Source organism: Mytilus trossulus, unplaced genomic scaffold, assembly GCF_036588685.1.
Source record: "Mytilus trossulus isolate FHL-02 unplaced genomic scaffold, PNRI_Mtr1.1.1.hap1 h1tg000024l__unscaffolded, whole genome shotgun sequence".
Classification (NCBI taxonomy): Eukaryota; Metazoa; Mollusca; class Bivalvia; order Mytilida; family Mytilidae; genus Mytilus; species Mytilus trossulus.
In genome coordinates, this window is record NW_026963290.1 from 1,315,558 (window position 1) to 1,459,736 (window position 144,179).

Genomic DNA, 144,179 nt, shown 5'->3' on the forward strand with positions numbered 1-144,179 from the left:
GATGACCATCAAAATGACCTAACGACATCAATGTAGTTGTCAGATGAGGTTATCATTCCCTTGTAGAGGATACTTCTAATTCTTAATGCAACTGTAATATGATACTTCATGTAATGAAATCATTCTAATAAGTTTCCCTCCCATTAAGATATTTGTAAAACTTACCTGTTGGTGGAAGCCGTGGTGCTGCCGTTGATATGGATTCTGCAGTAGTAGAAGGAGTTGTAGTTGAAGTTGTAGTGGTAAAGTCTAATAAAGTAAAAAGTATCATGCACTAGTTGCCAAATATACCACCATACAGATCTTGATTTAGTCACATTTTACTCATAAAATTAGAAATTTAGAGAAATGTCTTTGATTTAAGTAAAGAGCTTTGTTTTTGATGAATTTTGATGAAATTTCGATATAAGTGGATGCATTATTATTCGTGGGATACAGATTTTTGTAGATTTCATGGGGATATGTTATACACAAATTTCAATTTTGAATGAAATAAGAAATTTATCAAGGATTAAATGCTGACTATCGTTACAAAGCCAAAACCATGAAATCAAATGTTAACCAAATACATATTTTCTTCAATCCACATTTAATTGATATCCACAAAATTAAATGAATCCACATCAATTTTTAATTCAGTTAAACTAAACAAAAATTATGTCTACATGAACATTTGGATTTTGCCAAAATTGTTTGGTTATTTAGACAATTTCTAGAGGAAAATTTCAGTTTTTTCTTAAGAAATTGCTTACTCATTCAAAATCAACTGAATACAAGATATAATAATCTATTTAAAATAAGAAAACCTTTACCAATAAAATAAATAAAAATATAGAAAACATATGTACGAATCAAGAACTGTATTTTACTGGTGTCATTCTCTGAAAAAAGCTCTAGCATATACAAAGTTATCTAACAATCTTCTCAGAAGTATTATAAAGTGGTTCATTTACATTTTATTTTGATTTTCTGTGTTTTAACACTGTCACGACTGTAAAGCACCACTTTTGGGCTATTTTGTGGTAATATTTTGATGATGTGTCACTACTGAGCAAGGAGAACTGAATTTGATGCAACATTACTTTTGTGTTGTCCTTTTTAATTAAACCAAAAATATCAAATATCCTATTGGATAAATTTGGTAAGGGTCCTAGTTGGCCCATACTATTAATATAAAATCAATGGTTTCAAGATAAAAAATATTCTCAGTTGATTAATATGTACATGCAAATAAGTGAAATACAATTATTTTTGCCTTGTTTTTTTAAAGCACTGACATTTTCATTCTAAATGGGTATTTTGGTTAAGGTTGACAAAAACATGAATTTCAACCCTTATTTAAAGAACACCGATTCATAAATTTACTATAAAGAGAGCTTGTTCTTATCTAGTCATTGTTTTAGCTATGATTAATTGTGATTATGGTCAATAAATCTGTATTTGAAATTTTAGCTAGATGTAGGGTCTTATTCGGGTCATTTAGAACCTTTTTCAATTATCAAATATTGACAGCTATCTTACTTTATTAGCTATTTTACTAGACAGGTGGTATTTGTTTTAGGGTTCGCCCAACCTGGGAGTTTGGATGATTTTTATACTGTAGGTATGATAGCATAGGAAGTCAAAGAAAGGTAACACTGAGATAATTGAGAACTATCTATCATGCTACACTTCAATCCTATATAATGCTAATTTTTATTTGAATAATACATCATATAAACCAGATGATAATTTTGTAGTTACACAAATTGTATCAAGGTTATTCCAGTTACATTGAAATTTTAGTCTTAATGTTGAACAGGATTTCTTTATAACCCCTGATCATGCCAATTTGGTTGTTGATTTTTTAAATACAATTTTTGAGGAGACTCTGAGAAGATCACTTACTATTATAATTGCTTTCAGAATTTATACATTATATTATCATGATAATAGAGCGTATATATATATTATAAACTGTTGACTAACCGCACATGGTTTAAAGAAAGATGCAGAATTGTTAAAGTACATACATTATGTCCATTTAAATATAGTTTTAAAATATTCTCTGATACATTTGTAATAAGCATTATATAGGTTACATTTTTCTTAGCAGCTGATTCATTTTTCAATTTTTAGCAATGAAGCTCCTTTTTTTAATTATTGGTACTTTGGATTGATCTTGGACACATTCTAAGTTTATATTTTTTAATTTTTTTTCAGCAGACATATATTTCAAGGGTTTTAAGCTTGAAAATTATTCCATGGGCATTATACAATTTCCATAAATATTTCATAAGTCTTTGGTGATTGGTGATTTCATTTTTCTACATTTTCTGCTTATAAATAAGCATGATAAGATACATGTATTCAACTAACTGATAATATTATAAGTAAACTTACAGGATTTGTACAACAACAAAAAATAAAATGAAAGCAATATAAATTAAAAAAAAAACTTTTAAAATCCCATAAAACAAATCAAATTGTTGATAGAATAAGAATATAAATATGAGAAATAAAGAAAATATTTGTTTGCATGCACATGCATAGATTAACAAGAAAAAAAAGTAATTAAATGCAAATATATTCAAAAATTTTACACTTTTAATTTGAATTCTATAATTAAGCATTTATAAAAAAAAATAAAAAATCATAGCACACACAACATGCGAAAAGGAAAAATCAAAAAAATCATTATCTTTCCGAAAGTAATTAGTGTAATTTAAAAAGAAATAAATAAACATATAAATGGAAATCTGAGGTATAAAAAAAAATGCCAACTTCAATTGACTGTATTTTTTAAAGAATAGCCATAATGATTTTTATTTTTTGTGGTTTTATTTTAACAATTCAAATAGTCAGAAATTAACATGATACATGTGTTTAATGAATATTCCAAGTTCCTAATTTTCTGGTCATAAGACATTGTAATATTAAAAAAATAACATATTTAATTTCAATATTTTTAATATGTATGGCAATTGTATGCCCTTATTTGTATTCCAGAACTTGTCCTTCCCTAATAACTATTTATCATATCTTTTTTTTTAGTCTGATGGTTATAAGAGTTGTATTTCTACTTATAGTTTTCATACCCTAGCATTAACAGGAAGTTGAGGTGAAAATATTGCTTAATGTGTGTGTTTGAGTGTATGTGTGTATATATAGATACCTACCTATTTGTATGTGTATAGAGTTATTCATGTTGAATGTCTGTCCATTAAAACTGTTCTGTGCCACACATATGTAGTTATCTGTTTCATTGACCACAACATTATTGATGACATATGTAGGCCCAGTCCCTAGTGTCACACTGGTGTTGGATTCTTTGTGCCAAGTATAATCTGTTACAGCAGGATTGCCATCTGATTTACATGTCAGAGTTATGGGCCCCGCTCCTTCAGCAAATGTTGGATTTGTGGAATCCTTTGTTACTTGTACATTCCTCACACTATCTATAGAAAAAACATAGACCAAAATATTAATACATGGAATAATTTACCAACCATTTCCTGTACAATTCTGGGGAACAAACCCTTCTTAAATCATGTTTAAATATGCCTCCACAGATTATTTTTTTTAAATACTATAAACATTTATCAAATAACATGTACATTGTATATGCAAACTTGAATTATGATTTGCTCTCTCACAAATGCTTTCCACAGCTGTATGTCTATTCTTTAAAAATACTGTGAGTGATATTTGAAGCTCAAGCTTACAAAAGACAATGCCCAATGAGTTTCCACTAATATCATTACAAGCACTGTTTATATTGTAGTGTTTGTATAATCCCCATCATGCAAATAGTTTTTCATGTTTTTATTGGGGACTTTTTATCTCCCTTGAAACATTTAGTAACAATGTGTGCAATAATGTGGATAAAAACAATTAAACAATTGTAAATTCTTTTCAAGTCTTCCTCATAACTTTTCGATCATTATTCAATAATCCTCATGATTAAAACTGAACACATGCCATGGAAGGATAAATATCTATCAAAACTTATTAAATTCCTACTTACAATACACATTAATGGGGAAGGTCTGTTTGTATAAACTCCCCTGTGGTACATTTTGATAAACAACCTGACATCTGACTACAGCATTATTATCTATTTGTTCCATCTTCAGTGTCAGGGAACTGGTACCATTGGATGTACAGGTTCCTGGCATCACTGCTGCTGTGGTGGTCTCTGAATCATATGGTGTTTCTTGTATAGTAACACCAACAGAGTTACGTCTGTATCTCACCCATCTGAACCTGCCTTCAGGTTTGCCAACATTACCTGTACATGTGAAGACAACATTGTTGCCTTCTTCTATCCCAGCTGATGGTACATATGATGGATTGTTATCTGGTTGTTCTGGGTTACCTATTATAAATCATAGATAGATGAAATTTATTAATAATAGTTACTATATACATGATATATACTATTAAAGATACATTTGTTGTAAATCTACCCATAAGTTAGTTATTATAAACACACATGAAATCACTAATCACTTGCCCAACATGCATATATAGTAATGTCAAGTGTTTTTTCGGGTGTAAAAAAATAAAAAGCTTTTGATTCTGTCCACTTCAGCATTATTCTTGTAAGTAGTAAATAACTGTAAGTGTTTTCAGGTTTTTTTCTTCCATAACAATCATTATATATATATAGCAAAAATTTATGAGTCTCCACAGAGGACATTATAATTACTGTATTGCTTTTTTAAAGACAAAAGCAGGAGCAATATTTAAATATCTACTGTCAGACTAAGACAGGGTTCTCGTTAAGACGCGTATACGCGTCCTGGATGCATGGAAATCCAGCTGGACACGTCATTTTTTAAACCCAGGTGAAGACAGTTCTATATAAAAATTAAAGGCAAATTAGAAAATATTATGCATGAAGCTGGATTTCATCATCAAAAACAGTTGTAATGTGAAGTTGTCATACCTTTAACACTTATATTAGCCACACCGGAATCTGTAGTTTTACTTCCAGCAGAGCTTGCATAGGCTACTTGACACATGTACTCTTTCTCATCTTCACATTCTATCTGAGAAAACTGTATGAAAGCAGAATTTGTCAAAGAATCTGTTGGGTTGGTTAGTGTCACTCTGTTTGATAGATAATTGCCATCATTTGTTAAGGTTGCATTTATTGGAACATTTGGAGTGTAAAATATGGCTATATTTGAAAACTGTCCATTTATCTTAGCCTGAATGTTTACACCTGTAACAATTTCTCCTGTCACTGTTGTATAAGAACATCTCAACTGTAAGGTTGTCTGTCCAAGAATTCCTTCTGATGGTGTTGCCTGTATCTGAACACTTATACTTTCTACACCTGAAATTAAATAACATCCATTAGTAACAGATGAATAAATCATTGTAAATGTTTTAATTCTTTTATGTTTGAGATCCAGTGATATCATGAACATCATGAAGTTGAAATCTGCTGAACAAAAATAAGGACTTCCAACATACATAGCATGAAAGTTTCTGTTCTTGTTTTAAAAACTTCATCATGAACTATTCAAAAAGAAAATCAATGTGTTTGTTATTTGGTCTCTGGTAGAAAGTTGTCCCAATGGCAATTATACCGGGCGGCCCGCCATGCCACATCTTCTTATTGTTATACAAATGTATCATTACCATTATAGCACAACACCTACAGTACACTTTATTATAAAATCTATTTTAAACAAAACCATCAAGGATGGTACTGCGATAAGGGTCTGGGGCATCACAAGAACTGCTTTCATTAAAAAGTTTTTAAGGCCATGAATGTCAATAACTCTAATTCTGTTATCATTCTCAGTGCAGTTTCAATAAACATTTGTGTGAATATTTGGAAGAGAATGGAATGCAAAAGATGGAGGGTAAACATGGTAAATCTCATATTCATCAGGTAACAATTTCCCTACAAAACAACCCCTTTATATGGTGAATGACAGTCAGGCCCTCATATTATAACAGAAGGTAAGAGGACATTACATGGTACACCTGTTTAAAACCAGGTTATAATAGATAGAATGACCTATCTGGTATGTCTACTATTCTATCATACATTATAAGGTATGATAATTGGATCTTTACAAAGCTTTGAAGTATTTTAAACTTGTGGTAAATAGAGCGTTTCTTCATTACTGTGCAGTTTAAATCAGGACACACAAACTAACTTGATTATAACTGTGTATGAATCTTTATCATAAGGGAAATTATAATCAGGGATAAAAAACTGTGATATAAACATGATATGGGATCTTTAATTACATAACAGATACACTGTTATCATTAGTTGGGACCCACCCATTATATTATGTTTTGTGAAATTATGTATAAACATGCACACACGTTAAATTATGTTTAACAAAAGATAAACAAAGTTCTACTGTGTTCATGTTTAAAAGGGTTCAAACAATGAACCAGTTCACGATTGATGCAAATAATGCATACAACTGCTTCATTCTTTACTATCTAATGCATTATTGGTACACTTTCTTTCCGTAAGTGTACTTGAATCTAGTTATAGTCATGTTTATAATGCTTCCTATACCGGTAGTACATGTACCGTCCGTTTTGTACTGTCAAACCTCATTAAAGCATTACTAACTCTGAGCCTGATCATGAGGAGTCAAAATTAAACCCCTTTGTTCCAAATCTCATTTGACTTGCAGCCAGAGTATGCTTTTAGCATGTTTAGTGCCCATGAAGACAAAATTGAACATTTATCTTGTAAACTGTTGTACATGAATGTAATTTTGTAGTGTAGGATATGTAGTAAAATCTAATGACCTTAAGCTTACAATAAATGGAATTAAACCACAAGTCAAATATTTGTCTTAATCTTAAATGCTGAGATTACCACACTTGATTATCACCTGTAAGTTATACCTGGAATTGAACTAGGTCAGATATACAGCTTCTTAAAGGCTAGTTATCATGAAATAGTTCCTTCACCCAGGTCTAATATTATAAACTTGAAGTCTAATGGTACTCAGACTTATGTTAACTTATCACATCTCAGTGGGGGGTTTGCTAAATATTAAAAAGAAAGCTACAATGTAGCTGGTCCATCAAAGAAAAGAAACAGGAAAGTTTGATGAAAATTCTATTTGATATACTTAACAACAAACCATTTCTTCCGGTCTGGCCTCTTAGACCACTAAATCTTAATCTCCATATATAATTCTTAATAAATATACAAGATGTGAAAAGAGATCTATACGTCATGTACGTTGTTATTTTGTAGATCTGCCTGGCTATACTCCAAATAAATTTGCATTAGGACCAGCACCTGGGTTATATCAGGGTTATACTAATTTAAATTTCTATCCTTCATTTACAATTTCTCAATGCTAAATTGTGTAAATTTCACATTTATATGCATATAAACACGCATTAGAATACCAATTACATGAAATAAATACTTAAACTCTAGCCTTCATATTGTTTAAATTCATATATGATATGATTAGATCTTAGGTTAAGGGTAATAAAAAATAACTTGTCTCATTTATTTAGAATTAAATCAAACATTTAAGAAAAATGCAAACCCAAATTACTATTTACAAAGAACTGAAAGAAAAACTGAAAACTGTATATACATTTGTTTCCATGAACTGTACACATACATGTGTAACCTACTACTATACATGCAGTAATGTAGTAATGATACTAGTGACTTTGTATAGGTATATTTACTTTTCATACAAATGAAAATTACTATTAAGCATATATACGTATATGTATCAGTTTAAAAAACTGTATTTATATCTAAAGTATGTCAAAGGGTGTTTTTTTAAAATGAAACTTGATAACAGACATTACCAGACCAAGTATCTCATGACATTTCAGGCGACAGTAAACTGTTCTTCTGTAAAATATCACAATCATTCATCCAAGGTAGACTTAGACCCAAGATTAAATAAACCTAATCAACTTTTTAGAATTTTAAAATGTTATAGCTGACTATGCAGTATGGGCTTTGCTCATTGTTGGAGACCGTACGGTAACCTATAGTTGTGAATTTCTGTGTCATTTGGTCTCTTGTAGAGAGTTGTCTCATTGGCAATCATACCACATCTTCTTTTTAAGTTACATGTAGGGAAATAAATGTAATGTAATGGGTTCACTGTAAAACATGATTAAAATTAAAAAGCTTAAAAATTACACAAATGAAGCAAGTTCAATAAAAAAAAATTATATTCAATGTTTATTCATTGATAAAATTTATAAAGACATTGAAGGACTGTGCAGTTTGGATAAGGATATTACTGTGTTTATGAGAAGGGTACATGTATAAACATTAACTGTTGGTGTAGAAAATTAGTTAAGTTCAGGTTTTAACGTCCTACTCTAAAACTTATCGCTCTACATTGTAAGTCCATGAAGTCTGACATTGTGTTAAAAACATGTACAACACATATATATATATTTATTATGTCTTTTTAAGGTTCAAGTACATAGGTTTTATCTCACAAGAGATTTCCGGTGACCTATAATTGGTGAATCAATTACAGAGATGATTTATTGTATTTTATTGGTGATTATTGAGATTTTTATGATCGTCAATGATGTGTAGTATTTTAAATGAGTGATGATTGACTTTTTATATCCCAGGATGTGTCACATGACCACTCCCAAGTAAGGTCATGACTAAAATACTCAACTTTAATATGTCAATACTTGTTTCTCATACCTTTGCTTTGTAATTCACTCAATGTGTCACAAAGAAGTAATACTCTATTTATAAAGAATGCAAATATGAATTAATTTTAAAAGGGATTTTCCATGTTTTACATACATTTGTTAAGGCATGACAGCTCAAATCTTTAATTTATAGTCATGAAAAAGAGGTTTAATAAAAGATTTCTTTTTGGAAAATAATTTTACACATGTTTGGAAGGGTGGGATTGAACTGCCTAACATGACTATGTGACAATAAACAGTACATGTTTAGCTAAAAAAGGTTAACAATAAACACTTTTCTCTGATTGATGAATCAACAGTGATCAAAAAGAAAAACAAATATTATAATTCCAGAATGTCACATCAATACAGAGTTCAAACATAAACAGAAAAAAATTCTTGTCCGGTCCATTTCACATTTTTTATCTGGATAAAATCTAATTGGTTATCTTGTTTTGTCTCATCTGACTAAACTTTGTTTATTACAGGTACATATACTGATTGATGCATGCATTAAAACTGTACTGTTAATATTTCTTTACAAATATGTCATACTAGTTTAAAAATACTATTTCACCATAATTGAATTCAAGATTGAATTTGTATACAAATGTAAATATAAGAAATATTCTACAGATGTAAGGATATTTGAGGACAAGGAACACCCTTCATTGTAAAGTTTCTGTTGACTATTGTTAAACATAACAAAAGATGAGAGGGCGACATGGTAGCTACAGATCAAATATTTGATCAATAAATGTTATACAAGCTTGTCCTTCCTGTATTACCCCATGGCCTATATAATCAAATCAACCGTAAAGAGTCAATTACATGTTATCATGTACAACTGACAATGTTCAGGTTATGACAGGTAACACTTCCTGTCTACCTGTATACATGTATCGTACGTAGGTTTTAACATCTTACTACATGCAACACCCCCACTTTTGCATATAAATATTTACCATTCTAAATCTTTTTCAAATTTCTTTCACAAAGGTACCTTTAAGTATTCAGGCATAAAGAATAAACAAGATTTAAACTTTTCGGTTCATTAATTAAAGATAATTCATCTTCTGTATGTATTGTATATGGGCATGTTCCTTCATATCTAAAATCTTGATCGATGATAAGTATTTTTTTCTGAAGAGGACAACCCTAAATAGATAACACCTAACAATATGATGATAAAATCAGGAAGATCTTGTCTATTACCTCAGACCTGTTTTTAATCTCAAGCCATTTAGATAATTCAGCCAGGGCAGGTGTTGATACAGACCTGGAAGGTTTCCATATGTCCAGGGTTAATGTAGATATAATCTATTACCCAAGTGTCAAAACAATGAACTTGCTTTAATTAACGTATAGTCAGAATTCAATATGTCCTAAATATGCTAATTTAAACCTTTAACAAATACATTGAGTATTAAAATAAATAACAGAAATCTATAAATTTGGTTTATTGTTAAAGTTGCTCTTGTTAATATCATAAACAAATAAACCTACATGTTTTGTAAACAAGGTACATGTATGTAACATGTACATTTTACATGTCAATCTTTTGTCAAATTAAACAGAAATTTACAAAAAATGTACATGCAATTTCTTATTTGAAAAAAAATTACTGACTTGTCTAGATATATAGCTGAATTTGTACAGAACATTTAATTAAAAAAAATATTCAGAATAAAAAATTTCAGATTTAGTGCTACAGAACTGTGGTCATACTGTTTAAAAGTTCTTTACAACTCGTTTGGTCTATCTTAAGTTTTCCTAAACAGATCAAGGTTCTTTAGCAAACTTAAATGCATCTTTGTTCATATACTTTTAATTTTATAAATACTACAAATAAAATCATGATGCACTATTATGTACAGCTAACAGTCTATTAGGCATAGTAAAGATTTTAGCTCAAATCCCAAATATATTTTGCACTTCAAATTCAATTACCAAATATTAATCTATACATCAAATGTTCTCAATTACAATTACGGCCCAATAATTGAAACTCTCTTCAGTCTGCACTGTTATTAGCCAGCTACAAAATGTACATACATATATAAACATATAGGCATCAGCCCCAATTGTATTCAGACTAGCTAGTCTTAGCAAAACATTTTCACATTAGAAAAATGGCAAAATATTGGTATTAGGATTTTAATTTAGGACTGTTGAAGGTGAAAAAGTTTTTTGCAGACGGTCTCTATACATGTATTTCCTTTCTTCTTTGAATTTTACAGTTACTTCCTACTATGCAAATGAATTGTCAAATTTAAATAGGCTAACAATATTAATGTAGATGCATAATTTCCTCATACATTTGTACCTGTTGTATACGGATATCCTGCATTAAATTTAACATAAAAGGAAAGAAATAAATCCTTCAATGTACAAGATACACTGATCAAGATGTTAGCTCAGTTGGATGTATCATATTCACATTAAGAAATTATACAACATGCATAAGAAATTATTTAAATGTTTTAGGATGCAGTTTTTGTCTTCAATTATACCTAATATAATATTAATTATGCCTAGGAAAAACATGATAAATGCAGGATATCAAATTATAATTGAATGCATCTACATGTAGGTGTTAATCTGTTTACAAAACTAGTCTAACCATTGTTATTGTAAGACAGCTTTTTGTCAAAGAAACCTCTGAGGTACTGTACATAAAAGTAATGTTTGAAAATACAAATTTAAACAATTAACAAAGTTCATGAATTCGTAAGAATAACATTAAATTTGTTAAAAACGCAATGTCAATTCCCAGAATATTTTTAATGGAAAAAATATTTGACATGGTAATGTCATGAATGTCCTACATGTATATTTAGCATTTTTGCATGAAGTACAATGTACTTTCATTTATTGATTCATGCCAACAAAATAACTCGAAGAACCAGACTTGAGAATGTTGATTCTCAGGAGCAACAGCGAAGATTTCCAAATACATGTACATGTAAGGCGCGTTAAAGGACTGAGCAAAATAAGTACTTCCTTAGCTCAATCGCTTACAACTGACTAAAAGTATCTACTAAGTTTTCAAAGAGAAGCCATCCCGTCACACTTTTCTTTTTTTATTTTTATATTTTAACCTGGCTAGGTAATTCTTCTAACCCTGGTTTTCATTGATGGGCGCCAACGTAACTGGAGAGCATGATTCTCCTTGCAAAATCATGTCTCCATTGGGAATCGAACCTAGGACCTCTGTGTTACAAGGCAGTGCATTAAATGACAGCTCCGCCACTTTCTCTGACTAAGTATCTACTAAGTTTTCTACGGGAAGCCATCCCGTCACATTACATTGAGTGATAAAACTATGCACAATGTAATGATTGAACAATCCTCATGATCCTGGAACTCTTCCTTGTCAGGTGAATCACTGTATTTATCTTTAGGTTGGGACAAGATTGACAGCAAATGTTGTAAAACATGATGTCAAATTTGTCAGTATGACATTTAAATATTATAAAAAAAAAACTTTTTAATTATAAAGAAAATATATTATTGTGACATGCACTGTCGTATTTTTAATGAATGCAGATATTTTTGTTTAACTTTTAGACAAATACAATATGTACATGTAACACTACATGATATACAGTCCATACACTACCATCCAATAATAAATTTGTGATACTAACAAACATACAAATGTATATATAGCTTTAAATATTCTTTTGACGACGAGAAAAGCTACACATGTGATAGTAAAATCTCAAGAAAAGTTATATCAACGGTATTTCTTAGTGTCGTGTAATATTTTAGATGGCTTTTTATATAAATATTAAAAATACAAGACCTTTTCAGTAGTAGTCTCTAGACGATCCCCTTTTTCGGGAGCGTCACACGTTTGTTTTGATTTCCTGAAAGTGAACTTCCATTAACTCTGCGTTTATTTTGCACTTACCATTTATGATAAAAACACAAAACACTAAAGAAAATATTAAGCTTTTTGAATATTCCATGTTTTCAAATTCTTAGCGTTGCTGATATAGCAGAATGTCTTAAAATGTTATACTGTCACAACCAAAATATTTGAAATGACATCCGCCATAGTTGACTCACAAGAAATTACCCAGAATGCAATACGATTAGGTATCTGAGGGGCTCGAATTAGGTTTTCAATAAAAGATGTTCACTCTTTGTATTTAAATTTTTAGTTTAACGTTTAACATATACATAACTAGATTTTAACAAGATAATTTTATTAAAAAAAAAGATATATACACATTTCAAACTAAAAAAAAATCTTTAATCAATCTCAAAATAGTTAAAAAAAAAATAATAGGCCACCAAAAAGTAAAACAACAAAGTACCAAACCAAACTCCAACTTCAAATTAGAAAGTTCCTTTTCAAATGACAAAATTAAAAGCTCAAACCAGGACATATAATACACATCAAACACATAGAACGAATGGAAAACAACTGCCATACTCCTAGATTGTTACCGAGACATTTCCTTGTGTCGAAAAAGGTTGACTAACAAGACTAAAAATTCAGCATATTGTCAAAAAGTAAAAGATTTTTAACTGCGGCTTGAGCGGGGTTGAGTAATGCGTACAACTTACAGAGGCATTATCAGCAAATTTCCTGTTATTCGATTTGACTCAAATTCTCATATTTGATCTATAAGCCATTAAAACGTATATCCAAATTATAACTTTGAAAAGTCTAAAAATAAGATTTTTCTAGCTGATCTGTTTGATTTTATGATATAGCTATACATGATGGTATAACATGCAAGTTATATTCCTATTTTCCAAGAAGCACCAATATCTCTGACTCAATACAACTAGAAGTTTCGTTCAGACTTGAAAATATTCCGAATTTCAAGGCGAATTTGTTACAGAAAAACTGGTTTTAGTTTTAGATTTTGGTTTAAAACTGGTTTTGATTGGTTTTGGTTTAGGTTTCAAAACTGGTTTTGGTTGAGATATTTTTCAACAAATGTAAAGTTTATCTAAAAAAACATGATGTCAAAACTACTTGGGCATCACGGTTGGACTCTTCTGTACATCTCTAGAATGTCTTTTGGTAAAGAATCCAAAAAATTGAATTTGGACCTCTTATGAAGATATTCTACACAAAATCAATAAAATAACAATTTTGTTATGTTCGATGACATGAAACTGAGACAGGTGCCTGGGACAAGTGCCTGTGAAAATGGCTGATCAAAAACTGAGGTCATCTTAGTTTATCCATTTTTTATTAAGTAATCGAAGTGATTTTTTTTGTATAAAGCAAAGATATCAGAAAGTTCTCAAAATGCCATATTCTTTATAAACCTGTTTAGTGGTTGTCGTTGGTTATGTCTCAACTCATATTTGATATTTTGTAAATTGTTTTGTTTTGTATAGTTAGGCCGTTAGTTTTTTCATTTGAATGTTTCCTTTTCATGGCCTTTTATAGACGACTTTACCGTATCTGGTTTTCGTCATTGTTGAAGGCCTTAAGGTTGCCTATAATTGGTTACATCCACTTCATATTTGGTTAACTGCCTCATTAGCAATAATATCACATCTCTTGATTCTTACATTATATACCAGACTTTTAATCTCGTGTTTTCCTGAACATGCATGAAATATTTGTCACTGGGCGTTAAAAATTAGCATCAATTTAAACTTGTGTTAAATAATCCTTGACACTGCAGAGAGAAAGGTGTATTTTTGCTTAGAATTCAGACATAAAAATAAAAAAATCTTTTAATAATTATTGGTAAAATACTGACAGACACATCCAGTCAAATTATAACAATCTCTGTTAAAAAGAGATTTGCACACTGTATACCAATATCAATGAATTATCAAAGGTGGTTCACCATACCTAATCACAATTTAAAGCTTCAACATGGTACATGTCAAATGTTTCAGTGTTCATACCAATTCGAGAATGGAGCCAATTCTTTTTTTATTTCACAATGAGTTGTGCTTATATTAATGCAACAACATATATACCAAACATCACTGAGTTAGAAATGACGACTTAATAACAAATTTTAACAATTCTAACAATTTCATAAGCTTTTGTTCTCATAGGCTATTTCAATTTTTTCAGTTATGAATTCTAGTAATGCTTACACTTTTTATCTGATTATTATCTCATAAACATTAATCGTCATCTCATTATTTTCCAATTTACAACAAATAAAAATTAACTATTTAAAACTTTTTTAATTGTCAATTTTTACAAGAAGGTAACTGCCAGACTGAGAAAAATAGCAATAACAGAAACAAATAAATGACAAAACAAATGCATATAGTGTTCAAAATTAACATTAATTATCTATATAAAACTATGTGAAGTTAAAAAACACCAAACACAAAAAGGTGATACTAGTACATTAGTATTGAAAATCCACTAAAAAGATCAATTTGACCATAGAATCTGCATAACATTTTTCGTGACCACTACACTGTATCAACATTGCCGCCATTGTAAACCCTAAACCGAAACCACAAACCACCCTTGGACATGGTTTGAATAGTTTCTGGAACCAGTTTGGGTTTGAGAACAACAAACGGCAAACCAGTTTAGGTTCGAAACTAGTTTCAAACTGGTTCTCATTAACAAATGGAAAGTTTAACAAACTAAAACTGGGTTTGCACTAACAAATACGCCTTTATTAAATTGTCCAAAGATGATAATTTTTCTCTCTTATATTCGTTCGTTCTAAGACACAAGTTGCCCATGTACTCAATAGATAAACTTGTCCCAAAACCTGTCTCAAATAAAGGCCGGATAAAAGAGGAGGGTGGGTTTCCGAAACATTAAACATGTTAACAGAGTTTTTAACTTATCATGCATTAGATATTTGTCCCAAAACGTATATCCAATTGATCCTCTGTCAGTAATATAGATTATCAACTATTGTTTTTATATATATCACATTTTTCACCATTTACAAAATAAGACTTTTAATGGCAGTAACTAAGCCAGTCTACTCAAACCGAAAATTAAGTCTTTGTACTGAAAAAATATGTCTTCATTTGCAAGCTTATTTGTCCCATATAATACAATGGTACTCGATCAGAACTTTGTTTTCCAAATCCCCATAGAAAAATTCGACTCGGTTCGATATCGCTTATTGTCAGCTGAAGCAATTTCACCTCCAGTCAATCATATTTAAGGTTTCTTTCTCTGAGTGCCACCGATGCTAGTGCTATAACCATTTTACTCACGATACCTTTCAAGATATTGTCACATAATTTGTCTAAGTTTTCTCTTTTAACAGAGGTGAAACTTTCTAATTGGTGACCCATATATATCAAATATGCATCAATCAAAACAATATTTGCTTATTTAAGATTTTCAGTGCTTCCTCACAGTTGCTTACCCGAGACAGGTAGTGGATATTAATTATCGACTGATAAAACGACTGTCCGATAACTTGATTTAATCCTTATAAGTAACTGTGTTGGGAGAATGTTGGCGAATATCATCTACATCTTAGACTACTACACCCAGCCAGTGCCACGCCAATGATATTACAAAAAGTTAAGTAACAATTATATAGATCTCCAAAGAAAATTCAAATCGGAAAGTCCCTTAACAAATGACAAATTCAAAAGCTCAAACATTGAATAAACGAATGGAAAACAAATGTTATATAACTGACTTGGTACAGGCATTTCCTTATATAGATATAGGAAGATGTGGTATGAATTCCAATGAGACAACTCTCCATCCAAATAACAATTAATAAAAGTAAACCATTATAGTTCAAGGTACGGCCTTCAACATGGAGCCTTGGCTCACACTGAACAACAAGCTATAAAGGGCCCCACAATTACTAATGTAAAACAATTCAAACAGGAAAACCAGCGGTCTTATCTACTAGTATATAAAAAAACACGTATACATTACATAAAGAAAAGACAACTTCTGTACATCAGATTCTTAACTTAGGACAGATGCAATCATTTGCAGCGGGATTAAACGTTTTAATGGTACCAAACCTTCTCCCTATTTCTAAAACAATAGTATAACACCTTATGTATTCATTTAGAAACGGTGGATTAAACATGATGTTATAGCTAGCTAAACCTACCACTTGTATGACAGTCCCCTTAAATTTCATAATATGTTGACAATATGTAAGCAAAACAAACATACATATTTTCTATCACTATAAAAACAAACAACTAAGTCATAAAAAAGATGGCATGTAGACACTCTATATAAAAAAAACACCACATCAGCAGAAATGGAAGACAACAATATAAAAATAACCATATCACAATATTACAATGGCGCGATGTATAAATAACGAACCACTTCTAAAGGATACATTTATTACCAAAGATGGCCAAACCATAAAAGGTTGAAAATATAAAAAGACAAATTCATAAAATGAAGATGATAAACAAGTTCAGTACCTATAATCTATACTTCAAGATCATCATGGAGAGTTGTCTCATTGGCACTCACACCACATCTTCCTATATCCATCATGTATTATTTATGAAGCTATACTAGGTTATACGTTATATTTATCAACACGGTCTTGGTTTTTTTTCCAAGGACCAGACATTCTTTGAGGAACCCTGAAGTCGGTTTCACAAAAAAAACTTACGACTAAGATTGGTCTTAAATCCTGAACAAATCAGTATACTTACGATAAATCTTAGCACACACACTGATGACGTTTTATAAAGTCTGAGTATAACATACGCAATCTCGAGTGAGGAATTGTATATCCAATATGTAGGTGAAGTTTGCATGGATATTGCAGTTAAGGTGGAGGAAATTTATAATTTCAAAATCAAAATCGTCTCGTAAGTCTAGATTTTGGTACCGAGATTACCATGTATGTCACATTCGAGGTATAAGTCTAAAATGAGACAGATAAAAACCGTGTCTGTTGTTTCTTTAATATCTTTTTCTGGAGGATAACAGAAACCAATCAGAATATATTGAATTGACCCGAGAACACAGTTATTCCGTAGTGCATTTCTTTTAGACAATAAATTTAAATCAAAAAAATCACACCTGCTCTTTCTTAAAAAGATTTTTACAGTGTAGTGTACTACCAGTGAGACAAATAATATCAAAATTATAAAATTTTAAATTATAAAAACTTCTACCAGCTCTTACTCAAAATATTGACACTTCTGTGTTAATGGGGTGTAAAATTCAGTTTAACAGCTTCAGACGTGATAAAATTTGACCTTTTAAAACTGGACCAATTCACTACTTAACATAAAGATTCGGCACCCAATTTTTTTTAGACATGTAATTACTTCATCCTACTTAATATTTCATCCATTTAATATCAAGAAATAAATTGGGAAAGTGTAAAACATGCAAGTTATACACTGTTTACACTAGGGACTATATTCGTAAGACAACGAACACCAAAGGACGATAATTGTATCCTTGGACCAATTGTTAAAGGAATTTATAACATCCTTAATATATCTGAATGTAATATTAAAGGATCAGGGGTCATTGCTATTCTAGTTTTTGACAAGTGTCTAAAGGAACTCCGACTTATTTGAAAATAAGACGATTTTGCAGATGAGAGATGCACTGTTCGTTCCAATAAGAATGTCGACAAATTGTTGCAAAAGTCTACCTCCAAATTTAACACATGCCATATGTTGTCAATTGTAAATGAGAAAAGCCATCATTATACTTATCACTTTTTCCTCGGTTAAGTATTTTCTACTACGAACAAAATATTTTGTATCGTATCCAAAAGCGTATGTTAACATTCTTATATTGAAAAAGACGATTTTTTCAATATTACAATCAAAGGTTTGGTAGATTTTATTTCAGAGAGAGAGAATGAACCAGTTGACATAAAGCCGCTACTTACCTTTTACTTAATTAGTACAATAAACGGCACCAACTTTACTGTACCAGATGTAAATTTCAATATCTGTTCAATGATGCTCCAGATTTGACTATTTGAATATTCAAAAATTGAAGAATTGAAAAGACCAAAAAGGGACCTAAGGTTAAAAGCCAGATTAACATATCCTTTACAAGTAAGAAAGAGACACACAAACACGCATGCGAAAGCAATGGGAATAATAGGAACTCCAATCGAGCTAGATGAGACTGGTTTTATCAACAAGGTAAAAACAATCTTTACAATTTTCACTCGTCATATGTAGTATCACAAGACATTTAGGAACCGGTATTAAAAATGTCAACATAGCATTACGAACGGAGAAACTATAGCTAAATAGGAAATTAACAGATACAACGCAACATCAGACAACACTAGAATTGTAAGTAACCTTCATAAATGATATTTGTATTCGAGTTTATCTTAACAACGACTAACAATAATATCAATAATAACTGGACTATGATCATCGTGAGTTATAGTCGAATCAGAAGGATTTTAGCAAGTCACCTTTGCGGCATGATGAATCTATACATGTTCTGAGTTATGGTTGTCTTTATGAAAATTTTTTAACATTTTATTCCTGATCTTATTGATTTTGTTTTTACATTGTGTCATAGATTAAATTTATTCGATCAATGTATATATTCATTTGTTTGTGTTGATATGCCTTTTGATTGGAATACGCCACTTCAATTTACAGTGTGTTTTTTTTTATGTTGTGGTGATGTAATTATTGTTTCAAGTAAGGGTGAAGGTTGATACCTATTAAAACGTGTAAACCCGCTGCATTTGTTTGCATCTGTACTAAGTCAGGAGCCTGGTGTTCAGTGGTTGTCATTTGTTGATGTGTTTCATAAGTGTTACTTGTTTCTCGTTTTTTTTTATGTAGATAAGACCGTTGGTTTTCCCGTTTGAATGGTTTTACATGAGCTATTTTTAGGGCGCTTTATAGCTTGCAGTTCGGTGGGATCAAAGACTTCGAGTTGAAGACCGTACTGTGACATATAATGGTTCACAAATTGTGAGTCAAGGTGTCATTGGCACTCATACCACATCTTTTATATTTATAAAGAAGGAAACAGCTCTAATTGAATCCAAATATAGGCAGCAATAGTTCATAGTTCACCAATAACCTAGCTTTAATAAGACATGATATATCTGCCTTTGAGAAAAGATTTTATTTTGTCAGTTTTTGAAAGTACGAATTCGGAGAGTCTTTGCAGCACAGATTTAAACTTAGGCCAGGCCGGGTTAAAGAGAGATAACTCTAATTGCATTCAAAATAAGATTTAAATATTATATAATTATGATCAAATATCGATTAAAAAGTTAGCAAACATAATTTGAGGGAATCGCATGAATACCGAAAGACGGACTTTTAGACTTTTAGACTTTCAAAATTGCCTTTCAATAACACTATTCTTTGGAAGAGTATTGAATAAATAATTGTATAAAGTTTGAGACTGCATGTTAATTACTTAAGAGAGTCACTGTTTTTTATATAATCCTGTGGTGTTTGTCGTTGATGGAACATAGACATTGTTGTTCTGCAGTTTGCATGTTGTGTCGACTATTATTTTATATTATTTGTTTGGCCGTTTCTCTGTGATGAATGTTCTTGTGTGTATATATGCTGTATTTCTTTCACATAGTCTTGTCATTTTAGCGATATTTTTAAACAGTATTAAAAGCGGGAGGTTAAGTTAGCGATTACACCAGGTTCAACCAACAATTTTCCCTCAAAATGTCCTGTACCAAGTCAGGGATATGGCAGTTGTTATCAAATAGTTCTTTTTTATGTAATTTGGCGTTTGTTTTAAATGCACTTCAGTGTTCCAGTTGTTTCTTTTATATTTGTTGTTCTCTGATAGTTTGAATCATGTGTTTCCCTAGGTTTTAGTTGGTAACTCTCAATCGATTTAGGATTTTGAACACCGGTATACTTCTTTATATAAGATCAGTCCACTATAGATCATATCATAATCTTTATTTCAAAGTTAAACATAATACAGCATTTTAACTTCCTTATTTAATTTAGCACAATTTTAAAACTGTAAAATAAGGCATTTAATTTTCCTTTTCTTTATTATTTTAATGACAATACGTTTTAATACGCATTAAAGCTGTCTGATCGGTTACTGTAGACGTTACTAAAAAAACAATGACAAAAGAAAAGTTAAATAGAGAACAAAACTACTAGAAGCTCTATCTAAACCTATTATGCACCAATTTATGTTTGCCAAAACATCACAAAGAGACGACAACAATGAAGTTCAAACAACTTGTTGTGTAGACGAGGGTGCCATGCTTCCTGATGCTTCATTTGTTTCCATCGGCGCTATTTTATTGTCTGATCCAAATTTTCCACTCTTTTGTCTCGCAAATAAATATTTTAAAACAAAAACAGATGCTGCAATGGCGACCACAGCACCAATAATACCACCTACTATAGCCCATGTGTTATTATTAGATGTAGATGCAACCCGGATTGCGTCTGCGGAGGAGGAGTTATCAGATGGCGTCGAGATAGATGTCATAGGCAACGTAGGTGCCGAAGTCACAGGTAACGTTGACACTACAAAATCAAATTTGAAATATAGTTACTAGGTATAATCTTCTGTCAAGAATTTGTATAAATATACTTCAAACTTGTTTAAATGTACACAGATAAGACTTTTGGCATTTACCTTATGGATGTCATACATGAGTTGATTGTTTTACATGATAAAATAACACCAATCCAAATAAAATACTATTCTATCTTAATCTGAGGTTTTTTCTTCTCCTGGAACAATTACACTGTGTTTCAAGCCACAAAATTATTTAAAGTCATTGATGCAAAAAGAAAAAAAGACGGACAAACTATTTTTAAACAGCTTTTTGATTTAAAAAAAAACCTCGATAAACGCAGTGTTAAATGTTAAGAAGAAATTAAACACACAATTTAAGATTACTTTTAGAATTACCTAAATGAGTAGAAGTGATATCATCAAGAGTAGATTCTTTCGTTGTCATACCAAGTGTCGTTGCATCATATTTAGTTGTTCTTTCACTGGTTGTTGTTTCTTCTTTCATTGTAGTGTCGTGACTAGTAGTTGTGACCGTTGACGTCTCTGTTGTGATGACTTTGTTGTCTGTTGTTTCAGTTGTCATTTTGTCTGCTGTTGTTGCTTCAGTTGTCATTTTGTCTGCTGTTGTTGTTTCAGTTGTCATTTTGTCTGCTGTTGTTGTTTCAATTGTTGTTTCAACCAATGCTGTCGTTGCTTCTGTGGTTTGTGCCTCTGAAATGATAGAAACTTATATTTAACCAACCCGTCTGAACCTACATCTATAGATTTTCTGTAAGAGTTTTTTCAAATGTTCATACACATAAAATTGAGAATGGAAATGGGGAATATGTCAAGGAGACAACAACCCGACCAACGACCAGATAACAGCCTAAGATCATCAATGGGTCTTAAATGCAACGAGGAAATCCCGCGACCAGAGATAGGCATCAACTGTCCCCTAAATTAAAAGTGTACTACTCAAGAAAAAATGAACTAGTTATGATTCTTCATGATAAGTTATCAATTTTGTTCGCTTTTAACCTGCACAATTCTCTCCTACTTAAAAGAGTTTTGTTACATTGAAAGTTGAAAAAAAAAGAATATCTGCAGGACATGAACTCCAAAAAGTTTACAACAAAAAAACATTTTCAAAAAGTTATACGAGTATACGAAACACATCATATATTACTGTAAATCAACGTTTTAGAAATGTAGATGGCGGTCTAAATTAAAACCCATAGAATGTTTCATAAACATTTCAAAATGGGGTTTATATAAAAGTATAAATCTCCGGGATTTTGTATCGATTATGCATGGATAAAAAGGAAACTACACCACATAATTTAAGAATAGACTATGAGAAGATAGATATAATAATATTCTTTCAGATAAGAAAAAAAGATGAAATGAGGCCATCGGACTAGTTTTCTTGCTACAAATTAAAATAGGTAAATTCATAACACATTCTATTATCAAAATTAATTTTTATGTCTTATCTCCCCTGATTTTGCAAATTTAGAAAAGTGAATCAAAACAAAACATCTATTTTTCTTTGGTTTATAATTACATTGGATGTATGTTTCATTATAATACGTTCGTCTGATTGGCTACACTGCAATATCGTGTTATTCCTTAATAAATTTCATGACACAATAAAATTCATCATTTATGATGACACGAGCTGAGGACACGAGGTCCCACAATAAAGTGCACATATAAATTAAATAAAAGCTTGATAAGAATTGTGTTTTCATTATCCTTGCTTGTAATTATAATTATTGAATGCCTCTTAGTAACTTCATATGGTTGTAAAAAAGGTTGACCGTGCGCTTCCGCGCTTCATACAAAGTGTACTTCGGTCAACGATTTTGCATTTAAATGAAGTTACAAAAAGAAGCATTCAAATCTTACAGAAAATTCAACTGTAAATATGATAAAACACGCAATTTTGTGTATAGACACGAAAAGTCTTACACAATAATTACATACTACTCTCAAAACTTTTCAAAATCTAAGACGAAGGAAGGCACCCAAGCCACCTTATTATGATATTGGAATACGTTCACCATTAAAAAATGTATGTTCTTCTAATTTTACATGGAAACATTTATACAAAATATTTTCTGATATTGTAAAATAGGGTTGCCAACTGTAACAACACTCAGTTTAAAAAAGGACTCTGATTTAAAAAAAAAATACTAAGTCTTTTATACCTCAGGATGAGATTACCTTAGAAGTATTTGGCAAAACTTTTCGAAATTTTTGGTCCTCAATGATCTTCAACTTCGTACTTTAATTTGCTTTTTTTTATATTTTCTAATTCGCGTGTCAGTGATGAGCCTTTTGTTGATGAAACGTGTGTCTGGCGCAAATATGAATACTATTTTGCAAATGTTTGATAAGAGAAACAAAACAGTCGTAGCACGTGGTATTTGAAAATCAGAACATAAAAAACAACACCATGGCCAAAACAAACCAAAAGGAAAATAAAAATTAGCTACTGGTCATCAAAAAAGTACATATAACCTATTATATTGATTATAATCTGAATCCTTATTTAAAACGGTGTATACTAAGGTGACATGGAAATCGTGTATTCAGTAACACATATTTCCGAATAACCAAGCAATTTATATGATGGCGACTTATTTTCTGCAAATTAGAACTCTTACTCTAGCTTGGTCTTTGAAAGAAACACAAGCTGTTTGTATCGACTGAAAAATAGCATTCAATACTAAGGTTTTGCTGAACATGAACAGCGATTTCTATTCTACTACTAGTAATCATAAACGAACCATTTAAAACCGCTTAGAACCTAAATTTCTTTGTACGTGAAAAAAACCCAATTGAATTGCTATTTTTCAATAATATTGGAGGAAAATCTGAATAATTAGTTCTCCCTTTTGTTTTTTTTCACATTAACTCGATTCACAATCCAAAATAAAGAGAACATGAACATGCAAGATAAAAGTCTCTATTCACATGCTTACTATACACAAAACTAAGCCACAAATTCCTTGAAGAAAATTAAAGATACTGGTTGAATATAATTGCATGCATCTACATGAAAAGAAAAGTACCTAAACTATTTGTGCTTCTATATATAATATTGGCTGTAGTTATTTTTAGAGTTACGTCATTGCTTGTGGATACTTGTGGGCCTAATATATTTTGTGTTGTTGTTTCATCTCTTATTGTTGTTATCCCGTATGTTGCTGTTGTCTCATCTCTTGCTGTGTCGGCTTGTGATGTTGCATCCTCACTTGTTGTTGCTTCCTCTTTTATTGTTGCTTCAAATCGTGCTGTTGATTTCTCTGATGGTGTCGATTCATAATGTGTTGTTTGGTCTTTTTGAGTTGACGCTTCATTTTCTGTTGTTGATTCTGCACGAGTTGTATCTTCATTTTGCGACGATGTTGATGTCTCTTTTGTAGCTGATTCTTCGCTTGTTGTAACCTGGTGAAATGTTGTTGATTTTTTATTTGATGTAGAAAATTCTTCAGTTGTTGCCTCATTTTGTGTTGTTGCGTAATTTTGTGTTGTTGATTCTTCAGCTGTTGTTGCATATTGTTCCGTAGATGTTTCGAATATATTTGTTGTCATAGATTGACTCATTGTGGTGTATTGTTGTTCCGTTGTCAGTTCTTCTGTGGCAATAGTCGATTCAAATGTCACATGCTCATTTGTCGTTGAAACTTCGCTAGTATTTATTTTTTTACATTTATATTGAAGCAAATCCTGTTCCACATGTGGCACCCGTCGTGTTGCTTATGTTATAATAGTTCTAGTAAATAGTCTTATTCGGTATGTCACATTCATGAAAGGGAAGGGGATTTTAGTTACGACGTACGGAACATATCCTATAACATTATGAAACGGTTAGTCATAACGGTCAACAAACTCGTGATGGCGTCCGTAAATTTTACAAAAGGATGATTTCAATTTCACCATTTGGAACTCTTGGTTAAATAGCTTCCTTGTAAACAGCAACCCTTTATCAAACAAATCATGATAGGAAATGTAAGCACGGGAATATCGTATCAATTTAGAGATATATACCCCGGATATTGCAGCTATGATGGAGGAAATTAATAATTTCCAAAATTACAGTCGTCTCGTAAGTAATAGAATCTGGTACTGAGAGGATAAATTAATAGAAACCAATCAGAAAAGATTGAATTGGTAAAGAAAAATTTATAACATCCTTAATAATATATCTGAATGTAATATTAATGGATCAGGGGTCATTGCTATTCTTGTTTTTGACAAGTGTCTAAAGGAACTGCGACTTATTTGAAAAAAAAGATAAATTTGCAGAGCAGAGGTGCACTGTTCGTTCCCATAGGAATGTCGACAAATTGTTGCAAAAGTCTACCTCATTATTTAACAAATGCCGTATGTTGTCAATGAAAAAAGCCATCATTATACTAATAACTTTTTCCTCGGTTACGTATTTTCTACTACGAACAAAATCTTTGGTATCGTATCCAAAAGCGTATGTTAACATTCTTATATTGAAAAAGACCATTTTTCAATATTACATTGTGAATGGTTCTATATTAAAAGAACAAATCAAAGGTTTGGTAGAATTTATTTCGGAGAGAGAGACTGAACCAGTTGACATAAAGCCACTACTTACCTTTTACTTAATTAGTACCATTAACGGCACCAACTTTACTGCACCAGATGCAAATTTCAATTTCTGTTCAATGATGCTCCAGACTTAACTATTTGAATATTCAAAAATTGAAGAATTGAAAAGACCAAAAAGGGACCTAAGGTTAAAAGCCAGATAAACATTCAATTAACAGTGTGTCTTTCTATGTTGTGGTGATGTAATTATTGGTTCAAGTAAGGGTAAAGGTTGATACCTATTAAAATGTGTAAACCCGCTGCATTTGTTTGAATCTGTATATATATACTAAGTCAGGAACCTGGTGTTTATTGGTTGTCGTTTGTTGGTGTGTTTCATAAGTTTTTCTTATTTCTCGTTTTTTATGTAGATAAGACCGTTGCTTTTCCCGTTTGAATGGTTATACATAAGACTGCGTGTTGAAGACCGTACTTTGACATTTAATGGTTCACAAAGTGTGAGTCAGTGTGTCATTGACACTCATACCACATCGTTTATAATTATAATGTAGGAAACAACTCTAATTGCATCCAAATATAGGCAACAATAGTTCATAGATCACCTTTAACCTAGCTTTAATAAGACTTGATATATCTTCCTTTGAGAACAGATTTTATTTTGTCAGTTTTTGAAAGTATGAATTCGGAGTCTTTGCAGCACAGATTTAAACTTAGGCCAGGCCTGGTTAAAGAGAGATAACTCTAGTTGCATTTACAATATTTAAGTATTATATAATTATGATCAAATATCGATTAAAAAGTTAGCAAACATAACTTGAGGGAATCGCATGAATACCGCAAGACGGACTTTTAGACTTTCAAAATTGCCTTTCAATAACACTATTCTTTGCACGAGTATTGAGAAAATAATTGTATAAAGTTTGAGACTGCATGTTAATTACTTAAGAGAGTCACTGTTTTTTTTATATAATCCTGTGGTGTTTGTCGTTGATGGAACATAGACATTGTTGTTCTGCAGTTTGCATGTTGTGTCGACTATTATTTTATATTATTTGCTTGGCCGTTTCTCTGTGATGAATGTTATTGTGTGTATATATGCTGTATTTCTTTCACATAGTCTTGTCATCTTAGCGATATTTTTAAACAGTATTAAAAGCGGGAGGTTAGGTTAGCGATTACACCAGGTTCAACCCACAATGTTCCCTCAAAATGTCCTGTACCAAGTCAGGAATATGGCAGTTGTTATCAAATAGTTCGTTTTTATGTAATTTGGCGTTTGTTTTAAATGTACTTCAGTGTTCCAGTTGTTTCTTTTATATTTGTTGTCCTCTGATAGTTCGAATCATGTGTTTCCCTAGGTTTTAGTTGGTAACTCTCAATCGATTTAGGATTTTGAACACCGGTATACTTCTGTTGTCTTTATATAAGATCAGTCCACTATAGATCATATTATAACCTTTATTTCAAAGTTAAACATAGTACTGTATTTTAACCTCTTTATTTAATTAAGCAAAATTTTAAAACTGTAAAATAAGGCATTGAATTTTCCTTTTCTATATTATTTTAATGACAATACGTTTTAATACGCATTTAAGCTGTCTGATCGGTTACTGTAGACGTAACTCCAAAAAAATGACAAAAGAAAAGTAAAATTGAAAGCAAAACTACAAGAAGCTCTATCTAAACCTATTATGCACCAATTTATGTTTGCCAAAACATCACAAAGAGACGACAACAATGAAGTTCAAACAACTTGTTGTGTAGACGAGGGTGCCATGCTTCCTGATGCTTCATTTGTTTCCATCGGCGCTATTTTATTGTCTGATCCAAATTTTCCACTCTTTTGTCTCGCCAATAAATATTTTAAAACAAAAACAGAAGCTGCAATGGCGACCATAGCACCAATAATACCACCTACTATAGCCCCTGTGTTATTATTAGATGATGTAGGTGCCATCCGGATTGCATCTGTTGAGGAGTTATTAGATGGCGTCGACATAGATGTCATAGGCAACGTAGGTGCCGAAGTCACTGGTAACGTTGACACTACAAAATCTAATTTGAATTGTCATTACTAGGTATAATCTTGTCAAGAATTCATATATAAATATATATATTTTTTTTTAAATGTACAAAAATAAGACTTTTGACATTTAACTTATGGATGTTATGATTGTTTTACATGATAAAATAAACCCAGTTCAATCCAAAATATTTATATAAAATACTATTCTATTTTAACCTGATTTGATTTTTTCTTCTGGAACAATGGCACTTGTGTTTCTTGCAAATGGATGGATGCGTACTGGTCCTTATAACCGATGTTTGTTTTTACTTTGTTAAATATTATTCTGTCAAAACTCTAGCTATTTTTCATTGTCATTTGAACACTGTGCGCTTATATTTGACAATACGGTTGCCTTTTATTTCGTTGTATGTGTTGTCTCCAATTTGCTTTCTGACTTAACTTACCCTGTCATTCTACTTTATGTTTAGATATTTTCGAAAAAATCAATTTTACTGCACCTCTTTTGATTAAAATGATATGATATAGCAATACCTATAAAATGCCATAAAATTATTTAAAGTAATTGACGCAAAAACGAAAAAAGACAGATAAACTATTTTTAAACACCTTTCTGATTAAAAAAGAAACCTGTTAAACGCAGTTTTAAATGTTAAGAAGAAATTAAACACACGATTCAACATTGGCCAGAATTTTAGAGTTACCTAAATGAGAAGTAGTGGTATCCTCAACAGTAGATTCTTTCGTTGTCATAACAACTGTAGTTATATCATATTTAGTTGTTCTTTCACTGGTTGTTGTTTCTTCTTTCATTGTAGTGTCGTGACTAGTAGTTGTGACCGCTGTCGTCTCTGTGGTGATTACTTTGTTGTCTGTTGTTTCAGTTGTCATTTTGTCTGCTGTTGTAGTTTCAATTGTTGTTTCAACCAATGCTGTCGTTGCTTCTGTGGTTTGTGCCTCTGAAATGATAGAAACTTATATTTCACCAACCCGTCTGAACGTCATCTATAGATTTTCTCTAAGAGTTTTTTTCCAAATGTTCGTACACTTAAAATTGATAATGGAAATGGGGAATATGTCAAGGAGACAACAATCCGACCAAAGATCAGATAACAGCCTAAGATCACCAATGGGTCTTAAATGCAACGGGGAAATCCCGCACCCGGAGATAGACATCAACTGTCCCCTTAATTAAAAGTATACTACTTAAGAAAAAATGGACTAGTTATGATTCTTTATGATAAGTTATCAATTTTGTTCGCTTTTAACCTGCACAATTCTCTCCTACTGAAAGAGTTTTGTTACTTTGAAAGTTGAAAAAACCCAAGAATATCTGCAGGACATGAACTCCAAAAAGATTACAACACAAATACATTTTATAAAAGTTATACGAGTATACGAAACACATCATATTTACTGTAAATCAACGTTTTAGAAATGTAGATGTAAAATAGGGTTGCCAACTGTAACAACACTCAGTTAAAAAAAAAACTCTGAATTTAAAAAAAATACTAAGTCTTTTCTACCTCAGGATGAGATTACCTTAGAAGTATTTGGCAAAACTTTGAGGACTTTTTTGTCCTCAATGATCTTCAACTTCGTACTTTATTTTGCCTTTTTATATTTTCTAATTCGCGTGTCAGTGATGAGCTTGTTGATGAAACGTGCGTCTGGCGCAAATATGAAATTTCAATCCTGGTATCTGTGATTTTGTTTTTTTATTATCAAATCTCATCCCAATTAATTTTCAACTTGATTTCGAAATCGAACCTTATTAAAATACATCGGAATTAAATGGAAATTCATTGAATACCCTTTTGCAGATGTTGAAAAAAAACACCATGGCCAAAACACACAAAAAGGAAAATAAAAATAAGCTACTGGTCATCAAGATATTACAAAGACACTGTTATATTGATTATAATCTAAATCTTTATTCATAACAGTGTAAACTAAGGTTGCATGGAAATCGTGTAAGCAGTGACATATATTTTCAAATAACCAAGCAATTTATATGATGGCGACTTATTTTTTTGAAAACTTTGGAGTAGGTTCAGTAAGATCCCTTTTTGGCCCCAACATATAGCAGTTTTACAAAATTGTTAAAATGTAAACTTTTAGTTATTTATTGGCCAGTAAAATGCTTCTGTTACATAAATATGGGCAGCTTTTGACGATATAATGCACACTTATTGGGTACTAGAACCATTAAGTCATGCTAAATTACTGAAACCTTCATAATTCTAGCATTTTAGTGAAATTTTAGACGGTTTTCGTGTATAACGAAAGTGGCCGCATTCGTGTTCATCCTTGATATTGAAATGTGAGTTGTATTCTATGATAATACATAACATATATAAAGGTTGAGGATGAACACGGATGCGGCCACTTTCATTTTTGACAAAAACCATCCGAAAAGTGAAAAAATTTTCAGCATATTCGGTAGATTTTTCATATATCAGCTTGAATCAGTACGTTTTTATGACTACATCAGTTAAAATCCTTAACATAAACGAATTGATTCAAATAAAATAGACATTGAAGTGTTTAAAAAGTTGTTAAAATCTTTCGTCAGACGAACCTGAAATTTGAGGCCAAAATCGGCCCTTACCGGACCTACTCCTTTGAACTCTAATTCTTAGTCTTTGAAAGAAACATAAGCTGTTTGTATAGACTGAAAAATGGCATTCAATACAAAGGTTTTGCTAAACAACGATTTATATTCTACTTACAAAAAACGAACCAATTTACAAGCACTTATAACCTGAATTTTGTTTGTACATGAAAAGTGGATTGAGTTGCTATTTTTGAATAATATGGTGGGAAATCTGAAGAATTAGTTTGCCATTCGTTTTTACACATTAACTCCAAAATGAAGAGAACCTGAAAATGCAAAATAAAAGGCTATATACCCATGCTAACAAAAAAAAAACTAAAGCCACAAATTCCATGCAGAAAAGATACTGGTTAAATATAGTTGCATATATCTACGAGACAAGAAGAGTACCTAAACTACTTGTGCTTCTATATATAGTATTGGCTGCAGTTATTTTCAGAGTTACTTCATTGCTTGTGGATACTAGTGGGTCTAATATATTTTGTGTGGTTGTTTCATCTCTTGTTGTTGTTATTCCATGTGTTGTTGCTATTCCATATGTTGGTGTTGTTGTCTCGTCTCTTGTTGTTTTGGCTTGTGTTGTTGCATCCTCCATTGTTGTTGCTTCCTCTCTTGTTGTTGCTTCAAATTGTGCTGTTGATTTCTCTGATGTTGTCGATTCATAATGTGTTGTTTGGTCCTCTTCAGTTGAAACTTCATTGTGTGTTGTTAGAGTCTCTTTTGTAGTTGATTCTACGCCTGTTGTAACCTGCTGAAATGTTGATTTTTCACTTGTAAGTTCATTTTGTGTAGTAAATTCTTGAGTTGTTGCGTAATTTTGTGTTGTTGATTCTTCAGCTGTTGTTGCATATTGTTCCGTAGATGTTTCGAATATATTTGTTGTCATGGATTCGCTCATTGTGGTGTATTGATGTTCCGTTGTCAGTTCTTCTGTGGCAATAGTCGATTCAAATGTTATAGGTAATGTCACAGGCTCATTTGTCGTTGAAACTTCAAAAGACATTGTGTAATCCGTACTTACAAAATTTGTTGTTGCATCACTTATCATTAACATGTTTGGTGTTGTCTGCGATTCAGATGTATCTGTTACGTCGTGAAAACTAGAATATTCTGTGCTGATAGATTCAGTCGTATCTGCGTCAGTAGTTATTGAATCTGAAAAGATCATTCACCCAACAAGGATTGGGCATTGCTATTAATTGTTAGAAATGAGACACACAAAAAGTTATTATTAGTATGTTAGTAAGTTAATTTCAAACCATCAGAACATATCTTTGGCACTATGATTAATTAAATTTTTAGGATTTTAAAAAAAAAAGAAACATAGATGTTTCTTTTATGGCCAAAAATAATATTTCTTTTCTATTCCCTTGCCTTTCAGTGAACACAGAAACATAAATCTATTTACACTCCGCCACATTTTCGTCACTATCGACATGTTTGGTTTTGGTAACGTAAACACTAGTAATAAAGTGCATTTGTTTGTTTTTAATGTAAAATTTTCGTGGTGGCATTACTGTGGATTCAACATTAGTTGTTGGATACTATTTTTCGTTGGTATCGTGGGTAAAGTTTAACCACGAATTCAAATATTCACCGAATAAAAATGGTTTCAATATGCTTTGTATACAGTGATTGGCAAAACCACGAAATCAAATATCCACGAATATGCATTTTTTTTAGCAATCCACGAAAATTGATACCCACGAAAATAAATGAATATACAGTACTTAAGTTTATGCATTAGTGTTTGTTGAACATACTTACAAGTATAAGAGACAAAAAATGGTAGGTCTATAACCATGAATGTGATATCCAATTTGCACAAAGTCACTTGAAGCGGCTCTAACCCAATTTAGAACGAAGGTATTTAAAACATTTTTTTTAGATTTGCGCAAGTTCACGGTTGTATTCCTTAATTACTTCTTAATTGAGCAATTTGCCAATGAACGAAAGGGTGTGTAATCACTGACGAATATCACTATATCATGTAGCTATTTTACTAGTCCAAGAACAAATTAACTTTTCCGTTTTTGTCAAGAATATTGCAAACCATTTTACTTGAACTGTTTTCTTCAAATTACATATAATCTTAATATAACCATATATTAGATATCAACAGCAACGAATCAATAAACCAATTATTAGTCAAAGTTCCTTGAGTACCATCCACCGAAACAGTAAATATCTTTAATTTGATTTTTTTCATGAAGACAAAGTCTTTGTATTTTGTGGAATTTATAGCTTAGATCCTTTTTGCGGTTTTTCCATATCTCAATATGTTTTATACTATTTCAAATGGGTGGTGACTTATTATCCGAGAACAAAAAGTGATTTTGCTAGACATTTCATTTTATTAGACTACGAAATGGTATATACTCAACGCTTAGGTTGAAAAATAAGACTCTAATGCAAAGTGATTTACATATTTCAATTACCTGTTTAAGATAGGTGAAAGACATAAAAAGTATATCCAAACACATAAAGATATCATCTTCAATCAGTTTCAAAGAGGGACGAAAGATACAAGAGGGACAGTCAAAATCATAGATCGAAAATAAACTGACATCTCCATGGCTAAAAATGAAAAAGACAATTAAGGTCTGGAACTGGCATGTCAGTGACTGCTAGTAGTCCATTGTTTATTAGTTTAACATTGTCATTTTGCTTACTTTCTTTTGTTACCATTTTGACATCGGATTCGGAATTCTTTTTAGATTTACTGTGCGTATTGTTGTGTGTTTATCTATTTAACATTGGTTAGATGTATTAGGGAAAGGTTTAAACCCGCTGCAGTTTTGCGTCTGTCCTAAATCAAAAGCTTCTAGCCTTTGTTATTCTTGTATAATTTTTAAATTTTAGTTCATCCATATATTTTGAAATTTATTGCTGGTGAATACCCATTGGTAGCCTGCGGCTGGTTTTTTCCTTTGATCGGCATGTTTTTTCTGTGACACATTCCCCATTTCCATTCTCGATTTTATCATATCAATCCAATATTATGTTTGAACTATATATCGCTGATGTCAACGTATACTAGTTCTAGAAAACAAATATCACTTTGGAAAATATATTACGAAAATATAATATAAATATTCACTAGCATTTATTTTTTACATTTATATTGATGATGATTCTTCAGATAAAACCAAAGAATGAGCAACACGAACCCCACCAAAAAATAGGGTGATCTCAGGTGCTCCGGAAGGGTAAGAAGAGCATGTTCCACATGTGGCACCCGTCTTGTTTCTTATGTTATAATAATTCCAGTAAATAGTCTAATTCGGTAGGTCACATTCATGAAAGGGAAGGGGATTTGAGTTACGACGTTAGGAACATATCCTATAACATTGTGAAACGGTTATTCAAAACGGTCAACAAACTCGTGATGGCGTCCGTAAAATTTACAAAGGGATGATTTCAATTTCACCGATTGGAACTCTTGGTTTCATAGCTTCCTTGTAAGCAGCAACCCTCTATTAAGCAAAAGATAGGAAATGCAAGCACGGGAATATCGTATCAATTTAGAGATATATACCCCGTATGCAGGTGCTGCTGGAATGTTGCTACTTAAAAAGGAAAGTTCACAATTGGAAAGGTGAAATCATCTCTTTTGCCGTAAAGTTTTGATTTCAACCGACCCTCATAGTCAATTTCTAGATGCAAGTCAAGATATAAGGCCGACTTAACTGTAGCTGTTGGATACTTTATCTCTAGTTCGATGGGATAGATGCGTTCAGCATAGTCACCAAATTTTGAAATTATTTAGTGAAAGAACGACATCTATATAGCGGAAAGTAGAGCTAAAGAATATTGCTAACTTATAATCTTTCTCCCTAAGAAGTTCCTGTATAAAGCCACATAATAATAATTTTAAAAAAAGTCACAAGAAGAGGGGCATAATTGGTTCCTTTTTTTTTTAAACACGTCCTCCGAACGTAACAAATATTTTGTCAATAAAAAAATCAAGCATCTTAATGTAAAGTTTCAAAGAATTTTTTGCGTGATCCTTTACAAAGTAGGATGTATCTTTCAATTTGGCTTTTAGTTTGGATTGGGGAATACTTGTGATAAGTGTAGAAAAGTCAAATGTTTTAGTACTATTGCAAGATGAAAGAAAGTTAGATTGTATGTACTCTCAAAGATCTTTTGAATTTTTAAGTATTCACATCTGATTCATGCCACCTCTAGAATAGGCAGTTTTACAATAACTTTGAAGCCCGTCTTTCAAGGAGCACATGGAAGACCCAGCAATATACCGTTGTTTGTAAGGACACTAATGTAGTTTTGGAATCCAATACAGCGATTGAAGATCCAATTCTTCATCTTTGGTTGAAATTCCAAATGCTACTATGCTTATATATGCTACTTATGTTTCGAAGGTTGCAATGTTGTGATTTTTCGGCAAGGAAACATGACCAGTATAACACTACTGGTGCCAATCGAGACGTTATAATACCTGTTAATGATCTAAAGTACGATAATCTGCTCAGTACCTACTCAGAATATATCTGGAATCTTTTTTTCCCTTGTCTTCATCTGTTATATAAACAAGAAAGAATGAAATAACAATTTGATCTCTGTTAGAATTTTGTTTAAGACGTTCCTGATAAAAGGAAAATTCAAAAAAGTACTTCGGACGCATGTCATGTTCTAAAGTGTAGTTTTTTTAAGCAGAATGTAATTTTCCATTTTTTATACACCCTATTATGTAAACCTAAAATGCTAAGCCACGCATATGAAAAATAAAAAGCTAAGCTAAGCTACCAGCAGAAATAAAAAAAACATAATGTGGTGTAATGCGAAAGGCAACTATCGGACTTTTTCAATTGTAAAAACTGATTTCAGACTGGCATACTATGTACGGTTATCACTTCAGATTAACATCTTATTTTACATTAAATAAAGGCAACAGTAGTATACCGCTGATCTATTGTCATAAATCGATTGAGAAAAAAAAAATCCAGGTTACAAAATAAAACCACGGGAAACACGTCAACTATGAGATGAAAACAACAAAATTCACAATAAACGAGTGACAGGTGAAAATAATGTTATTCCAATTCTTGAACCAATGCATACAAACATCATTTACTTAGTCTTATGTGCGTCATTTTATAATTTTTTTCGCATAAATAACGTATAATCGTCATTTTTTTCTCTCAATCGGTCAGTTGTGTTAAGAAAATATGGCAGGTAATTAAAGTTCGTGTTTTGAAGCCGAAGTTAAACGATTGTCACCTGTTTTTTCAACAATCGATAAAAAAAACATGGATGTTGAGCACGTGTGCAACATGTACAATCAGATAAAAGTTTTTTCTAAGAACATACATGTGTATTGCAGTCACCGATTTTTTACGAGATGGGTCACACTGAGGTCACTTTGCATACGGAAAATATGTCCTGGAAGGAAGCAATCATAATAAGTAAACTTCTTCTAAATATGAACAAACTAAAGAATTTTCTTCAGAAAAAGTATATGTACATAAGTTTTATAACTCAAACTATCCAACTATACATTGAGTTATAAAAAAAACATATGCATTAATTTTTTTTAATTTGAGGTTTCTCATGACTTTAAATGCAACAATAACCCAAAGACAATGTAACACACACACTTGTTTATTACGCCAGACACGCGTTACGCGTACAAAAGAATCATCAGCGACGTAAATAAAGGCAATACCGGCGTTCAAAAGTCATATCTCGTTTGAGAGAAAAGAAATTCGGGTTACAAACAAAAACCGAGGGAAACACACTACATATATCTGGGAACCAGTACTTTAACAAACCAGCATATCTATGAATATTACAGTATCTCCCAAAAAGGAGCGTGGCTTGTGAAACTGCTGAAATTTTTAAAGTGCAACCTACCTGAATATATTACTTGTTCTTACATGACGTCCTTCAAACGCTTTGAGGACACACCCGTGGTAAAATATGAATATATTGTTTGAGCTGTTCGAAACCTACTCCCACGTCTTATGCTTTTCTATGAATGAGCTACTCGACGTCATAGAACTATGATGTCAGAATATAAGCATTTTAATGTCAAAATTCACGCTTGTGAAACCGAAATTCATCACAAACAATGAAACTTAAACAAACGATGCTAAAATGTGTTATATAAGCCTTTTTTTGCTTACTTAGAAGACATATAAGTACAATTGTCATTTAGATTCATCTAAATCTATCTAAATACTTGTTTGTAAATAGTTTAAGAATGTCACTTATTTAGTTTGCTCCTTTCAATTACGTCAATTTAATGGTGCGTTTATATATAGGAACGGCAAATAATGCCTTCACCCAGAGCGCTTCGATTCAAAACATTTGCCATATTTGTCCTATTAGAATCGAAATAATTTATTTCCAATCGTCCTAAGCGCTTTTTATGATCTAATCACTTGGAAGCTAAGGCAGCTAAACCATAAACACAAAGGACAGTCTCCAACTATAAAGACGAGCATATTAAACATTCTGTTTTGTTGATCTTGTAATGCTGATAATTTATAGTCTCTCTATCTTCTTTATATTTTGCTCAAAACACAAAAGAGGGTAAACAAAATACTAATAATGATTTAAGGACAATCACTTCTAAAAAAATGAAATTCCACTTACTATATTAAAAAAATTTGACTTGTTTTTTCGTATAAGGAAAATTGGTAGAGCTCAACATTCTGAACATTTATTTTCAGTTCAGATTTATTGTTAACAGTTATAAAAGTAATTCAAAAACTCTCATGTAAAGCCTTAGTTGTAGCCATGTCAGTCATTTTGGTTAACAAACGGAGTCATTTGACACATTTGTTTTAAAACCATCTACTCCAATGATGATTGTGATCAACGGACGCCAAGTGATGAGAATAGCACACCTTGCCCTGTGTGTCATGTCGGCTAAAATTGATATGACCTCAACATGGAAAAATGTTTATAGGAAAAGTTGAAAGTTAATCTTTATTAATTCAAGACTTAATCATCCATTCAAAAAAATAATTCATCAAGATAAATCTTATCGTGTGCACCGGCCTTGGTTATTCAAAAGTCATAGTTAAGAGTAAGTTTTGTGCTAGATGATAATCAAACCCCAGAAACACTGTAGTCATGACATCAGATAAGTTTCTTATGTAATATTGTCGTACGTTTGCACATTCAATATGTTTCAAATTAGATAAAAAGAAACCGCTATATTTTCAGCATTTTCCCTTTCCCTTTATATCTGCATGATCGATACACTTCTCCCCCTCATTACAGAGAGAAAAACAAGGGGTTCAATAAATATTTATGTATTTGGGTTGCACACCTTACCATTGATGCAACTCAATCTTACTAATTATGATAGTAGATGACTCTTAAGATTATGGGGTGTGCCTTTGTTAGGTAGTTTGGGTGTTAATGTGTCAAGAATGCTACTGTAATTTATGTTCACTGACATTTATATTTTACGTTTACTACCACCTGGTCAGATTACGATGAAGTAATTCACCCAGTTGTCAGGGCATAAGCCCTTACGTTATTTATATGGCATATTGTGTCTATAAATTGACTTGTTCTTTAACTACGTTGTAGTATCTTAGGTTAAGTTTTCCAGCCAATCATACAAAGTTGTATTAATGCTCTCCAACATATTGCTGTTCTTTGAATAATAAAATTTTAGGTGTGATATAGCTGCGGAACCGTAGCTCATAGGTCCTTATGTTATTTTTTGACTATTTGGTCTGCAGCTAGGTGTGATAGTGCTTGGCGAAGGCTGTTAAACAAGGTTTTGCAAGAGCTGTATAAACTGTAAAATCCTTGCTCAATGTAGGATGATCTGATATTATAAATACTATTATTATTGCCCAAAAGTGTCTCCTATTCAGGTTTGTTACATTTTGTACGATTGATACAGGTTGATACATACAAAGCAGAAGCCGCTTACCTAATCTACGCATCAGGTTTTGTTTCCATTTACACTTCGTCCGATTTCCTCACATTGTATTCACTTCGATTTGGACTTATATGATATCTGAACATCGGTAAACTTACTATTATATTTTCTTTGATTTATAACGTCTTAATGAACTTCGGTAAACAACTGTTGCCTCAAATAACGCATAATAGTTCAACCTTTGTGACAGGTAAATGATAAAATGAATATAAGGAGCGTATTCAACATCGTCATTAGTTTTGTCATTGTTTATCAGCATTTCAAGTTACCATGTAACCTGATAATAAATCATTAATCATTTCAACTTACCATGTAACCTGATCATAAATCATTGATCATTTCAACGCACGTTCATATTATTTTAAAAATATAAGACAATACTGACCACCTTAATATTAACAAAAGAAAGACGAATAAATCCGCGAACTGAACTGATGAAATGACAACCATGATAGTATTAGAGTTCTGTCAGGCCCTTCTGTTAATAGAATTTTAAATCGTCACTGAATGTCTATTTAACTTCTTAAAATTATGGGTTGGTCCTTGATAACTTATTAACAAATGTGATTGGTCTATATGCTGTTATGCATAATTATTGTATGCTGTAAGGCCATCTGTATTTTCTGTTCGCCTTTTGGAAACAAAGTTTTTGATATGATTTATTCGGAAATATCCTTCGTCATACTCCATTCGAGTTACAAATACATCTTTTTTACATTTTAGCATCTCCTAGCATGTCTTATACCTGTACAAGACGAGTCGTTTGTAGACAAGACGCACGTCTGGCGCAAATACAAAATTTCAATTCTGGTATCTACTAGTATGACAAGTTTATATACCTATGGCAAATGCGATTCAACTACAAAAACGTTCCACGGGATGTTTACATTGATTACTACGAGTCTGACCCTCTTAATTGTTAAGATTATCATTGATTTATTATATTATAACCGGTGACCTTAAACTTCCAATAAAATTATTTTACAAAATGATTTAGCCAAAGTGTGAATTACCTTAAGCATAAATAAATATACTAGAATTTCTAATTCGGATTATTTGATGGTTATGGTAGACAATTTGTAAAACGTTATAAAGAAACGTAGTTTAGTATTCCTCAATGTGTGTAGGTGTGATGACGTTGGTGCAAGTTAAAATGAATACACTTAAAGAGTTTGCTTTAACTCATAATACCATTGATCTCCAAAGGCCAAAATTAGGCTTGACACATTTTTTCACACCATTGCATATACTTGTTAGAAGCAGGTCTCTTTTCCCGACCTTGAATTTCATTCGTTTTACTGGATACCCTTTCATCTTTGTTCCTAAACAAAACATAATATGGTGCGGTCTACCATAATGAATGGGACTTTTTCTCCAAATGCCTAAGTTATCTTCTATTAAAAATCAAATCCAATCTTGACATGAAGTGTGATATTAGCTAATCCAAGGGCGGCATGATTCAGATGTGGGTACAACGAAACTCAAAAAATGCATTGCGATCTTACTCCATCTCCTTGTGTAATACACAAAAATTTCTTTATTCAAACTTGTTTTCGTGTCAGAAAAAAAGGAATGGCAAATCTTGTTGTCTCTCTTTTACTATATGACAACTCTACGAATGAATTTCCCAATCGGATACGCAAGACTAATACTAGAGTAACAGCACTAAATACATGTACTTCGTCTCAAAAGTAAGAAAACAAAAATACCGATAATAGCGCAACAAATATGGTTTTTCCCTCAACGAGCATGTTTGCGTAGTAAGTACAGGTAAGTTTCATACTTTACGAAAGATAAAAAATAGCAGATATTATATCTACATACAACCATGCATCATTGTGTGTTATAAAGGAGATAAAAGAGACGAGGAAAGTCATCATTTTACTATAGACTATGTATCTAGGTGGTTTGTTACTGTGTAGTTGGTGTTATCAAGGTCCCATAGACGCATATGTGCAAATCATGTTGAGTGAAGACCCAAAAAATCAGCAAATTAAAATCCCATTTCTTACAATATTGGTCTAAATTTGAGACGAAGTATATTAAAACTGGCAACGTTTGTGATATTATGATGTCATTTTATTTTTGCTAATTGGTTATGTAACTAATTATCTTAATCTGAAAAAATATCTTTCATACTTCTTTTGTTTGTGTTTCATTTTTTCATTGACCATATGCTTTGTAATAAATTAATGTAAATTGTACGTGTTATACAATCGATGGCTATCATCTTGTATCAGCAAAAATTGATGATAAACATATCAGTCTGTCACGATTGCAAATGCTTACACATGCTAGCCTCTTTGTGCCTTTCGATTATTTTTGTCTTTGGGATGTTGTCAAATTGTCGTATAATGTAACCAGGTTCAACCCACCATTTTTATTTTAAAATGCCCTGTACCAAGTCAGGGAAATGGCTATTGTTATATTATAGTTCGTTACTGTGTGTGTTAAATTTTAATGTTGTGTTTCTGTAGTGTCGTAGTTCTCTTATATTTGATGCGTTTCTCTCAGTTTTAGTTTGTAACCAGGTTTCGTTTTTTCTCTATCGATTTATGAGTGAACAATAAATATCGATTTATGAATTTCGAACTACTGTTGCCTTTATGTATACCCATATTTCTTTTGTTCATATGAACGAGAAATGAAAACTACAACTTGAACACCTTTCATCTAAATACTAATATGTATATTCATTTTATTTAGATACCAATAAAAAAAACCAGTTCAAGTTTCGATAAGCTACTAGTTTTTGGAAGTAACTCCAGAAAAGTGCTTCGGACGCATTTAATTAATAAGGGGTTGTTTGTTTTACAAAAAGACAATAAGATACAGATGATATAAACAAAAATCAATTTGAAAGTAAATAATTCAATGAAATATATAAATAAAGAAATCGCGATTAGAGGAGACACTTGTCGTTTCGAGGAGACTCTCATCGATTATACGTCGTTTTTATGATTCAAAAACGTCGTTTTTATGATTCAAAACGTTATATTGGACGTTGAGTAGAGGGTTAAAATATCGAACATTGATTAAATACAAATAATAGACTATTAAAATAAATTTATGATGACTTTTTACAGTATACAATAATAAATATTTCTATCCAACGAATATAACAAAGAAAAAAGAAAAAAAATGATAATTAAAATAAGTCATTAACTAGGTAATTCGGGGAGTGTCATTTAAATTTTCACGTACATATCCATCAAAAAGGAGTAAAAGCATACAGATACCATGAATAAACCAAATAAAAATATTAATTTATATATAAAGTTTATAAACGCACTTTACGTAGGACATATCTTATGGTTTCCCTCACACAAACTCGTAGTGCATGTTTTATTAGGTAAAACATCCGAATATAACTAACACTACACAATAAATTTGAAAATGTCCTTATCATAATTCTTTTCCATTTGAGCTATTCAATTGAAAAGGACTTACAACTTACTACTCTGTTTCATTTGAAGACTACTATACAAATCAATGTGGTGTGTAGAAGCGGGAGGAGAGCTACTAGAGGAGAGATTAGTTTCATAATGATTGATCTGTCCTTGTGACTGTCCGTCATACTTTCCATTTTTCTTTAGTGTATATTTACAAATGAAAATGGTTATGATTACAGCTATAAATGCAGCCACAGAACCCCCAATAATAGCAGGAAGGTTGTCATCAACCGAATCGTCCCCGACCACAACAACTGTTGAGGAAGGTTGTCCTGTTGGTGATGATGATGGAACTGGACTTGATGAGGTGACATTGGGACCTGTCAAATAAGGAAACAATTTTAGAATGTAAAATAATTGATTCAACTCAGAGGGTTTTGGAATATACAGGCAAGGGGATGACAGTGATTGATAATGATGGGTTGCAGCTTGGATTATGAAGGATTTCAGCTTGGCTAAAGAAGGGATATCAGCTTGGATTAAGAAGGGATATCAGCTTGGATGAAGAAGTGATGAATTTCAGGTGGATTATAAAGGTGTTTTTTTTGCTTGGAGTAAGAAGGGATTTTAGCTTGAGTTAAGAAGGCGTTTAAGCTTGGATGAAGAAGGGGTAAAAGCTTGGATTAAGAAATGATATCAGCTTGGATTAATGAGGAATGTCAACTGGGATTGAGATAGATATCAGTTGGATACAAATTAGATATGTGTGGCTCATACAAACCTAGGAGGAAGGTGTAAAGAGGTTTCGTCTAAAATTGATAAAGGTGGAAATTGTTCCATTGAAATGATTATGAGTTGAACTGTATATGATTGATATGGGTGGTTAATACAAAATAGTAGGAAGGTATTGAAGATATTTCGGGTAAAATTGGGAAAGGTGGAGTAAATACATATGCATATAATAATGATTAGGCTTAAATATATAAGATTAGATAATATCAAAAGTCTTCTAATCTTTTTTGCACTTTTGTTTCATAAAAGATACACATTATTACATTCTTTGTTTTACTCTGGTTTAATCGGTAAGTCATATACTATCGTCGATATATTGTAGATGGGAAATCTTTTATCTAAGATATCTTTGATGCGTCTCAAATATTCAAATGTCAAACAAGTTAAGTTTACAACAACCTACGTTTTTTTCTTTTGCTTCAATATACTTGAAGTGTAAGTTATTTAATTATGTTACTCGATATTGAATTTCAAGGTTTGTGAAAATTAAAACTGATGAAATTTAATCAGTTCAGTTTTAATTTCCTTATTTTAATAGGCTAGATGGGCCCTGTACTTTGATGTGAAATACGTTCTAGTTTTTCAATGGTCGTACCTACATCTCGTTTATTCTAGGGACGTTCATTTTTAAAATCGAATATCCCATCCATTCTCAAACAAACTGAAATTATCTGTAACTGTCATATCTATGATAAATTGTTGAAAATTCTGTATAGTCGTTTCATGTATTTTTTCGCGAACAAGTTTGAAATGGGGGTATTTGCCATGTATTATATCTGATATGGTCGTATCTAGTAATTGTTCCAGATTATATCGTGTATGGGCGTGTATGTATGTTTTTTCAAATAAATAAGCAAGCTACGGCTGTTAATCTGCCATACAGAAAATAAAATTGTATACTTTCCTTTAAAGCAATAACAAAATACAGCAAAAAAGCGTGGGTTGGGTTAAAGATATATTCTGATGGTAGAATGACTACATTGGGAAAGCATATATACAACACAGACTAATACTATAGCAGTTGGAGGAAGCAGCAACATATTTATCATAATGCTTTTAATTTATTAGCATCGAAGCAACAATGGAAGTCCGAAAATCCTTTTCTTAATATTTATAAAAATATAAAGAATGCTTTGAAGTCTAACGTAAATGTGTCAAAAATATAATGCAAATATTGTTAGATTGTTGTTTTAATGTGTCTTGTGCATTCCAATTCACTCATTATACCAATTTCTCACATAATGATTGCTATTTTCTATCATTTGACTTGTCTATTTTGAGCTGTTCATGTTTCCAATTTTTAACTTATTCAAACGGTAATCATGATGACAGCTTATTTTGCTTTGAAAAAAGAGTTATTATAGACACTTTTATCATTATTTTCTTTTTTCATCGTCATTATTTTATACGTTATTTTCGGAATTATAAGGACAACTTACCTATTATAATATTGAAAGCAGACGAATCGTTAAACAGTCGTCCGTCAACCATGTTTTCAATCACACAAATGTAGGTGCCACCATTTTCTACAGTGACATCATTGATAACATATGATGACGTAGTTGAAAGAATCGTAGTGTTGGCCTCTCTGTACCAGGTATATGTTGGAATCGGATTCCCAGCACCCCAACATGTTAGCGTAATAGGATCTGATCCCTCAATGTAAGAAGGTTGATCTGGACTTGTTATGATTACAGGTTCGCGTGCACTGTCTGTAAAGATAAACAGGAATTGCCTATACCAAGTCAGGTCATATACCATGGCGTTGTCAGTTCATTTTCGACTTATGAGATTGAATGTCCCTTTGGTAAAAGAGGGACAAAAGATACCAGTGGGACAGTCAAACTCATAAATCAAAAATAAACTGACAACGCCATGGCTAAAAATGAAAAAGACAAACAGACAAACAATAGTACACATGACACAACATAGCATGTTCGCCTCTCTTTTTTAGAGCAATGTCGGATTATTGGGAATTCGTCAGACTATTCTAGACTTTTATGGTGAATATAGTATAGCTAGACAGTGTCTAATGTTGATGACCATATATGTTGACCCAACGATGTCTTTGTGATTTGTATGCCGCAGAGGTTTTTAGTGCAATTAACCAACATTTGTCATATCAAGACAGTCACAACCAAATCAAAATCCGTTCTCCGAATGGAAGCTATTATAGAATGTGCTTTCTTGTTCAATTAAAGTTGATATCCGCATCTACATCAAATTAAAAAAAACAAGATCGCACGCGTTGTCTTGCTAAGCATAACCGCAATCGTAATTCACAGTAAAGTATAAGCACGTGATAATACAGTATAACTTACAGAGAACACTGAGGATAGATGTTTGTTGAAAAACATCTCCAAACTCCTGTTTGATTACACAGCGAACTAAAGACCTATCATCTTCACTTTCCATTGCTATGGTAACGCTGCTGGTCCCGTTGTTTGTACAGTTTACCAGTCCAGGTGTTATTGTGGTCGGTTTGTCCTCGTATGTTTTTGGAAAGAAACCAATCATACGATACTTCTCCCAAATAAATGTTCCTGGAGGATTTCCAACATTTCCTGAACAGGTGAAGGTCACATTTTGACCCTCAATAATGCTACCATTGACCCCGGTAATCAAAGGGGAATCTATTGGTTTTTCTGCAGCAGCTGCAAAATAATCATAAGCAGTTTTACAAACATTATAAGATTATAATAAAAAATAACATATACTCTTTTCTAATAGTGTTTGATATTAAAAACCATTGTTATAATGCCATTTTAGTCATTTTTTTATATTGACTTTGTATCTAGATTATTGATTTTCTTAAATACCCTAGCTATTTCTCTAAAATATAATTGCTATGCTAATAACCTGAAAGAACGGTCTGTATCACACCTTGTCCGTAAAACTACTATACTATATACTAACCCCTAACAGTAAGGTTTGTGGAGGCAAACGGTAAAGGTGACGGAGCGTCGCCTGTAGCACCATCTTGATAGTTGATTTCACATTGGTAATCAGTTTCATCTTCACAAGCAACCTCGTCAAAGGTCATTATTGCGGTGGTCGATGCAGATGTTGGATTTGTCAGGGTAACCCTACCAATCAAGTAAAACCCATCGGTTAATATTAGTGCTGGTGCTCCGAAATTTGGTGGTGAGAAAGACGCGATGTTTCTAAAGGCTCCTCGAATGAACGCTTTAAAATTAATAAGGAACAACACATCCCCAGCATCTGTATCAAAAGAACAGTTCAACTGTACACTTGACGGACCTAGAAGACCTAGGATATTCTGGTTCATAGTAATATTCAGTGCAGAGGATCCTGTAAACAGAAACAAAACAAAAATTAAGGTGTAACGAACATAAATGAAGAAGGCAAAAGTTAAAAGTTTTTTGAAAACTTAATGCTTGTTGATAACAAATGAAAAATACGATTCATTCTTATTTATAACGCATTTGCTAGTAACCTATTTCATGTGTTTCACTTTGAATCAAACGAAAAATGAATGTGCGTCCAAGTGGCAATCTTTTTCTGTTAGTTTATATCAATACAATTTTTAGAATACAAAAAATAGACATGAACCACAACCATTGAATTAAATGCTACTCCGGCATGAAAAAACAATTCAGACTTAATTTATATCAATACAATTTTTAGAATACAAAAAAATTAGACATGAACCACAACCATTGAATTAAATGCTATTCCGGCATGAATAAACAATTCAGACCAGAAACTGACTTAATTTATATCAATACAATTTTTAGAATACAAAAAAATAGACATGAACCACAACCATTGAATTAAATGCTACTCCGGCATGAAAAAAACAATTCAGACTTAATTTATATCAATACAATTTTTAGAATACAAAAAAATAGACATGAACCACAACCATTGAATTAAATGCTATTCCGGCATGAATAAACAATTCAGACCAGAAACTGACTTAATTTATATCAATACAATTTTTAGAATACAAAAAAATAAACAAGAATCACAACCATTGAATTACAGGCTCTTCTCATTAGTTATAAGCAATAAAGGTGTAGTCAACATGTTTGTGAGTACTGAATCCTCAATAAACCGGGTGCAGTGGTTTAAAAGCACAATACATAATTCACATAACTGTAAAAACAAGTTGGTAAAATAATAAGTAGCTGCGAGTATTCTTTGATATGGTACTATTATCTACCGAGAATAACAGCTTTTCAAAAAAAATATTTGTGTGTCTTTTTTCCGTTCCTATGTTTTATAATAATAAGGAGATTTGGTATTATTTTCAATCGGACAACTATTGGGAATTCAACTATTACACTATCCAACAAGGGAAATGTTTGTGTATATAAGAAACTACAGTTCACTGTACGGCCTCGGCCATGTCGTATAGTCGGCTATAAAAGGCCATGAATCGAAACATTTCAAACAAAAAATATTCAACGGCCTGATTTATAATAAAAAAGCAATGAAAAACAAATATGAACCAACGAAATCCACTGAGCCAATAAGTTCTTAACTTGTTACATGCACTTAAAGAAAGTGATGGGGTCAACTGTGTTTGTCTAAGAAGGATCACTTGGTATTCACTTATCGTTGCACTATGAATTTTGATTTTATAAATTTAAACTTTATTTATAGGTAATGTTATCATTATCAGCTTTGTTTTTGTTCAGTTACTTAGTGATGGTTTATTATCTTCATATTGTGTACGACAAATACTTATATACATATTAGAATATACATTATATGTTTACGGGGCGGGGAATGACTTTTAAACGTTATCAGAATTTTATTATAGTCAAGGGCCCTTGTACCATTCACGAATGCAGAAAATGGATATCTGAGATCAATGAAAGTTAATTGCACTGTACATACCACTAATCATAATGACCCTTACTGTCTTGGAGAGAGTTGTAAAATTGTTCAAACGTCTTAATTTGTCAACTAACAGAGTCGTTTAACACTCAAACTTTGACAAAAGTGTTAAACAAGCTTACGTTTTAGTATAATAATTAATTATTTATTACTTGTTCACAGTACGTTGCTAAAACTTGTCATATACATCAACACTGTATGCTTTAGTTACGTAAAGTAAAAATAGTGTAACTATGCAATATCCTTGTAAACTGAGTAATATGTGGTATATTGTATCAATTCATGACACGGCTACTTTTGAAATAATATAAATTTAAAGTTCTAAAAATGTACTTGATAAATATTGAAATACTTTTACAGTGCAGATGTACTTAAAAATTATTGTACTTTTTCCGCACAATTATTTCACAATTCTGAACTTGTACTTCATTGACGTTGAAAATGATAGTTTTAAACGTGTAATTTGTTGTATACTTTTGTACCAGTCCAGAACTTTTTAATTTAATACACTTTCAGTAAAATTATCTTTCAAATCATTGTTAATAAAGAAGTACGTTATATATATACTGTAATTTTTAGTGCAACACAGGGGTGGATCCAACAATTTTTGAAAAGGGGTTTCAACCCCAAAAAGAGGGGTCCAACCGGTACCCCCCACACCGATCACACCCCGCTGTGATTCGCCACAACTACAATGTGAGGGTTAACAAAAAGGTATTTTAAATTTTAATACCAATCTAGTACTGTCAAATGTTGGTACTAAAATAGTACAATATAAGTACGAAGTAATGAATCAGTATTACAATATTCCGGTACATTTGTAGTATTTTAAAGTTATTGTGCTAACAAAGTACCGGTGCATACGTAGCTGTGAATAAATAATAATATGAGGTTAACAAAAGTCGTATTATAGTTGTTCAATAGTTGTTAAAAAAGAGTAATTATAGTACTACATATACTGGGAAAGAGATTTAGTTTATTTGATTTTTCATAAATCTGTCAGTCGTCCTAACCATAATGAATTATGAAGATATACATGTAGTATGATTGCAAATGCGACATCTATCCATCAGAGTTCAAATTATTTGGATTTTAACAACTACAGATCATCTTACGGCCCTCAACAATGAGACAAAAACCATACCAAAGTTGAAAACAATTGCCTTTTGTTAACGGCTTGTGTTGAAAATGATGTACCAATATATTAGAAGATGTGGTATAAGTGTTAATGAGACAACTCTTCAACTAAGACAAAATTTTGAAAAGTAAACCATTATAGGTCAATGTACGGCCTTCAACACGGAGTCTTGACTCAGACTGAACAGCAAGCTATAAAGGGCCCCAAAAGTGACTAATGTAAAACCATTCAAACAGGAATACCAAAGGTCTAATATATATTAAAAAAAAACGAGAAACACGTTTGATCCATATCTACAGAGACATATAATATTATATGTCTCTGATATCAACAATCGACAACCACTGAACAACAGGTTCAAGATATAAAGCGGCGGACATTTTCTAAATTCGTATCTATCAAAAGACGACAAAACACATGTTTATTAAGAAAACAAAGAATACGATTAGCAGTACATGTCTATTACTTAGTCACTACTTAAAATAATTTCTAGTATACTAGTCCCACGTTGGGAGAGGGTTGGCGCTTTCGATCAAGTTTAACCACTCCACATTCTGTATATATACTTGTCCCAAGTCAGAAGTCCGTAATTTCAAATTGGTACTTGGGGACAGAACAATTTTTTGGGGATCTCCCCCTTTTTTCCCAAAATCCTTTTTTCAAACATAAATATACTACAAAAAGCTTGTATTTGCTATTAAACATCCATTCCAAGTTAAGTCTCCACAGCTGATATATGATATTTTGGGGGAAAAGGGGAAGGGCTAAGAAATAGTGTACTGTCCCCAAGTACCTATATAATTCGATGGTTATACATTTGTTGCTGTAACTCATATATGTTTTCCGTTTATTATTTTTGACATAAATTACGCTGTTAGTTTTCACATTTGAATTGTTTCACATTTGTCATTTCGGGATCTTTTATAGCTAACTATGCGGTATGAATTTTACTCATTGTTGAAGGTTATACGTTGACCTATAGTTGTCAATTTCTGCGTCATTTGTTTTCTAGTGAAGAGTTGAATCATAGGAAATCATATCCCATATTCTTATTTTTATCTTTTCCTTCTTGAAAATTCAGAGATATTTTATTTGTTGGTCTCTTACAGCATGTCAAATAATAGTTAAAACATGAAATCAAGCTGTTTTTATAAAAAAAAACATTGGGAAACTATAGAACCTAAATGAAAAACCGGGGATTGACACAGATCAACCGAAAGGGATTGCTTCTCAATTAGTAGCGTCCCTCGTGTTACTTGTAGAGACCACCTGTGAAAACATTAGTACCATAAAAACAAGTCAATGGTATTTTATTGTCCAGGGTAAATGACTTCAAGAAATGTCCAGCGTTCTGTGGATAAATAATTACAATAAGTGTTACTCGTTCTATGGATGAAGGACTACAAGTAAAGCGTTCTGTTTGGAGTCCTGTAAAACCAGACCTGTCAAAATTACCACACCTTAACTGTTATGGAAGAGGCCATTGTGTTGAAATTTTAGAGCGATCGAGGAACGCATTGCATGTACCGCAATCTAAGAAAAAGTACAATAGAATACCAAATGGGCAGTGAAACTCATAAGTCTAAAATAAACTGACAACGCCATCATCGCTAAAACAATATTAAAAAAAAACAGACAAAAAGACTAGGAAGGGCAGGCAGACCCTTCGACGCATGTGGCACTCGTATTTATATTCAGAGTTTTAAACAGTGGATGCACAAGTTTGGCCTTAAGTGAGACTATTTGTATGACCAGACAGAATAATAACGGAGGATGAGAGCAAACTCAGTTTAAAAGACACTTAATAAAAAAATCAATAATAACAGCAGACAGTGATATCTCAGCAATTGAGACTCAGAGTTCGAAAAACAATTTCGGAAAGACCATCAAATATCGTCCTGCTATACAGAAAAATAGACCTGTTGCACATAATTACGGCGAAATCTGTTAAAAAAAACCAACACTACTGAAGTATATATATACTATTTAACTGTATTATTCGCGTAAATGAAATGTTTTATTCGGGCGCAGATGAAATTTGTTTTGTTGCGCAACAGAAACATTTTTTTAACGAAAAAATGTCAGTGGCACAAAAGATGATATACTTTTAAGATTCAGCAACTGTTATCCTACTAGAATAAATATTTGAAAACTAATGAGATATATAGTGATAAAAAAAAATGAAAAAAAATAAATAAGAGGTATTACTTACCTGCCATACAGACAAAAAGAAGCAAACCAGTGCAAACTACCCCCATCTTTGGTCGATATGGACGGAATAAACAATGATGGTCTAAGGATCAATCACTCTGTTTGTATTTAAATTACCATCATAAATCTGAATTACTTAATGACTAGTACTTGTTATAATGGGACAAGTTATGAATTCAAAAGAAGCGAATTTTAAATTTTATTGTTTTAACCGCGATAGCTTCGGTAAAGTTGGTAATCATCTCAATGTGCAGTGAAAAGGGAGGAAAAATTACTATATTGTTCGATCTTTTTTCTTCTTCATTTGCGCTTAATGATATATGGAACGACAGCTATATCAAGACAGATATGGGTGCATAAGTTTTAAACAGTGGATGCAATTGCTCTACTAATTTTTAACAGTGGCGTTACAAGTTCAAAATGAAAAATATGTTATGCTTATATTTACTTAAGGAGAAAGACCTTAAGATGGTCGAAAAACAACCCTGCCCATTTCGTAGAGGGCTTTGTGGCAGGGGGCTGAGATAAATTATTAAAATCTAAGTCATGCGCTAGGTATCTATCCCAACCGTCGAGAAAACTCCAGATAATTATATTTGTTCAAGAACAACATGTTGTGACAAATATTTCTGAATTAAAAAAAAGTAATGGAGCATAGCAAACATATAGATACATGAACTTCATCGAAGATCAGTGTAAATCTAAAACTTCAATCGTATTTTCATTCAGCACTTAAAATGCACTATATTGCACCGGTATATATACCTTGTTAGCTCTAGGCTGTTTATTCAGTCAAATATGGAACCATAGAGAAAAACGAAAGGGACGTTTTAGTTAGTGTATTTCTTCCTGAAGGAAAGAGTAAACGTCCTATATTCACTACTTCATGCGCAATACGAGATTCTTTAAGTAAGTCATCGAATTTACTATTGCTAGAATAGCGCGAATAAAGCATATAGTAACTTAAATCTTGCAGACAACCCTAGAAGTTCAATGATAGAAGCACTTTACACGTTTTCCTAATAAAATGTCGTAAATTCTTTCTTTTATTTTCTTAAAATTATTTTTTTGTCACATATATAGAATTAGGCGGCAGGTATAATTGGCAAAGAAACAACTACCTCCATTTGATAAAACAGACTTTAATGTAAATCGCTTTTTACAGTGCAGCCTTCGATGAATGATGAGCGACGCCAATATCCCACGCTAAGCAAAAAAAGCCAAAAAAAAACCAAGTATAAAAAATCAAAAAATACCAACATGGTCATGTTTTTCTCTGGCTGTTTATGACGTCTTTACACTAAATCCATTGTATGTTGGATGTGTACGGATTGATTGCTTAGTCTTAGAGGCATGATTTTTTTATTAGTTGTTAATGGCTTTGAACTAGCTGTCAGATAACTGCGAGTACTCTCAGATCTGTTCATTGTGTCTTTTTGTGTCGGGATGTTAAAGTACCCGGCCACGTCCACTTGTATTTTTTGTCTATCTGATGAGTCGAGCCTTTATCAACTGATTTTTACAGTTCGTTCTTATGTTGTACTGTTATACCACTGTCCCAGGTTAGGGGGAGGATTGGGATCCCGCTAACATGTTTAACCCCGCCACATTATTTATGTATGTGCCTGTCCCAAGTCAGGAGCCTGTAATTCAGTGGTTGTCGTTTGTTTATGTGTTACATATTTGTTTTTCGTTCATTTTTTTTTTATATAAATAAGGCTGTTAGTTTTCTCGTTTGAATTGTTTTACATTGCCAGTCTTATCGGGGCCTTTTATAGCTGACTATATGCGGTATGGGCCTTGCTCATTGTTGAAGGCCGTACGGTGACCTATAATTGTTAAAGTTTGTGTCATTTTGGTCTTTTGTGGATAGTTGTCTCATTGGCAATCATACCACATCTTTTCTATTGTTTTAGTTAGCCGCACAAGTATAGTGAGTCGTCTTATACCAATCATTGAATACAATCTTATTAGAAAACAAATCTCTGATTTAGTCATGAGTCTAATCCAAGAAAGCGAGTAGTGCATCTGAAATTTGTAATTAAATTATCCGCCAATACAGATCTAGAGTGGCTCGTTCGTTTTTTACTCCTCATTTAGGGAGAAAATTAAGGATCATTCGGTTTGAGAGATAGCAGATTCGGCATATTTGATAAACATATTAAGAGTCATTCTCCATAAATATCAAAGTATTTTGAAAAATCAAGAAACGCAAAGTCACAGATTTTAATGAAATTTTGTATCAAGACACTTTTAAGATGTCTTATTATGGAAAAAATAAAAAAAAGTTGAAAAAAAAATCTGGTCAGTTGCCATGGAAACTGGTTACCCTCATTTTGAGCCATTTTTCATTGGAAAAAACATGATTTTTTCAGATTTTCAGCACTTCATACTGCAAAATACACAGAACTTACAATAATGAAGCTTTGACTGTTCAAATCTATCGCACTTTAACTTTATATAACTAAAGTATTAAAGATTAAAACTAATTTCTAGATATACAGTGGCATGCATATAAAGTAGTCATTTGGCAATAATGATTTTTTCCCCCCTACTAAATGATGTTTCTGTAGCCTATTCAACTTAAATCCTTTATCGTTGATGTAGTTTGAATTCTTAAAGGCAAAGCTACGGTCTGTTTGATTCTTATTTTGTATTCCTACCAAAAATAGCGTATTTAATGTGTATGTATTTTGTTCTTCGGAAATGTTTAGTTGTATCCAGATTAGAAATGATGATTTACAGGGGAAAATAGAAAAATGAAACCATACTTGATGCTACCTTAAAAACGCACCTTGTTCGCAAAAACTGAAAGCTGTCTTGAATGAATAAATGTTGCGGATATAAAAGACTCATTTACATTTTCATAAGGATGAAAGGAATAAATAATTGTAGCTTAAAGTCATATGAAACCTCAAATTTAAAACAATGATGCATATGTTTTTTTGTAACTAAATGGATAGTTTTCATTATAAAACTTGTGCACATATACTTTTTTCTGTAGAAAATTCTTTAATTTGTCCACATTTAGAAGAAGTATATTTTTTTTTAATTTGCTTTCTTCCAGGAAGCAATTCACCGACATATTTGCCGTATGCAAGTGACCTTAGAATAGTGTGGCCCTTCTCGTAAAATTCTGGTGATCAAAATACGATGATGGATCGATCGGTCATTGAAATAAACAATAATCTGATTGTACATGTTATACACAATCGGTAAACTACGGCTTCAAAACACGACAAATAATTAGCAATTATACGATATGTTTCCCGGTAAAAAATATAAAATCGTGCACAGGAGACTAAGTTTAGGATATATACATACATTAGTTCAAGAATTGGATAAACATTATTTTTTACCAGTCACTCGTTTCATATGACTTTAAATGTAATTTTAATTTTAACATACATTGACTAGTTTTTCGGCGAATCGCTTTGCGTTTAAGTTTGTATATTTATCTCTACTGCTGGTGGTTCTCGAAAGAGACAATTGCTTTGATCATAAAGAGTGATGTTTGAGATTGTCAGACTGCATTTCTGTATGCATTTTTATCAGCAGATTCAGCACCTTTTCTAGCGGACTGGTCAACTTGACTGAGCCAAGTTATTTTTCATTTAATTTTTTTGAAGTTAAAATATTTTTACTATGATATTTGCTAAATACTTTGTTTTGTCGTGTTATATACATCTTTATATTCGGTAAACAGGTAAAAAGGCTAATTCAGTTAAATAAAATTATCAATGTCAATAAAAGGACGTTTGACTCCCTTTATATATTGGGTTTTGGTTATTAGTGATACCCGTTTTTACCTGACTCGTCGTGTATGGGCATGCGCCAAACAGGTAAACCGGAAATAAAGACATTTGTAATCAAAAGAATGAAAATAATGTAAAACTCCAAAACCTGTAAGAAATTTCACGGAGAGAAATGGAAATTATTATTCTGCTCATCAGTTTCGTTGCTTGTGGTAATGAGATAATTATGATATAGTTTTAGTTAAATAATTTAGCCTGAAATGAAATTTAAAATGATGTTTGAAAAATGCGGAAATGAAAATGATTCATGTACATGTGATGTAATGATCATGTTTGTAAACACATTAGAAAAAAACTTTTGAAAACTAAATAGTGAATGATTGTGAATGCTTCTTTGAAAATTTTATTAAGGACTTATCATGCTTATGTTTCCTGGTAGTGGATTCTGTGTCTTGAAGATAATAAAACATTTAAAGGCAAAGTGTCATCAATTTTTACCATAATTTATAGATTCTTACCTGCTTTGAGTGGACATATTGGTGCTGTACTTAAGCATAGAATGTCCTAGTTTAAATTGTTTAAATGATTCCTGAAAAGAGTTGATAAGCCTTAAAAATAAACTGGACCCCTGTGTGTTCACTAATATCTCTCCACTATCAACAGGTATCATAGGTATGGCTTGAATCCCGCTGTCAGCTTTCTATCTATGTGATTTAATTATTTAGACAAAACTAGTGTATCATGTGTTGTGTTCATTAAGAATTATACTGAAAGGAACATAAACAAGAAATTATCACATTCATATCCCTATTGAGTTCTCAAGGAAATACAAGATGCTGGCTTACAAAATGTAGTTTATCAAGAATTCAAGAATGTGATAAACAGTCTTGTGGGGAACATTTATCTGAGCTGCCACCATGTAATTGATTATTACATGTAGATACTTATTTTAAATTGCAGCATCACAATACTTAAGCACTCAAGGTCAAGTTTCTGTCAATATAATTGCTCATTTTTTTAGCTTAACCTTGAATTTGTAAAACTCTTCCAATTAATGCCAGGATGACAATGGCTCCAACCCATTACTTCAGTAAAGAGATTAAGATGGCATGGTGAACCAATTTAGCTTGAAAATGGATCCTAAATTACTGCTGGAGCAGAATTGATATAAGCATTTTAATTTGAGTGTAAAACTATCATTAATGCAATCACAATTTGCATGTGGGCTGATGTAGCACATGAACAACACTTGCACAACATTACACATGTACAAAAATATATATATGGGCTTCACCTAAATTGTAGACTTGCAGATTCTACATTTAATTTATAGGAAATCTGTAATAAACATAGTGTTTAATTGCCTTTAATTTCCAACAGCACAATCAAAGAAATAGCTTGTTCAACAAGCCTTGTTATGCCCAGAGTAGACTACATATTTTATGTCCACTAACTAACTTAATTCTAATAGAATGGATATAAAAGTTGCTATGAATAAATAGCATAAATATGTACAATGAACTGTTTATTCATTTACAATGTGTATATGTTATAAGCTAAATCATTGATGATCAAAATTAAATTGTATTTTACAGCATTTGCAATTGACCCAAATGTGACAATCATTGATGAAGCACCAAAAATGATTATTGGTGTCAGTGGCAGGAAGGAAATGATAGCTACAAAAGACAAAGATGTCTTCATGACATGTGTAGTACACAACAAACCAGCTGATAAAAAGGTATGTATATATCTGCCATCTTTAAACTATAGTATAGGCATGCTAGGGAAATATCTCTGATGTCTGAAAACAAAAGGTAAGCTTCTGTGACATCTAAAAACAAAAGGAAAGAATTCTTGAATGATTTGAATACATGTATCAACAAAAACTGAATGTCATAGGGCAGTTTTCACACTTTGATGGACCATGTTGCAGAATGACTTTCAACAGCTAAGCCTGTGTACATGTAAACACCATTGGTCCCCATGTACACATGTTTATTGTGTGAACAGGACTGATGACTCACAAATTTCCCATAAAAGTCTTTCAGACATTTTTTTAGTTTGTGAGATTTACATCTCAAGTTTACACATCAACATGATCAATTTTCAGCACCCGAGACATGTCTTAAATGTCTCTGTTAGCACTGTCCATTCCTTTCATAAGTTTTGGCATCTTTTTAAAGCGAAAAACTCGAGGAAGGAAAGGTAAATTGATCTTAATTTGGCAGTAAAAGTTTTGCAAATGCCGCCATTTTGATCATTTATTAAACTGGTCCCTAGGATATTTGACATCGTTGGGTGAATTAACGATCTCTCGGATAAATAAACCAGTCGATCACATGATCGTAATGTGTACAAAATAATACAGGAAGTTTGAAATTCAAAAAACAATAGCACTGGTTTTTGATTGGATAGCGCCGCGGTCTGCCCAAATACCACCGCGGTGAATTCAAATAGCGCTGAACATCGCGGCGCTAAAACGGCCTGGGGAGACACTGTTCAATATCTGCTAAATTCATATTTGAAATTCTAAAATACATAATATAACATGTATATTAATGTATGCTAATCTCTACCATTTCAAAAACTAAAAGGAGTTATCTCTGCCAAAATAGAAATATAATAATGTATGCCATCTAAATTTTTCACCCATGTAGCTAAAGTAAAGATCAGTGTTCTCCCAGAGCCTTTTAGCATCATGGTAATGGGATGCTATAATCTGAAATGGGATGCTATCTGAAGTGGTTTTCTTATAGATTGTGTTATGGAAATGATGGAGATACGATAATTTAGAAACAAGAGGGTATTTCAATTTTCCCTGTTTACCATGATGCTAAATAAAATATCTGGGGAGAACACTGAAAGATAAAAAAATATATATTTTAAGACATAGGGATCTCAATATTAAGGATCTTTTTAATTTAGACGTCATAGTTATGGTAAACAATTTTCTGAAACTTGAGCAATGTGTTACAGACACAAGGAAGGCTGATGTACAGTATACATGTTTTGTACTTATAGATTATCGTTGATTATCTCAACATGTTTTGTACTTATAGATTATCGTTGATTATCTCAACGAGATTGATTTTCTTGCTTGAGCTGGTACAGTTGTCAATTTCGTTAGCAACGCCATGTGACCTCCTTAGTTTCTAGTGATAATTTTTCCATCTCAAGCGAGAAGCATGATGTGAAAATTATCACAAAAAAAGATCAAAGGAAAAATGCACAAAATAGCGATAAATGTATATACATAAAAAAGTAAAATAACAAAAATACTGAACTCGGAGGAAAAATCAAAACAGAAAATCTGTAATTGAATGACACAGTCAAAAGCTCAAACCCATCCAACAAATGGATAACAACTGTCATATTCCAGACTTGGCATAGGCATTTTCATATGAAAAAATGGTGGATTAAACCTGGTTTTATATCAAGCTATATACATGTAACCTCTCACTTGTATGATAGTCTCATAGATATACATGTATATGAATTCATGTTCATGTTAATTTTGTAGGTTGAATGGAGAGCCATAGCTCCAGACAATACAAATATTGAAATCTCAGAAGATCAAGATTCTAAAGACGCATATAGATACCAGATTGATCAACCTTCCGCCATTTCATGGAGGGTCAAAATCCAGAACATACAGATTGCTGATGAAATGAGATATATATGTCAGGTCGATATTGGTCTACAAAAATATGCCACTGAGGAAAGATATATCAGAGTTACAGGTATAGTGTTATATAATAGGCAGTATTGATAAAATTCTGTCTGTCTACACACTTTTCTGATGGTCCATTGATAATTTAATGGTTGGTTTTTATTGTTTTAAAAATGTTTAAAAATTAATTATATATTTATTATGTCATATCTGTTTGAAGTTTGCTACTCATTTAGATACAGGATTGAAAGAGGTTATCCTTTTCGTGACATTGAAGAGCAAAGAGAAATTTGTTTTAAGATTAAGAATTTATGTCAAAACTTACCATGACTCCTTCTAATTTCAATTAAAAAAACATATTATGACAATGTATTCTGGATTTTATAAACTTTTTATTATATTATTTACTTCTACTTTAAATACTCAACAAACCTAGATATTTGATTTTTGAACTACTAGTAACAGAAGTCATGCTTCACTCTTTTCTTTGATAAACATCAATTATTTGATATCTTGATTAACAACATGATTAAGATGAAAAATGAGGTATATAACATTATTCTTTTTTAACCTACAATGTACTATACTGTCATCAGAAATGATATACCCTCATCCGTCTGTTTTTGTACTCGCAGAAAAACCTCAGATTATGGACTTACTGACCAGTAGTAACCAGTTGGTAGAAGAAGGGGATCCAGTCCAGCTTACTTGTAATTGTACAGGGTGGCCAAGGCCAAATGTTAGATGGTCAAAAGTTGCTGGTGGGTTGCTGCCAAGTGGAGGACAAGAGTATGCTGTAAGGCATTATCAAATCATTTATATAATGCACTTGTATTAAATGCATACTGAAAATTATTGAATGCACAAAAATATAGATAAAATAAGGAAGTTGTCATTTGTTGTTTTTCTAAGAATAAGTATTTAGTGTAGGAGGAAATTTTAAAGGCCAATTAACTATAGAAACTAAAACTATATCATTAAAATTTAATGATAGATTTATATGATTAATGGATTTTACTTATTTTGCAATTAAAGGCTCTGGCTAACGATGAAAATCAAACTGTCTTTATTAGAAAATTTAATCTTTTTCATGCAACATGTTCAGCAAAGCTGTAGGAATTTATTTCAGTTTCTGCATATTGAATTTAAGTACTGCATTGTGGGTATTAATCTGTTACTCTGATAACTTTGAGAAATCAATTTTGTATTTCATTATGTAAGAAACAATTTGTTTGTAGGGATATACATTGAATCTTGGTAATTCTCGACCAGACCACAGAGGTTACTACAAGTGTACATGTCAGAATATGGTTGGGAAAGACGCCAGGATTGTATATTTAGGGGTTGTATGTAAGTAAACAATAAAATGAATAAGATCTTTAGAAACCTTTTGTATTGGTTGCTAGCTTTGGAATGGTAGTTTAATCGTACATTAATTCGTTAGAAGAAAAAAAAACTAAGGTTATAAAAAGTGGATTACATATACAAACAAAAAATATCTAGTTTAGGAAAAATTAAAGAATTTTCAGCATGAAATGTTTGAGAAAGTCACTTAGAATTGTTGGAAAATTTCATCATCAGATAAATGAGTTTTAATTTTACAGCTACATGTAGGTGAACCAAATTGCCAATAACTTATGTTTTTAAACATTTTGAATGAAGAAAAAAAATTTAAGCATTGTTTTCTTACTACTGATTATTTCAATAAAGAAGTACATGTATTAGTGCAAGAGAAAAATTATACTGGACTTACAACGCGTATAGTGATACATGTGATATAATTTCAACATTTCTTGAAACATAGAGAATTAGAAGTTTATATAATAATGCCCTATTCACAGGAAACAAGTAATGTAAAGTAGTCTACAGCTATATCAGGTTTTTATGCCCCACCTACATTAGTACAGGGGCATTATGTTTTCTTGTCTCTGCGTCGGTCCTTTCATCCATTTGTCGAGCTTGAGGTTAAATTTTTTGGTCAAGGTAGTTTTTAATGAAGTTGAAGACCAATCAACTTGAAACTTAGTACGCATGTTCCCTATTATATGATCTTTCTAATTTTTATAGTTTTTACCCCGATTTCACAGTTTACTTAACATAGAAAATGATAGTGCAAGTGAGGTATCCTTGTTCTATGGAAACATTGTTGTTACTATTATTTCTATTGACAACGCACTACTTTATATTTATAGTCAAACCAACAATCCAGGTTGGACAGATGGAACCAGCTCAAGCCTATGGGTACCAGAAAACATTGGAATGTGTTATAGAAGCTTATCCAGTGCCATCAGAAGATCAGATCACATGGACTCATGAAAATATCCCTGTTCCATCAAGGTAATTGGATTACAATATCATGATTCAGTGTACTCCCCAGAATTTTCAAAAAAGCACCTCGGAAATTAACATAGCATTGGTTAAAAAGAAATATATCACCATGGTCCTATTAATTTACATTCTATTGTACAAATCTTCCAAGATAGCACCATGGTAGAAACTTAGCACCAGGATATCATGGTGCTTTAAGGCCCATTGGGAGAACACTGTGTTTGTAAGGTTAACAGACATCTTTTACACCTGAGTGTTTGAATTTACAACCAAACTGCACTAAATGACTTAAGTGTATGCTGGCTATTGACTATACAAAACAAATTACCAAAAATAAATAAATGTAGACAGAAAATCTGTGAAGTAAAAATCTTTAAATATGAGCTGTAAGTTTAAATTGCATATTATTAGTGAAGGAAATGCTGAAAGTCAGTGTTAACTGTTTGTTACACTGCTATGTATTCAATGAAATTATTTCAGTAAATTTAGTATGTGGTTCAAATTTCTTGAAACTTTTATATTTTGTCAACAAGTTATGCTCTGGTTGTCAAAAATTTATGAAGATAAATGAGCCAAAGGAGTAGGTCCGGTCCGGTAAGGACCCATTTTGGCCTCAAATTTCAGGTTCATCTGACGAAAGATTTTGACCACTTTTTAAACACTTAAGTATCTATTTCATTTGATTCAATTAGTTTATGTGAAAGATTTTAACTGATTTAGTCATTAAAATTGATCCGATTGAAGCTCACATATGAAAAATCTACCAACTATGCCAAAAAATGTCACTTTTCTGATGGTTTTTGTCAAAAATGAAAGTGGCTGCATCCGTGTTCATCCTCCACCTTTATGCATGTTATGTATTATCGTCAAATACAACTTATATTTCAATATTAAGGATGAACACGAATGCAGCCACTTTTGTTTACACTAAAAATGTCTAAAATTTAACGAAAACGCTAGAATTGTTAAGATTTTAGTAGTGACTTAGCATGACTTAATGGTGCTTGTACCCGATATATGTCCATTGTATTGTCAAAAAACAGCCCATATTTATGTAGCAGAGGCATTCTATTGTCCAATGAATATCTAAAAGTTTACATTTTAACAATTTTGTAAAACTGCTATATTTTGAGTCCAAAAAGGGGTCTTACTGGACCTACTCCTTTTATTTTGTCAAAGAGTAAGATATCCCTTTAGAATAACAATGAGTATTATATGAATTCTAAATAAATTTCAATGTAAATTTATAAGGCAAAATACACTGTTCTTTGATATTATTTAAGTTATTTTGTTATACTTTTGTTTTTCAGTGCTAAAATAAAGTACATAGAAGGAGCCATGAATAGAGTGACCACCAAACTCACAATAAGAGGAGTAGATCCAAATGCACTTGGTCTTTACACATGTCAAGCCAGTAACACTAAGGGATCAACGCAAGCAAATATAAATTTGAAATGTAAGTAATAATGGCAACTGACCTTTTATTTTATATATCTTGCAAAATAAAATTAAAAAATCAGAATGAAGTGCAATAAGTTATACTTAATTTTGATTGAATTCAAACTCCATAATAAGTTCAATTACATATAATTTATACAGGTTTCACACAGCCTATCTATATTGTTTGGAAATGTCAATCTAAATAACAAGGCTTGTGTAAATGTTTATACAAACAAAGCAAGCAAGCCAACCAACCTTTAATTACCAGCATTAAAAAATTAGCTCTTATAACAATTTTTACATAATTATGATTTTATTATTTGCAGATTCTAGCCAGCCAACACCAGATATTACAGGAGAAATAATAAGAAGTGGTGCCTCACTCATCTCTATCAGCATAACAACACTACTCATGTTAGTCACAGTCGGACTTCTTCATACGTGTAAAGTCTAGCTTCAAATAGTGTCTTCAAACTTGTAAATTCTAGCTTCATAGAATGAGTCTTCATGCATATAAATTGTAACCTCAAAGAAATCATTGTCCATTCATATGTAAATTTGAAATTGTCATAAATTTAACCTTGACATCTTCATACTGAGACTTCACTCAACTGCCAGAATTGATTAATTATTCATCAGAGCAATTTCTGAAATTTGACTGATATTTGAAATAGATATTACATATGCAAAAAATTTCATGAATTGAGAATTGATAGAATGTTTATTTTTCGGAGACCTTTTTTTGCTATTTTATCGCACTTATAAAAAAAGACACTTTTTATTAACATTATTAAGATAAATTTAAGATATTTGGAATAGATTTTTTTTTTCAAAAATTATTTTTTAGGACAATGTAAACTTTACTTTTTTAAAATTATATATTGGACATGGTGTGCTATTTAACTTAACAAAGTTATGAAAGGTATGTGGTTGTGACATGTTGTGAAATTTTGTTTTCCAATGGTAAGAACTTGAGTGTATAGTCTCAGTTAACATGAAAGCTATAATTGATGTATTTGTTAAGTTTGTTTATATCATATTTGTAAATTTAAAAACATATAAATTGTAGTAACAAACATGCAGTTTTGTTAATAGGTATAAATCAAATGATTTAAAATGCAGGCCATATTAATTCACTTTTCAAACATTTGACCAATCTATGATGAAGCTTTGAATATTTGTATGAAGTGTCTACATTTCTTTCAGTACCTGCATTTGCATTTAATGCAATATTAATAACTCTAGTACCATAAAGTAAACAAATCAAAAATAATTCTATCTTAAAGCTGCTTAATTACTTGAGTGTGTTAAATTTACTTGTTTCCTTGTTATAGTAAGACGGGTCATAAATAGAGTATTATATTTGTTTACTACAAAAAAAGTCTACATGTGCATGAAGTAATGTTGTTTTTACTAACCAATCAAAAGAGGGAAGATTTAATTAGAGTACCTTGTTTTTTTCCTGTTTGTGCTAGCTGATAAATTAAACATTTTTTAATTAACAAACATTCAATCCCAATTTAATAATTCAAACTACACGCTCAAATTCTTTATATTAATAAAAATTGCACCTGTTGTTTTCGAAATTTTTAAGTACATTCCATTTTTTTATTAATTGTAAATATGTAAATATCATCACTATATTTGTATAAAATGTGTATATTTGGATGCAACTTTTTACATATCAATATCTGTCATAGTTTTTTTTTATAGATCATATTTTGATTATTTACTACATTCCAAAATTTCAGGGAATAACCAAAACTACAAACCCTGATTTTATTGAGTATAAATTTTAAGAGTTTACAATTTTAAAGTATTATTATTTTATTTACTTTTTGCTAATATATAAATCAAACTTTCACCAGCAAATCCATTTACTTTTTCAGTTTTAATTATCTGCAGTTAAAATTCAACAGATACTTATATATATCTTTGGTTATACTGAAACTTTCAGATATTTTTCAAGTACATGTACTTCTAAAGTATTCATGGTTGCTAATATAAAAAAAAAATATAGATGTGTTTCACTGCCTGATTCGAAACAGAACAGACGTAACATGCGCTCATGGTGCAGCTGTTTATTCTGAACTGGTTCCATTTTAAGCTTGATATGTATGTTAAACATGTTTAATGTTTTTATTTGATATAATGTTCATTCCAAATTCTTGAAGGTGACATATAAATCTTCCATCATTGTACAGTGTGAAGTAAAAGATATATATTAAAGGAATTTTTATGAAATCATAGGATTATAGTTGGATTTTCATTGTATATTACATTACTCTATGACACTGTAGTAGGTACATATCAAAAGAGTTGCCATACACTGTATACATGTTATAATTTATGTGTAACATAGTTTTTTATTGTGTATTTTTATATTGACATTTTTGTACATATTTTAGTTTTATCATATAAATACTTTTGTTTGGATATGAAATATATAAATTTTAAGGACTCAGTGCTACATTAATGTATTAGAAATTTAAATTGTTGATTTAATAAAAAAAAATCTAGAGGATAAAAAGACATTTTGATGAACAGAAAAGAGAATTAAAAAATTTAAAGTACAATCTATTAAACAAAAATAAATTATTGCATTAACAACCAACAGTTTTGATTGTCAATTATCATGTTAGTGATCTATTCTGTTTAGATTTTTTTAAATTGTTAGTTTCTGAAATAAAACTCTTTGATTCATTAAATTTACCAAAGTTCCTTCTGTCAAGTTTTAATTTCATATGCATATAAGTTTTAAAACTTCTGGTGACAGGAAAAAACAAAATAGAATAGATTGCTTGACAAAAATTTGGTTTCAAGATGAATGCTTTACCTTGACCTTGTATTTTATTGTATTTATATTTTAATTTCTGAAGATAGTTTAAATTTTATTCAAATATTTTATTGCATTTTTGTATTTCCAATCACAATTATATACAAATAAATGTATTTTACATTAAATTTGATATAAAATAATACAGATAAAAGTTTGTTGTTTATTTATGATTCTTGGCAATAGTTATTCATATACAAAATGTATAAGAATTCAATTAATCTAAGATTTTAACATTTTGAACATTAGTTGTGCTCCTTAGCTTTTATATAAGAGTGCCCATGTTGATATGTCTTGCGCGCTTAACTTATGATTGAATCCATATTGGAGTATGTAATATGAAGGTTTTATATCAAGTATCCTGTAAAATAAACATTATCAGTGATCCAGGAAATGAGGTCAAGGTCAGATGAACCATGCTGGACTGACATGTACTCATTCAATCATTCTATAAATCAAACATATTGGACCTATTGCTTATAGAACCCAGAACAACGACCAAAACCTAACATTGACCAATTAAACATGAAAACAAGGTCAAGGTCAGATAGAATATGGCAAAGATATGTATACCGTAAAATCATTCAACACACCTAAAATATTTGACCTATTGCTTATAGTATCTGATAAACTGACAATTCAAAACCATGATTACTTTTCATTGACCAATGAACCATAAGAATGGTTATATTTTTGTAATCCTGTCAGACCTATGTTCACCTAACAATCATCTATTAGGCAAAATACAGCAGTCCTGTTGCTTACAGTAAGAAATAGACCAAATTACAAAAACTAAACATTGTCCACTAAAACATTAAAATTAGTCAAGGTCAAATCAAACCTGTCAGTCTGACATGTACACTTTACAATCATTCTATACATCAAATATGGTTGAATTATTGATTAAACATGTAGTATTGGAGATAAGGACTTGGTCATTTGAACCTAACCCCAATCACTGATCCACAAAAGATCAGGTAAACTCTGTCCAACAGGCATATAGCTTTTGCAAAGAACCTGTATACCAAAAAAAGAGTATTCCACATGAAAAAAAACTATTTTTATTCCAAACAGTGACTGAACCATGAAGCAAGGTCTAGGACAATGGACATATGAGATAAAACAAACAGAAACTTGGTAACATAATTAAGGTATCTGAAAACAAGGTATGAAACATTAAAGCCTTCTATCTCCTGAATTATGAATTCGAAGCTTTATACCATTATGGCTTCTAGATTTTAATCTCTTGGACTCGCATTCTGTAACTTTCATTGTTTTCTAGACAAACATTACTTTTATAGGCCAAATAAAGTTTACTGAAAGGAACTGATGTGACCTTTTTAACAATTATAGTTAAACCATCCTACCTGTTGACTTATCACTTACAATGATTTGAAAACATGAAAAATCAACATGGTTTATTGAGTCATTGATAAACTGAATACAGTATAAAAACTAAATACTGAGCAATGAACAGATTTGTTCTTTGCCTGGAACACCAACATTGAAATGCTTCTACAGACTGGATATAGTGAATTTTGTTATACAGTTACTTAGAACTGATGTAAGAGAGAACTAGCACTGACTGTATGTAGTTAGTCACCATGAAAATGTCTACAATTTACATATGCCAGATGAATCTTAGACAATAATTCAATCAATCTATGGTGTACTATGTCACAGCTAAAATAACAAGAGTGCACACACTGAAATGTCTCACCTTCTTTACTTTTCATTGCTATCATGTTGAAAGTCCTTTTAAATATAAAGCCTTACTTCAACTATCACATAACCTTAATATGAACCAAGGAAATGAGGTCAAGGTCATATAAACAAAACAAGATATACATTGTACACCTTATAACCATTCAATACACTGAATATTATTGACCTATGGCTTATAGTTTCTAAGAAACAGACTTAACAAAGATAAACTGTTATCACAGAGATATGTCTCACTTTTTTGTAATTTTGATAATGCAAATGTTGAAATTAAAGTAGCAACACTTTAACATATAAGTTTTGCAAATATTTAAAGTCAATGAACCATGACTGACCATAGTTAAACAATCTCCACGGAAAGAGATGTGCAAACGCTAACACAACTGCATACCAAATAAAAAAATTGACTAATCATTAGTAGTTGCCGTTTAAGAGACATTAACCCAGAGTTATGCATGTTATCTAAGGAAAATTTCAAAGTCAATAAACCATAACTGAGGGGACGGGTCAAATAATCTCCATGATAATGAGTTGTGCCAATGCTAATACAATTGCATACCAAATATAATTGACCTACTACGAGTGGTTACCCACAAACTGACCTTATCAAAAACTAATTCATAAAAACTAAGCAAAAGTTTCACAGTAAATATACCATAACTGAGGGGGTGGGCCAAATAACCTCCATGGAAATGAGATATGCCAATACTTATACAACTGCATCCTAATAATCATTTACTTACCACTATCGGTTCACCATAAACTAGACATAATCACAAACTAATACATTTTTGATGCCTCCGCCGGAAATAGCATACCTATGTCTCGCTTTTTGACTCTGCCAAGCGAGACAAAAACTAAACATTGACCAATGAACCACAAAACTTCAGTCAAGGTCAGATGAACGATGCCAAGCAGACATTTACAGCCAACATACCTTCCATATAACAAATATAGTTGACCTATTGCTTATAGTGTCAGAAAAACTGCCAAAAACACAAAAACTTAACAATAATCAATGAACTGTGAAAATGAGGTCATGGTAAAATAAAACCTGTGTGACTGACATGTACATCATAAAATATTTCCATACACCAAATGAAGTTGACCTTTTGCATATAGTATGAGATAAAAAGACCAAAACTCAACAATTTTACTTTGACCACTGAACCATGAAAATGAGGTCAAGGTCAGATGACACCTGCTAGCTAGACATTAACACCTTACAATCATCCCATACGCCAAATATAGAATACCTTTTACATACAGTATAGGATAAAAAGCCCAAAACACAAAAAAATTACTATAACCACTGAACCATGAAAATGAGGTCAAGGTCAGATGATACCTACCATTTGCACATGTAAACGTTACTGTCATTTCCTACACCAAATATACTAGACCTATTGCTTATAGTATCTCAGATATAGACTTGACCATCAAAACCTTGTTCATTGATCAATGAAATGAGGTCAAGGTCAAGTGAAAACTGTTGGATGGGCATGAGTACGCACATACCAAATATAATTATCATATTACTTTAATGAGGGAAAAATTAACATTGCAAAAATTTTTTTTTCAAGTAGTCACTGAACCTTGAAAATGAGGCCAAGGACAATGGTCATATGACAGACAGAAACTTTGTAATATTAGGCATCTATATAAAATCAATGAAGCACCCAGATCTTCCACCTTCTAATATATAAAGCTTATTAGAAGATAGCTAAATGTCACCAAGAGCCAATGCACGTCGAGTTTAAGGGGGACTATCGAACATGCACAGCCCAAGGCACAGGGGTCAGTCTTTCGCAAGACTTAAGCAATGGCAGGCAAAACTATAAAGCAAGCAGCAAGTTGTAACAATTTTATATAGTAACTTGTCCAAATAATAATGATGCCAAAACAATTTACAAATAAAGAAAGTCCAAATGTTCCAATTAATAAAGTCACTAATTTCACTAATTCATTAATTCACAGTATAAGTTAAAGTCCAAGATGTTCGTAATATTCCAAGTTAAAGTTGTCTGGCTTGAGCAGAAACAGTTGTGTTGAGCTGTCTTTTGAGTTAGCGTTTCTCCTGAGTAGCTGAGCCTGGTTGGCTTTGGAAGCACTCCTATCTAGATCATACCGACAAGACTACACTAACGAATAACTGTTCGACTTCGATATTTAATGCGAATGCTGAAAACTAGTCATAAATGACAGACATTGATAATTTTGATAATTTGAGTATTAATAATTATATTGTTTACAATGTCCAAATGTGAAATATGAAAAATGTCAATTAGAGAGATACAAGTTAATTACATTTGTAATCCTAATTAAAATATAATATTGCTCAGATTAATTAATGACAATTGACAAGGTACCAAAGTGTTGCTCTGAGCCATTATTGACAAGCGACATGTTTCACAAACAAAATTTACCTGAGTAATTAAATTAAAATTTGTCACACAATTATTTCATAATTTCATATTTTCTAAAATAATATATTTTCTCAATAAAATTCACTTTAAAAACTTTTACCTAAAAGGACATCTATGACAAATTCCCTCCTTCTCCAATATGTTTGTCCTCAAACATGAGAAAACATATACATACAAAAACATTAAACGTAAAGAAATTATATACAATAATCATGAAGAATAAAATGATATATATATACACAAGAAAATGCCTAGATAATAGTAGCATTTTTTTGCAAGATAAGATAAAATTTTTATATTAGACAAAATTGTTATAATTAAGAAAATTGCTAATTTATGAAAATTGACAGATTGAGAAAATTGCCAGATAAAATATGGAGAGCAAGACTGATGAAAATGAAAAATAAGACAAGACATATGCAAAGAAGAATTTTAAACTGAAAATTACTTAAAAACAAATAAAATGTTATGCTGTATGCTCCTTGTATAAGGTGGTCGGCCCTATACAAGTGCAGGGTGTGGAGTTGAATGACCAGTCCAACTCCAAAGGGTTTGAATCATTGATAATTGATATCCTCTTTAAAACAAAAATGTTACATACAAAATAAAACAAAACATACTAGCAAGTATTACAATAAAAACATAAGACATACAATATATATATATATATATTTACAATACCGGTATCTATCTTTTTACAATCATTATATTCTATAACTCATTATTTGCCAATCTACGTGGCTATACTCTATAATATTCTCATTTACACCAATCTATGTGGCTATACTTAAAAATATTCTTATTTATACCAATCTATGTGGCTATACTTTAAAATATTCTTATTTATACCAATCTATGTGGCTATACTTTAAAATATTCTTATTTATACCAATCTATGTGGCTATACTTTAAAAATATTCTTATTTATACCAATTTATGTGGTTTACTCTATAATATTCTTATTACCAATCTATGTCTAGTCTTTGTCCATCCTTGTAGATTTATAAAAATAGTAGCTACAAATCAATATTTCCTTCTATAAAGCACTATCATATTTAACAATTGTACATGTACTATTCACAAATTTATCGTCTCCTCATACTTATTTCTATCTTGTATTGTTGTTCTAACACATTTATAAAGTTATTTATTGACGCATTCGACAGACTATCAAATGTATCCGACTCTGGTGCAATGACTGGATTCCTGTATCCCGATAAATATTCCGTTGTACCATTTATGTTGTATCTAATTTCGTGTATTTTTCCATCAGAAGCTATTTGAAAACTACAGTCGCGTTGATTTTCCTTTCCTAATCTTTTCTCCATAGCATATTGAATGTCTTGTTGTAATAGAGCTTGTTTGAAATGTTCCTTATGATCTATTTTTAAAAACTTGTCGTGCGATATTTGGTGCTGAAGTCATTGATTCATAGTTTGTAGTATTCCCAGATTTAATTAAAAAGTATGGTCTGTTGTTTACTATTCTTACAGCTAATAACTTTTGATGTTCATTTCCTTGATCTTGTTCACTTATAGTTTCAGTTTATGTGCATATATCAGATTTGACTTTAGTTGAAATATATTGTACACTATTAACAGCTGGATCTGGTTTTGTGAAAAATTTATGTTTATTCTGCTGTAATGGTCGTTTTCTTTTCTAACCACTCATTGTTCGTTGCGCATGAAATTCTCGTATTAATTTTGCTGGGACCTTGCATGGAAAAAACCATTCTGTGTTTCTTGATTTATCGGTAAACTTAAGTTTATAATATAATGTACCATTACCTCTGACTGATGATAGAACTTGTTGAATCTCCTCTTCTTTGAATACTTTACACTTATTGTTCTTACAATCCTGACATGATGGTTTGTTGTCTCTAACTCGTGCACTTACGGTTGAATTTCCTGAAGGGCCTGCAGTTCTCTTGTTTGTGTCACTATTTTTTGCTGGTTGGTGATTTTGTTGTCTGTTGTCAATTCTATCAACAGGTAGTTGTTGTTGGTTCTGAGTTGGCCTATCATTGTTAACAGGAATTGGTGGTTGTTGTCTATTTAATCCCTGGTTGTTAATTGGTGGCACAGGCAGAGTTGGCAAAGTATTACCCGCCCGGGAATTCCCGGGTGGGAAAACCCGGGTTTTCCCGGGCTGGGCAATACTCACAGAAATAGGTAATAGTGGGCAATACTGGGCAATATGATTTTCTATGCTTATTTTAACACTAAATAGTTAAGACTTGGTACAGTTTCATAGTATAACAGCTAAACATATACTTTTTATACAGATAACCATTGACAGTCATTTCTAGAAGATTGAAATATCAATTTCATTCTCTCCTCTATTAATTCTATATGTAGGCAGAACAGAAGATTTGTACATTTAAAGATACCTTTTTAATTACCAAACATTATTTAAATAATCCAAACTTTGAAACATGCATTTTATTGCAGTGTTTAAGTGACTTGTTAATTTTATTTGTGATAAATTCATATTGCTAAATAAACACCCTAAGGGGTCATGCCAATAAAACTTATAGAATAATCAATTATAAGGGCTGATTATTGTTACATACACAAATCTGTGTTCTAATCTGAATAATTACTAATTAAATAAAATTTGTAAGGGTTCCGCGGAACCCAGTGTCTCGCCTACTTTTGCTGTAAATCGCAGGCTCAACAAAAAATGAGGAAAAAAAACAATAAAAAAATTCCTCTTGATACTATCTTTTGATTTTTAAGAAGCTTCTGTCCAAGTTTGGTAAAAATCTAGGATAGTTAATGAATCTAATTAATGTTTTGAAAACTTAAGCTGCCGACTGTATATAATGTTAACTGGAAGAAAATCTAAGTCCATTTAAAAGTAAAATACAGAAAAAATGGAGTTATCTTTTTACAATATTTACTTCTGGATACTATCTTATGGTCATAAATAAGCTTCTGTCCAAGTTTGGTACAAACCCAGGATAGTTTAAGAAAGTTATTAAAATTTTAAAAACTTTTAACCACAGAGTGAATGTAATGTTTCCCCGCAGAAAAACTAAGTCCATTTAAAAGTAAAATACGGAAAAAATGGATTTATTTTTTTACAAAATATACTTCTGGATACTATCTTATGATCATAAACAAGCTTCTGTCAAAATTTGGTTCAAACTAAGGATAGTTTAAGAAAGTTATTAAAATTCTAAAAACTTTAACCACAGAGTGAATGTAATGTTTCCCCGCAGAAAAAACTAAGTCCATTTATAAGTAAAAAATGGAAAAAATGGAATTTTATTTTTACAAAATTTACTTCTGGATACTATCTTATGATCATAAACAAGCTTCTGTCCAAGTTTGGTAGAAATCCATTATAGTTTAAGAAAGTTATTAAAATTTCAAAAACTTTAACCACAGAGTGAATATTTGTGGACGCCGACGACGACGACGCCGACGCCGACGGAAAGTAGGATCGCTTAGTCTCGCTTTTTCGACTAAAGTCGAAGGCTCGACAATAAGTGACATTACTTAAATGTAATTTTTCTTACAATTAAGTAATTGTTAATTCTTAAATTAGGAGTTATATTTATTTGAAAGAAAAAAATGTTTTGCTTTATATTTACAGTTTGCCAGTCTAGACAAATGCTAGACAAACAAAAGAGGGTATAAATATCTTATTAAATGTATTATATTTGTGATTATCACTGAATCCTCTTTAAAATTTAGACAAGTATTTTATATTACCCAGTATTGCCCAGTATTACCCACTAAAACCCAGTAAAACCCGGGTTTTCCCAGTATTTCCCACTGGGCTGGGCAATACTCATATAACCCGGGTTTTTGCCAACCCTGGGCACAGGTTGTTGACGATTGTTTGGTAAAAGTTGATCATTATCATTTATGTTGTCGTCTTGTATTTCTTCTGGATTCAGTTCTTCGTTGTCATTTTGAAACTCATCTGGTAAATTAGTCGGTCTGTCTTTTGGATCGTAATATGTCTTCATTCGTTGCGCATTTACCATTGACACAACCTCTTTGTTTGTTGCACAATTCCTAAGCTTATAAGTACTATTAGGTCCAATGCGGGTTATATAATAAGGTCCTGACCATTTTCTATGTAATTTTGGTGCTTTTCCAACAGGAACTTTGGTACAATAAAGCCAAACACGTTGAGCTGGTTGAAATTCAGGTTCTTTGGATTTTTTGACATATTGTTGTTTATATCTTTCTTGAGCTTGCTTGATGTTCTTGGCAGCTATCTTTCTTGATGTTTCTAAATTATGAAGAATTCTACTTAAAAATATTTTGTGATCTTGTGCCAAACGATCTTTTGGTATTAGCGCTGTGTCAATGGGTAATGTCATTTCTCGTCCATAGAGTAAAAAGAATGGTGAATAATCAGTAGATTGAGTTGCTGGTGTAGCACGATATGCCATTAAAATTCCTGGTAGTACATCATACCAATCATCTTGTTGATCTCTTGTATTGGCTCTTAATGCTTGTAAAATTACAGAGTTCATTCTTTCACATGCACCGTTTGTCTGGGGATGATATGAGCTGGTAAGGTGTCTTTTAATATTGAACAGTTCCGAAAGTGCTTTTTTTGAAATTTGAAACAAAATTACGTCCACGGTCTGATAAAAGGGCCATAGGAGCACCATAACGGGATATTATTTCTCTATATAAAACATTTGCAACTTCACCTGCTTCCTCAGATCTTAACGGAAAAGCATCGCACCATTTTGAATAACTGTCAACTACGAGTAGAACATGTTTATATTTATCCTTTGTTGTTGGACGGCCACTCAAAATATCCATATGCCATCGTCCGAAAATATCATTTGTTGGTTGTGGTTGTAAAGGTGGTGGTTTTGGATTAAAAGCACGTTTGGACTGCTGGCACACTTCACACGTTTTTACATATTGATTAATGTCACTATACATAGATGGCCAAAAATATTTGTTTCTTATTGCACCATATGTTCTTTCAAATCCTTGATGTCCTCCTCCCAGAATGCAGTCATGATAGGCCTTGAGTATTGAATCACGGAGATTCCTTGAAACTGCAATCTGTTTGACAAGTCGTTCATCTTTTGGCACTTTCTTACAAAGTTTTGAGTAGAAGTGTTTTAAAATTCCATCTTCTAACTCAAAGTTGTATGATTCGGCTACGACTGCCCTTGCAAGTTCTGGATTCTGTGGTACTCGTCCTGTTTGTTTGTATTTAATAATATCGGCAAAGTCTCTGCATGTCTGTTGTTCTTCGGCTAAATTGGTTAATTGAATATCATTAATTGTTGCGGTTTGTAAACTGGAAATAACTGCATCTTCATTTTCACCCTTATATATAAATGTTACTTCGGTATAATCTTTCGGTATATCTATGGAGCCTAAATGGTCTGCAAGTTCACTAGAGTCATAAGAAGCACTATTATTAATTTCTAAATGTTTTTGTCTGGACAAGCAGTCTGCTGGGTTTTTAGATCCTGCACGATGTTGAATTTTAAAATTATATCCATGCAAAAGCAAACTCCACCTACCAAGTCTTCCCTGACAATCTTTAATTTTCTGAAGATATTTAACTGAAATGTTGTCTGTATACACTGTGAACTCTTGATTTGCTAAATAATGTTTGAAATGTTGAACTCCTTCTACTAATGCTAGAGCCTCTTTATCAGTTATATGCCACCTAAGTTCTGAACCCCTTAATTGTCTTCCACCATAAGCAATCACATGTTCTAATCCATTTTGAATCTGACTTAAAATATATCCATTTGAAATCTCTGAAGAATCTGTTGCTAAGATGAAAGGTTTGTCTAAATGAGGAAATGATAAAATTGGAGCTGATGTCAAACGATCTTTTAATTTTTCAAACGCAATATCACATTCTGGAGTCCACTTGAATCTTTGATCTTTCTTTAGAAGCTTTGTTAATGGAGCTGCTATGTGGGCATAGTCTTTTACAAATTTCCTATAGTAATTTGCCATTCCTAAGAAACTTTTGACTTGTTTTGCAGTGGTTGGTCTAGAGAAGTCCTTAACTTTTTCGGTATTTTCAGGATTGACACGGATGCCATCTTTTGATATAACATGTCCGAGATACTTGATTGTTCTTGTGGCGAATTTACATTTTTCAGGAATAAGTTTCAGGTTTGCTTCTTGTAGGTTGGAAAATACTTGTTGAAGGTGATTAAGGTGGTCTTGGAAGTTCTTCGAGAAAATTAGAATGTCATCTATATAAACCAATTTTAAAATTTAAATCCTTTAGCACTTTTATCATCAAACATTGAAAAATAAATGGAGAGTTCATCATTCCAAATGGAAGCCTATTAAATACACCTTTATGTGTAATAAACGCACTTTTATGCTTTGTTGAAGGGTCTAGCGGGACCTTCCAAAATCCTGACGTTAAATCGAGAGATGAAAAAGTTCTGGTTTTGAATCTGCTAAAGTGTCAAATATATCTGTCATAGTTGGAATCACTGCTGACATGGGTTCTGTTAAACGGTTTAAAGCTCTATAATCTACACATACGCGTATACTTTCATTTCTTTTCTTAACAAGTACCACTGGACTATACCATGGTAAAGTAGACTCCTCTACTATATTATTTCTTTCCATTTCATCAAGTTGTTTATCTAGTTCTCTGCGCATTTCTAGAGATTGTCTATATGGAGCAGCACTAATTGGTTTCGCATCACCAGTACAAATTGTGTGGTGATGCAAGTTTGTATGTCCCAGTTCACTTAAATCCTTTGCAAATATGTCCCTATTTTGAATTAGAAAGTTTTGAATTTGCTGTTTTTGTTCCACTGAAAGTCTGAAAGTTCACTACAAAGTTGATTACTAGTTGTTTCACTGAGAAAGTTTATAGAAGCTGATGATCCGTCTGTGAACTTTGTAACACGGTTCGACTGTATAGTTTCGGCTTTTGCAATTTTAGTCCTCCTGGGAATGTAAGCAGTTGAATTTGTAGGATTCATTAGTCTGTATGAAGCTATGCCTCTTAACACTGTTTACACTTCCTTTTGGTTCCAAAATTACTGTTGTTCCATGTTTAAACTTTCCAACATGTACTGGAACTATTTGGACTAAATTCACTGTGGTTGTCATGGCAATCTGAACGTTGTCATCTATGTTGGAACAGTAACTGTAGATACAATGATCTCCTGTCCTTTCAGTGTAGCACTATCTTTTACCGTTACATTAGGCACAGATATTGTCATTTTTCCAAAATCCAAATTAACCTGATGAGTTACCAAGAAGTCCAAACCAAGAAGTATTTTTGAATGAAGCGTTTCAAAAATGTGAAAGTTCTGTAAAATTTTGTGTTCGCCGAATCTTATTTCCAAAATAGTTTCTGCTAGCACTGGGTGTACCTCTCCACATACTCCAACTACACTAAAAAATGATGATCTTTGTATGTCAGCTTGTGGTTTAAGTTGTCTTAAAAGATGTTGACTTATACAACTTATTGTTGCACCACTATCAATTAAGCACTTTTGATTTGAAATTTCAATGTTCAGGTACATGAAGTTTCTTTCTAAAGATGATTTAAATTCTATATCTGCTTCTCTTGCTGTAACAGTTGAAAGACTTGCACATTTTGATCTTTTGCAGCACCATATATTCTTAATCCTTTTCTTTCCCATGACTTCTACTAAAAGAATTTGGCTATATTAGATAAAATCTATTCACAGAATAAAAAGTCAATATGCTACATAAAACGTGTGTAAAATTACAAAATGTCTTAAATTTAAAAGCAATCTCAATAATTTATATGTTCACAACTTTTCTTTGAAGAAACTTTTTGCTTTAATAACTAGCAATTTTATTTCGAGAATTATTATGAATATTATTATTTCAAAAGCTACTTATCCTAGTTTTTGTAGTACTATTTTGTTAAGACACTGCAGTTGTCTTTCTTTACAATTAGTTTGCCAACTTTGGTACAGCAACTTTTAAAGTTGAAAACTGAAACTAACAAGATTATAATTAGACTTCTGTAAATGGTAGACCATGAAGAAAAAATTTGTAAGGGTTCCGCGGAACACAGTGTCTCGCCTATTTTTGCTGTAAATCTCAGGCTTAACAAAAATGAGGAACCAGATGCTCCGCAGGGCGTAGCTTTATACGACCGCAGAGGTTGAACCCTGAACGGTTGGGGCAAGTATGGACACAACATTCAAGCTGGATTCCGCTCTAAATTTGGATTGTGATTAAATAGTTGACACAGCATAGGTTTCTGACACAGAATGAATGTATTCAAATGAACTTAAAATTTTTGTTTTCTCTTAGAGCAATTCACTGCTGTTGAATATTAATCCTCTCAAAAAAATGTTTGAAGAAATTTTCTTTTTATTTATGAAATTTCAAATGAGAAAAATTGAACCCAATTTTTTATTCACATCCCCCTTTCCCTTATTCCAAAACTAATTTCAATTAGAATATTCTAATGAAGTTTGCAACCATTACTACTCATTTAAATACATCATAAAATATTAAGATGTAAAAAAACTGCTTGTTATCACTGAATGGTAAAGATTATTTAAATTTATCAGTTGGTAGAAAAAGTGAATATACATTGTATATTGTATATAACAAAGATTTAAGTTGATTCTGGACAAAGAAAGATAACTCCAATTAAAAAAAATTCTTGCAGATATTTCTTGCTTACTATACTGGACAAAGAAAGATAACTCTTAATTAAAAAAAAAATTGCTATTTCACAATATTGTGAAATTAGATATTTCTTGCCATTGCACAATACTGTGCAATTGAAAAGACTTGCTATTGCACAATACTTAATATAATAATTTTAGATCCTGATTTGGACCAACTTGAAAACTGGGCCCATAATCAAAAAACTAAGTACATGTTTAGATTCAGCATATCAAAGAGGCCCAAGAATTTAATTTTTGTTAAAATCAAACTTAGTTTAATTTTGGACCCTTTGGACCTTAATGTAGACCAATTTGAAAACGGGACCAAAAATTAAGAATCTACATACACAGTTAGATTTGGCATATCAAAGAACCCCAATTATTCAATTTTTGATGAAATCAAACAATGTTTAATTTTGGACCTCGATTTGGGCCAACTTGAAAACTGGGCCAATAATCAAAAATCTAAGTACATTTTTAGATTCAGCATATCAAAGAACCCCAAGGTTTCAATTTTTGTTAAAATCAAACTAAGTTTAATTTTGGACCCTTTGGACCTTAATGTAGACCAATTTGAAAACGGGACCAAAAATTAAGAATCTACATACACAGTTAGATTCGGCATATTAAAGAACCCCAATTATTCAATTTTGATGAAATCAAACAAAGTTTAATTTTGGACCCTTTGGGCCCCTTTTTCCTTAACTGTTGGGACCAAAACTCCCAAAATCAATACCAACCTTCCTTTTATAGTCATAAACCTTGTGTTTAAATTTCATAGATTTCTATTTACTTATACTAACGCTATGGTGCGAAAACCAAGAAAAATGCTTATTTGGGTCCCTTTTTGGTCCCTAATTCCTAAACTGTTGGGACCGAAACTCCCAAAATCAATACCAACCTTCCTTTTGTGGTCATAAACATTGTGTTTAAATTTCATTGATTTCTATTTACTTTAACTAAAGTTATTTTGCGAAAACCAAGAATAATGCTTATTTGGGCCCTTTTTTGGCCCCTAATTCCTAAACTGTTGAAACCAAAACTCCCAAAATCAATCCCAACCTTTCTTTTGTGGTCATAAACCTTGTGTCAAAATTTCATAGATTTCTATTAACTTAAACTAAAGTTATAGTGCGAAAACCAAGAAAATGCTTATTTGGGCCCTTTTTGGCCCCTAATTCCTAAAATGTTTGGACCAAAACTCCCAAAATCAATACCAGCTTTCATTTTATGGTCATAAACCTTGTGTTAAAATTTCATAGATTTCTATTCACTTTTACTAAAGTTAGAGTGCGAAAACTAAAAGTATTCTGACGACGACGACGACGACGACGACGCCAACGTGATAGCAATATACGACGAAATTTTTTTCAAAATTTGCGGTCGTATAAAAAAATCAATAAAAATATTCCTCTTGTTACTATTTTATGATTGTAAGAAAATCTAAGTCCATTTAAAACTAAATTACAGAAAAAACGGAGTAATCTTTTTACAAACTTTACTTCTGGATACAATCTTATGATCATAAATAAGCTTCTGTCCAAGTTTGGTACAAACCAAGGATAGTTTAAGAAAGTTATTAAAATTTTAAAAACTTTAACCACAGAGTGAATGTAATGGTTCCCCTCAGAAAAACTAAGTCCATTTAAAAGTAAAATATGGAAAAAATGGATTTAATTATTTACAAAATTTACTTCTGGATACTATCTTATGATCATAAACAAGCTTCTGTCCAAGTTTGGTACAAACCCAGGATAGTTTAAGAAAGTTATTAAAATTCTAAAAAATTTAACTACAGGGTGAATTTAATGTTTCCCCGCAGAAAAATCTAAGTCCATTTATAAGAAAAATACAGAAAAAATAGAATTTTATTTTTACAAAATTTATTTGGGATATTATCTTATGATCATAAACAAGCTTCTGTCCAAGTTTGGTACAAACCCAGGATAGTTGGAGAAAGTTATTAAAATTCTAAAAACTTTAACCACAGAGTGAATGTTTTGTTTCCCCGCAGAAAAAACTAAGTCCATTTATAGTAAAATACGGAAAAATGGAATTTTATTTTTACAAAATTTACTTCTGGATACTATCTTATGATCATAAACAAGCTTCTGTCCAAGTTTGGTAGAAATCCAGTATAGTTGAAGAAAGTTATTAAAATTTCAAAAACTTTAACCACAGAGTGAATATTTGTTGACGCCGCCGACGACGCCGACGGAAAGTAGGATCGCTTAGTCTCGCTTTTTCGACTAAAGTCGAAGGCTCGACAAAAATCATTTGAATACTACCAATAACTTTTACAGATTTAAAACTAATTTTACTTTTAATCTATTTAGATTCAATCTTGCACAATATTTGCTGAAACTAGAAAAATTTAAATATAACTGTAAAGATAAATAATAAATAGTATTTCAATAAGTTTCTTAGCTTCGATAGTTGATCCTCATTTTCTGTTGTTCCTTCAGTTGAATTTTAGTTACGAAATTCCTTCACAAACTTTGTAAGTAGATAATTTAAAAGTAATTTTGAACGCTGATGCTAATAATAATGCCATGCCAAAGCTAAATGGATCGAAATGATGCCCGGGTCCTCCACCAAATCTGTCACCAAGAGCCAATGCACGTCGAGTTTAAGGGGGACTATCGAACATGCACAGCCCAAGGAACAGGGGTCAGTCTTTCACAAGACTTAAGCAATGGCAGGCAAAACTATAAAGCAATCAGAAAGTTGTAACAATTTTATATAGTAACTGGTCCAAATAATAATAATGATGCCAAAACAATTTACAAATAAAGAAAGTCCAAATGTTCCAATTAATAAAGTCACTAATTTCACTAATTCATTAATTCACAGTATAAGTTAAAGTCCAAAATGTTCGTAATATTCCAAGTTAAAGTTGTCTGGCTTGAGCAGAAACAGTTGTGTTGAGCTGTCTTTTGAGTTAGCGTTTCTCCTGAGTAGCTGAGCCTGGTTGGCTTTGGAAGCACTCCTATCTGGATCACACCGACGAGACTACACTGACGAATAACTGTTCGACTTCGATATTTAAGGCGAATGCTGAAAACTACTCATAAATGACAGACATTGATAATTTTGATAATTTGAGTATTAATAATTATATTGTTTACAATGTCCAAATGTGAAATATGAATAATGTCAATTAGAGAGATACAAGTTAATTACATTTGTAATCCTAATTAAAATATAATATTGCTTAGATTAATTAATGACATTTGACAAGGTACCAAAGTGTTGCTCTGAGCAATAATTGACAAGCGACATGTTTTACAAACAAAATTTACCTGAGTAATTAAATTAGAATTTGTCACACAATTATTTCATAATTTCATATTTTCTAAAATAATATATTTTCTCAATAAAAATCACTTTGAAAACTTTTACCTAAAAGGACATCTATGACAAATTCCCTCCTTCTCCAATATGTTTGTCCTCAAACATGAGAAAATATATACAAAAAGACACCTATGACATAAAGCCCACTCTTCTGCTGCGGGATCACAATCCCTATGCCAAGCTTTCTGCGACAAAAGTCGCAGGCTCAACAAAAACTAGTTATTTGAGTTTATTTCATCTTACTGTTTATAATAGTTAAGTGAGTTTTAACCTTTAATACAGGACATCTTAAGTTGTTCATCCTTTCCATTGGCTTCTCTTCAGATTCACATAAACAATATACTGTAAACCAACTAATTTTTGCGGATACTTTATTTCGGGTTTAGCCCTTTCTATTCCACTTCACGGCGATTTAATTTCGCGATATACTTTATCATTTTGTGTAGTTCAATAAGGAAAGATCCAAGTTTTACGAATTGGGGACGATTTATATTCGAGTTATTATTCCTCTCGCGAAAGACGCGAAGATAAATCGCTTGCGAAAATTAGTTGATTTACAGAAGTAGTCCTTAACTTTTTTCCCTGTGAACCCAAAGGCTTTGCTTGGAGAACAAAAATATGATCATCTATTGACTGCTACTGTCTAGCAATTAAATTTGGGCCTACCTTTGTCTGTGTGATATTTGCAGCATCATCCCATGAATTTGGAATAGTAAAATGTATCTTTATGTAATTTTTGGCTAAAATTCAAAAAACAATAGTTGTTTCTCCAAATTTGCGATTCTTTGACAAAAATTGTAAACAAATTTTGTATAAAATGTTCTCTCATATTGACACCAGGAAACAGGGACAAACATTTATATAATAACTGTTGACACAATGATATGTATTGCATGATGGCATAAAAAAAAACCTGATAAACAGCAACATTGCTTGTTAATTCATAAACACTGGACCATGATCTGGCAGTCAGGGCCTGAAAATAGTCAAATAACTGAGACAAACAGACACTAATCAGAAAACTTAAAATTTAAATTGCAGATAAATTCAGACATTGGGCCATGTCCTCGTGGGCAGGATTTCAAAATAGTCTATCAAACTGATATAGTCTAATAGTAATACAATTTTATAAAATATCATTAAAGTATCACAAGTAGTTTTTATCAAACTGACTTGAGTAGAAAGCTTAACATTGAAAATTGCTAATTAATTCAGCCATTAGACAATGTCTTAGGGTGCAGTGCCTCAAAATAGTCCACAAACTAATATGTATTTAAAATATCAATGATCTATCATAAGTTGTTCCATTCAAACAAACTTATTCAGAAAACGAACAACTGTTGATGCAGTCATCGAAGTCAAGAAAAAGCAACCTTGACATAGCGGGACAAAAATAAATTTCAATATGGCAGTTCTGATATGAAATAAAGTAAATGGTTCAATTTTTATTATCAAATAACAATGTGAATTACATAACAAACAAGATTTATATTTTAGCATGAAATAAAAAAAAAACATATTTTAATTCTGATTATATGTTTAACAAATCAATAGTTCAGAGACACTTTTACATTTGGTTTAAGTACATTTTATTGAGATACTTTAATATCTTAACTGACTAAAACTAAAATAAAAGTGCTATACTAGAACATCAGAATATGAGAAGTGTAACTTGCAAGGGGAGACAATTCTTCCAAAGATTTTATAGACAAGAGGCTGTCACAACGACAGCAAACCAGATTTATTAGCATATTTTTGTGGCCTGGCGATATCACAAGAACCATTACTGATGATTGGTGAAAGTGAAAATCGTCAATATCAAATTTGACCTCTATTTTGTCATCAGTATCAACATATTAAAATTTGAAAAGCTTAGATTGAATGGTTCGTGAATAAATGCAACAAAGTGAATGGAAACACCATTTTACGATCTTTCAAGAACCATAACTCCTGAACGGTAAAAGTCAAAAAAAAATTCGTCATTATTGAACTTAACCTCCATTTAGTCATCATTAACAACATATTAAAATTTGAAAAGCTTTGGTTGAATGGTTCATGAGAAAAGGCACGGACATGACTGGAAGCGTCATTTTACGATCTTTCAATAACCATAACCATAAAATCGTCATTATTGAACTTTACCTCCATTCTGTCACCAGTAACAACATATTAAAATATGGGAAGCTTTTATAGAACAGTTCATGCGTAAATGCATGGACACGACTGGAAACACCATTTTTCAATGTTTCAAGAACCATAACTCCTGAACGGTAAAAGTCAAAATCGCTATTATTGAACTTGACCTTCATTTAGTTGTCAGTAACAACATATTAAAATTTTAAAAGCTTTGGTTGAACAGTTCATGAGTTAATGCACGGACAACATTTGATTGCCGCCCGCCCGCCCGCCCGCCCGCCCGCCGAGCATCCCCAAATCAATAACCGACATTTTGTCACAAAAATCCGGTTAAAAATGTAACTTAATAAAATTTGTCAGTTTTTTTTTTTAATTGTTAAATCCTATTTACACTGTACACACACATTCTCAATATGGAAATCAGATTGTCACAGTAAAAACATAAATAGATATTTCCCTTGACTTACAAAAGACACTGAATTCACTCAGGGAGAAAATGATTTTTTACTGAGATTGAAAAATATGGTTAAAGTAAATAAATAAAGCATTGTGATTAAAATTATGTTGAATGAAGGTAAATGCATAAACATGGAATGATTTACATAATATTTTGTTTGTAACTGACAGTCATGAATGCTAAGACCACAGTTTATTAACCAAATACCAGATGTCTACTTTATCTTTTTATTTTGACAAGTAACTAAATAGATAACTTAACATAACTAGATGTTTGTACCAATCCATGGAAAGGATCAACTGTCCAACTTCCATTTGATTTCATTCCAAGTAATACAAATATGTAATAAACTTAAAATCCAAACTTCATTTTATATGCTACTTATTGAATAGTTCATACTATGTATACAAGATGTTTCAACACAATGTGTGTCGTTTTTAAAGATGGTTGTGATGTACAATTAAACAAAGGGATTTATGCTATAAAATTAAATAACAAACAATTTTGTTAACATGGATATGGAGAAAAGATATATATGAATCAAAACATTGCATCAAGTAAGGTTATTAATGGAGCAAATCCTTTTGTTTGAATGATAGAATATTAGTAGCAGTTTCCTCAAGGTTTTTTTCAAGAATAATTAGTTAGATATATTCTTGTAATAAGACATTAATTAACTGTGTGAGAAAAGTAATAACATTATAATCCATTTTGTCAAACCATCATGGCTGACAAGTTTATCAACAATTTTTTTTTTAAATGACTAAGCCCCTTAGTATTCAGATCAAGTACTGTGGATTTTATTTAATAGGTACCATTTTTTGTTGTTGTAAATTTAGGAAATATTGCATTTTCATGTATACTCCATTTCAAGGTTTTGCCAAACCTACGGAAATTAATACATTGTTGAACATTTAAATTTAAAGTTTTAATCGTGTAACCATGGAAATTGGTATTCAACAAAGAAATAATGAATCTACAGTAAACTTGATAATCATAATACAGTACCATGTTTAACTAAATAAATAAGAACTTTTTTCTGAAGGACAGCAAATCTTAAATAAATCTATCATAAAAAAAAATACATCTCCAAAAAATTCTCAATAGAAGCAAAATTATCTCAATTATAATCAACCTTTTTTTACTACTTTCATGCCATATATACAAAGTAGCTACCCCATATCCTTCTAATAAAATCAATATATTCAGCTAAGATTCTATGTCACATGATGAAAGTATTAAAGCACTACCAGTTTGACCACAATACCCGCTTATAAATAAGTTATAAAAGGTTTTAATTATGTAAAATAACATCTGTTTGTTTTAATATTATCCGTTCACATGGTATAAATTATAAACAAAACGACTCCTACTAAAATCTTTGGACGGAACTATTTTTATCTAGGGACGGGATAAAAATAAAACCAGATTTAATAACAAAACATTAAAATAAATAGTTATAAAGGGTTTTAAAAATATAAAATATCACCTGGTTTTTAAAACATATTTTTTTCATTCACATTTAAAATATGGTAATCATTATAAATAGAATAGCAAAAAGACACAATAACAATATTTGGATGGAAGTATTTCAATCTAGGGACGGGATAAAAATAAAATATCTAAAATCAAAATGTAATATGTCAGGCTTATATAAAACAGAATGTCAAAAACTGAAATATAAATAACCTTTCCACTGAGCAAAAGTGTTGGAGAAGTTTAAAAAAGCTTCCTAAAGATGGTACCTAACACTACAGGGAGATAACTCTGTAAAATCAGCTTAACGTTTTTAATGACATAATGTTGTTAAGGGAATATTAAGCTTCTCAATGATGAAAATAAGTTTTTTGTCAAACTGCTATATAACCAGTGTATTTTTTCTGATTAAACAGTTGGTTCAAATTTTTAGAAATTTTTATATTTTTGTCAAAGGGTCAAAATAAATTCTTTGTCAAAATTTTAAGAAAATTAAACGAGCCAAATTAATTTTAGTTCAGGTGTTGGGTACCACCCTAACTACATATGGAAATCTATAACTTAAGCAAGGACTAATGAATATTTCACTCCAAAATGATTGTCTTGTTATCTCAAAATGCACAGCAGTTTAAATATGAGTTTTTCAGGACTCAAAGTAAATTTGTCAAAAGAATAAAAATAACATATGTAATGTATAGAACCAAGCTGTGCAAACACTAACATTTCTATGTTGTGTAAACAGGGTTTCAACCTTCATTTGGCTGTACTTATTTCAAAAACATAAAAATGATCATGTGTACAAAGTTCCCAGCTGATGTGATTACTTCTTCATGTAAAACTAACTCACACTTATATTTTAACCTGATATATATGGTACAAAGGCTGATGGACTAGCATACAGGTATGCAGACAGTAAAATATGATGCCCCCTACACATAGGCGGTACAGAAAGACCAAAAACACAGATTTCATACAATTAAAGAACTCATTATTCAATATCAACTTTCACTATTTTATAAAACATAAAATTTATGAAGTACACAACTTAGGCTATAAAAAGTCCTGGTTTTTAGGTCAACATTTTTTATTTAGCATTTTCAAAGATCCTCCAATTTGCAATAACAAAGTCACAGGCTAGGTATGGATGAATCAACAGTCAAATCTTTCTCTCTTATCCCTACTTGCCTGAATTTGGGTTATTTTGAGCTTACCATACTATTCTTACACATTTGTTTATTGAATTTATCATTTTTTTGACATTATGCTTTAAGTTGAAAATCAAAATCTCTAGAACAAATGTTATTATGACCAAACATTATATTCATATATAAATAAAATAATTGTATGAAAAAGTAAAATGAACAATGTTAATATTGATGGAATGTTATGATATACATACATATAGATAGGCATTTCATATGTCAATCATAAACAGATACCATTAAGGGCTGTTTTACAAAAACATATATGGGACTAAGGGAAGGCACTTATAAATGGATGGTTGTCAAATATTTTACAGCGAATATAAAAGAGAAAACTGCCTCAATATTTGGTCACCCCTTTTCCTTTAACGGAACTATCCTATTAAGTTAATCTTATTGTGTCTGTTTTCTAATACATCATATTTTCTATCTTCAGATTAACAATATATTTACTCTATTAAAAGGGTAGTTAGCCAACAAGATTTGTTTGAAAAGGAAACCTTATTTCTTGGGTAGAACAAACTTGGTCCCTGCCTATACAAAGAAAAGGACCAAACATGTCGTGTACAGTAAAGGATCTGTCAATATTGTAGACAAGACAGTTATAAAAAGTATATTACATAAAACATTGAAAACAGTATATAATTCATAAAATGCAATACAAAATTACAACAACCTCACAAGAGGCAATTTAACAAATATTATAAACTGATATAAATAATGTAAACTTCAACAAATTACAAACATTATTTACACATTTTTTAAATCATATCTATAAAACTTTGTCTTCAATAAGGTGTTTTACAACATGTTACAAATGGGTTTGGTTTTATTTTAATAAAAAAAAAATACAAAGGAGATTAGTTCAACCTTTACATAGAAAATAATGCTCTTCAAAACTTAAAAACTTTAAAAAAAAAAAAATGTAATTTATCAAGCAATGCTCTTCAAAACATTAAAAAACTTGCTTGTGTGGAAGAATGAAGGAGTATTCTATTTTCTTATTTATTTTTTGTGGATAATCAATTAATTTAAATAATATCAACTTCTTAAAATAAATTTTAGGTAAATAAACTAGTGCTTTTGAAACTTTAAAAAAATGTTTCTGTGGAAGAATAAACGAGTATTCTTTTTTTTTTTTTTAATATTTTTTTATGCATTATGCAAACATAAATATTATTGTTATTCATTGTTGAATCTGCCTGTTGAAAACATTTCATATGATGGCGGAGGTGCTGAAGCCTCAATATGGTCGTGGTTTCCTATTGGTGGTAAAGCTCCATTTCTGTCTAAGGGAGGTAACTTATTACTCCTCTGATCCAAGGAAGGTAACCTACCATTAGATGAATTTCCGTTTGACAATGATGGCAACTGTCCATTTCTATCTCTTGGAGGTTTATCTGTTAACAGCTTAAAATAAAATGAATAAAATTGTACTTGTTGTAATATGAAATTCATATACTTGTAAAATAAAATGCATATACTGTACTTGTAAAATGAAATGCAGAGACTTGAACTTGTAAAATATTATGCATAGACTGTACTTTAAAAAAGAAATGCATAGACATGATTTGGTAAAATCAAATGCATATAATTGTATAAGTCCTAAATTCATATACTTGTACTTGTTCTAAAATAAAATATGCAGATTCTTGTACTTGCTATAAAATAAATGCATGTACTTGAATTTGTTGTGAAATGAAATTCAAATACTTGTACTTGTGAAATAAAATGCATATATTTGCACTTGTAAAATAAAATGCATATACTTGTACTTGTAAAATAAAAAGCATATACATGTACTTTTAAATTGTTGTAAAATATGATGAAAATATATGAATAGTGTGAAATATAATGCATAGATTTGTACGTGTTGTAAAATAAAATGCATATACTTATACTGGTTGCAAAAATTTAATGAACATATGTAAATTATTGTGAAATAAAAAGCATATACTTTTACTTTTTAAAAAGAAAGCATAGATTTGTACTCGTCAAATAAAATGTGCATACTTGTACTTATTAAATAACTATGCAGTCTTGTACTTGTGAAATAAAATGCATAAACATTTACTTGTAAAATAAAATGCATATAATTGTACTTGTGAAATAAAATACAAACATTCACTGTGAAATAAATTGCATAGATTTATGCTTTTTGTAAAATAAAATGCATATACTTGTACTTGCTGGAAAAGAATGCACATACATGTATTTGTTTTGTTTTTTTAACAAATTTTTACTTTGATTCTATTGGGGAGACTTTGTCATATAAATAGTACTTATTAAAGTGATCATGGGAAATAATTTCCAGTAAACATGCATACCTTATATTTTGCCTTATATAATATATAAAATAAAAAAAAATCTACTATAAACACTATTTCAACAATTAAATTTTGGAACTGAATCTGAAACAAAGGCAAATAATATATTTGGATTTGAGCGTGCCTGATGTTGGAAAATCCAGAAAAGCGCTACGAACACATAAATTTTAAAAAAAATTTGTAAGGGTTCCGCGGAACCCAGTGTCTCGCCTACTTTTGCTGAAATTCACAGGCTCAACAAAATGAGGAAAAAAATCAATAAAAATATTCCTCTTGATACTATCTTTTGATTTTAAGTAGCTTCTGTCCAAGTTTAGTAAAAATTCAGGATAGTTTATGAATCTAATAAATGTTTAAAAACTTTAACTGCAGACTGTATGTAATGTTAACTGGAAGAAAACTTAGTCCATTTATAAGTAAAATAAAACAGATACACAGGTACAAAATATTATCAAAATTTCCTTCTAAATACTAGCTTATGATCTTAAACAAGCTTCTGTCTAAGTTTGGTACAAATAAAAAAGTAGCAAAAGATTTATTTTTTTTTTCCAAATTTAACCACAGAGTGAACATGTTATTTCCTGGCAGAAAATCTAAGTCCATTTACAAGTAAAATACGGAAAAAATGGATTTATTTTTTTACAAAATTTCCTTATGCATATTATCTTTTGATCATAAACTAGCTTCTGTCTAAGTTTGATACAAACCCAGGATAGTTTAAGAAAGTCATTAAAATTTCAAAAACTTGAACCACAGTGAATGTAATGTTTCCCCGCAGAAAAACTAAGTACTGGCATTTATAAGTAAAATACGGAAAAAATGTAATTTTATTTTTACAAAATTAACATTTGGATACTATCTTTTGATCATATACAAGCTTCTGTCCACGTTTGGAAGTAATCCAGTATAGTTTAAGAAAGTTATTAAAATTTCAAAAACTTTAACCACAGAGTGAATATTTGTGGACGCCGCCGACGACGACGAAATGTAGGATCGCTTAGTCTCGATTTTTCGAAAAAGGTCGAAGGCTCGACAAAAATGTTTTCATCTTTTATAAAAAAATTCGCCTTACTGTTTGATCTAGCCTACTACTCCGTCTGTCCGTCACAAAGAGACTCTGTAGGTCAGGACCATGAACATTCATAGTTTCTCCTACTTCATATGGACTATTGGCATCTGCTTCTTTCTCTGTGCCGTCCATCATTCCAATCTGAAATGTCATCCATGTTTTAGTATAGTTATGAGAAGGAAGTAGAATAAGAAGAGATACATACAGTAAAACCTGTTTTAAGAGACCACTCAAAGTAGAAGACAGCTCTGACATGTAGGAAACATTCACCTGTACTATTCAAAAAGCATGTTATAAAATGTTTGCTTGTTTAATTTCTTGTATTTTTCATCGCAAGAAAAGTTCCTGGCTATATTTAGTTTTTTTCTCATTCATGTACACATCCATGTAATTTTAACCAATAGTGTATACTGTTTTCATATTTCCTCTTTTTTTAACAACAATTTTATAAATGGCCTACCCATATTATTTAGCCATTAATGACTATATTTTCTTTTGAGAAAAGACAATATCCATCAATTTTATATTCCGTAATTTGTTATAAGATTTTCTTTGACTATTTGTTCCTTCTATCTTTGTCCAGATACATTTATTCTATTGTTGTTTTGTAATGTTATTGAGCCATCAAGATTGTTGTCACTATTTTGGACACATTTTTAATCCAAATTTCAGATATTTTTGTTTTGTTAAATGTCAGGAATTCTGTTCAGAAGCAATTCTTAAATAACTCTTTCCTTTCAAAAAAAAAGATTTGAACCTTAAAATATACTTAGTCAATTTATTTTTAATCAACATTCAAAGATAATGCACATCAATTAACTGTACAAGGGGAATTTCTATTTATAAAATTACAGCCGATCTAGAAGTCATTTAACAATAAAAGATACTTACTTGTGTAGTTTTTATATGGTAAGGAAAATTTTTGTTAGCAGCTCCAGGTCTGGTTAACAACTGAAAAACAGAAGACAGATCTATTTCATTCGGATATACATACAACTTAACACAATGCCCTATCTACTATGGTAAGTGGGGTATAAAAAAATAATTCATTAAGTGATATACTGCTTCTAAACTGCAAATATATATGCCTTAATGGGTAAAATCAAATCAAAATTCTACCGCCATTCTAATGCGATTCATATTCTGTCGATTTTAAAGTTTTTGATGATCTAAATTTTCAAAGCTAAAAGTTACATGATTTAAGAAATAATTCATGGCAGCCGTAGATTTGTTTTCATTTAACCATGGGTTGGGCATTTATTTTCCATCATTCTACCCTGAGTGTTAGCTGAACTGGGAGTTTTGATTACGAAAATTGAGAATATCTGGTAGCATGATTAAGTTGGTCGTAACACAGAACAGCCATTTTTTTTATTACTGTGTTTGCACTAAAGGTAGATATATTGTGATTATACTGATTGACAATAATAGGTCGCCATATTAGAAATGTAAATCAACACAGAAACATAGACATCCAGACTTGTCAGATTTACAGAGCATAGCATGCAAACTTTTATCAATATAATGCTTCTTTTGTCATTATTAAATAATCTTGTGGATTATTATGCAATATTCGTGGCCAAAGACTTATCCATATTGATATCTTGCTGTTGAAAGAAGCTTAAATGGCAAGGGCTCTGTTCGTTAAAAATCATGCTAAAAATGTAAGCTGTGTATCAAATTTTTGCAAGTTTTTTTTACATCTCAAACAAAAGCAGTCAAAATTGTGAAGATAAGTTTTATCACAAGGCTAACTTGGTCTTAAATCAGATTTTAAAATAACCTTATGAAGAAATTGGACAATAATAAAACATAATGTTTTTACAAATTTAGAAAATTTTAAACATGTCAAGACAATTAATGTGTTTTTATACTGATTAGTGCCATTGTAATTAGAATAGTTGTGACAAATATTTTTATTTGTGAAGTTATTGAAATTAATATGAAAACTCAAACAAATAATTGTCATATTTTTAAATGGTATATTGTATGTATATATAACTTTACTTACCAAGAAAAATACATGTCCACAAATAGTAACAAAGTTTGAAACACCAGTGACTGTCTGCTCCCTGACCCACAAATTAATAACAAACATAGCAATAAGTATGGTGATAGGGCCAGCCCAAAACCTGAAAAAAACAAATATTATAAAGGTAATGTTATGAGAAATTTTTAAAAGACCATTTTCACAAAATGATCACAAATAAGCTTTAGAAATTTACTTTTTTTTATGAGTTAAGCCTTCCAATTGATATTTTAACATGTTTTCTATATTGTGATGTTATACTATTGTCTCGGTAAAAGGGAGAAGGTTTGGTACAATTAAAACGTTTAATCCCACTGCAAATGTTGCACCTGTCCTAAGTCAGGAATCAGATGTACAGTAGTTGTTGTTTGTTTATGTAATTTATACATGTTTCTCGTTTTTTTATATAGATTAGACTGTTGGTTTTCCTATATAAATGGTTTTACACTTGTAATTTTGGGGCCCTTTATAGCTTGTTGTTCGGTTTGAGCCAAGGCTCCGTGTTGAAGGCCGTACCTTGACCTAGGCCTATAATGGTTTACTTTTATAAAATTTTATTTGGATGGAGAGTTGTCTCATTGGCACTTATACCACATCTTCCTATACCTATATTCAGAAATCCAGAATATTTGTAGAAAGTTTTTAAAATTTAAAAAAGAGTGAATATTAGTTGATGCCGCCAACAGAATGTTGGATTGCTATGTCATGCTTATTCAACAAAAGTTGCTGGCTCAACAAAAACAGAGATATACCACAATAGTAATGCAAATTTTTCTAATTTAAGACAACAAGCTGACCTTATTTCCATGGGGAATTTACATAGCAATCAGACTTTTTCATAAGACAAGTAATTCTTTCCACTTACCATAATGTATAATAAATAAAGAATGGAATGTAGAACCAGGTTTTCCTGGAATGTGTTACTAAGTTAACAATGAGAGAAACACAAAAGAATGTCCACCCAACCAGACGGAGGGCTATCAGTCCATAACCAGCTGGACTCTCGTAGATGTACAAAACTTCTCCTGGGTCAAACACCTGCAATATAATAAACCTGTCATTACAGAACTTTATATCACTAAACACACTTATATTTAGAATGACAGCACATTTGCTTGCTGTGTAATTATGTATAGATTATCTCAAATTAGTTAACTGTAACATGAAAAAACAAATAAAACAAGAATGTGTCCAAAGTAGATGCCCCAATCGCACTATCATTTTCCATGCTCAATGGACCATGAAATTGGGTAAAAAAAAAAATTTGGCATTAAAATTTGAAAGATCATATCATAGGGAACATGTGTACTAAGTTTCAAGTTGATCAGACTTCAACTTTATCAAACACTACCTTGACCAAAAGCTTTAACCTGAAGTGGGACGAACAGACTGTCGAACGAACAAACAGACAGACGCACAGACCAGAAAACTTAATGCCCCTCTGCTGTTGTAGGTGGGGAATAATAAAATATTGTAATTAGATAAAACTATTTTTTACAAATTCTTTAAATTCATTTGAAACTTTAAAGATTTGGTGACATGTCAGAAGAAATGACAAAGCTTTGAAAACTACAGTTGTCTCCCGTAATAAAATAAGTTTTGAAAACTTGTTGTCTCCCTTGATAAAATGAGGTTTGAAAACTACTGTTATTTGAAAACTTCAGTTGTCTCCCTTGATAAAATGAGCTTTGAAAACTACTGTTGTCTCCCTTGATAAAATAAGAGTTGAAAACTTCAGTTGTCTCCCTTGATAAAATAAGCTTTGAAAACTACTGTTGTCTCCCATGACAAAATTTATTATGATTTAGAATGTATATGTATGAGCTTAGTATATTACCTCTGCCTCATACACAAACAGAACTGCATATGTCAGTGTGAATATACTAAAGAATACTGCAAGGACAATGTATAATGGTGTGGAGAGCTTTCCTCTAACTATTGTATAACCGTTAGCCATCAGTATCAACATCAGGACAAACATTATATCACTCATTGCTTGGAACAAACGTCCTGAAAAAGACAAATATACTACAAATGTGTATTATTTATGGAGAGTATGGGAACATTATAGTAAAAAATTCTATTAACACCATGTCTATAATTACCCAGAACACTGCTGGTTTAAAGAACTACCTGTATTGCCATAAATATTGGAACCAATTCTAAAATGTGTCTAAATTATTTTGTCAATCATTATCAACCAATCATAATAGATGAATAAGGTAGATCCATTGGTCTTATAGCCATAGTTAAATAATTTTATCAAGATTTGTGACGTTTTTTTAAAAAATAAACAAGACTGCATGTGTTGTCAGGTTTTGCATGCCCCAACTCTAAGTTCCAAGTATCTTATTTTACTGATAATCCAAATGCAAGTAGTGTAGACATATCTTTTAATTTTAATTAAAACATCAACACATGTTTCTTCAGAATCTGTTTTGAAAGGTTTTTTATTCTAATAACAAGCAAGGGCAATAACTCTTATTTTACCTGCTAGCCATGTCCCTGTTTCTTCATATCCTGTGTTAGCATATTTCCCCCATCCAATCACCAATAAAAACAACCCAAAACAGTTGGAGTAGATACAAAAAATATACATTTTGTATGTTGTATGGAATAACTGCTGTGTACTTAACACATCTGAAAGGAGAACAAAATGTCATTTAATTATAGGTCATTTCAAAATTCTAATAAATAACCCCACTGGCAACAGAGCAGTTCTTCCCAATTAGCACTTATCATGCTCATATTTTGTTTTGAATTGGTTTGGAGATTTTCATCTAATTTGAGAGCATGAAATATTTATGTACATTAATCATTTTCATGTTAAATTTAAAATGTAGATACATATTTGTTTTTCGTTCATTTTTGTACATTAATTAGGCCGTTACTTTTCTCATTTGAATTGTTTTACATTGTCATTTACGGGGCCTTCTATAACTGACTATGGGGAATGGGCTTTTCATATTCATGATCACTAAGAAACAAAAATCTTAGAATAAAGATATAAATCAAGAGATTAACTTTACAAGTAGTTCATGCATGTTAGATTCAATTTTCACACTATGAAATTTTACAGAGGGATATCTTATAGCACATCATAAAAGACTTTTCTGATTACGTCATATGGGTCATTAAATCCTTGAAAGTTATTTAATATCATAATCGTGATATTAAAAACAAGTTTAAATCTTTATAGACTAAATGGTATATGTCTCTTTTGTTGTAAGCTTCTTACAATCACCTTAAGTACCAAGATGACATAACTTGATCCATGATTTAGTACCTGTTTAATCCTACTTAAATATGATCAATAACGGTAACAAATAAGGAAAATCAAGCATTAAAAAAACAAATCGTTTATTTCAAATTTGTTTAATCATATAGGCCTGATAATGACTAGGTAGGAGTGTTAACCCTTTCTTCAATAACGAAGCCTTTGGATGCCACCCCCTTTACTCCATAATGACGCCTTTGGACACCTGTGTAGTATCTCAGTAATGAATGCTTTGACTTTGAAATGTCTGTATTATACTTAACAAAATTTGTATCCAATATGAAAAGGATATTCATAAGAATATCTGACTTTAATTTATTTTATGAAATATTTGTTTTTTGCAATGCATTAATACTTTGAAACATATTTTGAGCATTTCAATGACAAATCATATGCGAATGAAGCATGCAAAAAAATGATCTCCATTGAGGAAAGGGTACAGATCCAAACTTTTATAAACCTATTATCAATACAGCCATACTTACATCCCACTGCAGAACATAAAGCTCCTAAACCCATATAAAGCAGGAAAAATGTAATTACTATTGGTAATATATCTGAAAATTAAAAAAAAAAAGTAATTTTTCATAATTCAAAGCACATAAGGTTCTACTGGCAATACAGAAAGAAGTTTTGATCAAACCCTACACAGTTAAATGACTGCCCTGCAGCAAATGGTGTTGATCTTTATGAAGACAAATTCAAAGATGTATAACTAATTGCATTTTCTTGTTATATTCCAATAGCTTATTAGACACACAAAAGAACTGATAAATATGATAGGTTGTTTTATACAGAATGAAAAACTATACAATTCACTTTGTACAATATTAAATGTGGGCAATAATGAAAATCCTACAAAAACATGAAAACATTGTTTTTGTTAAATACTTTTAAAATGAGGATCAGACCTACATGTATCACAATTTTTGATTGTTACATGCCAGATACTTTATCATAAGTTGATAGCACACTTAATGTAACCTTTTATAATGGAACAAGTAAGGGGAAGTAATCCTCTGAGTTAACATCTAATTTTTATATTAACTTACAGAATTGATCAGCAGAATTTTCATGGTGCAACAATTCCCCATCCTCTCCATTCATCATATGCAAACTGTAAACTATCTTTAAACCTTTCTGTAAAATAATAAACGATGCAATGGTCAAACTCAGTTATATTTCAAAGGGACATAAGTCCTGTAAAAATAAATGATCAGCTCTGATTTCAAAATTCATCTTAGACTGATAATCCTTCAACTTGAATTTCATAACAATACTACAAGAAAAGTTACCTTAAAAGTACCTTTTAAACCATGCAAATTTCTTAATTACTAATATTTCAAAGGGGTATAACACTTAGAAATAGAGATATAAATTTAATAAAAATGTCAGTGGATCTGGATCTGCCACTGAATGGACACCCAGTTTTTCTATGTCCCCTGCAACACATCACACAGTGGACAATTAACTGGGGTAACAGCTATCTCTCTGAACCATGAGCCATTAAAATGAGGTTAAGAACAATTGATATATGTCAGATGGAAACTTCATACCATAACACCACTGTATACATATAAGATTCTACCACTGCATCGTGTGTAATACGATATTTATCCACTCGAGACAGTTAAATTTTCAAATTTACAACGCGAGGATTGCCCGAGCATTTTAAATATTTAAAATTAAACTGTCGAAAGTGGATAAATATTGTATTACATGAGATGTTGTGGTGGAATCTGTTTCTCTAATGATTTTCTAACATTATGCAGGCAAACTTATTCCTTCTTTTCGAATGATCTGCAAAAAGATGTGTTCTTTCTATGTGACATCATCAGGCATGGTCACGTTTTTTCATGCCGTCACAATAGGAATTTCAGAGGAAAGCAAGAAAATTTGACGTCATAATCGGATTTTAACCAATGAAGTACTGAGATCAAACGAACCACATGTTGATTAAATTTTGTATACAATGGGTGCAGAAAGGGATAAATTGACGAAGCATTAGAGAAATAGTAATACACATCTAGGCGACTAACCTTCTAATATATAAAGATATATACAAATAGGTAATGACATCACCTATGCATGATAAGTATTCCTATGTTAGGCATACTTTCTCAGGTGAGACAAAAATATACATTCTTTTGCTAGAATTCCTAAGCAAAATCTACCAGTAGTGATTCTCTTGTTCAATAGAATAATTCTCTAAAAAAGCCCAAAGATGAGTTACTTATAGTACCTTTTTAACACCATTTTAGTGTGAACAACTCCAATAATACATGACCTACCTGTGAATTGCAATTTCCCATAGCTATAAACCACCATTTTGCTCTTGACGATGAGAATGTAACTTTCCTGACACAGTTCCAGTACATACCATCAGTTTTATTGACAGGGGTACAGTTCCCAACACCAGAGTTGTCTAGTGGTATAATCTGGTTGTCTACCCAACTCAATAAAGACACTTGCTCTTGACATGTCTAGAAAAGATATCAAAACTTTAAATTTTCTAGATGTATGAAATAATGTAAATATATACACTGCGTGGTGAAGCTAACTTAAAAACTAATAGAACTTTTTTAATGTATGAATGAGTGTGTTTAAGTTCTTAAATAGACATTTATATAATTTAAATTCTGTAACTGTATCAGTTTATTTTCACAAACTGACTAACGCCTAAAAAGATTGAATGATGATTGTTGCTATTTTTAAGACATTATATTTACACATATTTAGATGTATTTTGCCTTCAAATAAATTCACAATGGATCCTTATTGTTGTTACTATCTTATTAGAACTGATTCACTAGCCTGATTAAGGAATTCTTTATTTTACTATGGTTAATGTTTACGCTTTAGATTGCAATAAATTTGGAAGGTCAGACAAATGTCCTAGCTGAAGATCATAGTTTCTGGTTTAATATATAATGTTGTATGAAATCCTTTTTGTAGTACTACAGCTGATATTTCGATGATTTGAAAGAGAGCATAATTTCATTTTAACTGTTAGTAATTTAGAGCTAAAATAGTTAATCAGAATTTGTTTGGTTATGAGTACCATCCTTTATAAATTCATAAAATCTTTTACTTCAATTATGTTGTGGGCCTCATTGGGGTTTAAGCGTGAAACAGGATTGATAATTTTTTGTAAGCATGACATGTGAAAGCCAAAATATCATGTCGTAAAACTGGGAAATGAGGTCTAGCAGGACCCAGATAATGACAAACAAATGAGAATTGCTTATGTATATAGTGTAAGCAGGATATGGGAATCTGACAAAACAGTAAGCAGGATCCGGGATCTGAACCCCCCAATGAGACCCCCTATACTGGTAGAGACATTATAGTGCTAAGAATAAACCACAAAATCTTCAGGAAATATCTGACAGAACAAAAGATCAAATGGCCAGTTTCATTATAATTGACAATGTCTAGACACACATTATTATTGGTTGATGTTATATATATTTACAGATGTCAAGAAAATACCTACGTTTATGTAAATCAATTGTTTAGGATTGCCAAAATAAACCATTTGAAATTATTATTAACATCAAGTTATGTAGATTCATTGATAAAGTGATGTACTATTTTTTTGTTGATTTTTTTGTTGATTTACATCAAAATACATATTTTCCAATGGGCTTGAATGCATTTTTTTCCAAAACTCAAAATAAAGTATCAGATATATAAAACGATCAATTTTACCTCTACGGTAAATCGGTATTACAAAAATAACCACAAAATTGACACAATCCATAGTAACATTGTAAATTGAGAAATTATTGCGATATTATCATTTTAGCGATATTGATCATGAGTTATATCCTGTTTAATTCATTTAAAAAATTTAGAATTGCAAGTTTAAATTATTGCGATTATAAACTTATTGCATTTTTCACAATACTAAAAACATCAACATAATTTGTGAATTTATAGTAAGTGAAAATATCCTTACCTTTCCAGTTTTGTAAGCTTCATCCCATTTGTTATCAAAGTACAGCAATAAATCCTGTCTGGCATAACTCTGAATTGAAAATAAATTCATAATAAAAATTTGAGACCATAAAAGAATAGTGAAAATATAAGTGAACATTGCATTGATAGAAGATTCCTTAATATTATACATGTACAAGAGCTAGGGTTTTTAGAAAGGTGAGTCTCTGATTGATTGATAAGTGTTAAATGCCACTTCCAACACTATTGTGCTATTTTGTTGAACCCTGTGAATCTGAGTTCTCACTCATGAAAAGTCATTTTTAAAAATGGCAAGTTTAAAACTGTATCACACTGTTTCAAATTAACATTTATAGCAAAACTTCAATTTGGGCAAGGTGAACCAACACCTGAAGTGGTTATCGTGCGGTTGGGTAAAAGTGGGTGGATACCTATAGGTTTTCACAGTTGTCTTTCACTATAAAAGTAAAATAAAACAATAGAGGTTGGTATGACGACGTTATAGATATAAATAGAAAGTGAAGGTGAAAGTAAAATAAGAATCTAGTATAGTTAAAAGTGAAAGTTAGTCAATAAAGTTATTAACAATGTGGTTAGCAGCTATTCTTGCACGTCTGTGTAGTGGTCCTCATAGAATTTTTAGTGGTAATATTGGAGAAATGTTGGAAGTAGCTCATAAAATGTCAGTTCATTTCCAAATTGGACAACACCCCATTGAACAACCTACTGCTGCTCTATTGTTCGGCGAACCACACAAAGGCCAAATTTGTACTTCACTGTTTTATTTCATGTATAATATTGTCCTAAAGACGCCACGCTTGTTGGCGTCACATGTCGACCATAATAAACTCTTACCATGTGGTAATTGAAGGATGTTGTTGTCTTTGTTGATTTATTTATAGCAAAAGTTGAAAATTCATTTAAATTTGATGTCATCTCCTAGGTCTATAATTACTTATCTCTTATTTTCAATTTACATCAAATTGTGTTTTTCAGAGTAGTAACCCAACCTTCACAAACAGATAGCTATTTGAATGTTGCCTTTATTTTGAATAGACAATGATAAATAGAGTTCTATTAATAAGCAATTTACTTTGCATCAGTCTTAGATAACAAAATCAACTAGTAATTAGAACTTAGAAGAGGAAACAAATATGTCCCCAATCAAATGCATTGACCGTCAATAAAAGGGGTTTCTTACCCGGGATCCCCTCCCTTGATTTGTCACTGCTAAATGTATAACTAGTGTTAAATATTGTTTACAAATCTTTACATTTGTACATTTAAATTTAATCGAATTTCTTTATACTTTAGTATGAAATTAATCTGTCTTATAAAATATGCATGATACATGTATATCACCACTTAGTTGATAAAATTCCAATAATAAGAATTTCAGTTCCTTGTCATTAACCTTGTAATGGATTTAATAAATGCTTGACTGATTAAAGACAATTTTAAGGAGCAATGGCTTCGAATTCTCACATATTCCATAAACAATTGATTATATATGTCTTTGTAATGGATTAAGTACTGGACTGATTAAAGGACTAATGGTGTCGGAAATCCACAAATAATTAACCTTGAAGTTGTAATGGATTTAATGGTTGACTGATTATAAGAGTAAGAGCAATGCTTGATTATAGGACCAACGACTTCTGCATCTCATAAACAATAAACCTTGAAGTTGTAATGGATTCAATGGTTGATTGGTTATACGACCAATGACTTCTGCATCTCACAAACAATAAACCTTGAAGTTGTAATGGATTCAATGGTTGATTGTTTATAGGACCAATGACTTCTGCATCTCACAAACAATAAACCTTGAAGTTGTAATGGATTCAATGGTTGATTGGTTATAGGACCAATGACTTCTGCATCTCACAAACAAATAAACCTTAAAGTTGTAATGGATTCAATGGTTGATTATAGGACCAATGACTTCTGCATCTCATAAACAATAAACCTTAAAGTTGTAATGGATTCAATGGTTGATTGGTTATATGACCAATGACTTCTGTATTTCACAAACACTCACCTGTGGATATTCAAAAAAGTATTCAAGCGTGCCTTTCTTAGACAGAAAACAAAATCTTGTAAGGAACTGCCAATTCTGAAACAAACAAATCAAAATATTAAAATCAAAAAATTACTTAAAAATACTACAAAATGTGAAAAAATGTGTATATATAGCAGATTTAGATTTTAGATATAACATGATATAAGAAGAGGTGTTATGAGTACCAATGAGACAACTCTCCATCCAAGTCACAATATGTAAAAGAAAACCATTATAGGTCAAAGAACAGCCTTCAACACAAAGCATTAATTGGCTCACACCAAACAGCAAGCTTGATTGTTTTTGTAAATTAAACTCGTTTGAGAGTTCTAAAAGGTGGTCTGGTGACACATGACACATTGTTTATAGTTGAAGGCTATGGTGTTCTTTGATGTCTTTTGGTTATTTTTTAGATAGGCTGCTGTCTAACTGACATATTTTCCATGTGTCCTTTTTTTAATGATATTTACAATATTGTACAAATTGTATAATTACACTATAAATACAGTTTAGTTATTGTTTTAATAATATATCAATATTTCTTTAATAAATGATGAAATAAACAACAGAAGGTCTCTGAGGCTCTCTCAAACTAAACATTTATCTTACATTTCATAGAGACACATACATTTAGGAGACTTTTTGTACATTCAGTTCACTACGTACATTGTATCGTATAACATGTATATATATAATGATGAAATCAGCATAGATTTGCGATCATTATTTTGAAGAGGGTTTTATTATCCCTCATAACTATCAATTTAAAGGTACACAATAAGAGATGAAAGACTTAGAGATTTAATATGATCTGAACAGATATCACGAAATAAAAGATGAATAATAGATTGTATATTATATGAATTTGAACATAAACATATTACACTCAAGTGCAGTCACACTGAAATGTTTTGCCTAATTTACATACATCATAATAGAATTTATCATGTGTTTATGTTAGAATGCTATAGAATCCATGTACATGATGTACAAGTACCATATAAATTTTAAATTATTGCAATAACAAGAAAAATTTTATAGTTTGTATGTAAAAGAAGTCTATCCAAGGTCAGATGGACATGTACATCTTGCAATCATTCTATACATCATACAATAAATATACTTACTCTACCTAAAGTATTTGAGAACCAGCCTAACCAAGAAGACTTTTTTATGTTGAATCGGCCATAAATAGTGAAAATGACCATTTGGGCAAGATAAGATAAAACCTGTTAGGCAGATATTTGCAAACCATATTTATGGTAGTACCAACTATTATTTATAGTTCACCTACATTTACTGCTTACATATTGAATAATATAGTATTTTAGAAACAGACTACATGTATGAAATTACCATACAACAATGAAAAAGGAGGTTGAATTCAGATGAATCCTGTCTGACAGATATGTGCAATTTAGTCCTTATAATCATTCATTACAGGCCTACACCACACCAATAAAAACTTAAACATTGGCCAATGAAATATGAAAAGGAACCAGCAAGATCAATCCTGCCAAATGTAAATGCACGATCTTACAATCACTTTCTGAGCTGACTATTGGTTATTTTATGGCAGCCATTTTTTATTTATATTGGAGGAAGCCTAAGTGCCTGCAACTATTTTTTGGCAGCCATTTTTTTGTTTTTAGTGGAGGAAGCCTAAGTGCCTGCAACTATTTTGTGGCAGCCATTTTTTGTTTATAGTGGAGGAAGCGGCTTCGACTAAGTGCTAGCTTAAAAAATACCCTAACATCAGCAGTAATACTTACATACCTAGTCAATTAAGATATAAATTGAGAGCACCAGCCAAAGTACAGGTACTGAATTTTTTTATTTTTTTCCCTCCAAAACACAAACAATTGTCATTTCAGTTAGTAACAGTTGAGTGTAGAAAGTAATTTACAAATCAACTTTAAGTACAAGTAAACTAATTTTCCATGCACTGATATTGTGAAAGTACAAGTTTTTCACTTTTTGTTATTAAGTTCTTTAAACAGCACCATAGCTATTATTGTTAATAAATCAATTCTCCTTTAAACTGATAAGAACTTTTTTGTACAAAAGGTAAACTTGTAAATAAGTAATTTATTTGTGACTAACATACATTTGTAGTACCATATTAACATCTATTATTGAATGAACAAATATCTCATAAGTTGACACTATTATATTGACCATGTTTGCTTTTTAAATACTTGAGAAATCTCTATATATATGGGCAGGAATTCGCTAATGCTCCTTTAGTGTGACATTGTAAGAAAAAAATAAAAATCATTATAAGCTTCTAAATTTTTTACAAATTATTGCTACAAATGGTGTCCTTCTATTTGTAACCAAAAAAATCATTTTTAAACTTGCGTCAATTTGGAACCAAAGCAAATAATGAATTTGGAGCATGTAACATGGACACTTTTTCCAAATTGAGATTAATGATTCCTTAACTTATTCAACGTTCAATATCATATATATTGATCACAAAACATTGTCTATCATCAAAACTCTAAAATGTATATTTTCATTTCTTTCAGAAATTTTGTGAAAACAAGTTTCTTCTACTTTTCTGTCAATGTTACATGCAATGTTTAAGAGAAAAAATACAGTAAGAATCATTTTCTTTCTGAACATGTAAAGGCTCTTTTTCATTGTGTTACCCTCACATTAAAAAATTGTATTAATATTTTTGCAATTATCTCATTTCTGTCATAAAATAGTGACTTAAATGTTGCATGTAACGTGGACACAAAAAATATGAATAATGAACCATGCCAGAATTGACCTTAAAAGATATAAAAAGCCTCCAAACAACCATCTGAATGTAAATTAAACAATAATACTGCCACATTTCTCATATAAGATATTATTTAAATAGTGGTTAATACCAAAACCATTCACCTAAATTTCAGACAGCAGACATATTTTTTAACTATACCAGAAGTTATGCTTGTTCATGGTGGTACACTATGGAAGGCTAAATTAAAAGATATTCAAATGTCAAAATAACCAGAAAAATAAAATTAAGACCAAAGATAGATCAATTGATGAAGGAGTCATCCAAAATTTCCACAACATGAAACATTTTTATATCAGTAAGTAAGCAACCGGTTTTTTTATGCACAGGGATGAGATTGATAAGAAGACAACCCCACAACCATCAGCATCCACAAGTTTCTCACTCAATAACTAATACTGACAAAGTAAGGGTACAAAATGATTACATGTATCCCTCATTCATGTGACACAGTTACACTTAAAACTAATAGTATGAAAAACCAAGACAAAACATGGACAAATCTACAAGAGGTTGATACAGCTGCATTTATTGAGAATCTTATTTTCAATCGTTTACATAACTTCTATAAAGAACAATTTGGGTTTCATCTTTGAGGTTGTTGTCTGATAGACATATTACCCCATATCTCGTTTTATTTCTGCTGGTTAATCTTACATTTATGATAACTTTTTAAGGTTTAAACAATAATTTTATTTCAAACATTCAAAACAAGTTTCTTGTTTCTTGTTTTCTGTCTCCAACATCTTCAACTATCTATCTGAAAAAAGAAAAAAACAAAACAACAATTAATCTACCCTCAAACAGAACCAAAATCCATGCATAGATTATAAAATTTACAATAATATAGAAACTCTCAAATATCTTGTTTCGATTTTTCAATGCCATTTCATCTTGAAAACTTGTTACCTAAACTACAGGAAGCCACAATTTAAAGGGCCCCATAATGACCAGTGTAAAACAATTCAGAAGAGAAAACCAACACCCACTAGACCATAGTCCTGTTTTCAACTTTATTTGGCCTTCTTTTACTTTTTTGTTTCATTGACGTCACTGAAGAGTCTTTTGTAAACGAAAAGCGTTTCTGGCCTACAAAATTTCAATTCTGGTATCCATGATGAGTTTATTATTATTATTTTGAAATCAGAAGGAGCCTGAACCTCTTATAATGCAAAAGATATTCTGGAATGTCAATTATTGGCATAACAATTTAAAAAAAAATGTTACAAATTGAATTCCTCATGATTTCTATAATGAGCATCAGTAAATACACATGATACATGTGTTGACTGGTGATTGAAAAGGGATAAATAAACAAGATTTTGAAATAACTATCTTCTACACTGCTGTAGAATAGTTAAATTGGAGATCACTAGTATGTCTGCATGCACAGTCACCATCATCTGGTTTTCTGACACAGAAAAACACTACTATCTGACTGGCTGAAAGGACCGTCACCACCTGACTCACTAATAGGGACCTTATCAGACTGGCTTACACAGACATCATAATCTGCCAGGCTGATAGGTTATCACCATCTGACAGGCTGAAAGGGATATCACCATCTGACTGGCTGACAGGGACATCACCATCTGACTGGCTGACGGGGACATCACCATCTGATTTGGCTGACAGGAACATCACCATATGACTGACTGGCAGGAACATAACCAACTGACTGACTAATATGAACATCACCATCTGCCAGGTTGACTGGGACATCACCATCTGTAGGCTGACAGGGATATTACCCTCTGACTGGCTTACAAGAACATCACAGACTGACTGACTGACAGGAACATCACCAACTAACTGATTGACTGATATGTACATCACCATCTTCCAGGCTGACAGGGACATCACCATCTGTCTGGCTGCCAGGGACATCACCATCTGACTGGTTGTCAGGGACAGTATCTTTTTGCAGCATCTTCCTGAGAGTTTTCTTCATCACATTTATTGCTGATCATCTTTTTCTTTCTTTGGTTTATATTGCCTGTAGATTTTTTTTATTAAAAAAAGCATGTAAATTTTCAAGACCGACACCAATTTTGTTGTCAATGAAGAAAATACACTTCTATAAAGAATATTTATATTTAGAAATAAAGATGAAGTTTGATGGTGGTAAAACAAGTTAAATTATCAATAATCTCTTTATAGAGCAAAGGAGTTAGTAAATGTTATCAGTTCTGTTCATGCGTGTAACATTGACAGAAAAGTAAAAGGTTGTATGTCAATGTTACATACATGAAGACCAGAAGATATAAGTGGTGTGCTTAATAGTCAACTTTGGAGAAATAATATAATTGCTGCCCAGTAATATCTAATTAATCATTTAGGTTATAAAATGTTATATAAATGTCTGACTTTAAGGAAGTAATACCTTTGCATGTAACATAAAATAATCTTGACACAAAATATTGTTGTCAATGTTACTAACTAGTGTTAAAAGACAAATTAAACAGGAAAACATGAAAACGCTTTAATTTTGTAAAATAAAAATAAGATAATAGCTCCATATGGCAGTAAGTTTTGTTTACGCATGTAACACTGGCCTGAACATGTAAAAGTCTAAATAATAGACTCTGTCAATGTTACATACACAATTTCTTAATGAAAAAAAAGTTTAATTTGGGTTTACTTTATACATTATTTTTTAAAATAAGTATCATAATAATAACTTTGAATATTAAAAATTAGATAAACTGTTGATTTTAACACAGTAAAATCTTCTCATGTAACACAAAAAAGACCTGATACAAAAATCGTAGTCCATGTTACTCATAAAGTTATCATAGGAGCATCAAAGAAATTGTGTGATGACAATATTTCAGATGTTAGTCATTTATAAACTCAGATAAACTCATTTTAAAGCTCATAACAGAGGTTTGGAAATCAATGCTTTTAAAACATTATAATTCTGGGTTATGTATGTAACATTGACAGGAACACCAACAAATGATGAGGAAAAATTGCTGGTCAATCAGGAAAAAAATAAACACAAATAATTAAAACTGATAACTCATTTATTTCTTTAGTATCATTTTAATGAAGCAAATTTAATTTCAACAAGATTTTATTGATTGAATAATTGTATGCACATTTATTAGGTTGTAGCATGTAACCTGGACGCAGAAGATGTGTCAATGTTACATACCTTTAAACAATAAGAATTACAAGTAAATATTGTAAAGTCTAGAAATCAAGAAAGATCAACAACTTCTCTGTTTAGAATTCAGCATAAATTTACATTTGATTTAATATTATGCACTGGCCAATTATGCTTTAAGTGTAATAAAGTAATATTGTTTTTATTCTGGTGTCAATGTTACATTTTATGTTTTCAAATTAAGTGGCCAGTTATCTTTATAATGCTGAGAATGAATACAAGTACTAGTTAATCAAATTGGCAATTAATCTGTGGTATTTCATGTAATAAATTAGATTGATAAGGCAAACCGTACAAAAAAAAGCTTTTGCATGTATCATAGACACCTTTCCTTGGTAAATATTTTCGTGTCAATGTTATGTACAGAAATCTCTCCAGCAATAAAATGGATATCGTAAGGGTCAAACCTGTTTAAATACAAGATAAACTTATATTTTTTGACAAAATTGCAAAGCAAGTCACACATCATTATCAAAGAACCTAATTTACACAGAAAGTGCATGTAACACTTCATTGTGAGGACAAATTAACCTGGTCCCACTCTCTTATCATCTGCTTGATCACTGGTAGATGCCAAGTGTGAAAGATGGCAAAGCCACATTTTAATGTAATTGTCAGTGGGTTGAAATGTGAAAAAAATAATTATGGTAATGCTTACTATAAAAAGTATGCAACTGTTATAAAAAGATGAGTATTATTGGGCAGTATTGACACGAAAATGAAATAAATTTTCTTACCTTCTATATTTTTCAAACTTCAGTTGATTGATAAAAATCATGAAATCCAAATTGTACCCATTGTTGACAGCTTTCAAAATTTGCCATGCTGGACCAATAACTTGTTTCCAAAGCTAATCAGCTAATGAAAAGGTGCATGTAACATTTGTTGACCCGAAAAGTTACATGCACTTGTCCATTTTCAAACGTATTTTATTTGCAGCAATAATCGGATTCTGTACAAAATGGGGTTTCTAAATGATAGACCGATCATTTTGCAGTTGATTTTCAACTATTATAGTAGAACAATTCTTCAGGCATATTCTAAATATGGCTAGGGGTTTTGCCACTGCAGAAATGTCACACTTTTTGTCTACAGTTTTCAACTGCCAGCACTTAACAAGTGCTGATTTTTTGTTGATTTTTTCAATTGGATCCAATTTTTTTGCATTTGGCAATAAAGACTAACCCACTTTGATATTTAAACAATGTTTATTCTCCAAAATTGCATGATTTCTTTATTTTTTAATTGGATAAACACTATTGACCCTAAAATTTCACTAGCGAATTCCTGCCCATATACATTGATATATGAACTTTTAACTACAAACTTTAAGAAATAGTAACTAAAGTTTATGATGATAAATTGAATACATGCAGTAAATTGGTCTACTAATAAAAAAATAAATTGTAAAATCATGTGTCATTTCATCACCATATCAAATCTATCATTTGTTTAAAATAGACCTTTTTATATTTAGGGTAAAGAGTAGTATGCATATATACATGCGTAACAGCTGTTTTCCCTGCACTTTAATGAAACTAATGAATATTTGTGTTTTACTCTGTGGGAAAATTGTCAGGCTATTCGTTGGAATTACAAAACCTTTATCATGTTTAATAATCATACTTTTGGTCTACTGAAAGACTAAAAATAATGGATAAAAACAGAAAATAAAACTAAAACCAAGATTAACATGAAGAGAAAACATTTACTTTACATGTGTATTTTAAAAAAAAATAAGCAAATTAATGTATCGGCCTGATGAATAAACTAATTTTAAAACTCATGTCATATGACATTTAAATTTATTCCATGATGTTGCATTGAATTTTTTTTAAATGATGTTTATGTACATGATGTACTTCACAAAGTAAAACTGTTAAAATTCAGTTTGTTATATGCATAACCACAAACATAGACATATTATCATGACCATGATGACTGTCTGTCAACACTCCTACAGTTAATAATTTACATTTTGTAATACTGCCTACTTTCTGACCCTAGTTTATTGTCCAAAATACTGTTTGTACAAACCAGGTTATTTAATCTGTACAAATGTTGAACATTTTAAAATAGAACTTTACTTTACCACAGTAAATCAAGTTGTCGACATGGCATTGGACCAATGAAATAGTCCTTCTTCCTCTTCCATGTGGTCAATGTAAAAATACATGAAACCTTTAATGTTCTTTTTAATTTAAAGTTTTTAAGAGATGCATCAAACCATGTTCCTTTTACTTTAACACATATGTTACTGTGGATTTATTTATTTTCGTTGGTACCAATTTTCATGGATGAAGGAAAGTTGCATGTTTGTGAATATTTAATTTAGTTGTCTTGCCGCAAGCCTTATGAAAATATGCCCTTCATTGTACATCTAATTTCGTGGTTCAACATGTACAGTTCTCAAGAAATCCACCAAAATTGATATCCAATGAATAATAATGAATCCACACATGCACAGTATAGTATATGACATTTTCATCTAAATGTCTAGATCTAATAAATTCATATTTTATTAACAGCCCTCTAAATAAGATGATAAATGACTGTTTTTTTCAATTTCAATGGGACATTAAAATTCGTGACAAGTAAAAGGACATTTTTTCACTAAATTTGGGTATTTTAAGATGACTTGAAAGTTGCAGTCCTACATGTACATGTATTTCTAATATGGTATAGTAAAATCAATCATACATGTACATGTACTACACATCAACAAACTTCCAAATGACAAATTTGTATGTTTGTGAAATGGCAGGGAAAAAATCTATTTTTGACATTATCTGTAAAAGTGTTTTAAAAAAATTAAAACTATAATAAAAGGTTTCACTCGTTCAAATTGATATGAAACCAATTTCCTTTTTTTTATAATTTATAAGAGTCTAATCTGGTGAAGACAATTTCACACATGTATGGATATAATATTTAGTAGATAAAATTACTCATTTTTATGTTAGTTAACAATTTTTTTATTATTTAAATAGAAAAATGCTGAAGAAGTTTTTATTAATGAAACAAGTTGTCATGGAATAGAGTTTCTTTATAAAATTAGTCCTTTGCTTTCACAATCAACACTGTCAGGTGTGAAACATGCAGGTAAAAAAATAATCAGTAATCATTAGCCAGTATCTCCCAGAGGTATTAACAAATGATTATTTTAAGTTTAATATGTCTATATATGTCATACATTGTACTCCTCTTAATTCTTTCATTGATTTGTATAATTTGTGTATAAATGTTATATTATGCTGTATATTATCTATTGGATATTTATATTGTGTAAATCTAATAAGATGTATTTGCTTATGGAAATAAAGTATTATGAACATGGTCATTAGGATTATCATACTATTACCATAAAACCATTTCAAAACAATATTTATACAAAAGGCTGGTCAAGAAACCCAATCTCAATTTCTGAAGAAAAAAATCTTGACCTAAATACAAATTTTCTTTTTTTTATATATACATTGTATATACAACTCGTCTAAACATCAACCCAACAATGTTAGATCTGTAAATTTGCTTTCGCAAATTTTTGGTTCTTCCCTTGCCGGGATTCGAACCCATGCTACTGTGATATCGTGACACCGAATCGCCTGCACTGCAGCCGTCCCGCTAGACCACACGACCACCTGGGCTCTCAAAAAAAGAGCTTTCGGTGGCCATATGTTACCTTTCCACGTCAGTTTTAATCTAGCGGCGTACTACAGTACATGATATATAAGGCATGAAGATGTTATTGTTACAGATCAGCTAAATTATCTATAGTAAAGGATCCTACAAATTAATGTAAGATACAGTCACAGAAAATAATTATATTCATAAGTACGTCTGAGTCAGTGACAACCCTACAACAGATGTATCCATCGGATCGCCATCAATGATGGTGATACATGGCTGTGTACATAATGTATATACAACTCGTCTAAACATCAACCCAACAATGTTAGATCTGTAAATTTGCTTTCGCAAATTTTTGGTTCTTCCCTCGCCGGGATTCGAACCCATGCTACTGTGATATCGTGACACCGAATCGCCTGCACTGCAGCCGTCCCGCTAGACCACACGACCACCTGGGCTCTCAAAAAAAGAGCTTTCGGTGGCCATATGTTACCTTTCCACGTCAGTTTTAATCTAGCGGCGTACTACAGTACATGATATATAAGGCATGAAGATGTTATTGTTACAGATCAGCTAAATTATCTATAGTAAAGGATCCTACAAATTAATGTAAGATACAGTCACAGAAAATAATTATATTCATAAGTACGTCTGAGTCAGTGACAACCCTACAACAGATGTATCCATCGGATTGCCATCAATGATGGTGATACATGGCTGTGTACATAATGTATATACAACTCGTCTAAACATCAACCCAACAATGTTAGATCTGTAAATTTGCTTTCGCAAATTTTTGGTTCTTCCCTCGCCGGGATTCGAACCCATGCTACTGTGATATCGTGACACCGAATCGCCTGCACTGCAGCCGTCCCGCTAGACCACACGACCACCTGGGCTCTCAAAAAAAGAGCTTTCGGTGGCCATATGTTACCTTTCCACGTCAGTTTTAATCTAGCGGCGTACTACAGTACATGATATATAAGGCATGAAGATGTTATTGTTACAGATCAGCTAAATTATCTATAGTAAAGGATCCTACAAATTAATGTAAGATACAGTCACAGAAAATAATTATATTCATAAGTACGTCTGAGTCAGTGACAACCCTACAACAGATGTATCCATCGGATCGCCATCAATGATGGTGATACATTGTATATATATATAGCTGATGAGAAAGATCTGAGACCACTTTAACTTAAATGTGTCATACATGAAGTAGTCTCAGAGAAGATGCAGGAGGGAACTCTTTAAGTTTGTATTTCTTGTCTTAAAGAATTGCACTACAAAATACGTGCATAAGAAACGATGTCTGTGATATAGAATTTGAATCTGTACTTTAGCAACATCCCTGAATGGTCAATTTATCAAACTGAATTAAATGTAAGGATTTACAACTTTATTAAAGATTTACTCTGTTGAAATATCTCATTTTGACAATCATGACTATACAAAATGAATATGGCAACAGGCTTACACCAAATTTTATTTATCATTTGCTTTCTCTAAATCTAGAGAAAGTAGAATATCACAAAAAAGATAAGCAAAATATATTGTATCTATATTATGGTCTTCGTGAAATACATGTACCAGTTTGATGTCTTTAAAATGTAAGTTAAACATGTGCATTTAAGTTGAACATGTTGAAGTCCATAGTACTTACATGTAGTAAATATTTCACTTATCTGTTTAAAACACTTTTTTTCAATGTATCATGTAATCTTAAAAAACAATGATACATGTACACGCAAATGTGGGGCATAACGGGGGGTATTTGCACGGAAGAACATGAAATAAAATTGCCATTTTAAGATAAACTAACAATTAACAATTTCTTGCACGTTGGTCTTTTTATCGATTTCACGAAACACAGCGAATAACATTAAAAAAACCTTTTTCACGGCTACACATGAAATAAAAATGGCAAAACATGTTGCACCAATACAACCCTTTACCATCCTCATAAATAAGAAGTGAGGAAAAAAGAAACCCAATTTCAATTGCCTTATAGCTGTATGCATTTTTATATCGAAATTCAATGTATGTGTTATGACCCAAAATAATTTTCGACTTTTATGGCTTATACAATTTGATAAGCACATGGTCATGATGGTATTCTATTTGTAACTTTACTTTCAACTTATACAATTACAAGTATCTATCTATCTATCTTCCCGTCAAGGATAGTCCGAGATTACTCTGACGTCCAACGGCTGTTATGCCAGACAAGCTGGGCCGTGTCTGGCATAACAGCCGTTGGACGTCAGAGTAATCTCGGACTAGTCAAGGAGTGGACTCATATTTGAGTGTATATACTCCAGCGTGAGTGAACAGCTAAAAGTACATGTATCATCACATGAAAGATTATTTATAACAAAACATATTTCACAAATTCAATTTAATTAAGGTTGGAAAATTACCTTTTACATATAAAACAACAGGTTGAAGACAATCTGCCAAATGGGGGAACTACATATATGCATGTTTTCCTCAATAAAGTTACATTTTTTTTTGAGGGGGTGGCCTTTTATGAATTTGCATATATCATAAATACATTTAATTTTACAACTATCCTTCCAAAAATTGGACTTAAGCCATCCCCGCTTTTCAAAATCCTGAGGTAAATGTATGATTACAAATTCATAGACAGTATTTGAACAGTTCTGTGAGATCTTAGATTTGTAAAATTTATTCCAAGGATTTGTATATAGTACAAATCGAAATACTTGTTTATTCTTACTCTTAGTTTATTTCTGATATATTTTGGATCCCGAGTGAACGGTTAATTCCGCAAAAACATGTGTTTGAGTCCATGTCATTAAAAATCAAATGTGTCCGATATTTTACAACCAACCACCTTTTTTTCGATTCACCTTGTACATGTACATGTACACTGGTACATGTTGTTCACACAGATTTCATTTGTACACTTCTAAACGTGTTACCGTCATAGGGAACACTATTGTCTTTCTCACCTCTGTTGTAACAAGATTTCCTTCTACACGTTTTCCATGTGAATTTTCTAAACATATTGATGATAAAGTCAAAATAAAAACAACAACAAAGTGGCACATAATCTCAGCAATTCTCAGAATATATGACTTCCGGCCAACATTAGATTACATCATGTGACCGAGTTGCTATGTAACAACGTAAATGTTTAAAACCGCGGGAAAATTGAAACAGGTGGTTGTTTTTAAATTGACAAATCTGAGAATTTCTATACGCGCAATGCACTGCGCACAATCTAAGAATGTTAATTAAAACATTGCAAGAAAAAAAAACGGTAGAAAATTTAAGTAGTGGAAACTATCGAGGATTGCAATTAAAATATAATTTTAGTGCTGTTTTTTGGTGTTTAATTATTTGCCGGCTTAACTTTTCATAAATAAAAAAATTGCTGTTTTTATGTTGCTTTTAGATCCTTTTAGCTTAGTGCTCGTGCTTGTGTATAATATATGTATTTAAATCAGTTCAGCCTAAATTTGCATGACATGTATGTTCTATGTCTTTTATGTTTTAATGTATGATCTAGTATTAGTATTGTGTATGATTATTGTATTAATGTATGAATTTGTCGGTTATAAAAGCTCAAAAATCTTAGGTCTATTTGTTATGTGACACGACGACTAAAAATAAACCTTTGGAATTGTAATGAATTTAAATTTTAAACTTCTGTACACTAAAACTTTAGGATTCGTCACACCGAATCCTTGAATGGTCACACTGACTGTCATTGGGATATTTGTTGTACAGATGATATATATTTTTTTTTATAAATTCCGAGTTCAGAAATAGAACCGTCCAACTTCATTTCAAGCGAAGATATAAATTGGCAGACAAGTATTTATAATGTACCATTAGTCAAAAATTCATCAGTGGGAATAATTGCACAATATTATATTGATGTGGGTACGTGTCATAGTTTGTACCCTTGGGATTTTCTGGAGGGATAAATCCTACTTTATAAAGGATCACTTTGATTCAAACATCAAATTCTCTGAAACTGACATTATCAAGATGCCTGATTTCTTGATTGACAACATATTTGTTACGTTCGGAGGACGTGTTTTTCAACTGAGTGTCGATCGGCATTCCAATGGGAACAAATTGTGCCTCTCTTCTTGCCGACTTGTATCTTTATTATTATTATGCTGACTTCATATAGTAACTTCTTCGGAAGAAAGATAAGAAGTTAGCAATATACTTTAACTCTACTTTCCGCTATATAGATGATGTTCTTGACTAAATAATTAGAAATTTGGGGACTATGTGAAACGCAGTTATCCCATCAAACTAGAGATACAGGATACAACAGATATCATATCTTGACTTACATCTAGAAATTGACAATGAGGGTCGGTTGAAAACAAAACTTTACAACAAAAGAGATGATTTCAGCTTTCCAATTGTGAACTTTCCATTTCTAAGTAGCAACATTCCAGCAGCACCTGCATACAGTTCACATATATTTCCCAACTGATACCATATTCCCATACTTGCATTTCCTATCATGATTTTCTTTATAGAGGGTTGCTGCACACAAGGAAATCATTAAACCAAGAGTTCCAAAAAGTGAAGTTGAAATCATCACTTCGTATGTTTTACACGAGTCATCACGAGTTGGTTGGCCGTTATGGAATAACTGTTTCCCAAATGATATTGGATATGTTCTTTACGTCGTAACTACAATGTGACCTACCGAATTAGACTATTTACTGGATTTGTTATCACATAAGCAACACGACGGGTGCCACAGTTGGAGCAGGATCTGCTTACCCTTCCGTAGCACCTGAGATCACCCATAGTTTTTGGTGGGGTTTGCGTTGTTTATTCTTTAGTTTTCTATGTTGTGTTATGTGTACTATTGTTTGACTGTTTGTCTTTTTCATTTTTAGCCATGGCGTTGTCAGTTTACTTTTGATTTATGAGGTTGACTGTCCCTCTGGTATCTTTTGTCCCTCTTTTGTGTATTGTTTGTTAAATATGCACCAAACATGCACAAACTGCTGTCTCTTTTTGTTTATTTTTTCTGTCACGATTTTTTGGTATTTCAGCGATGATAACTTTGTACTGGATTTTATACTGAATAAAATTAGTTAGTTAGCTAGTTTTCTTCACGTACATTTGATTGAACAATATCACCTTTTACGATAATACAAAATGTTATACAAAAATCTTATCGACAAATGCAAATTACTGAGCCAATGACATATTAGGTGAAATTGCAACCCATTGATATATTAATGATGTATTTGACTTGAAAAATGGACACATTCAAGCGGCACATCTTCATACAGGAAGTCCCCCAACCAGTAATTCAGCCACAAAGCTGTGTCCTATTCTGTATTGCATCATCGATAATAGACGTCAAAAATATATGTCCTCAAGTATGTTTGTTGCTGTATATATGTATCACGGTAAACGTTTACCCAGTCATTTAAAAAAGGGGGAAAGTTTGAACCAATAAACTGCAGACTAATATCAAAAACCTGTATGTGTTGTAAGATTATGGAGCCCATAGTCACGGCCAGCCATATTATATGCCTTGCAGATAACAAAGACATCTTGTATGACCCCTAACATGTGTTTCGAAAGAGACTGTCATGTGAAATACAGCTGATAGAATTTTTCGACGAAATCACACAAAACTTTGATAATGGCCAACAATAGACTGCCCAATCATGTACATTCGAAGGCATTTGACAAGGTCGACCATAGTTCACTCACACATAAGCTCAAACACTGTGAAATAAAAGGAAAAACAAACATCTGGTTCAAAAACTTCCTTTCTGAGAGAACCCACCGAGTATTGATAGAAGAGGAAACATCTGACTCCATCGATGTAGAGTCTGGGGTACTACAAGGATCTCTGCTAAAAACCCAGTCTCTTCCTCTTCTATATCAACGACATGCTAGAAAACATCAAGTCTACATTAAGTCCCTTTGCAGATGACACAATTGCTAACATCATAGTAACATGATATGCTAATACACTCCAGGAAGTTCTAGGCAAGTTGGCTCGCTGGTAAGAAAAATGAATGATGAAATTCCATGCAGATAAAAGCCAGGTACTATTGGTAGCAACGAACAGAACACCAATTATAAAAGATTGCCTTTGACATAGCCACACTCTAAAGTACGCAACATCTGCATAATACCTGGGGGTAATCAGTTCTTAAATGGGAAAACCAAAACTGAAACATCTGTGCCAAGGCAAATAAATATTTGGATTTCTCAACAGAAAAATCAATATCTAGAACAGCGATATAAAAGAAATTGCCTAAATATCACTCGTTAATTTAGACCAACAGTCGAATATGCCAGTGCTCTAAGAGATCCACACATACAAAAAGATAAACACAAGTTAGAAATGGTACAAAGGAGATAGGCCAGATATTTAACAAATCGGCACAGAAACAGATCATTCATTACTGATATGTTAGATCAACTAAAGTTAACATAATTAGAGGATAGAAGTAAAACCGCACGTTGGTCAATGCTGTATAACATCAACGACCAGGAGGTTAACGTTGCAACAAGCCACACATTCGTACCACCAGACAGAATCTCAAGAAATGTGAACACAAACTCTTTCCACTACTTTTTATCAATTCTCTACTACGGAAATCATGATAGGGAATGCAAGCCCTGGAATATCATATCAACTGGGAGATATATACTCCGTATGATTGACTGTTGCTACAAAGAAATGGAAACCTTAGAATTGGGAGGAAGAAATCATCTTTTTTTGTGGTAAAGTTTTGTTATCAACCGACCATCATTATCAATTTCTATATGTAAGTCAACATATGAGGCAGACTTAACTAAACTTAGTGTATCCTTTATCTCAAGACGATCTAAGTTCGATGGGATAGATGCGTTCAACTTAGACTTCTAAATGTGAATTGTTTAGTGCGAGACATTATTATCTATATATATATATATGAAAGTAGTGTTAAGGGATGCAGCTAACTTCTTTCCTCTCTTCCTAAGAAGTTCCTGTATGCAGTCAGCCTCGTGTGAATAAAGAAGCAATTAAGTCGTCAAAAAGAGGGGCACATATGTTCCCATGTAAACGCCGATTGTTTGTTGAAAAATACGTCCTGCAAACGTAAAAAATGTGTTGCCAATGAAGAAATTAGGTATATTGATCATGTCAGTTTGAGAAAATTTGTTCTTTGGATTCGAGTGATTATTTTTATAAGAAATTAGCGCTGTTGACATGAAAATCAATAATGTGGACATTTTTATAAATTTCCTGTTCACAAAACATGAATTTTTCGAAAAAATAAGGATTATTCTTATCCCAGACATAGATTACCTTAGCCGTATTTGGCACAACTTTTAGAAATTTTGGATTCTCAATGCTCTTCAACTTTGTACTCGTTTGGATTTATAAATATTTTGATATGAGCGTCATTGATGAGTCTTATGTAGACGAAACGCGCGTCTGGCGTACTAAATTATAATCCTGGTACCTTTGATAACTATTTACACCACAGGTTCGATGCCACTGCTGGTGGACGTTTCGTCCCCGAGGGTATCCCTAGTCCAGTAGTCAACACTTCGGTGTTAACATGAATATCAATAATGTGGACATTTTTAGAAATTTCCTGTTTATAAAACGTGAATTTTTCGAAAAACTAAGGATTTTCTTATCCCAGGCATAGATTACCTTGGCCGTATTTGGCACAACTTTCAGGAATTTTGGATCTTCAATGCTTTTCAACTTTGTACTCGTTTGGATTTATAAATATTTTGATATGAGCGTCACTGATGAGTCTTATGTAGACGAAACGCGCGTCTGGCGTACTAAATTATAATCCTTGTACCTTTGATAACTATTTACACCACTGGGCCCATGCCACTGTGGGTGGACGTTTCGTCCCCGAGGGTATTCCATCCCAGTAGTCAACACATTGACATGAATATCAATAATGTGGTCATTTTTAGAAATTTCCTGTTTATAAAAAACATGAATTTTTCGATAAACTCAGGATTTTTTTTATCCCAGGCATAGATTACCTAGCCGTATTTGGCACAACTTTTAGGAATTTTGGATCCTCAATGCTGATGAGTCTTATATAGACGAAACACCCGTCTGGCGTACTGTATTATAGTCCCGGTACCTTTGATAACTATTAGCATTCATCCATACCTTAGACAAAATATTTGTATCTACGTTAGACATACTTTTTTTATGAAGCAAAGGGTGACCAAGTATTTCAATGTGTTTTTGAAAAGGAATACTTGTGTAAAGTCGAGAAAAGTCAAATGTTTTAAGACGATATAGTCTTAGATTGTATGTACTTTAAAAGATCTTTTGATTTTTTTAGTATCTTCATCTGATTTACACCATCCCTAGAATATGATGTTATACAATAACTTTGAAATCTGTCTTTGATTATTGATAAACTTGATGTTAGTAATTTAGAAGAGGTTTCGTATATCACTTATAGGGCACTTATGTAGTTTGGGTATCAAATACAGTGATGGAAGATCCAGTTCTTTGATCGAAATTCTAAATGAACCTAGAACATACCTATGATTATCCATGGTTTTCTCTTGAGTAAGTTTCCTGTAGTGGGGTATATGTTGAGTTTCCAAAGAAACTGTCAACACATAATTAATTTTTCAAGCAGTTTGAATTATGTGCATTGTAATGTGATTTACATACATACATACACGATATTGCTTGGAACTTTATCTGCGAGGACAATACATTTTTTCACGGAGGCAGGATAAGTGTTTTGCAACATTTTGGGTCTTTATATATTTATATAGCATGGATATTTTATTTAAAACAGACCCAATAAGGTTTTTTTAATTCTGATTTGTATTAATGACATCGAAAGAGTATGTACGTCTCCTTCCTCGCGTTAAGCCCATTGTGTGGCATAAATTTCACTCATACATGTACTATATGGGTTTTAAATCCACAAGTCTTCAAAATATGAATTCGAGTGATTACAAAATCCATACCGAACGTTCGTGCCCCACACATTAAGACACAAGGTAAATGAATGAAAATAATCATAATGATGCAGTAGGCATATACCATTGCATATCAGTTGTTTTTGGTTGATCGTATAGGATATGTCATCTTACTACTTACCACAGTGGCGGATCAAAGAGGGGTCTGGATGTTTGAACCCTATTTTTCATGATCAATTCTTTTAAATGGGGATATATGGTTGGACCCCTCTTTATCCTTAAACCCCCTTTTAAAAATGGCTGGATCCGCCCCTGCTTAACATGCGATCCTATGACTAGTGTTGCATTGTACGTTGAAAAATATGTCAACTTTACTACAGACATTCCCCTTCGGTTATACAGTGGCTTACTCCAAAATGTATTATAAATCGTCCAACATTTAAATCACCAATATATAAGTTCTACAAAGTGGTACTGCGTGTATGTACACTTTAAAGTCAGTTAACAGCAAGCACAATAGCTTGCGAGATTGAATAGATTATAATAAATTGAATATTTGCATTCTCTAAACCAAAATCGTGACTTATTTAAATCACGCCACATAGTTTTTAGTAACAGATGCATTTACCCAAGTATTTGAACTTGTGATAAGAAAATAGATATATATAAAACAGGATTTGAATTAAAAAGTTCAAACCATTCTGATATATTAATCTCCAACCAATGATTTATTATATCTAATTCTTGGTGGTATGTAAATCTTATTTTGTAACAGATACATAAAAGCATTTGTTGAGTATATTTCAATGAGGAAGGAATCCATAAAATCAAAAATAGAGACATCCGTTGTGTTCAAAATACAGTGTCAGTGGCAGTCTTTGAATCTCATAGTTATAAATAATTTCAAAAGAGGTTATACCAACGTTCGTTCGTCAATCCGAAATTCGTTATAACCCTATAAAGATCATTTAACAATAACTACTGTCGAGATTCCAGACTTGGGGCATACAGTGGAATTAAAATAATTCCCCTTGACCAGAATTAAGCCAGCAAACAATTAAAGGTACCAATCTAGCGAACAAAACCAGGCTCAATGTTTATAGAAACAATAGAATATTGGAATTTTCTGTTATACCGGATACTGTATTTTATAAATGTCTTTAATTTTTGAGGTTGAAGTTTGAGAAAATGTTATAGAATTGAGTTATTGAATTTAATCAGTTAGTTAATATATTATATGGAAATATTTACTTTTTAACTAAATTCTTGACGGTACAATGCTTTTATTGATCATGACCAAATTCTATATAGCATGACCCCTGTTTAAAAATAAATTTTATTTTTTTAAAGTAAACAAAATGTCTCGCTATATTATTTATAACTGGTTTTTATTCGCATTTAAATACAACTTATAGACTCACATATTTATACCGTTTATGTAATTCTTTAGAATGTTATTCAATATATTCAGTATTAAAGATATTGATAGGCTTGAACAACTCGGTCTGAATTGATAGTGATTATAATTTATAACGAATGCTACAATTTGTATCAGATCACCCCATGTTTACTATGATTTTGAATGAAATGACCTTTTGGTCTCACAAGGAACTAACTTCAATCTGAGAACTTTACAACGCGTGACAAAAAGATTTTAAAATAATCATTTACTTGTAATCAAGAATTGCAAAAAACAAAGAATGAATCACCATTTCCTAATAAAATGAGAAAATATGAACTTTATCGAAAACGGTAAACAGTAGAGAGAAATTGACATATGAAAGTTGTTCAGAATTGTACTACCAACGAATATACACAATTATTCATATATCCATATATAATTCTTAAGAATATTATTTAATTTAAGATATTAAATGGTTTAACAACTTGTTACGAATTTATAGCGATATATAATAGATTATAACTATATAGATATAGGAAGATGTGGTGTGAGTGCCAATGAGACAACTCTCCATCCAAATAACAATTTAAAAATTAAACCATTATAGGTTAAAGTACGGCCTTCAACACGGAGCATTGGCTCACACCGAACAACAAGCTATAAAGGGCCCCAAAATTACTAGTGTAAAACCATTCAAACGGGAAAACCAACGGTCTAATCTATATAAACAAAACGAGAAACGAGAAACACGAATATATTACATAAACAAACGACAACTACTGTACATCAGATTTATATATATATATATGAATCTAATCACTCAACGTATATGGTAGGATTTTGAATTACAAGGAACTAACTTCTATCTGAGAAGTTTACAACGTGACAAAAAAGATTTAGATATAATTATTTTGAGTAATTAAAAATTACAAAAAGAAAGAATAAATCACCGTTTGCTAATTATTAAATTAAAGAATATGAACATGACTGAGAACGGTAGCCGATTATGAGATTCATACATGAAAGTTGTTCAGATTTGTACTACGAAACAGGAAATTCGAATATAAAAGTTCGGCTTTATTGCACTTAACAGATCCAGGATTTTGAAAAAATAGGGGACCAATCAAAGCAGCCGTAGTGGGACTTGTTAAAATTCTACTCAAAAACCATAATTATATTTAAAATGAGCGGGGTGTCCAGGTCAAATCAATTTCTAGTGATGCTTCATGCATTATTTTAGTGAATGGTTATACCCAAGAAAATAATATGTGTACTATAAGATTTAGAATTCAATGAAATTTTAATATTCCAATGGCTATAAAGTCATTTGTATACATTAAACCATCAGACATGTCCGATATTCTGTAAAGCATTTTAAATTAATATTTTCTTCTGTATGAAGCATTTAACTATACTGATTGTATACTTATATAATCTGACAATTTTACTAGTAAAATACTTCACAAACTTCTGCTTAGAACAAATATCGTTTTATCGATTTAAACGACATTTGAAAAATGTATTTCATATGTCATTTCCTTCAGTTAAACTAAAGTACAACTAATTGATTTGTGGAAATGTATTATTATAAAAATCGAAAACTGAATAAAAAACTGGTCGATTTTTTTCTTTGTCAAATTACGACGATATATAGAAATAATTTATATGCACACTAAGAGTACCACATTGTACATCTTGGCCAAATTAAAACCATTATTAATGAAACTGGAAGAATAATAAAAAAAAAAAGATTATTGCAAAGTTTTAAGATAAATAAAATCAAAACCTACATAAACGCGCATTCACTTTAGCTAACCTTTTTTATGAACGTTTCGGGTCCCGACAGAACGTTCGAAAATGTCATTTAAGATTCTTGATACTGTTCACCCACTTCTCTCGCATAGACCTAGTGCTATAACAGGAATTCCCGATTGAGGACCAACTAAGATTTATTGATCAAATGTTATGCAAAAAATTTCATTATAGATACAAGAATTAAATTTTACACTTACACCAAATACATGTAACAGAATTTTGACCTCAAATATGAGATATCAAACGTAAATTTCATTTCTTTCTATACTCATACAAAAATCGCATTTCTTTTTTTTGTTGTTATTGTGTCAGTTTTAGGCTTATTCCTGAATATGCAACAGATATACTTAATATTTGAACTAGTTACTAAATCATAGCCATTGAAAATTTTGTTTGAATTCGGCATAATATAGACATGTAAACATTAGCTCTAATAAAAAAATTAAACGAATACAAAACCATATAAAAAACAAAACAGCATGCATATATAAAACAAACAACTGAATACGGCCTTACACCTGCAATCATGAACATGTTTAATGCAAGTTTATATAAACATTTACATGGTACAATCGGATGATCTACAACAGCAGTCAATGCGACAAGCACTTCAATGAGTACATATGGGACACCAAACAGCAAACTAAATGAGGTAAATAAAAAAAATATTAAAATGAGCATTCAATAATCTAGATAATTGAATTAATAAATATATTCAGAAAGCAACTCAGATATAAGGCATAACTAAAGCGCGTACAGCTGACATAAAATGTAGCAAAATGTTGAGGAAGCATTTAGGTGTATGCAGGGCAGCTATATTTGAAAAACAATCCCGAATTGAATCTAGATTTGAATTGCGAAATAGTATTTTTCATCCTAAATATGAACAGAAAGACTGTTCCACAGGGTAGCAACAGCTTTTGGGTCCTCTATGATCTTCTAAATTTTTGCCAATTTAAACTTTTTGATTGGATCGTCACTTATGAGCTTTTTGTACACAAAATTTAAATCTTGGTTTCAATGAAGAGTTTATTGACATCCATTGGATCGAGACTGATAATGATGTGGGTTTACTCCTCGAGGTAGGATATCACCTGTCCAATAATCAACACATCTGTGTTAACAAAGTTATTATCATTAATAAAGTCAGAATTACATATAAATTATTGACAGAACATTAAATTTCTCGATGATTATCATCCTTGTTTAAATCCCTGATGTTCTTGAAAGAATGATTTGCGTTTGTACTTACTCTTTCTTGGTAGATATGATTGTATACTGGTCATGTTATTGTTTGGTATCAAGTATTGTTGAGATCTTTGACAATTTGATCACGCTAGATCATGCTTAAATATCATGCATGATCTGTTTGGTTTTCTTCCATGCTTTTCCATTTCAATGTTTCTTCAATATTTGTGATACAGCCAGATGTTTGGCCTGTGTAGTTTAGATATCTGGTTGCTCTTTGTTTGTACATGCACACTTGACAATATCATGTTTTGATTTGTTATATCTAATACTGTGCATGGATATTCCGCAACAGGGTTACACTAAATGTACTAGTATGCTGCTACCTTTACAATGTTATGCGATATTTGAGGATTCAACGGATTAATCTGAATGTCTTAATTCCGTTGCCAACTGAATTATCGACCTGCCTATCCCAAAATAGGTTGTCACTGATTGCCTATGCATTTGCTAGGGTTTTACAGTGTGTAGTGTATGGCTTTGGAGGTTTGTATGATATTTGTGTCACTAGTCGATTTTTCTATGAAATTCTATGAAAGTCTAATTAAAAGGAATTTCTTTGGCATTGAAATCATATGCCATATGTTTCCCCGGTCTTCAAAAGATGTTAAATCTCTTTGTAAAGTTCATTGTCTGCTTATTTGGTAATGGTTTGAAACAAAACTAATCAGCAAATAATTTGGTCTCTGATAGAACTGTTGTTTGTGGCAAGCAGCCACAAGTACCTTGGGTAAATCAGATAGTACAGGCATTTAAATCGCCTTCATCTGGAATGGCCTTTCTGGAGTATAGGAACAGCAAACCCATCTGTTGGTTTTATATTTAGTGCTGTATTAATCCAACTAATAAGTAGATGGATGTGTGGCATACGCCATTCTAAACACTTTAACAAAATCAAGGAGGATACTATCTACTTGACAATGTCTGGTTATAAATAGGTAGGCGAGTTCCGTTAGGTCATCTTTTTGGAATCTTTGTTAGTAAGAATTTTCATTTCTGTCGAGATAAATGTTTCTGCTATTCACAATATGTTTCAAAACCTTGCATTGTGATTGTGGTAAGAAATGAAGGTATGTAAATTTAGATTAAATGCCTTTCATTTGGGTTTGAACAACGTTATTACAGGACGTCCCCAGTATTCAGTGCTGTTTGAGATAGCGCAGTAAGAATGGAAGCAAGTTGTTCTACTGAAGGTTTAAGTGTAAAGGTGGCATTGAATCAGCACCAGTTGCTCATATCTGCGTTCCATCTAATTGATCTTGTCATCTGGTATCGATTGAATAGTTGTCTCATAAGCTATCATATTACAAGAACATCTTATTATAATACAAGTAGACTTTGTATTACTAGACTGCTTATATCACGAATGCGCAATATCATTTACATTATTGAAAGCTGTCATATAATCCTGAGTAAGTTGTAATAGATGCTATCTTTTTCCACAAAAAGTGTATTTGTGTTCTTTATTTTGTGATGGGTTTTTTTCATTACAGAAATCCCACGTACCGAAAAAATATTGATTCGAGAATGATTTGGTAAGAAAAAAAAAACAAAGAAGTTAAGCATGACAGAACAATATGATGTTAATATTATCTCGTAAAAGACAATAAACATCACAGTTCTCTGGTCAATATTGTCCTTTAAACGCGTAAAAATGGGCGGTTTGAGTATGGTTATGTGATTTATAAACTAAATGTAATAACACAATTTCTTTATCAATAATCTCATCATAGATACCAGAACTAAATTTAGTATATACGTCAGACGCGCGTTTCGTCTTCAAAAGACTCATCAGTGACGCTCGAATCCAAAAAGATAAAAAGGCCAAATAAAATACGAAGTTGAAAAGCATTGAGAACCAAAATTCCGAAAAGTTTTTCCAAATACAGCTAAGGTAATCTATGCCTGAGGTATACGCGTAAAAATTGGCGGTTTGAGTATGGTTATGTGATTTATAAACTAAATGTAATAACACAATTTCTTTATCAAATGAAGGTAATGTAATATATCCATTATAGCAACACTAAGCAAAAATTAAAATACATTTACCCACCGTTGTTATATTAACATACTAACTTAACAGATTTTATCTAGTCTTATCAATTAACCTTTTAAAGTTACAAAACAAAAGATTTAAAATTTGGTTAAGTTTTAATCAGCTGTAACAATTACATTTTTTGATTAACAAGAAAGATAATCTATATATCACCTAGGTTGTAATATATAAACAGCCAACCTGATGTTAATTTAATATCACGATCCTAGATGTTATAAAAACACAATATGGAAATTCAAGATTTTATACATTATCTTCGTCAGAATGATGAAATAAAGTTTGAGAATTATGCAAAGTTTGAAAAAGTGTTGGAAGCAAAAACTTCTCATTTCTTTCTTCCCCAATCAAACTTGAAAGAACAGGCATCGATACACGAAAAGATATTCAAGGACTGTGTCAAACAAGCTGCAACTAATTGCCATGCAGATGACAGAATTTGGAAAGAGTTTGAATGGTTTTTCCGCGAGTACTGCAAAGCAGGTGGCAACCTTAAGCAGTATGCTGACGGAATGCGACAAGCGGCATTTGCAGCGTGGAACACTATCCGATATATTCAAGACCAACCAGATGGGGAAAATTTTGGAACCACTTTTGAAAATGCAATTTTTCCGGGTCTAAAAGAACATTTGCTAGTAGACTTTTCCCAATCAAGCATCCTTTACGAATTAAAATTCACTGAGCTGGACAAAGATGAGTATGAGAAGGACTGCTTGATGAACGATGTTGTCAAAGCAGCCATTCATTTCCTTGTTTCAGGACTTAAACCCGATCGTGCAAAACTTGGAGTTCTGGTGTTCTACTGGAAAATCCATTCGGTTGTCTATTATGCAACGGAAGCACATCAAAACGAAGAGTTAGTTGCCATTTTAGAAGAAAAACTTTCTCCTGGTGATGACGAACAAGATAAAAACACAGAACAAGAGGAAGAAGAACATAGCTAATAACCACGAAGGATAATTAAATCAGATTGTTAATAAAGTACGAGGTACAAAGCAACGATGCATAAATATTTTTTTTAAAAGTGACAATAGATGTGAATTGGCATGATTTCGTGAAACTGGATGTTTAAGGGAGCAGTGTGCTATTGATTAACCATTTTTGACTGGTAATATTAATGCGATACATGTATGTAATAGTGTGATTGTATGTGAAAAGAAAATATTTTTTTTGCAATATACAGTAATATCAATTGCCTAACGGAATTCTTTAGGGAGACGGATTATAATAAGTTTTTCTTGTTTCCAAGTCCCTGTATTGATATTGTATACATCTGGAATTTGTGCACTTATGAGGAAAAAATATTGCAATTTCAGATATTAGTACTAGTAATCCAAAATATTGGTTTTTCAAACGCGATTATTTCAGTTTTAAATTTCCCTTTTTACACATTACATCTGCCCCAGTCTATGTTACAAAAAGTCAGAGCATATTTCCTTTGGGAATATTTCAATAACAGAAAGATAACAAGCTTGTACACGTTGAAATGTCGTTCCTGGTTTAATAACTATAGCAAATTTTATGTTGTTTGTCTTAAGTATAAAAGTTTTACTACAATTATCGCATAAATTTAAGATTATTAATTATCAATGCCAATGAGATCAAGTCCAATTCAACCAAACCAGTTAGACATGTAAACATTACAAGAATTCCATACACCACCTATAGTTGACTTCTAGAATAACTCATAGTATCTAAGAAACAAACTATGAAAACTGAACATTAACAAATAGACAATAAATATGAAGTCAAGGTAAATGATACATGACACACAGATATGCTCCCAATACAATCATTCCATGCACCACATATGTTTGACCTATTTGTTATAATAACAAAAAAAACAGTTATTAACCAGGAAAACTTGACATTGACCAATAAACATGAAAATGAGACCAACGTAAGAGGAACCCTACCATGAATATAATTAGATTTCGAGATTTTACAAAAATGGCCCTGGTGTAAATAACGTAGGAGAAGTCGCACAGTCTCTTTTAATATAAACCATGATATGTTGGAACCTTATCTCGTTATCGTTCCTTTCCCCCATAATTATCGTTTTAGACTAAAATTTGAATTCGAACCCCAAATTATTGGTTATCGTACTACACACCGTGGGCTTAAATGAAGCCTGTGTATCTCAGTTTCCCCACAATAATCGAGAAAATGTAATGACTTTTTCAAATTACCTGTAAAAGGCTGTATTTCAAAATAATTATTAAAGAGCCTTGAACTTACATGTCACATGAACTATAAAAGAATAGTTCCATAGATAGAATCACTGAATGTCATCAAATAAAAGTGCGCAAATGATTTGAAATGCGTTTCCTGGAGATATCAAACCATCAACATTAAATACATAAAACTTTCTTGACAAACAGTTATAGATTTTAACCGAGTATTTCTTGTTCTTATAGTGGTGGAAATGACATCCGGAGAAGCAATAGATCAAACACAGCCATTATATGTCATGAAGAATGAGTTGTACATTTTATTCTTTATTAAGGTCAGCATACGGAAACACAGAAGAAATATGTGGACCTTAACATTACAAGAACGTTTTTATTTACAGAAAAAAGCTAATACTAGGATGCATAGTACCTAAAATAATCAAATACATAAACAAAGCGAATATTTTTCAAAGAATAATACGATATTCGTTTAAACAGTTCGTTGTTCCATTCATCTACATTCATTATGATATCTTGTCTTGTTACTTAAAAAATAAGACAATGAAAACAAGATTGCTATGTTTCAAAGAATTATCCTCTGAGTTGTATAAATGTCGAATTAAATTTAGTGCCACAAAGTGTTGAGGTGGGAAAATACTCAAAATATGATTAAAGTAATATAACTCATATAAAAATTAAAGGTATAAACCTTATTACAAACAATCATGAGAGTTTTCTGTTAAATGGTCTAAATGGAGTTGCGTTCAAAAAGGAATATTTTAATTTTAAACACTCTTGTAAAATGGTTGAATCGAAACTGTGTAACAATGTAACAGGGCATATAACTTGTATAATGTCATATGGGGTTTAACTATACCATATTTTGTAACATTGTTTTCGACTGGTCAAACTCTGGATATATATTGGATACACATGCATACATATAATATTCAACGTTAAATCTAGGATTGGGAATGCCATTTTACATCCCTTGTAACGTATTCTTTAATAAGGTCGTCGGTTGCTTTTTTTTTTAAAGAACTTAATTTTCATTTCCCAATAAAGCATTGTACTTCGTGGAAAGGAAGATAACTGCAACAAATTACTATCAAATCGAAGAACAATTTACCATTTCCAACAATAGTACTGCTTCAAAAAAAGTATACTATTATATAATGGAAATGCCCAGGATAAGAATATAACATTCGAGTAAAGTTAGAAAATACCTGTATCAAGTTAGGAATATGACAGTTGTTATCCATTCGTTTAATGAATTGGAACTTTTGATTTTACCATTTAATAAGGGACTTTCCGTTTTGAATTTTCCTTTTTACGACTTTTTCATTTGGTATACATGTAAACATTTTTTTTTTAATTTTGAGTGAAGCAGATAGGAGCTGTCGTTTCACTTGAACAGTCTCAGAATCAATAGATATTTGATTTTATGGTAAATCATTATAAAGTAAGAGACAACAATTTTATATTCTGTTGGAGGTAATGTAAGAGGTTATATAGATTGAATATCCATTTTCATCTATCATGTTTACTTTAAAACGCGGTGTCCCTGCGCAATATTTGCTTTAAACCTGTCTTGCGCAAGATCATTCATGTTCACTTCTTACTCAAGACCATGATATTTATTTTCAAAAACCTCCTGGAACAGTCTACACCAGAAAATGAAATGGACATCTCATAGGTTTGATTGAATTGAGATTTTGTATCTTAATTCTTATAGAATAAAAAGATGTTATTAAGTTGTTATCAAATAAGCTATTTCTATGTATGTTGATGTTTGTTTTTGTAGCAATTCATTGATTCTGTTGTTCCGTTGTCTTCTTCTTATAGTTGATTGGGTCTCCGTGGTTTTTGTTTGTAACCCGGATTTAAATTTTCTGGGTTTGGGTGGTTCATAAGGATTTTGAAAATGAATATCCTTGTCTAGTAAAAACTGTCATTAAGACAGGCTGAAAATATATAAATGTGAAGGGCATGACATTTTTTAGCAAAAAGGCCGCGGAAAAAAAGCAAGCAAACAGCGAGTGGTATAAATAAACTCCTCATAGATACCAGTATTGAAATTTTGTATTGCTCTAGACGCGCATTTTGTCTACAAAAGACTCATCAGGACCCAACATTCATCAAAGTTTTCCCAAAGGTGATCTATTCCAGAGGTACAAAAGCGTAAGTATTTTCAAAATTCTATGTTTTGTAAACAGTTAAAGGTGTTTCCAATCCGCAAAAAAATCATAATTACCTCATCAAAATATCAAAAGGTATTTTTTGTTATGTAACGATTATCCTTTAAATCAAATATTCATCAGTCAAAGTGAGATGACAAGACTGTTCAAGGGGGAAGACAAATCCATTCTTCGTCTCAAATTAACTGTTTACAAAACTTTTGAATTTGTTTAATATGATTTAAAATCTAAAATTCAAATCAGTTATCGGTAGTGCTCATACCACTGTCCGTCGTTATACTACATCGTCAAGTAATAGTATTTGGTTTCTAGTTGGATTATCGATCTTTGCAAGTGATTGATTTACCCATAATCCTCCTCTTTGACGTCGACATTTAGGAAAAGCAGACGCATTTTTTAGCCATAGATTTATCTTCTAAAAAATCGGAACCAATCTGACACATAAGTTGTTAAAAACCTTATTTGTTTTAAAACTGTTTCAAATAATATTTATCAAGGTTTAATTGTCGTTTATTTTGACTGGATGGATACAATTGTCGAAGGGTCATGGCAAATTATGATTTTTAGCAGACGGCATGGTCAGGTTTTGTAGTCTTTCCGGGAAGAAAATAGATTACTTCTACATCGAATTATTTCTAAATTTTATTTCCGATATGCAATTTTGACAATTTGAATTTAGTTTAAATTTAGAGCAAACTTCTAAATCTAAATTTAGTATTATTTTAGTTGATTAGAGACGCACGTTAAAAGTTAAGATGGCTGGATTATTGAATACAAAATAAAATAGTGTTTGCTTTACGATGGATGGGCCATTGACATTTGCAAATCTTAGATTCATTTTTTTGTTCTCGTGCTTTGAGACACGATCGGCCACAGCAGTATCAGCAAATGCGTTGTTTTTTTTTTGTTTCTTTTGCATTGTTTTAATTCTTATATGTTCATATACATATTTACATAATTTATCATAGCATGTCTTTTTCAGTTTAAAATGCTCAAGGTATCTTGTAGGAAGAGGCGACAATGTGTTCTACGTAGGCTAAGAAAACTATTTTGCGTTCAAACATTGATGGAGATTCGAGTGTTAAGATATATATAGAGGGTCCAGTAGCAACAACTTTACACAGTTCAGAGGTTATGTCTATGACTTACTATGGCTCCGGTATTCACGACCGCTACTTCTAGTTCTGCTGATGATAATCAGGTAATTTTACAGTTTTTCAAAATCCATCTCCATGTAGTAAGATCAATGATGAGCTTGCAAGAAATGTCGATAAGTTAAAACATTTCAGGCGAATATGTTGATCTGGCCTTACCATTAGCTTATTCAGAGGCCTCTTCTGTGGATAATTAGAAAGTCGTTATTTCACAGGACTTGTGATACCCCCCCCCCCCCCCCCCAAAAAAAAAAGGGGGTCTTCCTTTATTTTTATATGTAAGAATGTGACACAGAAACAGGCCCCTTATTTTCAGGTCTTGCTGATTAGAATAGGGTTGCTTTTTCTTGCCCTGCTGTCGGGAACAGGTTTAATTTTTAAACAATTGAATTAAAAAGAACAGATTGGATACTGGATATTGAAACACGTATGTGTTTTGCTTACATTGATAAACTGGGTGACAGGATTTATATTTCTGAACTAGTCTAGAAAATAAAGGTCTGGCCAGAATAAGGTATACATTTTACAAGCGTGTCTAGAACAGGGTATACATTTTCGCATTCTAAGCATGTCTAGAAGGTGATTTTTTTTCTACAATATTTCTGTTTAGAACAGGGTATGTTTTGCAATGTTTTCTGGTTAGAACGGGTATGATTTAGAAAGTGCTGTCGGCACAGTTATACCTGAAAAGAAAGTCAGTAACTCCACCCCCTAAAATCTAAAATTCAAATCAGTTATCGGTAGTGCTCATACCACTGTCCGTCGTTATACTACATCGTCAAGTAATAGTATTTGGTTTCTAGTTGGATTATCGATCTTTGCAAGTGATTGATTTACCCATAATCCTCCTCTTTGACGTCGACATTTAGGAAAAGCAGACGCATTTTTTAGCCATAGATTTATCTTCTAAAAAATCGGAACCAATCTGACACATAAGTTGTTAAAAACCTTATTTGTTTTAAAACTGTTTCAAATAATATTTATCAAGGTTTAATTGTCGTTTATTTTGACTGGATGGATACAATTGTCGAAGGGTCATGGCAAATTATGATTTTTAGCAGACGGCATGGTCAGGTTTTGTAGTCTTTCCGGGAAGAAAATAGATTACTTCTACATCGAATTATTTCTAAATTTTATTTCCGATATGCAATTTTGACAATTTGAATTTAGTTTAAATTTAGAGCAAACTTCTAAATCTAAATTTAGTATTATTTTAGTTGATTAGAGACGCACGTTAAAAGTTAAGATGGCTGGATTATTGAATACAAAATAAAATAGTGTTTGCTTTACGATGGATGGGCCATTGACATTTGCAAATCTTAGATTCATTTTTTTGTTCTCGTGCTTTGAGACACGATCGGCCACAGCAGTATCAGCAAATGCGTTGTTTTTTTTTTGTTTCTTTTGCATTGTTTTAATTCTTATATGTTCATATACATATTTACATAATTTATCATAGCATGTCTTTTTCAGTTTAAAATGCTCAAGGTATCTTGTAGGAAGAGGCGACAATGTGTTCTACGTAGGCTAAGAAAACTATTTTGCGTTCAAACATTGATGGAGATTCGAGTGTTAAGATATATATAGAGGGTCCAGTAGCAACAACTTTACACAGTTCAGAGGTTATGTCTATGACTTACTATGGCTCCGGTATTCACGACCGCTACTTCTAGTTCTGCTGATGATAATCAGGTAATTTTACAGTTTTTCAAAATCCATCTCCATGTAGTAAGATCAATGATGAGCTTGCAAGAAATGTCGATAAGTTAAAACATTTCAGGCGAATATGTTGATCTGGCCTTACCATTAGCTTATTCAGAGGCCTCTTCTGTGGATAATTAGAAAGTCGTTATTTCACAGGACTTGTGATACCCCCCCCCCCCCCAAAAAAAAAGGGGGTCTTCCTTTATTTTTATATGTAAGAATGTGACACAGAAACAGGCCCCTTATTTTCAGGTCTTGCTGATTAGAATAGGGTTGCTTTTTCTTGCCCTGCTGTCGGGAACAGGTTTAATTTTTAAACAATTGAATTAAAAAGAACAGATTGGATACTGGATATTGAAACACGTATGTGTTTTGCTTACATTGATAAACTGGGTGACAGGATTTATATTTCTGAACTAGTCTAGAAAATAAAGGTCTGGCCAGAATAAGGTATACATTTTACAAGCGTGTCTAGAACAGGGTATACATTTTCGCATTCTAAGCATGTCTAGAAGGTGATTTTTTTTCTACAATATTTCTGTTTAGAACAGGGTATGTTTTGCAATGTTTTCTGGTTAGAACGGGTATGATTTAGAAAGTGCTGTCGGCACAGTTATACCTGAAAAGAAAGTCAGTAACTCCACCCACCCCCCCCCCCCCCCCCCCCCCCCCCCCGCCCGCCCGGAATACAACCAAGACAGCAACAAAACAGAAATTTACACAATAGGTACATTGGGTAACTGGACAGATGCGTTTTTTTAGTCTATATTATTATATTTTGTACTACTGATCACTCGACTGTTTTTCAAGATTTATTCAAGTACATACATAGTATATAGCTCGGCGCTAAGTGGTGCGCACTGATGGAAGTCGTACGATGAAAAATTTCGTCTCAGAATGTCACAGGATCCAGCTGGTTCTTGGGCTGTTGTTGACCCTGACTTATGGCTACTCAATATGTATCCTCCGTCTGGTATTGGTAATGGCAATAAGAATGGGGCGCTTAAAATGTTACGCATTCAATTACCAAGGTTCATGCGGGAATCATTCATGTGCTTATACTCATTCTTGTTTAAGTTGCTTTGAGGAACACCCACTTATGATTCAGTGCCCCATACAAGACTGTTTTCCTGAAGGCAGGCAGAAATGTAAGATTTAAGCAAACTAGGCCTCTGTTTAGACCGAGATTTAGGCACGTGTAAGCAACTCGTTGCAGTATCCCGTCAATACGAACTCGTATACTGGGCAAAATATGAAGTGAATTTTTAGCAAATGCTATTACTGTACAATTGATCTTAAAGAGATATCAAATTGAGAATTTGTTATATTAATGTTATGTTTAATTTTGTATAGAAGTTTTGCATTGATTTCGAATCCAAACTGCTGTATCATCTATTGGATAAAGGGTGGACTCCATTAAACACAACTGAAATAAAAAAAAAAATATTAAAAGAATGCAACTTTGGGGTTATACAAAAGTGTAGCTTCCTAGCTCCGACTGAGGGGTTTACTTTTGGCTTAAGGTTATCATATGAAAAGCGGGGAATAAATAAAAAATTAAACTACCGCAAATAAATTTAACGTAAATTCGTATTACCATCATGTAAAATCAATCAAGAGCTATACTGGGATCAGATGCTTTTAATCTTATTAATTTTTTTTGTTAAAAGATAATTCTAACCTCTCAATTTAGCAACATTTTTTTTCAATTATTATTATTTATTAAGATTATATTAAAACCAAGCACTATATTTGATGATTAACAAGCAAATATCAAAGTTAGTAAGGAGGTTGATTCGTCCTCTAGTATTGTATTAATGGTAATTATTTCAGATTTGAGCGTTGTATATTCCAGGCTCAAGTAATGCAGCTGCAGATTCTCTGTCTCGTTTTCGGGTGATCTGATCCCGTACATTGGGACCGGAAGCATTTATTATACCACACATAACTTTCATATGGTCATTTCGAAACTGGAAAAGACTTTCAAATACACAATTCGGAGGTAGATAGTACGAAAAGTTTACACGGGCTTTACATTTGTTAAACAGTTTGGGGAAAGATTTCGGTCTTGCCAATGTATGGCTTATGTCCTTGCAAGACATTGTGCTTTTACTGCATATATTTTAAATTAGGATTTGCTAATTCAACAATACGTACACGTCGATCAGCTTGATCTGGCTTAGGCATTTACAATAAGCTAAATGTTTATGAAGATCTTACTCAAAATTTACAGTAAGCGTTGGTTTGGAGCGTTCAGGGTTGCTTCAGATGGACAGTAGGTTGACTTTTTAAGAGATATTGCATCGTAATTTGTCAATATTATCAGGTATATGAAGTTCTGCATACAAAGCTATGATATTCCAGGCTTCTGGTCTTTTTATGTATGGTTGGGGAGTTGACAGTTCAAAATATGAGCAATACATGGTCTACAAATCATGCTTTAAACAAGACTGATGTCAAAATTTACAAGAAATATGAAGAAACTCATTTGGTTTCATCTAAGACCGATCAGTTTGGTAGAGGGTTAACTATAGAATAGAGTATTTTAATATTAAAGTGCAACCTGAATTATAACAAACAATTACATTCATATATACAAGTAATTTTCAGCCAGCCAAATAAGCTTATGATGCACTGTACATTGTGTATCATTATTGAAAGTTAAATAAATAGAGTTCAAATTTACACGCAAATTATAGCAAGGCACGTTATCAGTTGATCACAGATTGTCTGATGGTAAAACAGTTCAAAATAATATACAACTATACACATTCTTCCTGAGCAATTAGACAAATGTGTTTGTCCAGTGGCTTTTATTGCTTTGCTATTTGCCAGATAGACTTGTAGTAGGTGGACCGCTATTTTGTCTTTTGATGGTTAGCTAGTTTGACTAAATACCAATTTTCTAAAATACTCAAAATATGATCTCTACATGTTTTAGGTATTAAACATTCTCGTTGTTCGTCGAACTCATTCAACATAGGTATGGACCTATAATGGTTACTTCTATAAATTGTGACTTGGATGGATATTTGTCTCATTGGCACTCATACCACATCTTCATATATCTATATATGGAGAGAACTTGTGTTGTGATGGATTATCCAATAAAATATTTAGGTCGTTTGAAAGCGGGTGCATATTTGCGTTACATATACGAATTTCCAGTTAATTGTGTGTATGTTGACGATTCTCCTATAAGGGTTTGGATTGTTAAATCGTCAATTATTAAGAATGTGATTTTGGAAGCAAGACATCGACCGGGAGGAGGTTATTTGGCTTTGAAAAGGTCGGAAGTGAAAATTTGATGGTAGGTTTGTTTTTACCGATGGCTTAACTATCTCTAAGGTGAAAAATATTCTAATGCGAAGATTGGAAGATCCTCACAGCTATATTACAGTGCACATTGGGAAATGATATATTTAAAATATCAAACTAGGTTACTTTCATCATTAGCTAGTTCAATGTATAACAAGGTTATATATTGATTTGCCTGTTACAACTTGATTTGGTCTCGAGTTTTATTGCCAAGACTGCAATGACGGTCTTCAAACATTGCATTTTATATATATATATATATATATATTAGACCGTTGGTTTTCCCGTTTGGATGGTTTTGCACTAGTCATTTTGGGACAATTTATAGCTTGTTGTTCGGTGTGAGCCAAGGCTCCGTGTTGAAGGCCTACATGACCTAATGGTTTACGTTTTTTTAAAATTGTTATTCGGATGGAGAGTTGTCACATTGGCACTCACACCACATCTTCCTATATCTATTTGACAGTTTTTAGTTGCCTATATATGTTCTTAGTGAACAGTTAAACGAAACATCGACATTATTGGGCTGTTTTATAAATAATACAAATAGTTGCTTGTTAATTTAGAATTTATATCATATAATGGCATATTCATTTATCAGAAAAATATTTTAATCAAATTTTGCTTGAAATGGCACAGCTATGCGCAGCTCCCCCCCAATTTTATTGGCGGTTGACGGTTCTGTGAAAATTTTAACTATAGGCTAAAATTGTCGCAGCACCGCCAATTTGGCAGATTTCGCTGCGCTTAGATAATATATTTGCAGTTTACAGACTTATTGTAATCGTATGATAGCATTAGCCTCTGATTTCCAGGGTAAATAGCTTATCTTGAACTTCCCCTTTTCATATATGGTCTGCCACCTCAAACATATTCGGCGATCATCATATAACATTTTCAAAGACACATATGCATTTTTATCAGTTAATTTTAGTTCATATATCTACATGTATCACAAATTGCATTTCATATAATAGTACATATATATCATATCACAAATTGCATTTCATATAACAGTACATATATCATATCTGTTAATAAATGCTGTGGCCATTTCCTGCCAATACCAATCTTGTTATTTTTTATGAGCATCTAAGATAATAGGATTTAAAATCTAAAATTTAAATCAAGTATCGGTAGTGCTCATACCACTGTCCGTCGTTATACTACATCGTCAAGTAATAGTATTTGGTTTCTAGTTGGACTATCGATCTTTGATTGATTTACCCATAATCCTCCTTTTTGACGTCGACATTTAGGAAAAGCAGACGCATTTTTTAACCATAGATTTATCTTCTAAAACCCGCCCACCCTCCCTTAAATTTATTAGTAGAATGCAATTCCTACGGAAGATACTGCTGTTTGGTTTTGTTTGTTTATTTCAGAATTGTATTGTCTAGACTACATCAATTAAATCATCACTCTATGTGGAAAGATGTACAAAAGTTCTAATGACGAGACGGTCATTCAAGAAAAAAGATTAATCCTGGACGAGGAGTGGACGTGCATGCATATAGAAATTGAATTGGATAACTTGGAAAGAAATTTATTAGTTTATTGTTGTTTTTTTCTGATTTTTATTAAACTTTGCGTTGGTAGCGATAACTTCTGATATCCAGGGTTAGTCGCTTGATTTATGGCAGTTTTCGCTGCGCTTAGATAACATATTTGCAGTTTACAGACTTATTGTAATCGTATGATAGCATTAGCCTCTGAATTCCAGGGTTAATAGCTTATCTTGAACTTCCCCTTTTCATATATGGTCTGCCACCTCAAACATATTCGGCGATCATCATATAACATTTTCAAGACAAATCCATTCTTCGTCTCAAATTAACTGTTTACAAAACTTTTGAATTTGTTTAAATACTAAGGCTTTTATACCTAAGGAATAGATTACCTTAGCTGTATTAAGCAAAATTTTTAGGAATTTTGGTTGTCAGACCTCAATGCTCTTAAACTTCGTACTTTAATTTGCCTTTTTTTTTTTTTTTTTTTTTTTTTTTTTTTTTTAACTTTTTTGGAATCGAGCCTCACTGATGAGTCTTTTGTAGACGAAACGCGCGTCTGGCATAAATACAAAATTTAATCCTGCTATTTACGATCAATTTATTCACTACGAAATAAAAAAGAAATGACTTGGTTTTTTTTGGTCTCCTTTCTGTAATATTTAACAATCCATTAATACAGATGTACCTGACGAGACAGAGTAATATATTGCAGTTATTTCCCTTTCCATGGAATACATTGTGCAATCAATTGTTTCAATTCGTCTGAAACACATCAATAATCAGAGATAGTTTGACAAAAAGATTCAAGATTTGTAGGATTATTTGCCGTTATTTTTTTCACTACGACTATTTATACAGCAACAATTGGACTTTGAACTTTTATTCAAATTTAAGTAGCATTACGGTAACAACTTGTGAACGCAAGTGCACAGAAAGCCCTCATACTTAGTAAGATGTTTTGCCATCATGTGTGTCTAACCATATAGGATCATATAGAAACTTCACTTTGAAGATCTTTGAATATACTATTTTTACAAGAGGATTTTTCCTTTTTATTTTACCAGGCCCGAAGGGCCAAGTGAGCTTTTCTCATCACTTGGCGTCCGTCGTCCGTCGTCGTAGTTCGTCGTCGTCGTTGACTTATTACATTTTGAACTTCTTTTAGAGAACCACTGAATGGAATAAAACCAATCATTGCATGAATTTTCCTTATAAAGTGCTTACCAAATGTTGTTACTTTGTAGCCGATCCATCATACAAGATGGCCACCAGCGGGGAACTTAGTTCAACATAGGACCCTATGGGAAAAGCATACACATAACTTCTTTTAGAGAACCACTGAATGGAACGAAACCAATCATAGCATGAATAATCCCTATAAGGTGCTGACCAAGTGTTATTACTTTGTAGCCGATCCATCATCCAAGATGGCTACCAGTGGGCGACTTAGTTTAACATAGGACCCTATGGGAAATGCATACAAATGACTACTTTTAGAGAACCACTAAATGGAATGAAATAAACATATCATGAATGTTCCTTATGAGGTGCTGAGCAAGTGTTGTTACTTTGTAGATGATCCATCACCGAAGACCGCCGCCAGGGGAGGACTTAGTTAAAATAGGACCCTATGGGAAAAGCACGATTTCTTTAGGGACGACATCAAAAGTTCAATGTAGGGTAAAAACTTAATTCACATAGTTTTTTCACTGACCCCATCCCCCTCTTAACTTTATTTGGGAAAAATTGATTTACCTATATGGATATATGTAAAATCGATTTTTTCTGACCAAAACTTGCAGCAATGTTGACCCCCCCAAACTATTTGATTTAAGTTTTTTTATTCTTTATCGATCTTTTGATGTCGTCCCTTAAGAGAACCACTGAATGGAACGAAACAAAACATAGCATGAATATTCCCTATGAAGTGTTGACCAAATGTTGTTACTTTGTAGCCGATCCATCATCGAGATGGTCGTCAGTGGGGGACTTAGTTTAACAAAGGATCCTATGGGAAATACACACAAATCACTTTTTTTTTTAAAGAACCACTGAATGGAATGAAACTAAACATAGCATGAATGTTCTTTATGGGATGCTGACCAAGTGTTGTTACTTTGTAGTTGATCCATAATCCAAAATGTCCGCCAGAGGGGACTTAGTTTAACGTAGGACCCTATGGGAAATACATTCAAATGACTTCTTTTAGAGAACCACTGAATGGAATAAAACCAAACATGGCATGAATGTTCCTTATGAGGTGCTGACCCATCATCCATAATGGCGGCCAGAGGGGGACTTAGTTTAACATAGGACCCTATGGGAAATGCATACAAATGACTTCTTTTAGATAACCACTAAATGGAATGAAACCAAACATAGCATGATTGTTACTTATTAGGTGCTGACCATGTGCTGTTACTTTGTAGCCAAATTTAGTCTTTTTTTTATATAATTTCAAAAACCCAAGTAGAGTCAGGTGACCGATAAGGCTCTTGAGAGCCTCTTATTTTTAACATTGTGACAATAACACAATTGTGAAAGCACGTCCTTTGACACCGTTTGACAGAAACCTCTAATACTTGGTAGTATCTTTTGATATTATGGGTAATTGGCCATAATGAAGATTCATTTTAATTCAAAAATTTGTATATGTGAAAGAAGACCTAGCCATTTTGTTTAGTATTGTGACAACAACACTTTGTGAACGCAAGGCCGAGACTTTTAATGGAAAACTCTTCGTAATTGATATAATGTTTTCCATTATCTGTCGTTGAATACTAGTATATCATAACGCCATTTTTTAATTAGATCATTTTTTTTAGTTTCTGTATTTACTTTGAACAATTTTTTGAGAATTGAAATAGTTACTTTGTTCAATTAACTATTTTGGAGAGAATTGAAATAGTCACTTTTTGAAAGCAACTCCACCCAGACAATTTGACATAAAGCTTTCGTGCTTGGTAAGACTGCTTACCATCACGGGTTGTTGACAATATTGAACCGTTATTTTCATTTGACCATTTGTGGAGTTATGGAATTTTAACATTTTTTACTATTTTACCGGCTTTACACAGTGTGTCACAAAATTGAATTCCCAATTTTTACAGCACAGTGGGATATGTCGATACGGCAAATAATTTTGTTCTCATTGCAGACAAGTATAGTCAAGTAACAAGCAAATGGCCCAATAAATTGAACCACGAATTGTGCAACAAAATTTTTAAATAATCTTTGATCAATCTCTTCCATAAAGTTCATGTATTCTAGTACATGCTTTAGCAAAAATCCTTAGGTACCGTAATGTATTTGCTCGGGTATCGGAAATGGAACTAAGAATTACAAAAAAGCGACGACGAAACTCCTTAAAAAATAAAGGGTATTAGCATTTGTTTATAGGTTTACATCCGTTCCTGTGATTTTGAGGCCTCAATATTTTCACTGTGTTTCTATTTATTAACCTTGCTACATAATCAAGTTTAACCTGACTCTACCTGTTAATAAGGATTCATGTAATTCTCAATTTTATGTAATGGCTCTGTTTGATCTACTACAAATAGATAAGTCGTGTGGCTTCTCATGACATTTCTTATATCAATATTAGAAATATTTTCCTTTAATAGGTTTGTCAAGAATATTTATATATACCTTATGGTGATGGTTAAATTTCAGGAACGCAATTCACAACATCAGGCGCAAACACTTACTTGACAACATTTAGTGGTTCTTATAAATGGAAACTTTGTTTTGGTGATTCATTTGGTAAGATAAAGGTCCAACGCCCTAAAAGCAAAAACAAAAACTCCAGCTCAGTATGGAAATCAACTATTGCAATACCTCTTTTAAATTTTCATGTTAACATATATGACATAACCTTTCTATCCACAAGACATGTTAAGCAACTGGTCAATTGCAGAACATTAATGGTAGCTCTATAATTTCCATCAGGACCTGCATTCTCCTTATTTACTGTATCTGTTTTCCATTGAAATTCGAAGAAATATTCCACATGAATTGCCAATTTGTCAATTTTTTTTCCAGATATAATTAAAGAGGGGCAAAAATACCCGAGGGTCATTCATACTCATGAGTCGAAAGTAAACTGCCAACACCATGGCTAAAATCTAAACACACAAACAGAAAAACAATAGTACGCAACTTATAAGAGTTTTCAATGTCAAAAATAGGAATGTTCTTATATCCAAAATTGGACAACCTGCGATCTTCTAAGACTCTTCCGGAACAATCTTTAGTATTAATAGTTGTCAAAGGTACCAGGATTATAATTTAGTACGCCAGACGCGCGTTTCGTCTACATAAGACTCATCAGTGACGCTCATATCAAAATATTTATAAAGCCAAATAAGTACAAAATTGAAGAGCTTGAGGATCCAAAATCCCAAAAGTTGTGCCAAATACGGCTTAGGTTATCTATGCCTGGGATAAGACCATATTGTTTATTTTTATGTTATAATTTTCTTATTACTTGAGCTTTATTTAAGATCAGAAGATGACTCTAGAGTAGATAAAAAAATAAATTCAGTGTATTGCCCAAAATTTACCGAGGCGCTCGATTATATGATTTAATTACATTTGAGACGAATGGCTTTCACAATTGTGACTGCTATATCCAAATTTTGGACATTTGTAACTTTTATATCTCTGTGTTTTGTTCCCTGATTGTCATTATAATAGAATTTTATGCGACTGTCATACAAGGAAGGAATATAGCTAGATTTAAATTCAGATTTAGTCCATCATCTTAAACAGCAAATATATTTACCAAGTCAGGAATATGATAGTTTTTATCCATTCGTTTGACATGTTAGAGCTTTTGATTTTGACATTTGAGTGGGGACTTTCCGTTTTGAATTTTCCTCGGAGTTCGGTATTTTTGTTATTTTACTTTTTACATGCATATCAAGATATTTGGCATAGCAAAAGCAATTGTGCCGGTTGCTTCGGTTATTTCCACAATGCGTTACCTTTATATCCGTTATAACAGATAAGGAGTAGCGATCCAGTCTGAGACATATGTTCTCCAAAGACCAAAGGAAAGGGATGAATCTCATTTTCACTGTGAATTTTATTGTTTTGCATGTTCCGTCGCTGGTCAAACAATTAAAAGAAATTCAGTTGTGAAATGATTTTAAAGGAAGTTATATCTGCAGTTTTGTTCGTGTATAAATATATAGGCAACGACAACTATGATATTATTGCTGTTGAAGAACGTCCTCAAAATTGCAGAGGAACGTTACTTTAGAATGATTTTTGTTGTTCAAATTAAAACAACCAACTCGGATAATCTTTAAGCCACTCTGAAAAGACTAAATTTGTCCTATTTTAAGATTTCATAGCACTAAGTAACATTAAGAGAGAGTTCATAATACAAAGTAGCAGAAACTTGGAGATGGCATTACTTTGGAATGCATCTTGGTAAAAATAGTGTCAAGGAAAATAATGTTAGTCAATTATTTTGTGATAAGATCCACGTATAATCGACACACTTATATCAGCAAATACTCAAGTATAATGGTTTATAGATCGAGTTTTTTTAGATGATAATTTTAGTCAAAGCACGATGAAATCGATTTGGTGTTAAGACCATTGAAACATCCTTTTTTTGCTATTTTTCGCGACATACATGTGTTTTTCAACGGTTTTGACGTTTAACGCTTTTTAAAATGATTATATCAGAATGATTGGAATGGCTTTTTATTCGTTTTCAACTAAATGTAATCATAATTGTTATGCACAATACACCATTTTTCTCTGAATATCATATATAAGTCAGGACAACAGACATATGCGTTGTTTTATTCATATTTATCGGTTGTTTACCGAAATGTTAAACCTTGATAAATAAAAAAATTGATAATTTGTCAGTTTATTTTAACCCTTTTGGTAAGATTTATTTCTTCTTGTAGTAAATCATATCATGGTTTTAAGTTTCGATGTTTATAATTTTGGATTGGTCGTTTTGGCATATCATATTTTCTTCTCTAATTTCGTGAATTGGAGGTGTATGTTGCATAACGATATTTAATTTCGGATTTTTTCTCATAAAAATAGCATTAACAAATTAATTTTTTTTTACTTGATCATCGGACCTTCAAAAGTACTACCGGTAGTTATTTGAAACTTCAATTTGGTATTTCAACACCGCGTCCCTCTTATTTGGTTGTCAATTCTGTTTAAGGGCAAATAACTTAAAATATGAGCTTTTAGACACATCCGGTTATACCTTTAAACAGTGTTCAA

General features: G+C 31.8%; 4 protein-coding genes across 4 annotated transcripts in view; 1 reads left to right on the forward strand and 3 right to left on the reverse strand.

The window, feature by feature from the left end:
- Positions 1-12,757, reverse strand: part of LOC134698911 (nectin-1-like) — a 20,850-nt gene extending 8,093 nt beyond the window's left edge. The window contains exons 1-5 of the mRNA XM_063560589.1: positions 12,587-12,757; positions 4,931-5,323; positions 4,007-4,357; positions 3,159-3,437; positions 166-249 (exon numbers count right to left, since the gene is read on the reverse strand). Of these exons, the coding sequence (XP_063416659.1) occupies positions 166-249; positions 3,159-3,437; positions 4,007-4,357; positions 4,931-5,323; positions 12,587-12,644 (1,165 nt within the window). The 5' untranslated portion in view covers positions 12,645-12,757. The remainder of the gene's footprint in view (positions 1-165; positions 250-3,158; positions 3,438-4,006; positions 4,358-4,930; positions 5,324-12,586) is intronic.
- A 14,535-nt stretch (positions 12,758-27,292) lies between these two features.
- Positions 27,293-50,766, reverse strand: LOC134698993 (mucin-3B-like). The gene is made up of 7 exons (XM_063560679.1): positions 50,649-50,766; positions 45,349-45,744; positions 44,754-45,086; positions 43,872-44,144; positions 30,712-31,476; positions 28,409-28,663; positions 27,293-27,724 (listed from the first exon to the last, which is right to left on the reverse strand). Exons 1-7 carry the CDS (start codon positions 50,692-50,694, stop codon positions 27,423-27,425), a joined length of 2,370 nt encoding a protein of 789 aa, XP_063416749.1. The 5' UTR covers positions 50,695-50,766; the 3' UTR covers positions 27,293-27,422.
- Positions 50,767-54,453: 3,687 nt separating this feature from the next.
- Positions 54,454-64,836, forward strand: LOC134699098 (protein amalgam-like). Its single transcript, XM_063560787.1, has 8 exons — positions 54,454-54,614; positions 55,998-56,143; positions 57,926-58,145; positions 58,711-58,871; positions 59,314-59,425; positions 60,268-60,412; positions 61,714-61,859; positions 62,170-64,836. The coding sequence occupies exons 1-8, from the start codon at positions 54,575-54,577 to the stop codon at positions 62,295-62,297; spliced, it is 1,098 nt and encodes a 365-aa protein (XP_063416857.1). The 5' UTR covers positions 54,454-54,574; the 3' UTR covers positions 62,298-64,836.
- A 21,118-nt stretch (positions 64,837-85,954) lies between these two features.
- LOC134699043 (transmembrane protein 145-like) lies at positions 85,955-113,543 on the reverse strand. The gene is made up of 13 exons (XM_063560730.1): positions 113,383-113,543; positions 100,794-100,868; positions 98,754-98,822; positions 97,084-97,275; positions 95,845-95,932; positions 95,278-95,349; positions 94,006-94,155; positions 93,353-93,525; positions 92,381-92,553; positions 91,498-91,618; positions 90,378-90,437; positions 89,490-89,627; positions 85,955-87,500 (listed from the first exon to the last, which is right to left on the reverse strand). Exons 1-13 carry the CDS (start codon positions 113,479-113,481, stop codon positions 87,273-87,275), a joined length of 1,638 nt encoding a protein of 545 aa, XP_063416800.1. The 5' UTR covers positions 113,482-113,543; the 3' UTR covers positions 85,955-87,272.
- Between the last annotated feature and the right edge of the window lie 30,636 nt (positions 113,544-144,179).

Coding starts and splice junctions, on each gene's coding strand:
- LOC134699043 (XM_063560730.1), bottom strand. CDS start 113,481: ATGTGCCACTTTGTTGTTGTTTTTATTTTGACTTTATCATCAATATGT. Junction 92,554..93,352: donor TGTTTGTGTATGAGGCAGAG/GTAATATACTAA, acceptor ATTATATTGCAG/GTGTTTGACCCAGGAGAAGT. Junction 90,438..91,497: donor GTGGACATGTATTTTTCTTG/GTAAGTAAAGTT, acceptor TCTGTTTTTCAG/TTGTTAACCAGACCTGGAGC.
- LOC134698993 (XM_063560679.1), bottom strand. CDS start 50,694: ATGGGGGTAGTTTGCACTGGTTTGCTTCTTTTTGTCTGTATGGCAG. Junction 31,477..43,871: donor TGCTTTCAATATTATAATAG/GTAAGTTGTCCT, acceptor TGATCTTTTCAG/ATTCAATAACTACTGACGCA. Junction 27,725..28,408: donor TACCACTACTTCTCATTTAG/GTAACTCTAAAA, acceptor TAGATTTTGTAG/TGTCAACGTTACCAGTGACT.
- LOC134699098 (XM_063560787.1), top strand. CDS start 54,575: ATGGAAATTATTATTCTGCTCATCAGTTTCGTTGCTTGTG. Junction 54,615..55,997: donor CATCAGTTTCGTTGCTTGTG/GTAATGAGATAA, acceptor TGTATTTTACAG/CATTTGCAATTGACCCAAAT. Junction 59,426..60,267: donor TGTATATTTAGGGGTTGTAT/GTAAGTAAACAA, acceptor TTATATTTATAG/TCAAACCAACAATCCAGGTT.